This window comes from Panthera leo, chromosome A2 (genome assembly GCF_018350215.1).
Source record: "Panthera leo isolate Ple1 chromosome A2, P.leo_Ple1_pat1.1, whole genome shotgun sequence".
Taxonomy (NCBI): Eukaryota; Metazoa; Chordata; class Mammalia; order Carnivora; family Felidae; genus Panthera; species Panthera leo.
The window spans coordinates 1675822-1810217 of NC_056680.1; the positions used below are offsets into that span (position 1 = coordinate 1675822).

Genomic DNA, 134396 nt, shown 5'->3' on the forward strand with positions numbered 1-134396 from the left:
TCTGGGGCAGGAACGGGTTCCCGTCTGTTCATCCATTCACCTGTTGCTGAATGCCTGGGATATTTTCAGTTTCTGACGACTGGGACACAAGCTGCTCCGAACATTCATCCCAGCACCTTCTGTGGACACACGTTTCGGTCTCTTGGGTGAAGGCGCGTGAGCAGAGCGCCAGGCGCTACAGCAGGTACGTGCTTAGCTGCACACGGGCCATGCTGCATTCACGCTCAAGGACCGGCTCCACGACCTGGCCAACCGAGTCTTACATTGTAGCCATTCGGGGGGGTGTTCGGCAAGGTTGTGAGTTTTTCCCTTTTTGGGGTGAAGTTCACGACATGAAGTTTACCGTTTTAACATTCTAAGTACACTGACCTCAAGCACATGCACACTGTGGTGCAGCCGCCCCCACCACCCGTCTCCAGAACTTTCCATCTCCCCAGACTGAAACCCTGTTCCCATGAAGCACTGACTCCCCCGCCCTGGCTCCCACCATCTACTCTCTGTCTCTGTGGACGGGACTCCTCTAGGGACCCCCTGTGCGTGGGGGTCACGCGGGAAGTGTCCTTCTGTGTCTGGCTCCTGTCACTGCACACAGTGACCTCCAGGTCCGTCCACGTGGTGGCAGGTGGCAGGACGTCCTTCCTTCCTGAGGCTGGGTCACATTCCGGCGTGTGGATGGACCACGTCGTGTTTATCCTTCATCTGGCGGCTGCTGTGAACACATGGGTGTTTGCACACCCAGAAGTGGGGCTGTCGCATAAGGTCCCAATTCTCCATTTGAGTTTTTGAATTGACCTCCAATCTTCCGCTTTTTGATACAAAGTGGGTAACTTCAGAGGCACAGCCCGGTGGCAGGGCACTTGACTGCAAAGTAGACCATGTTTATGTAGTGGAATCTGTAAATGTCTTACACCAAGTCCTCTGCTTGGGGGTCGGAATCTCTCATTTACAGATTTGTTACCAAAAATTGAACTCTCCACTGTCTGGTCTGAATTGGGACCGTGACTCACTTGGCCTGTCCCCTGGGCTCCCCGGTGGCCCCTGGTGCCTGGACACAGGGGACAACAGGCCCGGAGCACTCCAAGCCCTCAGCAGAGTGCCGCGCCCTCCTACAGGCCACGCTGGACAGAAACAATCTCGAACCGCGGGGCACAGGGCTAGCGGTCCTCGAACTTCGCTCCTCGAGGTTTTCTAACAACAGGCTGGAAAGCCTGTCAAAGCTGACAGCTGTTCTCTGGGGCCGCCTGAGGCCACGCTCCACCTGGGGTACCCGCCCAGCAGCCAGGGGAGGGGACCAACCTGTCCTGCCCCGACCCCCACCCCCAGCAGGCAGGGGGCATGGACAGAAGGACCAGTGAGCCTTTGCACTGGGGATCAGTTCACTCTGTATGAACAATTCCACACAATATTAAAACACTGCAAAGTGGGTGTAGACACCTGGAAATTTTTTTAAAATCAGAAATAAAAGCCACTGAACATCCAAACGGAGATGGGGTAGAACCTGCTAGAACCACAGATGGCTTCTGTGGACCGGAACCGGTCTGTGCAATGTTTGGCAATGGTTAGGGCTTCTTTTCCAGAGACTCCGTGGCAGGCTGGCTTTTGTAAGTGTTCTTGAAGGACCAGCAACCCTTGGTGGCCTCCCCTGGGCCTGGAAGTTGTTCCTGGTCACTCGCCCTCGGGGTGGGCTGGTGGCCTTTTCCTGCCCCCAGAGCTCGGTGGGGCTGGGGCCCCACAGACACGGATGAGCTGCCTGGAGGTCCAGCGCCCGGACATGGAGGGGGTCAGCCAGGGTCACAGGAAGAAGGACCGCACATCCCTGGGGGCCAGAGGTCACCACCACCCAGTCACTTAATTCTTGGCCTGGGGGACCGCTGTGGGGAGGGGTGTGCCTTCTAGCTCCTTCCTGGAGCGGGGGAGGGGAGGGGAGGGAAGGCGCCCCAGCTGCCAGCCCTGGGGGACACCCAGGCAGGCTAAAGGGGAACCCTGTGTCTCCCGCCCCTGTTTATTTTGGGAGGGGGGGGGGCGTGCCCTTAATGCCCCCTCTTGATGTGGCTGAAATGCGGGCTGCCACCCGCCAGTTCCCGCAGAGCCCTGCACACGTGTTCATGCAGGACACTGGCCTGGGAAGCACAGGCGGTCGTATGCACATGCCCTCCAGGTTTACACTACAGACACGGAGATTTACTTGAGAAGGCAAAAGGAAGGGTTTTTCTCACTCAGAAAGACACCCGTGGTGGGGCTCCTGTGATGGCCACCTCCCTGAGCCGAGGCTGGGGCTCCTGGGGCAGGTGTGGCAATGGGGGCGGGGGGTACGGCCCATCCTCACCCTCTCTGGGTCTAGTTTACTCAGACCCCTCGGCCCCAGGGGGCTCTGACCTAGGTTCACTTCAGGGCTGGGGTGGGGCGGGGGGGGGGGGGGCGCTGTGGCTACCAGACTCGGTTCAACCACTCGGCCCTCAGCCGGGCTCCTGGGTTTCACCTCGCCTCCCCTCCCGCTGGCCTCTCTGGGGGGCCGCTGGGGTGGGGCCCCACAGCCAGAGCATTAGACCAGGACAGTGGGGACGCAGGGGAAGGTTGGACTCCAGGGATTAAGGCTTCTTGCACAGAAGTGGCCTGGACAGGCCTCGCCCTGCCAGCCGCCCCCACCCCCAGTCTCTGGGTAGATCCTGCTGCGCCCCGGCCTCCCCGGTGGGGAACGGGTTTTGTTCCCTCTTGCTTCTCTGTGGGGGACAGTGAGAGGCTGGCTCCCTGCCCAATGAAAGGCGGCCAAGGCTTCCCCATCCAACCGCAGGTCTGGAGAGGCTGGGCTCCCCAAAGCCCCTGGTGCTCCCGGACCGGCCGGAGAGAGCTGGGAGCCGGGGAGCGAGGCCGGGCCTACAGCCCGCACGCCGGGGGGAGTCGCCCGCCAGCCCGTGCACACATCCCCCGTCCCCCTGAGCGTAGCGTTGGTGGGATCTGGGCCTTGGCACTAGCAGGGGGCTGAGTGGGGGCAGGAGCATGGAGGTCGGCACGAGGCCCTGGGGTGAGGACTGTCCCGGTGCGGGGCGGGGGGGTGGGGGTGTGGGGACGGGTGTGCCCTGTGCCCTCCCTGTACCTCCGGCTCCTTCAACTGCCCGGGTCGTACCAGAGGCCAAGGGACTAAAGACGAACCGATACAGGGAAGGGAAGGGCGAGGAGTCACACGGGTGAGGCCCAGCGGCTCTTTCTGGTCACCTAACACCTTCTGGCCCCCCAGGAAGGGCCTCCTCTGGCTGCATTTCTGTTTGCAAAATGGCCATAGCGATGCGCTAAAGTGAAAAAAAACACAACACGACACAACAACCCGGAAGAGCCAGGTGTGACCACGGCCCACGTCGGCGTTTCGTGCTCAACACCAGACGGAACGCCGCCGGCCATTCCGCTGAGCGGGACAAGTTGCGGAGAATCCCTCTGTGGGATGGGTGGGGTCCCAGGAAAGGGCGGGGGGCCACGGCCTGGCTGTTGGGTGGTGCGTGCCGTATAGAGGCCGCACACATGCCACACAGCAGGGCGACACTTGGCCACGCGGGGTGCACGTCACAGACAAAGCCCCCTCCCCGGCCCCTAAATTCCCTGGGTGCATTTTACACAACCGTCAGCTGCAGGCTCAGCCCCCCAGCTCTGGGCTCAGCGCTGCGGAATAACAATCGCTTAACTGAAAAGGAGACCAGTTTCCAAAGAGGTTTCCCATGACCCGCCCCCACCACCCAATTTTCCTCTGCTTAGGAGAAGAAAAAAAAGCACGGCAGCAGGGACCTGGCAAGTGTTTCACAAACGGCCCAGCGGGTGAGACTGGCCACCCGCCGGGGCGCCCGGGGCCAGCGGCCAGTCCTTCTTCCCTTCTCGGGGCGCGGCCGGGCTCTGGACCGCAGCCCCCCGGCAACCCAGAGTTTCCGAAAATTGTTACCACGTCACTCGGGATCTCTGTTACTCCTGATGGGAAGCGGCCGCGGCCCCAGCGTCATCTTCTGGCCGGGCCGGGAGAGGAGTTTACCCCATCCGTGGTGGCAGCGGCTCGCGTTCCTTCTGGAACCGGAGGTTTGGGGACATGAGAGGTGTTGCCGGAGCGCGCAGTGCAGACGCCCTAGCGGAGCGAGAGACACAGGCAGGGACACACGGAGGGACAACGCTACAGAATAATACAGGGCTTCTTGTCCTTAAAGGGGTTCTCGGATGCGGGGACTCCGACCAGCAGGGGGTCATTCCGGGCGTGCTGCTCGCAGTAGCTCATGAGTTCCGATGAGGCTTTGGACACCTGTGCGTGGGCACAAGGGCGGGAGAGGAGAGGTCAGGCGGGCGGCCATGGCCACGTCCACTGTCAACATGGCGGGAACAACCCAGGAACACCCGCAGGTGAGCGGATACACACAGTGCCCACCGCGCACGCGCACGCAGATGACCATGTCCACCGCGCACGCGCACAACACTCAGCCGCGAGCAGGAGCGAGAGGCCCCACGCCTGCCGCCCCGCGTTCGAACCCCGAACACACGACGCTCAGGGAGGGAACCAGACACGAGAAACCACACGGGGTGTGAGTCCACGTGTGTGAAACGTCCAGAACAGGCTCATCCGGGGACAGGAAGGGGGCTGGTGGGGGGCCAGGCGCTGGGGGAGGGGTGACGGCTGATGAGGCCCGGGTTACTTTTTGGTGTGATGGAATGTTCTGGAACTAGACAAAGGTGGTGGTTGCACAACTCTGCGTGTGTGTGATCACTAATGGCAGGTTTTAAGTTATGTGTGTTTTACCACAATTTAAAAAAGATTAAAGAAGGGACTGGGTCCCTCGGCAGGAGCTGCCCAGATTTTGGACAGAAGGTCAGGGAGAGACAGAGCCCTCTTTAGGATTTAGTCCAAGGTCCACCCCCCCCCCCCCCCCCCCCAGACCAGGCGACTCTGGAAGAGCCTGTCCACATCGGAGGGGCCACCACACAGTCCCTTCCACATTGCATCTCTGGCAGCCCGAGCTGGCCGGGGCCCAGGGATCTGGGGGGCTGGTGGGGTCACAGCAGAGGGTGCCACCCCACTCTGCTCACCCGGGCAGGGCTGGGGGCTGGGTGCTGGGTGAAGGGTCTCCTCTGTGCTGCAGGAACAGCCAGCACGGTTCGGCCCCCTGCCTTCCCACCTGCAAGCTGACAAAGGAGCAGCCATGTGGGTGTGAGCGGGCGAGACTAGGCAGGGGTGAGGGAGGCTTTGAGAACTCCCCTCAGGTCTGCCGCCAGGGGTGGCGCCTCTGCACCCTGGACCCTGCACCCCACAAGCCAAGGCCGCCCGACCTTGTCCCCTGTGCTGCCAGGTCTCCAGGCCGGCCTCTGGGTTCACCGCGGGGACACTGCTACCCACATGCAGTGACAATTGCCACCGTCCCGAGCATGCTGGCCACTCCCAGGCCTGCCTCGGATGAGCCAAAGGAGCTTGGTTTCTAGAGTTGTATTTGGAAAGCAACTCTCGGAAACAACCAGAATAGCCTCCGGACCCTGGAAATAACTGATGTTGTGGCTCCAGCATGTGGCCCCCGCTGACACCCTGGCATCCACAGGAAGGCTCTGCCCTGAGCGCCGGGGCCGCCCCCATGCCCGCCACGCTGCCACTTGCCAGGCGCTGGCTCCCCTGGCCTTTCAGGCGTACCGACGTTCAAGGTTCTGGCCACAGATCTGCGGGTGCAAAGCCTCAGGCGGGACAGGGGTAGGAGGGGATGGGGGGGCTTGGGGGGGAGGAGTGGCCCTGCCCAACATCAAACGGGCTGGTGAATCACGCTCTCCGTCAGGGCTGTGGCCGCACCGGCTCACCAGAGTGAAGCCGCTTTGACTGAGGCTTTCTCTTTTTCCAGCCCGAATGAATCCTTTGAATGCTCAGGGTTCTGGAACATTCAGACACTTCGGGGGAGCCCCCCCCCCCCAACCTGGGGGGCTGGAGCAGCCCTGCCTTTCCACCTGGCACTGCTGTGCATGTCCTTCCACTGAGGGATGTCAGTCAGGTGTGAGTCTGCAGGAGCCCATCTGCCGCCAGAGACCAGGGAATGGCGGGTGCTCAGAAAATCAAAGTCTGAAGAGATCCGTGGGGTCGATGTTTGATTTTATATGTCCACTTGGCCAGGCCACGGTATCCAAGTACTTGGCCAAACACCAGTCTAGATGTCACTGGGAAGGTCATTTTAACCTGATATCAACATTTAAATTGGCTGACTCCGAGTACAGCATATGATCCTCTAAATGTGGGTGGGCCACATGCAATCAGTTGAAGGCCTTCGGAGACCGGGAATGCCGCCTCCTGGCCGCCTTGGGGACTCGAGCTGCAGCACCAGCTCTGCCCTGAGTCTCCAGTCTGCCCTGCGGCTTCGCCAGCCTCCACGGTTCTGTGAGCCAATTCCTGAATACCTCTCGTTCCCTCTATACACATCCTGTTGGCTCAGTTTCTCTGGATAGCCCTGACTGATCCAGGGGGCAGCTGAAGCGGGGCCGATGCAGACACGGGAACCACCCGGGTCTTCTACGGGGAAACTTCCGGTCACTCGCTAGCTGGGGCCTGGGGCACGAGACCATTATTGGAGGTGCCTCGACCTCCTTTGCCAAGACATGGGTTTGACGAGCAGGTGACTTTGAAAAGAATCAGTCACCTTTTTCATGTAAGAGGCCACGACTGGATGGCTGGCCCCTGCCATGTTTATGGGAGAAATCCATGAGCCCTGGATGTCGTCCTGATGTCCCCTTGTGGACTTAAAATTCACCTATGTTAAACACAGTGTGTCCACCACGCACACGCACGTCCGCAGCCTCAAGCCGGAGCGAAGCGCCCACCCCCGCCACCCCGTGGACGGACCCCGAACACACGACGTTCAGGGAGGGAACCAGACACGAGAGGCCACACGGGGTGTGAGTCCGTGTGTGTGAGACGTCCAGAACAGGGTCATCCACGGATGGGAAGAGGGCTCGTGGGGGCCGGGGGCTGGGGAAGGGGTGGAGGTAACAGCTGACGGGGACAGGATTTCCCTTTGGGCTGCTAGAATGTTCTGCAATGATGCTTGCACAACTCTGTGAATGTACTAAAAGCTACCAAACTGTCAGTGCCCTTTAAAAGAAACAGTTAGCTTCATGTTATGCAAATTATTAGCAGAAAGAACTGGTCTGTCTGAGAAGCTACTTTGTTTCGGGTCTCTGGTCCCTGAGGGGTTAAGTGTCTGCGCACAGGAACTACTTGTCCCTTTTCTTTTTTTAGTATAAAAAACAAACACGCTTATTTCAAAAAAAAAAAAAAAATTCAAACGAGGCATAAGTGAAGAACGTAGACGACCAAGGGCCCTGGGCCCTGCCGTCTCTGGACCACGTCTCTACCTTCTGTCTGTGTCTGTTGCACCAGGGAGCCAGACAGAGCCCATGGGCGACTGCCTGCCTCATGCTGGCGGCCTAGGGCTCTCGGGGGCAGGGGGTGGGGTGGGGTGGGGTGGGGTGGGGTGGGGAAGGGCCCTGAGGGCTGGGGGCGGGCTCAGCCCTGCCTCTGGTCCCACGGCACTGACAAAGCTCTGCCCGCAACAGCCCATGACACAGGTTCTGTGTCAGCTGTGTCTTCCCATTGAGGAATCGGGCTCAGAGAGGTTAGTGAGTGGCCCAAGCTCACACAGCAAGGGGGCACAGTTGGAATAAAGCCCCCCCTCCCCAACCGGGCCTCCTTGCAGGGCCTCCTCCCTTCTCGGCCCCTCTGCCCACCCGCCTGCCAGGCTCACCTTGATGCGCTCGATCCCGGCTTCGATGCGGAGCTGTTCCACCAGCTTCCGGGCCTGGGCTATGTTGTTAGTGGCTGACATTGTCTGCCATCAGCTCCGGGCCCCTGTCGTCCAGAGGGCTGCAGGGGAAGCAGACAGGATGTGAACTGGCTGCTGAGGCCCCACGGGGACAGAGAGGCAGGACGCCCCTTCCGGAAGCCTCAGGGCCTCCTGGTGCCCCACCTGAGCCGTGGCGCCCGTGTGCCCAGGTCGGGGTGGGGGCGGTGGGAGGACTAGTGGAGCTGTCTCCCACAGTCCCCCTGGGCTGGTCGGGGGTAAGTGCTCCCTGGTTGAGACCACCCAGGGTCTCAGGATGGTTCACCAGACCACAGAGTCCACTCGTGGTTGGCTTGGAATGAGGGCCTCAAGGGACACTTTCTCTGATCCCTGCCTCACTCCAGGCCCCCCGGCACCACTGACACTGGGCAGGGTCACTCTCCGGGGGCGTTCTGGGGACGTTCCCAGCCCCACCCTTCGATGCCAGGACGTCCCAGTGGTGATGGCCACAGATGTGCCCAGACATGGCCTGAGTTCCCTGGGGGGCAGAGTCGTCTGGGTGAGACCTTGGCTCTGGACCAAGGTGGGTCACCTGGGCAGCATCTATGTGCCGTGGGTCCTGGGTCTGGCATCGCTTCCTTCATCCACGGGCTAATTTGCCCCACAAACCACCCCAGGGGGGCCCACCATGCACCAGTCACTGCCCTGAGAACCAAGCTAAGGGTGGTGGTACGCAGGGGGAGGCCGTGGCTGTCAGTGCCCAGTTCTGGCTTCCCACCCCAGATCTGGCTGTCCTTGGGACACAGCCACTCGAGTGACCTGGGCTCCCACAGAAGGCTTCCCGGGGCTCTCCGCAGGAGCGAGAAGTTCTGGCTCCCGCTTCTGGCCCAGGAGAGGCTTCTGGGGGCAGCGGTGGGGGGGGGGGGGGGCGGTGCAGGGAGCCCACTGGTTTTGCAGGGTTTTCCAGAGCTTTCTGATGTGCTGGGGTGGTCGGGACAAATGACCACAGGCTGGGGTATGGGAAACAGCAGGAAATTGTTCTCCCACATTCTGGAGGCCAGATGTCAAAGATCCAGGTGGGGCAGGGCTGCGCTCCCCCTGGAGGGCCCAGGGAGGGTCCTTCCTACCTCTTCCAGTGGCTGGTGTGGCCAGCGGTCCCTGGTGTGGCCACATCACTCAATCTCTGCCTTGTCCTCACATGGCTTTCTTCTAAGGACACTAATCCAGTACGACTTCTCCTTAACTAATTGCATCTGCAAAGCCCCTATTTCCACTTAAGGCCCCATGCTGAGGATCTGGTGGAAATGAATTTGGGGGGGGGGCTGTATTCACTCCCCCTGCAGTGTCTTTGAGTGTGGATGGTGTGCTCAGAGTAGCCCATTTAGCACAGGCAAATGATTCCAGATAAACCCTCTTCCCAAATCCCAAGTAGCCCTTCAACTAATTTTCCCAGGACCGCTGCTCCGTGGAGGGGGTGGTGGTGGGGTATTTGCTGCTTTTATTGAGCAGCTAACGCCCAGTGGTCTGCTTGCTCCCCGCCCCCCCCCCCTTCCCCGCACCTTCAGGACTTGGGTGTTCAGGGCCCGTCAGAGTGGCTCCCCACCTGCTCGCCCACCGAGAAAACCAATCTTTATTGCGCCAATGATTCCCGCTTCGCTATTGTTTGGGGGAGGGGGTGCTCTTTTTTCTTTCTGAAAACATTTGTATTAATTTATTTTTAATTCAGTTAAAAATTTTGAGGTGCCTGGAGAGTCACATGCAGTGGTAGGAAAGGGCGGAGACGTGCGGAGACCTGCGTACCCTGTGCACGGTTTCCCCTCTGGAAACAACCTTGCAAAACCCGCGGTCAGCATGACGCGCTTGCACGGAAGCCTCAGGGCGGTTCCGTCCCCGCCCCTCCCCGCCCCCCACTCTCCGCGACCTCCAATGACGTTTTCCTTCCCCAAGCTGCCACCGTTTCGGGACCGTTGCACGTGTGGAACCACAGGGCACATAACCTTTTGGGATTTTTCCCCACTGCGCTTAATCCTGTGGAGATGCGCCCAGCCTGTTGCGCGCGCCACGAGGTCACGGCTGAGCGGCGTTCCCCGCGTGGACCGGCCCCGGCTCGGCGGTGCACCTGCCGATTCCAGTTTCTGGCCATCACGTACGGCTGCCACAAGGGCGTGCAGATTTCTGTGCAAACACAAGTCTATATATTTCTCTGAAATAAACGCTGAGGGATGTAATTTGCATGTTCAATTTTTAAGGAGAGTGCCAAGCCGTTTTCCAGGGCGGCTGCACCATTTCACATCCACACCAGCAGTATATGGGTGGTGTTAATTTATTCTTACAATTCGGCTGTGCACATTTTTTCCTCTTCCTTACAGCAGGGAAAATTCTACTTTTCCCACAGCCTTCATTTAGTGAGCTCTAGTATCGTAGTTCTAACGAGCGATGCTGCCCCCAGGGGACACGGGGCCCTGTCTGGGGGTGTCTCTGGTCATCAGGACTGGGGGAATCCTGGCACCGAGGGGGTGTGGTCGAGGACCCCGCTCAGCTCCCACAGTGCCCGGGATGCCCCCCGAGAACGGCCCAGTGTCTGCAGCGTTCAGGCTGGGGAAGTTCCCAGGAGGACCTGTCCGGGCGTCACGCCCAAGGTGGGGGGTCTGGGAAGACGCCCCGCCAGGGAGCAGAGGGCACCCTGTCCTCCATCAGGATGCAGCTTGCGCTGTCTGCCTGGTGGCCACTAGGGCCAGGTAGCCACAGAACAGCAAAGGCAGGCTTGGGATTTTCAAAGCATTTCCTACTTAGCAATAATGATTTAAAAAAAAAAAAAAAAGGAGGGTTGACACAACACTTTCGGGAGATCTCCAGGCAGTTACGTTGCGTGACAAAAGCCAATCCCCAAAGGTTACATGGTGTGTGTTTATACACCATTTACACACTGTTTTTGAGAAGACAAAATTGTGGTCAGGATGGGGGACAGGTTCATGGTTGCCGAGGTTGGGGGTGGAGGCCTTGTCGGGAGGGGCTTTTCCTGGTGCTGGTCACACTTCCACAGAATGTTACCGTCGGGAAAAACAGAGTGAACGACACGTGGAATGCTTCTCTGATTTGTTATAACTGCACATGAATCTACGGTGACCTCCGTACAAGTCTCAATTAGAAAAAAAAAATCCTTCCACACTGCCTGGCTCCCCGTCCCTCCCGGCAGACATCCAGCCCCGCTTTGGGTCAGAAAAGGCCTGAGTGTGTCTGTTCTGGGAGCACAGAGCCCACGTGTGGGTTTCCAGAGGGCTCTGATTCAGCAGAGAGCTTCAAAGCAGCCACAAAACATCCAACTCAGGGAAAACTGCCCTTGGTTGGGCTTAAAAATATCTAAATTACTCAGCGCTAAATATAGATGCGAATGGAGAACAAACGGGCTGGCCCCATGGCCTGTTTTCCTTGGAAGGCCGGGGAATCCTGCTCAGCATCCACACTCAGAAGTGTCCGCCAGGACTCTAGGACCCCTGCACCGCGTGGCCACCCCCAACTGTGGCCTCCGAAGCGTGAAGCCCCCCAGTGGCTGGCTTTCTGTTCCAGGCACAATGTCCTGAGAGGCTGCCTCTGGGCTGGGTTATGACCCAGGCCCCAGAGAACGGCCGAGATGGCTGCGCCGGTGGTGTGCGTGCGTGTGCACGTACACGAACTTGTGTGCGGGAGTGTGTGTGAATGTTCGGGGCACTTGTGTGCATGTGTGTATACACACGCGTGAGTGCATGTGCACGTCTGTGCATAGATGTGTGCGTGCGTGTGCGTGCACGAGCATGTACGTGTGGGCGTGGGCGTGTGTGTACTTAACGTGAGTATACGTGTGCATGTCTGTATGTCATAATGTGCATCGTGCGAGATGTGTTTATACGTGTGCGTGTCGGTGTGTATGTATACTGCATGCACATGCGTGTGTGTGGGCGTACGAGTGTACGTGTGCATGTGAGTGTATGGGTGAGCACGTGTGTGTGTGTGTGTGTGTGCGTGAGCGTGCGGAGAGGCCAGGAACAGACACCGGCTGTGTCACCACCAGCCCGTGCAGCAGACTCCAGCCTCCTCCTGGCTGGTGTCATAGTCCGTCACTGACTCACGGCCCAGCCGTGGCCCCGGGAGACCAGGCAGCTACGCTGAGTCAGCCCAGGGAACATTCCTCACCCGTCGCTGCTCCGCAGGAAGCACGTGATGGCACCAGGCGCCCGACCTGGCCGGACCTGCCTGGGCCAGCAGAGCCACAGGGGGCCCCCAGGAGCCGTGGCAGAGCCGTGGCAAGCTGGGGGCAGGTGGGTGGTGGGCAGCCGGTCACCGTGCTGACTCCCGTTCTGCCCCTGCTGAGGGTCCAGGGGAACAAACTGGGGTGAAGTTCACCTAAAACCAGAGCCTTAAGGGATGTCACCAGGCCCTGCCTGGGATCTGAGTCGAGGGCCAGGAAGCCATGCCAGATTTGGGGGGGGCTCCTGCAGAAGAATCACATGAGCAAATGTGTGAAAGGCAAGGACAACGGAGGCCCCCCCCCCTGCCCTGGGGTATATCGTGAAGCAGAGGTAACTAGAAAGGGGGGGCAGTGACCCCCAGACAGATCTGACCTTCCAGTGCACATAAGGATTAGACAACCCTGGGGACGGGCAGTATTTCTTCCATGGTGGGCGCAAATAAGGCAAAATGGGGAAACAGTTTAGGGTGGGGTCTCTGCCCCCCTGGCACTTTGGACACTGGGCTGGGCTGTTCTCTCTGGGGTGTCCTGGGTGCTGTGTGGCCCGAGCAACATCTGTGGCCCCACTCCCTCAGTGCCAGGGCCCCCTCCCCCCTGTGTGACAACCACAGACGTCCCCAGACACTGCCCGGTGTCCCCTGAGGGCAGAGCTGCCCCTGGGTGAGAACCACTAGATTAGATCAGACCTTTATTCACATCCAAAGAGGTTCCATACAAACGGCCATAGAATAAGAAAGAAAATAAACACAAACTAGTGAATATTTATTCTTGGGATGCCTGGGGGCTCAGTCAGTTTAGCATCCGACTCTTGGTTTCTGCTCAGGTCATGATCTCACGGTTTGTGAGTTCAAGCTCCGCGTTGGGCTCTGTGCTAACAGCGTGGAACCTGCTTTTGATTCTGTCTCTCCCTGCTCCGTAGGGGCGGAGAGAGAGGGAGAGAGAGAGTCCCAAGCAGGCTCTGCACTGTCAATACGGAGGCCCATGTGGGGCTTGAACTCCAACCGTGAGAACTTGACCTGAGCCAAAACCAAGAGTCAGATGCTAAAACGACTGAGCCACCCAGGCGTCCCCCCACCCCCACCCAGGGTCCAAATGTCCATCGATGGATGAATGGATAAAGATGTGGTCTATATATACAATGGGGTATTACTCGGCAGTCAAAAAGAATGAAATCTTGCCATTTGCAACTACGTGGATGGGACTGGAGGGGATTATGCAAAGTGAAATTAGTCAGAGAAAGACAAAAATCGTATGACTTCACTCATATGAGGGCTTTAAGAGACAAAACAGATGAACATAAGGGAAGGGAAACAAAAATAATATAAAAGCAGGGAGGGGGACAAACACTAAGAGACCCTTAAATACAGAGAACAAACAGAGTTGCCGGAGGGGAGTTGCGGGTGGGGGGATGGGCTAAATGGGCAAGGGGCATTAGGGAGGACACTCGCTGGGATGAGCACTGGGTGTTATCCGTAGGGGCTGACTCACTGGAATCTACTCCTGAAATCATTATTGCACTATATGCTAACTAACTTGGAAGTAAATTTAAATAAATAAGTAAACGGATAAACTTAAAAAAAAAAAAATTTTTTTTTTAAAGAAAGAAGAAGTTTCTTCTCAATCATGGAGAAGTCACTTTTCAGCAATGGAAGCCATGGAATGAATGGAGAAGGATCAGCAGCTCTGATCTTATGTAAATATTCAGAACTTCAGGACAGACGTGAACTAGAAATCGAGACCGTGGACCCAGGAAAGGCCGAGGCCACAAGTGAGGTGATGGGCGACCCCTTTAACATGTGACTAACACTTGGGCCTTCGCAGGTGCAACACTATGCAATGTTCTAAACGGTCCGTAGAAACGCGGAGCACCGCGGAGGTGTGTGTGCAAAGAGGGACAATGGCAAAGTGCAAATGTTCGGTCATCTACCGTTGTGTTAAAATATATACGGATAAAGGCAGACAGGGAATCTCAAAGTGACAATTTTAAGTCAGCTCTAAGCCCAACACGGGGCTCGAACTCACGACCCTGAGATCAGGAGACACATGCTCCACCGACTGAGCCAGCCAGGTGCCTCTCAAAATGACAATTTTGTTAGGGACTTTTTTTTTTTTTAAGTTTATTTATTTATTTGAGAGATGCCGAGACAGTGCAAGAGGGGAGGGGCAGAGAGAGAGGGAGACAGAGAATCCCAAGAAGGCTCCACACTGTCAGTGCAGAGCCCGACGTGGGGCTCGAACCCACAAAACTGCGAGATCGTGACCTGAGCCCAAATCAAGAGTCGGACGCTTAACCGACGGAGCCACCCAGGCGCCCCTGTTAGTGACTGTTTTTATAATTTCCTCCAATGAAATGTTCTTCCGTGAAGGTATAATTTGCACGCAGTGAGATTTGTCCTTTTGGGCCCAGAGTCGATGAGGTCGCACAAGCACGTCCTGTCGCGGAGCCGATACCGCCATTCAGATGCGGACCCCGTCACCCTGAGAACCTCCCGGAGCTTCTGTTTGTCGTCAGCCCCTGCACCCCCTGAGCTGCTCTGTTCCTGTCGTGTCGCCTCTTCCCGGAAGCCTACAGACAGACTCGTGCCGTCCAGCCTCTGGCTCGGTTCACTCGGCACAATGTCCTTGCGGTTCGTCGTGTGCCAAGGGCACCTTTTCAGTGCCGTGTGGTGTTTCCCCCCGGGGTCAGGGCAGGGATTGTTGGCCGTGCACCTACTGGGCGACACGGGTGTGTCCGGCGATTGTGAAAGACACCGTGCTGTATGTTCACACGCAGGATTTGCGGCGGTCCACGTGCCCGGTCCTCCTGGGTGAGCCCCAGGCGTGGGATTTCTGACTCCCTGGCAGGTGTATGTTTAACCTTACAAGTTAAACATTTTCCAAACGGTTCCCAAAGTCACTGCCATTTGTTTGTACTTTGAAATAATCATATAGACAGGTAGTTGCAAAAATAGTGCAGAGAGTCCCGTGTGCCCCCCCCCCCCCCCCCACCGATGGTGACATCCCATGTGACCGTAGGACAACATCAGGCCGAGACCCCGATGCTGGCCGTTTGCTCAGATTTCGCCAGTCCTCCCATGACTCATCTGTGTGCAGAGTGGATTTCTGTCACCGCCCGTCCCTCCAGGAAGGTCTGGCCACCATCGCTGACCGGGCCGAACTGCTCATGGAGCTCCGTGCTGCCCTGGGCTCCACGGGGCAGATGAGGTCTGGCGTGAATGTTCGCTGGGTGGACTGGTGGGTAGATGCAGTGGGAGGGTCAGCAGAGAAGGCGGGGGCTCCAGTCGGCAAAGCTACGAGGTGGCTGAACCCTCTGTGTTTGTGAAATCCTAAACGGCTTGGGCAACACTGGGGAGGCCCCCCCCCCCCCGCCCCGCCCACTCCAGGGTCTCTTCACCTCCGCACCGAGGACACCCAGGCCAGGGTATTCCCTGTGATCAGTCCCTGGCCCAGCCACCCAAGGCCAGGAGCACCCGCATCGTGACAGCCACAGACATCCCCAGACACGGCCCTGTGTCCCCTGGGGGCAGAATCTAAGTCCTTTATGGAACTTCCTTATCAGAAGAAACTTCAGCTAAAAGAGGTTCATCTGGGCAAAACGCAAACAGTGTTTCTGGAACCGAGATGGTTCGGTTTGAACTGAAATGGCAGTGAACGAAAACAGAAGCTTGTTTCAAATGGGGGCTTAATTTTCTCAGCATCCGACGATCCTTTGTGACCATAAGAAGTTACACAGGGCGAGCGAGCTGCCCCTTGAACTCCACCAACCACACTCTTGAAGCCGGTGCTGGAGAGGAGAGAAGTAGAAAGGGGAGCCAAGGGGAAGGTGGCAGACCCAAATTCTGCACAGATCCCAAAGCTGTTTGGCCTTGGGGGAGTTACCTCCCCTCTCTGAGCTCCAGTGAACTCTGCAGTGCTTAGAGCGACACTCGCTTCCTGGGCTGGCCCAGCAAACATCCAGGTCCCCACGTTCCAGGGCCAAGGAATGGGGGCGTCCAGAGGCCGGCAGCCCCAGGAGGCCCTCTTTGGGGCACCGTGGCAACTGCTAACTATAAACACAGCTGCTGCAGAGATGAAGCCAGAGACAGGGTGCCCTGCACATCCTGTGCCCGGCGGAGGTGGGAGGGCCGGTTTGCTGGAGGCTATTGAGAAATCCCGCTCCCCACCGAGCTGCTGCTCCGAGGTGGCCACTCCCCTCAGCTGCCCAGGGGCCGGGTGGGGCAGGTGCCACAAAGCCCACAGGCTCGGGGGAGAGCTGGGCAGCGTGAAGTTGATCGTATTAAAAATAGAAGTGGATGGCAGCGGAGGGAGAGCCAGAAATGGAGAGTCCCGAAATGATCTATTTTCTGTTGTCCCACTAATGCTTGTACGTCCCTGTCCCTTCTAGGCCACACAGCAAAGGTGAGACTGGGTTCTTTTATGCTCTGCTGTGTGCCCCAAACCCATGATGCTGGTCATGCCCCGGCCATGTCTGAGCCATTCTGAGCATGATCAGAAGCGCTCCGGCCCCTGTGGACCCTTAGCTGCAAAGCCCTCCTGCTGAGCCCCTGGAGCTTTTGGGTCTCGGGGAGAAGCGGAGCGATTTCCTGGCACCTTGTCCAAGGGCACAAAGGCAGCCACCCCTTCCTGAAGGTGCAAAACACAGTGCACGCCTGCAAGTGGGTTCCCATCTCGGCTCTGCCCTGAACTGGGTCTTAGCTTCCTCCATTAGGAAATAAGAGGGTGGTTCTAAAAGCTGAGAACGGATCCCGGTTTGTCATCTGGTGGTTCTAAGATCAAGATGATTCATGTCAATGGCCTCTACCTAAAGTCACTTGGACTTTGAATGAAAACCTCTATCTGCAGATTTTGGCTTGCACGACAGTGGGCGAACGGACACGGACTGACTCTCCCGTGAGGGCAGTCAGGAAAGCTGGACAGAACACAGAAGAAATCTGCTTGAAGGCACTGCAGGGTTATTAGGGCGGTGAAGAATTTATAGCCAGGGTCTAGGGGAGGACGGCAGCCCAGGAGCGGAAAATCTGCCAAGAGGCTGAGCAATGCTTCTATCAGCTTTGCAAGGCTGGCAATACAGAGATTGAGATCCAGGGCCCTCCACGTGGAGGGGGCTGGGTGAACTCCCCCTTGGTTCAAACTGGGGAACAAGGTGCTGCAGTCTGAGTATAAGAAAAACCCAGACGTGGTGGTTTGGGAACAACATGGGCAGATGTTGTGTATGTTTTTCTTGGACATTTGAAAGAACAGTATTTTCTAACTAGACTGTACTTTAGATGGGACTTAATTTTACCGTCACTTTTACTGTATGTGACATTGCCTTGAAGAACTTTTTCCCAAATAATCATGCAAAATTATGTGGTCCCAGCATTTATTACACACAGAAGGATACAAGTAAACAGGAAGCAGATGGGCTCTTATGGTGACTGCAGCTGAGTGCTGAATAAACTCAGTCCCTGATACTGGACTGAGGTGACCCCAGATTGCTAGCAGCCCTAAATGCTGGGCATGAGTAAACATAAATCCTCTCCAGTGGAAAACAACATCATCCTAGAATTCACACTATTTCCACAAACAAGTCTGAAACACAATGTCTAGCACACAACGAGAAATAACCAGGCATACAAGGAGGTAAGACTACATGAACAAAACCCAGCAGGAATAACAGGCACTATAAACAGACTCGCAGGGGTTCCTGACACTGTAGTTGAGAGACACTTTAAAATAACTGTGTTAGGGGCAACTGGGTGGCTCAATCAGTTACATGTCTGACTTCAGTTCAGGTCATGATCTCACGATTCATTAGTTCAAGCCCCGCATCAGGCTCTGCAATGGTGGTGCAGAGCCTGCTTAGGATTCTCTCTCTTTCCTTTTCTCTCTGCCTCTTCCCCACTTGTGCGAGAGAGTTCTCTCTCTCTCTCTCAAAATAAGTAAATCAACTTTAAAAATAACAGTTTTAATTACTTTCAAGAAGATAAATAGGTGAGACCGGAATTTCAGCCGCACTGGAAACTATGGAAAAAGGACTCAGTAAACATGTGGAAAATGCCAATATCTGAAACGTAATGACTCGATGTAAAAGAATAGTATCACTAAAGACAACGAAGGAGAGAGTTGGTTGGGCTGGAGGATAGTTCAGGGGAAAACACCCAGGACGAAGCACAGAGACACAGAGGGGAGGGAAAGGCAGAAGAGAAGGTGAAAGATGGAGAGGATACAGTACAGCCTAACGCATGTGACCAGGACTCTGGAAGGAGGAGGGAGGACAGAGCACAAGCAATCTCCGAAGCGATAATGACAATCTCCCCAAACTGAGGACTGAACAAAATCCTACTTTTAGCCACAGATTCAGGAAGTCCTGGAACCTCAGGCAGCATAAACATCTTAGACGCTGACAGAGAAGTCACCAATGTGCCCATGAAAAGGTGCTCCCTGATTAGTCATCATGGAAACACGAGTGAAATCCAGGGAGCTGCTTCTTGAGCACTAACTGGCGGGGCACAGACAAAAAAGACCAGCGACTGTAAATATTAGGGAGGGCGTGGAAACGCTGCAAGTTTCACACATTTCTGATGCAAGAGTAAAGCGGTACAACCACACTGGAAGATGACTCAGCAGTTTCTGAAAAGGCTAAACACACACCTACCCTCTGCCCCAGCAATTCCGCTCCTAGGGACCGACCCGACATAAACGAAACCATAATTCTGTGGAAGGACCTGTACAAGATGTTCACACATCTTTATTTACGATAGCAAAAACTGGAAACAGCCCAAATGCCCACCAACAGGAGAGCAAACAGACTGTGCTAATCCAGGCTATGTGTTATGATGACACAATGACAAAAAACAGCCTGCAGAGGAGAGAGGCCACACGTGTGGATCCTGAAAATATTCTGTCGAGCAAAAGGAGTCAGACATCAGAAACGTTCTGTGTCTTGACGTGTTGGTGCACACGGGTGTGTGTGTCAAAACTCATCAAGTTGTGTATTTACGATGTGTTCATTTCACTGAATGTGAATCATGCCTTGATAAAACCGGTTAATGACAAAGCAAACAAGCAAATGTAAGCTGCTGGAGGGAAAAGGACCAACGATTAGGTGGATTCAGTGAAGACTTCAGACCTGGTGAAAATTAACTTCAAGATTTAAGAGGAGACCCAGACACCTCCAGATGAACAGCAGTGGACTGCCTCTCCAGCAGACCTGCCTTGTTAAGGTAGGAATAAAGGGATATCAGAGAAACAGGACCCCCAATAAAAGGTAGGAGAGGCGTGAGTGAGTGGAAAACACTGAGGAAGGGACAGAACTTGACGACACCATCCGGGTTCTCATGGAAAAATCAACGGGAACTGGAAGGCCCCGGGAGAGCCCTGGAGCACACACGAATCAGAGCCACCAACCCCATGGTCCCCTCCAACCAGTTTTCCAGCAGCTGTTCTGTGTGTTGGCCTTACAAACTGTAGGGCGCTCTTTTTTACTATGCTATGTTGGTTGTTGCGTTCCAGTGACAGCGGCCTTGGATGTTTGCTAGTGACGTTTTTGGATTGTGTGACTTCACACATGGGACAAATGACGTCGGCACGCGAAGATCACATACGCACATGCATCAGGCCTAGGGCGGGAGCGAGACACCCAAGGACAAGCTCCAGAGCCCCCTGCATCCCTCCTTCTGACAGCTGGAGCCTGACCCTCCTCTATGCAGAAACTGGGGGTCACCCCACCCCGAATCAAGTGCAACGTCCAAGCTGCTCACTCACTGCCCTCAGGTAGGAAATCTTCCCCCAGCGTCCATCCTGCTGTTGTCGCCTGAAGGTGTCCCCCCAAATTCATGTTGAAATCCGAATCCCCAAGGTGACAGTAGCAGGAGGTGGGGCCTTTGAGAGGTGACTAGGTCCTCTCCCCTAGGGTGGAGCCCTCCTGAATGGGATCAGTGTCCTTAGAAGGGGCAGAAGAGACCAGAGTTCTATTTTTCCACCATCTGCCCCTCTGGGTATGGGTGCTCCCCTGGTAATGCAGCTGGCCGTCCTGAGCGTCCCTGTATGGGTTCCCATGGTGTGTGGGGACCTGTGCAGTGTCCAGGGGATCCGTGCTCCTGTTTGCCTGCCTGTTCCTTGGGGGGGGGGGGGGGGGGGGTCCATGTCTTTCTCCAAAATAGCCCCTGTCCTGCCCCCCTGAATCACCTTTCTAGGAGAAATCTCACCCTGTGACTTCTGTGCTTAAAACTATCCCCAAGCGAAATCTGAGAAACAGGACGTTTCACACACGTGGACTCACACCCCGTGTGGCCTCTCGTGTCTGGTTCCCTCCCTGAGCGTCGTGTGTTCAGGGCCCGTCCGCGGGGTGGCGGGTGTGGGCGCCTCACTTCTGCTCGCGGCGAGGGATGTTCTGCCACGTGTGCAGAGTGTTTTAAGCAAACATTTTTTACAAGAAAAGGAAGAAAAAGGAAAGACCTTATCTTGCTGCTGTTGAAACGAAAACCTGTATCGCTTCCTTAATCGGAACTAAGGTGGGAGACGAAACTGATCAACGGCTTGCGGGACCTGGAGCACGAAATGTAAGATCCGTGTTTCTGGTGCGTGGGCAGGACCACGGGGCGCTAGTGTTATCCTATCCGTGGCGGTGTGCAGGGCCGGGAGCCACAGTCCTGGGCACGGCCCCTGGCGCCCGGGTCCCAGCGCTCTCATCCATAGAACGTGGAGCTGGAGAAGGGTCTGATTTGTTATATACGCAATTAGTAAAGATGGAGCAGGGGCTTCCTCCTGCGTAAGCCACGCCCACGGGAGGCGCCACGCCCACGGGAGGCGCCACGCCCACGGGAGGCGCCACGCCCACGGGAGGCGCCACGCCCACGGGAGGCGCCACGCCCACGGTTCCCGAGACCACGCGGCAGGTGGTCCGCCCACGCATTGAATATAATTCCAAAACCACGCTCATGGGGAGACGAGATCCAGGGGCAGTCTGGCTGCGTCCTGCCACACTGCCCTGTGCCCCTGCGTGCCTGACCCCTTGCACCCAGAGGCTTTGAGGTCAGGACTGGCATGGGCTTTGTACCCCCGTGCTCCCCGTGCGCTCACAGAGGGCTTAGGGAGTAGGGCCTACGGTGCTCCTGGGTCTGAGGGTTCAAACACGCACGGTGGTCCCAGGAGCCTCACGACCACTGAAGGACTGGCCCCTGTCTATGGTCTCGGCGGGTGCTGCAGACGTGGGAGGCCCTGCACAGTCACCAGGGTCCCGGAGGACCCTGAGTGACATTTAATGACGAAACGTCTTAGCTTTATGCTTCCCGCCTAGCAGTTTCTCAGCGAATCCGGGACTCTGAGTCCTGGGAATGTCTGCCCAAGGACGAGAGCAGACTTCCCTGCCAGCTTCTGACAGGGCCGCTCACGTGCTCTCGAGAAACCCCGCGCATTCCCTGGAAGGCGGGGTCACCTCCGCACCCCATGGAGGACCCTTGAGAGGGCTTCTCAGGATCGTATTTCTGTCTCCTCGGCCCTCCTGACGTGGGCTGGGTGAGCTGCGGCTTCCGTCTCGGTGAGTCAGACAGAGTAACGGGAGCTAGGGCTGCGGGTCAGGCCCAGACATAGCAGGCTCGGAGATGTCACCCAGACCCTGTGTCTGGCCAGGGCGCTTAGCATGACTGCGTCTGCACTGCCCACGGGGGAGGCAGGGCAAACAGGTCCCCGAGACCCGCTGGGGGTCGGCGGGCTGCACCTCGGTGCGGTTGCGTGCACGGCCAAGGTGCAGACAGGGGCCCTGGGGCAGCCCAGCGCCTGTGGGGATCCCGGAGGTTCCGCGCCAGTGGAAGAGTGGGTCTGCTGCCTGTCTCCCCGGCACACGCCCAGGGCTGGCGGCCCCTCAGGGGAGCTGACGCAGCCCCTCTGTTCAGCCTGGGGTATCAGCTCCACCCTCAAGGGTGTTTTCCAGCTGTACAGGAAACAACGACAGCCAGACAGAAATGCCCGCGCTCCCCGTGAATTCCACACATAGCTCTCATAGCTGGGGAGACTGCTGCTCCCGCCTGCTCGCCGGGCCTGCACAGCACGGCCGGGCCATCCCCTTACCAGAAGGGGAAGAACGAGATGCCAGTGGAGGCTTCTGAGGCTTGGCAGGCTGCGACGCACAGAAGGAAAAGAATGTGAAAAATGCGGCTGGCGGGGCACGGGCCAGGAGAGAAGGGCCTTCGAGGAGTGGCTCCAGGTTCTGGTGGCCTGAGGGTGGTGCTGCCGAGAGCTGCAGAGGACCCCCCCCCCCCCCACCGCCCCCAGCAGCCCCCGCCCCGTTGAAAAGGAGGCAGATCAGAGATGAGGTCTGGGTGGTGGGGCAGTGGTGTTTCTGCACCCAGTGGGGTCGGGCCCCCGAGAGCTCCTTCAGGTGGACACGACGGCACACAGAGTCTGTGGCCGGTGTGGGGAGGGGCAGCCACGGGTCTGGCGTGGGCAATTCCGGGTGCTGCATGTTCATGGATAGCCCTGGGGACTGGCGAGGGAGTCGCGGCCCCTCGGGGACAGCCACCTGCATTGCTTCTGCAAGGCACGAGTTCACCAGGCCCAGGTTTCCAGAGACAGGCTCTGGGCTAACTCCTGAGCTGGGAAAACAAGGCCAGGGCTGATGGCACTGGGAGACCAGGAAAGCGGGGTTCAGGACTTGGTCCTCCCGCTAACTCCCTGCTCAACCGTAGGTGTCCCCCATGCAGACTTGTCTTCTTGAAGCAGCAGGGGCCGCCTGGCCTGGGAGATGGTGGGTCAGCACGCCCTGGACCTCACACCGTGAGGGCTCCTCAAGACCTCCTGCCGTCCTGGGAGCACCGGGGCGGCCCCTCCTCAGAGCCAGGGGCCGTGTGCCTGCTGGAGAGATGAGACAGGTGTGGGGGCATCCCTCTTCGATGACTCGCAGTGACCACGTATAGTCCCTTGGCCTTGAGTGTGGGGGGGACCTGAGCATATGACACAATCTTCCTCCAGACAAAGGTCCTGCCATGTGGCAGGAGTGGCTTTAAGAAAGGGAGACTGCCCTTGGTGGGCCTGATTTAATCAGGGGAGCCCTTAAAAGGGAGGAGGGGGGCGCCTGGGTGGCTCAGTCGGTTGAGCGACCGACTTCGGCTCAGGTCACGATCTCAGTTTGTGGGTTCGAGCCCCACGTCAGGCTCTGTGCTGACAGCTGGGAGCCTGGAGCTGCTTCGGATTCTGTGTCTCCCTCTCTCTCTCTGCCCCTCCCGTACTCGCACGCCGTCTCTCTCTCAAGAATAAACGTTGAAAAAAAAAAAGGCGGGGCGAGGGAGAAACTGAGTCTTGAAAGGGATTTGGTGCTGAGAGATCCCCTGTTGCCGGCTCTGAAGATGAAAGGGCTGGGGCAAGGCCCGGGGGCGCTGCTAGGAGCTGACAGCCAGCAAGGGCAGGGGGACCCCAGTCCTGCAGTTACGCGGAACTGGATTCTGAAACAATCTGAATGGGCACAGAGGGCCCCAAGCTCCAGATGAGGCCTTTCGACCTCGGCCTGGCGAGATCCCGAGCGGAGAAGCCAGCCACGCCGTGCCCGACTCCTGACCTCCAGACCTGTGAGCCACTAGGCTTGCGACAGGTTGGTATCCTGCGCGGCGAGCTGGCACACGGGCCACGGTGAGGCCGCAGCAGGGTCTGCGAACTGCCGGCTGCCTTCTTCCCAGCACTCTCCGTGCCGTGGGGCCCGCAGCCTGGGGTGATTCCAGCGGGCGTCCGCTACTCATCGCTGAGTGTGGACGCTAGACTCAGTGCCGTTTTCCTTTTGAACCACCGGGAGATGCAGAGGTGCTCCCAGCAGCGCCCATTAGTGGCGGGACAAAACCGTCCCGGTGGCGGTGGTAAACTGGGCTGTGAGTGCATTTCACTTTCAGACGGCAAGGCCTCCAGACATCCAGCTTGGGCCCGGCCGCTCCTCCCCGGTCCCCTTCCCGGCCTGCGGCCCGTGGGACGGGCCGGGGGGCAGCCACAGCCCCCGGAAGGTGGCTTTGAAGTGTGTGTGGGGGGACCTGGGGGCCGCAGAGACGCCTCGTCTTCAGGGAGAACACAAACGGCCTTCAGTCTGCTTTACAGCTTCCAGAACCAGCAGCTTTACGGCCCACCGAGCTTCTGAATTCTTTCCTCCCAGGGCCTGACAGTGTGACCCCCACCCCTGCCGACCATTAAATGGGACGAAAAAACCCCAAACCCTCAAAACACTAATCTGCTGCCATATTCTACTGGGGGGTGGGGTGGGGTGGGGAGAACAATGCTGGGGGGTGGGAACAGGCCTCCCACTGCCTGCTTTCTGCACACCCGCTGGTGTGTGAGGCCTTGGCCCTACACACCTCTACGGGGAGCCTTTGCACTGTAGCCCCTAGAACAGGGCTCTCACCCAGAGGTGACTGTGCCCGCGGGGGACACAGGATGGTGTCTGGGGATATCTGTGGCCCTCACAACTGGGGGTGTCCTGGCATGGATGGGTGGGGGCCAGGGATGCTGCTCTGCCCCCACAGCGCCCAGGACGTCCCCACAGAGAACGACCTGCCCAGAATGTCAGCAGCACGGGGACGCGGAGGGAGAGACCCCACTCTAGACTCCACAGAAACGTGCAGACAGCACGGACAGAGCACTCTGGACATCAGGGTGAGAAAGCCAAAGGGCAAAAAGTCGAGGCAAGTGCCTCGAGGTGTCCCCAGCAGCTGGGTTGGGGTCACCCCCGGCCCCCAGAGGGCTCATGCCATAGCGGGGATCTATAAAGAGCCCTGGGTGCTGTGCTGGTGTTTGAACCTTGAGACTAGGCGGACGCAAGACCTCTTTGGCCTGGCCTCTGCCGCCCACCTCTGAAGCTCCAAACACTGGGTCCCCCCCACCCTCCGCTCCCCCCGCCTGCGGCTTCTCCAGGGTCACAGTCCCCCTGGCCTGGTGTGGGGCGGGCCAGCCACGTGAGGGCCTCCACTGAGCCTTTGTGCATCCATGACCTTTGGGTGCGGTGGGGGGCAGGAAAACTCTAGCTGGGATTCTGCCAGGTAGACATTTGTTAAGAGAAGCCGCACACCCGCTGGAAAACAGCGTCTCGTGACTCCCTGTCAGCCTGGTCTTTTTGTGCGCGGGCTAAATCGGTCCCCCAGGCAGCTATATTTAGAAAGCGCTGGACACTCAGGAATGAATGAGGTGCCCACAAGCTAGGGGAAAACAGCGCTGCCTTGGGCTGGGAGTGCAGAGCCCAAGAATGAGCCGGCCTGTGGGCGCGGGCAGTGACCAAGGGTGACGATGTGGCTGATGCGGGAGCAGAAGAGAAGGCTCCTCTGTCACCCGGAGGTCACCCGGAGGATGACGGCAGTCATGTGAGAGTGTGTGAGCTGGGAACGGCCGGGCCAGGATGCCGAGCACCCGGGGCTCACGGCACCCCTGCTCTTGGCTTCCGAGCCCTGAGGCAATGCTGTCACCCAGGCCCCGTGATGGGGTAGCATGGATGCCAAGGGGCCGGGGGGCAGGGAGGGGAGAGGGGAGAGGGGAGAGGGGAGAGGGGAGAGGGGAGAGGGGAGGACAACCCAGGCCTTTCCACCTTGGTTCAGGCAGGTCCTTTTCTTCCTGGGCCCGGACAGACTCCTATATCTCCTGCAAAGCCCTGGGACAGGTCACCCCCTGAGAAGCCCCTGCTTGGCCATCTGTGCACAACCAGTCTGCACTGAAACACCTCCTCGGGGCATCCGCAGCTCCCTGAACACTCCTTGGCCCTTTATGCATTTCCTGTGTCCTCAGTCACCAATCATAAATTACCACCAATGTGGCAGCTTAGAACCACACACATATATTCTCTGACAGTTCTGGAGTCAGGATTCTAACTCAGGTCTCACTGGGGCTAACACCCGGGCGTGGGCAGGGCCGGCTCTCCCGGGGCCCCAGGGAGCCCCATGTCCCCCTTTTCTGGCTTCCAGAGGCGTCACGTCCTAGGCCCGCGGCCCCTCATCCTCACGGCCAGCAGCGCGGGGTCTGCCCGTCTCTCTGCCTCTGGCCCTCTGCCTCTCTCTCAGGAGGACCTTGTGAGGACAGTGGGCCCCCCGGGGCACCTGGGGTCACCCCCACCTCGGGGGCATGGGCTTGCTCCCACCTGCAAGGTCCCCTCTGCAATGGAAGGTATCCTTATTCACAGGGACCAAGACGGGGATCTTGGGCACCTCAGCCGCTCTCCACTCTGCAGAAGGGGGACGGCCTGTCCAGGGCACACACCAAGGAGGACAAGCCTCAGAGCTGGGCTGTCGGGGCAGTTCTTTGCTCTGGGGCTCTGAGCTGCTGGCTGACACCACATCCTGGACCGGTCAGTGGTTCCCCAGGGACGTCCCGCCCCACCTCTGATGCTGTTGGAAAGTCCTGGATAAAAGCAGACCCAGAGGGGCTCTTCCTATGGGCTGGCTGTAACTAGGGACATTTTTCATGTTAGAAACAAAGAACAACAGAATCCAACAGTCAATAATGGGACTGACTAGATAGCTTCAGAGACTTTCCTGCTGTGGGGGGTCCAGAGCCTCAAGTGGGGTCTTGCTGGGGCCACTGCTCCCCGTAGCACCAGGGTCATCTGTGGTCATCATGACTGGATGACTGAAGTGGGGGCGGGGGGGGGGCTCCCGGCATCGAGGGGCAGGGGCCGGGGATGCCGCTCAGCCCCCATGGCGCCAGGGACGCCCCGCACAGAACGCCCTGGCCCGGTGTCCGCTGACGAGGAGACCTTGGTCTAGGGATATTCAATCCCGCAGCTTCCCCGTGAAATCTGTGTGCTGCTTCGGGCCCCAGTGGGTTCGGAGAAGAAGCCCAGCTGCCGGCACCTGCTCCTGGCGCACACCATAAATTCTCAGTGTCCAGGCAGGTCACGACTCCCGAGGGGCCCCAGATGCCCACGTGGTGCAGACAGAAGGGTTTGGGGTCAAATGCCAGGGTGCCTCTCTCTGTACTACGGCAAAACGTCAGGGTGTCTGCACGGAACCTCTGCTCGAGTGCCAACCCACGTGGGTCTGGAGGGAGGTGCGGCCCCCCCACCCCCCCCAAACACAGCAACGGTGCAGAGAAGCCAGAGGCACAGTCCGGGATGCAAGTTTCGGCCAGTGAGGGCAGGGGGGGGGCTTCTTGAGGCCTTGGCCGAGGTTGGGGGGCTACACGTCCATCTGGGGGTGTGGAGCCACATCAGCCACATGGTGCTAAGTGTGTCCCCTACAAAACCCTCCAGGGAGGGAGAGCAGCCTTGGGCCCCAGTGACCAGCAGGGGAGGGACCTCAGTGCCTGGGTGCCCACGGGTGCCCACGGGTGCCCACGGGTGCCGGCTCTGGGTTTGTGGGAAACCTCTTCTGGGAGTGAGCTAATCTCCACTGCCAGTGGCCTCTGCCCCAAGATGAGGTTTCGATGACCCACGCGGAATTTCTAACAATGAGATCGAGTGTCTGGTTCTGCTCACGCTGACATCCCCTTTCTCAACCGTCCAAATTCCATCACGCCTTTTCTTGTTACTGCAGGAAGGCAGCCAAGCCCGGCACTGCCCGGGGGGTGTGAGTCTCCTGTGACCCTCACCGCCTCGGTGCCCTGGCTCTCAGAGCCTCTGCAGGACCTCGGAGAGACGGCACACGGGAAGCGGGGTGCACACACAGAACGCGCGGGGGGGATCTCGCGGAATCCGGACAGGACTTCCGCAGGGCAGCCCGCGCGTTCTCTGGTGGAGCCTCTCCGACTTCTGTCCCTGCATCTGAGATCCTCCTTGCTGGTGTGGCACGTAGCTGACAGGCAGCAGGGACCCCGTGCACAGCCCACAGCTGCCAGGACGCGAACTCTGCCGATGCCCCGAGGGGGCTCAGGGGCAGGGTCCCCCCCCCCCCCCCCAAGCCCCTGGGGCAGGATGCAGCCTGGCTGGCACCTGGATGGTGGCCTGCGGGACCCTGAGCAGAGGACCCAGTTAGGCTGTGCACAGATTCCGGACCCACAGAGACTGTGAGACAATAGATGGGTGGAGTCTGGGGCCATCTGTCACACAGCATCACTGGCACAGCAGAGGAGCGTGACCAGAGACAGAAGCCCGGCCTGGAGGAGGGGGAGGGGGAGCAGCCTGATGTGGCCACCAGGACGCTCCCCCACTTTATCCTACAACGTCACGTCAACTGGCCCTTCCGCTCCTGAATGAACCTACCTGACTGTAAAAATAACTTAGAGGAAATAGAAAAAAATAATGCAAAATAACAACGTCTTGCTCCCGACCCCGAAATCCTTGACTGAAATGACTGCTCTCGGCAGATACAGCTGTGTGTCTGGTTTTGGGGAGCAAACCCCGGGCCACGCGTCTCAGGCGCCTGCTCCCCAGCACGGGCTCCGGAGGTGGAGCTACGCCAGCGAATACAGAGATTTGCTTATAAATTGATTTCAGGCTAAAGAACCACCTCCTACGGAACGTGCTCTGGTGCGTTTCAGAAGGAACTTGCCGGGACACCGGTGGACTTTCTGTGACCATTGGAGGTGCCCAGGGGTCCAGGACTCCCCGCTCCCCCTGGACGGCACACTGGCCACAGTCCTGCCTCCTCCCCTGCTCCACGTGCCTGGTGGGGGGGTCTCACTTGCACCCAGCTGGGTCCCACGCCGGCACCGGGAGGGACACGGTCTCCTTCACGCCTGCCACCCCGAGGCAGAGACCAGGCGGAGCCGGATCTCATTCTGTGACCGAGCGCTTAGGCCCTGCCGTTCCAAGAGTTTGGGAAGGGCCTGTCCCCGTCCCCTGGACGTATGCACGAGACGCTGGAACAGAAGGAAGACGACGACCTGACCGCGACACCCCCGCCCCCGGCCATGGCACGCTGGGCTCCTCCTCCTCTCTCGCCCGCCCCACTTCTTTCTAGCAGCTTCACAGCGAGGTCAGTTGGGAAACCACAGCACTCACCATTTGAAGTACGTGATTGTCAGGTTCAACGTGTGCACGTCTGACAAAACGTATACATCGTGTGACGCGCGTTTCAACCATTTAAAAAGTTTTATTGTATTATATTGTTAAAGTTCACTTATTTACGTAACGAGAAAGAGAAAGCAAATAAATGGGGGAGGGTGGGCAGAGAGAAAGAGAGAGAATCGGGGCTCAAACCCACGAATCGTGAGATCGTACCTTGAGCCCTGAGCCGAAGCCGAGAGTCGGATGCTTAACCCACTGAGCCACCCTTAACCATTTTTTAAAATTAAGTAGGCCCCATGACCAATGTGGGCCTTGAACTTACAATGCTGAGATCATGAATCGCATGCTCTATGACTGAGCCACCTAGGCGCCCCTCGTTTTAACCATTTTTAAGCATGCAGTTCAGTGGTATCTTCACATTATCGTGCAACCACCACACTCTATCTAGTTCCAGGACATCCCATCACCCTCAAAAGAAACCCCTTCCCCCTTAGCATTTACCCCTCCCCCTCCCCCAATCCCAGCCCCCACGAGCCCCCTTCCTCTATGGATGAACCTGTTCTGGACGTTTCACCCACGCGGACTCAAACCCCGTGTGGCCTCTCGTGTCTGGTTCCCTCCCTGAGCGTGGTGTGTTTGGGGTCTGTCCCCAGGGCGGCGGGTATGGGTGCTTCCCCCACTGCTCGCGGCCGACGGACGTGTGCGTGTGCAGACTGACCATGTTTCGTTCACCTGTTCATGTGCCGATCAACCTCTGGGCTGTCTGCACCTCGTGGCTGCCGTGGACACGTGTTTACAAGCGTCTGCCCGGGCGCCTGGCCGCCCCTCAGCTTTCCTTGTCACCACCTCCCCAGCGGCCGCCCTGTCCTGCTTTCCCAGGGAGTGTGGCGATCGATGGCCCCGGAGCTCTGAGGGGCCGTCCAGCTGCACAAGTGGCCCCAGCCTGGGAGACCTGGGGTGACTCATTTTCCACGTCGGCTTGTCTGGGCCACGGGCCGTCCCGGTGTGTGTGGTCCAGCATTATTCTGGATGTTTCTGTAAGGCTGTTTCTGGATGAAACTGACATTGAAATAAATAGACTTTGTTAAGAGGACGATCGCGGATCCACGAGCTGACTCTACACCTTAAGGAACGAGAAGTGGCAAGAGACCCCGGGGCCGGCGGAGGAAGGAAATGACAAACACACAGCAGAGGTAAATGAAAAACTGAAACAGAGACTAAAAAACCGCAGGAGAGTCAACGAAACCAAAAGCCGGTTCTCTGAAGAGATGGACAAGAGCTGGCAACCAGCCCGCCGGATGGACCCGGAGTCGAGGAGAGAAGGCGCACGTCGTGGGAATGAGAGTGGCCAGAGGGCTGGGTGGCGGGGCTGGGGGGTGCGGGGCACCAAGGACCACGAACGCAGCACAGGCCCCGGCCGAGCCGGGTGGACAGGCTTCCTGGACGCACACACGCGCCCGCCCTGCGACGGCCAAAGCGGCCGCTCACACCTGCCAGAGACCTGCCCCAGGGCCGGAATCCTGCCTCTTCAGATCTACGGCCACGTTTAATCTCTGCAACATTCTTGGGAAGTTGGAGGATGTTGTTTCCGTGGCGGAGATGAAAGGAATCCGCCAAATGTGACAGAGCCGGTTAGGGGCGGACCTGGGGTGTGCACTCGGGTTTCCTGGCCCCGAGCCCGGAGCCCTGTCCACGGTGACCGAGGCCCAGTGTGTCACGTGCACATGAAGCACTGTGGCTTGCTTGTTCCTTTTGCTAAAAAACAACAGATTCCAAACCCATGAAGTAAGAATGAATGCGCTGTACCTTTTCCAGTTTTTCCAAAGACACCACTTTACTCGGTTTGAAGCGGGGGAGACAGAGGGAGAGGGAGCGGGTGCCGTAGTGGTCGCTTGGCCACCTCCAGCTTTTCTCGGGGAAATACGGCGCGGTCGCCGAAAACGTGGTGGGCGAACGGGAATCGGCCACGTCCTCCGGAGAAAGCGGGGTCTTCTGGAGAGTCCGCTTCACTCTTCATAGCCGATCCAGTCGGGAGAGAGAACTGTGTTTCTCTGCAGCTTGGACACTCCCCGTTCTGGAACACGACGGTCCGGTCCGTCGGACACACCAGTGTCAGGAAAACAAAACATTCAGGAACTGAGCCTTGAGATGTAAGCCTCAGTGTTTTTCCACGTCTGATTTTCTACTTTGCCGGAAGCCCCGTGCCGGGATGAAAAAGGGGGAGGTGGAAAGTGCAGGCTCCGGGCAAACCAATGAACCTCGGGCGGAGGAGGTGACAGGTATACGGGCACAGGAAGCCGAGGGATCTGAGGCTGGCCGCTGAGGGCCAGGGGGTCAACAGGAAGGGGAGGAAGTCCCGAGACCAGACCGGGGTGGGCCCGGGCACTTTGAAGCTGTTGTTTTCCAGGGGACGGGACCCCTGCACCAGGCGGAACCCTGGACAGGGCTGAATCTGATACTGCGTGCACATGGTGTGACAGCCGCTGGGGGCCACCGGGTCCAGCTGGCAGGGTGGCCCTGAGACTGAGACCCTGAGTGCCAGCCTATACCCCGTGCCACACCAGCTGCCCGAGGGAGCACCAGGGCCACGAGGGAGAGGCGAGTGGGGACCCTGTCCCGTCCAGCTGCATCTCCGTGGACGTGGCCTCCTTTGTGCGGCCGAGGAAGCCCCAGGCTACGGAGGCCAGGGGGACACCTGCAGTTGCCGGGGACCGCCCCCACACTTTGAAAAGCCGGCAGCTAGACTCAAGTTTGGAGTTGGGGGAGTGGTGCGGGTCCTTGGGGCTGATTCTGCCGTGGGCCTGCCCCGCAGGGTCAACAGAAGCCGCTGCCCCTGGGCCGGCACAGGCTGTGTCCCTCTGGCTCCCAAGCTCTCCGGTGCCCCTCTTCCTCTGCAAACATTATTAGCTCTTTCCACAAACCAACAGGGTTTTTTTCCACTTACACAAAGGGTCGTGCCACTGCTGCCACTCCTGGGCCACATGGGCCTGTGTCAGCCGCTCTGTACCCCAGGGGGGCAGGCATCACAGTCCACAGTCGTAGGGGGTAGGGGGCGGGGCCGGACGTTGGGTGGAAACCTCCTAGACCACTGCCTGGGAGGGGAGGTCCGGCCGAGGCTCCAGGAGGCTCCAGGGTCTCAGGTGTAGGAAGGAGGCAGGTGGGGGGTTCTCTCTAAAGCAGGGCTCTCCCAGGGCACTGGGGACACCAGTGCGGGCAGTTCTCTGGGGGTGTCCTGAGCACCATCCCTGGCCCCCAGACACTCCACGCCAGGAGCCCCGCTAGAGGTGAAACCACCAAAAATGTCCCCGGACATCCCCAATGTCCCCTGGGGGGCAGAATCTCCCCCCGGTGAGACCCCCTGGGTTAAGGGGCTCCACCGACCCTCAGGAGAACCCCCCGAGTGTTCCGTAAGCATCTGACTGACTATTGCCGTCCTGGGAGGCTGCACACAGAGAAATACACACACTGGGCGGAGGGAGAGAGGGAGTGACTCACAGACACAGGGACTACCCTGGTTTGTACCTTCTGACCCCTGGGGGTTTACTCTGCTCTCTTGTGTGGGTAAGACTGGACTCAATATTTTTCCCTAAATAATTAATGCAGAGTTTCTCCCCCTTGGCACAGACATGGGAGCCCGGTCACTCTCTGAGGGCGTCCTGGGCACTGTGAGGGCTGAGCAGCATCCCCAGCCCCAGCCCCTCGATGCCAAGAGCCTCCAACTTTGTCATGACCACAGATGTCCCCAGTTATGGCCCATGACCCTTGGGGGCAGAACTAGCCTTAAGGGAGGGCTGGGTGAGAGCCACCAGAAAACGCAGCACCGAGTGGGGAGACAGAGCAGGGTGGGGGGTGGGAGACTGCTGGTGAAGTCTCCCCGCTTCGGGCCCCCTCCCTGCTGCCTGGGCAACTCTGAGCATCCTGTGCTGAGGGCCGCTGGCTGGGATGCAGTCATGGCTCACAGTTTGCAGGTTCCTTGTTCTCAAATTTGCCCACTCACTAAACCCCAATCGATTCTCGGTGGGGGGGGTGCATTTCTCAGTCATCCTCAGACATGTGCAGAGCAGTGAAACATCTGTCACTGACCCACGTTCCCAGCTGCGGTGGGACGAGGCGCTCAGCTCCGGCTGTAACCAGAGGGCCTTCTCAATACCGAGGGCCGTGGCATTCGCACTTTGCGCTTTCGGTGGCCGCGTGAGTCCGTCCAGGTGCACGGCGGCCGTGCTGGCAGGTGCTCCCGGCCGCGACACGCCTCACGGAGAAAGTACACGTGTCAGACAAGCCTCGTTCGGCAGTTCCTGCGCCGTTGGCTGTGAGCGCGACGTTAACGAGTCAGCTGTGTATCGAAGTGTCTTTAAACGGAAGCCCGTGTGACACGAGGTTATGACTTGATCGGCTGACCGCGATGTGACCAGAGGCTCCAGGAACCTGACCCAGCGTGTCCCCAGGAGCCGCGCCTGCTGCCCACTAATTCTGTGTCTGTAGTGACCTCGCAGAACAGAACCACACAGCAGGAACCCACCATACGTATGCATATAAATATAGAAACATGAAGATATATAATTGCCCATCATTAGATGCCTGGGTTGTTTCTGTTTTTCTCCTCTTTGCCATGAAAATCTATTCACGTAAAACGAATATCCATTCACACGATGTCTGTGTATGCCTCTCTTTTTTTCCCCTAAAGATAAATTCCTAAGTGTAAATCCTGAGTTCAAAGGTACGGGGGGCTTAATGCAGCTACGCCTTCAAAAAGGCTGCAGAAAGGTCCCATCAGGGTGAGGGGGGCACTCATGCAATTAGCCATCACCCCACAACACGGCCAGTGAGCTACGGGTCTCGGATTCCGTCACCCTGTGTTTTCCCACACCCTCTTGTTCAAGTATAAAACGCTAACACACGTACAGATGAGCAAACAGATATCACTCATTACAGCTGTGTGCATTTAAATGTGACACGGGTGTCACCAACACCTGCCTCAAGACGACAACATTTTCAGGGCCTCCTCCCAGAGTGTGTCACTACCCTCTTTTCCATTATTAGGACATTTTTCATTATTATTAGCCTGATTCTCGCTCCTGAAGACAGAAAAGAGGGTAGATTCTGACTTCAGGGAGAGATGCTTAAGTGAGACGAACTGCCTAGAAGATTCTAGAAGGTTCTAGAAGACAGCCGGCCAGGATCTGCTCAGAAGCTTTGAGAGGTCAGTCTGTCTGGCCTGAGGGGCAGTGGGGGTGGGGGTGGAGTAAGTTCCAGCCATGGCTCCAGGCGTTTGTCTGGACACCTGCCGGCTGGCTCTGTGAACCTGGAGGCCTTGCCTGAAACATGGGGACCCCCGGCATTGCTCTGCGGTCTCTGTGAGGACGAAAAGGGCAAGTGCGGTGCCCAGGGCGCTTCCCCACAGCAACGGCGATAAGGATAATGTAACGCAGATTGTGTAGGACAGAAGCCACGTGGAAGCAAATCCAAATTATTGCCAGCAGGAGCGGTGGCTCCCAGGGTCGGGGCCGACTCGGGCTGCGGTTGAGGCGCCGCAGCATCCTCGGTTCCTCCCCCAGATCTCATCCTCACGGCATGCACGTCAGAGCCTCCCAGGGGAAGCGGCTGGACGGGGGCCACGTGGGGTTATGGGGGCACGGCATGGCTCCGGGGGGAAGCTTACTGTCCCTTCTTTCTCCTCCGCTCCCAAGAAAGGTGTGAGGACTGCTTCTGCAGAGCAAGCGGGGCCCCTGACGGTGCTGGAGACACCTGCTGCCTGCGGCTCGCCTGTTCAGGGCAAGGAAGAGTCCAGAAGGCTTGGCTAATTGACTCTGTGCTTTTTCATTAGTAAGGCCCTTCTTTATATGCAGGAGTGGGTGGAGACTTTCACATGCCAGTGTGTGTGTGTGTGTGTGTGTGTGTGTGTGTGTGCACGTGCGTGTGTGTTAGTGTGTATGCACATGTGTGCGTGCGCATGTGTGGAGGGGTCGCTGGGTCGGGGGGATCTCACCTGGGGGGTTCCTGCCCCCAGACACACTGGGCAGTGTCTGGGGATGGCTGTGTCTGTCACACCCGGGTAGTCCTGGCACCAAGCGGGTGGGGCCCGGCCTGGTGTCTGCAGTGCCAGGGACACAGGTCTAGATCACCTTGCAGGCATTGATGCAATCACACACAGAGACCCCCCCCCCCCCGCCCCCCGGCTCCTGCTCTGCGGCTTTGCCTCTGGGTCCCCCTGCCCCACACCGGGGATCTCCTAGAAGGACGACAAACAGACCGTCTACTCTTTTTCTTGGTTGGTCTCAGAAATGCCGAGAAAACCACCCAGCACAGGAAGCTGCCCAGGCAGTGAAACGAACGGGAACTGTGTCTTTCTGACTGTGACTGGCCCTTCTGGGGAGCCGCCGGGCAATCCCCTCCCTGGGCACCTCTCTTGGAAGTTTCTCTGTGCTCTGTTTCTTGGAACGAAACTGGGCTGGCAGCTACCACTTGTGCCCTCTGCCCGCTTGGGGCCTTGCAATAAAATCCAGCAGATTCAGACGGTTCGCATCCAAGCCTGACCGTGAAGCACCATAAAACCCCAGAGCAGCTGTCCCTGTGCCCTTGGCCTGTCCTCCGCCGGAAAGCAGGGTCCCAAGCTGTCACCACTTCAGGGAGACACATCCACGGCTCATTCTTTTTTTTTCTTTTTTTCTTTTTGAAACATGACTGATAAATAAACATCACTTATGTTCAGTTGAAAGTTATCCTTACTTTCGGTATCTATGACAGGGTCCCCCCACCCTGCACTGGTGACATCAGGCTGAGTCACTCCCTGGGGGCTGTCCCAGGTGCTATGGGGGCTGAACAGCATCCCTGGCCTCCACCCTTTATGCCAAGAGCATGGAGTCGTGAGGGCCACAGATGTCCCCAGACACGGCCCACCGTGTCGCTCCCACCCCCTTTCCACTGAGAACCACACTCTAGGATTACTGAGTTAATCCCCCACTGTCTTCGTTTTAAGGAGGCATTTTTTTTTTTAACATAACTGCCAACTTACTTTTTAAAAATTTGTTTGCATTGGCATAATAGGCATAGAGCACCTGTAAGTTTAAGGTACAAAGTGTTGACTTGATATCCTTTCCTCCTGCTACATCATCACCAAGGTGACTGTCAGTGGATTCCAGCATTTCCACTCCCCGCCCCCCCCCCCCCACCCCCGCCACTTCCCTGGCCCAAGAAGGACCAGAGGCATTCATGCAGGTACAGAACAGAAACACGTCACAGGACGAGTAATGAGGCATCAGAGGTGGTGTGGGGGGCGGGGAGGGGTGATCCCCCAAAGAAACCATGGGACGGGTCGCAAAGTGGGGAGGGTGGTTCTGTGCGGGACAGTTCCGGGTTCATCTTGAGGGACAACAAGGTCTGCTGTGGCAATGGGGTGGACACCGTCGCCCAGATTCACGTTCTCCCGGACACTGACCACGTGGCCTCATCTGGAGAAAGGGTCTTTGCAGATGTGAGATGTCAAGGACCCTGGGGTGAGGTCATCCTGAATGGAAGGCGGGCCTCAAATATGACAGCTGGTGTCCCCTCAGAGAGGGGAGGGGGGTTGGCTCTCAGACACACAGGCAGAGGCCATGGGACCACAGAGACAGGCACTGGGGGGATGTCTGGAGCCCCGGGAAGCTGGAGGAGGCAGGATGGACCCTTGGAAGGGAGCAAGGTTCTGTGAAAGCCCTGATTTGGGACTTGTGGCCTTCAGATTGTGAGAGTATAAATTTCTGTCCTAAGCCACCAAGTTTTGGGTCATTGGTTACAGCTGCCCCGGGGGGGGGGGCGGGGGAAGAATTGGCTGCAGGTGCATCTCTCTGTAGTTGTGACATGCCAGGACCTCAGGTGAGAAGGGTCCCCCTCTCCCTGTTGGACTGGCAGACTCAGGACACTTGGGGAAATGCAGAAAACGCCCATCTCCACCCCCCTGCCCCAGCAGGTGCTCCTACCTCTGTGCGGTTTGCACGGGAGGAAGGGTCTATTGGTTCCTTCCATCCAGGGCGAAATCCAAGGGCAGTATAGACATCTGGGACTAGGAACCAGCCAGCACAAGGCTCCCACAAGCCTCGGAATCACCCGGGGGCTTCAAGATACACAGACACTGCATCCTGCCCCACAGAACGTGATGTAGTTGGTATGGATGTGTCCCGCATGACTCCCCAGGGCAGCCGAGGTCGGGGACCCCCGAATGAGGCCAGTGCAGTGTCCCACAGGAAAGTGAGGCCTGGGAGTCTGACGTGTTCTGTGCTCCCGGATGGTGAGGGTGGGGAACACATGCAAAGGTTTAATGATAGTAAGAAACAGAAGTAACGGAATAAAAAACCAAATTCCTGCCCTAAGGGAACTTTCTGTGTGTCTGTGTGTGGGGATTTTAAAGATACACAAACAGGTGATTACAGTGTGTGAATAAAGTGCTAAGTTATAAATATACTTTTTTTTTCTGTAAAAGGCCAGAGAGTAAATAGTTTTGGTTTTGGGTGACACATGGTCTCTGTTGCAATGATTCAACTCAGTTGCCACCATAAACAACATGTAATGGGTGTGCTGTGCACCAATAAAACTTTATTTGCAATGACAGGCAGAGGGCCAGATTTGATTTCCTGGCTGTAGTTTGCAGAACCCTGACCCAGAGGGATGAACAGACCCTGAGGTGAAGGAACAGCAGCTCCTTATGGGTTTTCTATCTCTTCTAGAAATTCCATTCCTAGGTATCCACTCAGGAGAAACTTAAACATGCGTCCACACAAAAACGAATGCACGAATGTCCCCAGCAGGATTATCCGTAATAGGCAAAACACAGAAACAACCTAGATGTCTACCAACAGTGAATGAATACACACACACATACACACACACATACAGTGCAATGTCATTTGGCCGCAAGCAGGAGCGAGGCGCCCACACCCGCTGCCCCGCGGACGGACCCTGAACACACGATGCTCAGGGAGGGAACCAGACACGAGAGGCCACATGGGGTGTGAGTCCACGTGTGTGAAACGTCCAGAACGGGCCCATCCATAGATGGGAAGGAGGCTCGTGGGTGCTGGGGGCTGGGGGGGGGGGGGGAGGAGTGGAGTATAGGGTTATTTCGGGGGTGATGAAACTATTCTGGAATCAAATAATGGTGTGATATAATTGCACAACCTTGTGAATGGGCCAAAAACACTGAACTGCATACTTTAAATGGGTGAATTTCATGGCACGTGCGTGATATCTCAATTATTTTTATTTTTTATTATTATTTTTTTTACACAAAAGGAGCTAAGTAGGGAGTAGGCCTCCTGGAGCGGACCGTGTCCGTGCACAGAGCTCAAGGGTGGAGCTGGAGACCCAGGGAGGCCCATGTGTAGGCAGTACTGAAGTTCAGGCCAGGATGCGGGTAGATGGGGGGCCTGGGGGTGAAGCCGGGCAAGTGTGGAAAATGGACTCTGCTGTGAGGAGAACTGGGCCTCTCACTGGGGCAGAAGGAAGTTTCCACGCAGGCAGTGATGTGTCCAGGGTGGAAAGGACGAGGGCGGGGCCTCATTTTGACTTTGGAGGTCCGTCTCCATGAAAAAACGCTAAACCTGCTTTATGACCTTGCTGGCGCGAAGATAAACGCGATCCTGTCTGGAGTGTTACATTCGCGGCTTTCTTCTGATTTAAAAGGAAACTGAAGTAACCTGTGGGCTTCAGGGATAGGCAGAGCTGCAGACCAGGTGGGACAAGGAACCTGAGTGGCTGAGGGTGTGGGGCAGGGATTGAGGATGTTCCGAGGTTCAGGGGGCCCCCTCTGTACCCCAACCAAAGAGCAGGACCCGAGACTGGGTAAATGGGTCTCTCTCAAGCAGCCAGCAAGGCCGAGGCCCAGACACGTCACTGCAACCAGAGAAGCAAAGCCTGCCTGTAAGCACAGAGACGCCTTCTCCGGCGGAGGCCTCTGGGGTTTGGAGTCCGGCGTCTGAGTGAACCGTGGGGCCTCCGCAGCAACCAGCCCCACGGATAGCCTGACCTTGGCTTCCGGCCCTGGGTGCAGGGAGGGAATAAAGGTCTGTTGTTATAGCCCTTGGGGTGGGGTACTTTGTTCCAGCCACCCGAGGACACTCACAGACACCCCTGGGTGTTGGCGTGGTCTGATTCTGAGACAGGGGGGCCAGAATTTGGGCCACGGTGACCCCCAGCCACTTGCTTCCTGACGTCAAGGCTGAGGACTGAATAGAAACTACAAAGCAGGGTTGGCACGTTTCTCCTGTAAAGTGGCTGGCGGTCGAGTCACGTCACAGCCGCTCACTCGGCCCCTGCAGCAGGAAGGCAGCCGCGGGCGACGTGAAAATGAACGGGTGTGGCCGTGTGCCAATAAAACTTTATTTACAAAACTCGCTGCGCGGGCCACACTTTGCAACCCTGGTCTGGAGGTTCCACGACCCAGTTATGTGTTGGCTGTAATCATTGGGGTGCGTTTCCCTAAAATACAATTGGGATGCTGTTCAGATGTGCAGGCGTGAAGGAAGGGCGTTCTCAGCTTGCAAGGACTTGGGAAATGAGCATTTACAAAGCCTTTCTGGAAAATGTCCTTCACGATGCAATCCAGGCATCCGAAGACACATTTACACACACAGACACACACACATACTGTGTGTGCACACGTGCATACATAGACATATACTTACACACAATTACACGCTACACATAATTATATATACACAAATACACACGTACACATAGTGCATGCATACGGGCACGCTAACGTGTACACACTTACACACACACAGACACAACTCATCAATGGGAGAACCCACGGTATGAAAGGCCTAGTGGAGTCCAGGAAACTGAATGAAGTCTGTCTAAGTGGGGGGGTAATAATGGCTCGTATTTGTCCTAATTCTTGAAGGAAAAGTACAGGAAGTGATGTACGATGTACTAGTACTATAGTTGTACTAGACCCCTGCTGACATCTGGGGTGTCCCGGGTGCTGTGGGAGCTGCACGGCCTCCCTGGCGATCGCCACCCCCGTGTGACGGCGTCCCACACACCTGGGGGCAGATCACCCCCCGTTGGGAACAGGGCACCCGGAGCAGTGTCTGAGGGGGTCATGCAGAAACTGAGTGGGCCTCAGGTCGGGACAGATGCGTCCCTTCAGAGCCACACATGGGCGGCCCACGTGTGCCTGGAGCTCACACAGTGGGTTTCCTGGCACCTGTCAGAACGCAGGGGCAGCAAAGGACCTGGACCCATGGAGAGAGACGGCCCCTGAGACAAGCCTCGGCGGCACATGGAATGTACTAGAAGGTTTTCTAGGAATAAATGACACCCTGACCCCAGTAGGAAAACGGCAGAAGCAGGGAACAAACAATTCGCGCACAAAAGAAACCCAAACACGTAGAGATGTTCAGCTTTAACAAACACCAGGGAAGTGGTTCACGGCTGATGCCTGTCTGGCCCTCAGACCGCTGAGGCTCTAAGACCACCGCACCTGCGTGGGCCTCCCTCGTGGGGGCCTCTCCTGCACCGGGAGCCGAGGGCCATGTGGCCAGGCGTCGGGAGGAAACCTGGAGCGGGTCGGAGCCGGCTTGGACCTGCCCACGGACACTTGGTCAGAGCCCATTCCGTCCACAGCACAGGACAACCACCTTGATGGCCTGAGGTCCACCAAGTAGAAGGGTGGGCCGGGGGCGTGCCGTCAACTTCCTGCTCCCAGGGCCCCCAGACTCCCTGGATCTGCGGGGGGCTTCCCTGGTCCCGGGGACATCCCGGCCAGAGCCCTCTTTCCTGCTCAGCCGCCGGGCGCGCGTGGGGTCCGGGGTGTGCGGGCCTCGGGCCCCGTATCTCACTGGCAGGGGCTGTCCCTCCGTGCAGGAGGAGCTCTGGGTGAGCCCCCCGGTGGGGGACCCTGACACAGGACCCCAGACCAGGGCCTCCTCCAGCAGCCACTTCTTCTCACATCCTGGAGGGCAGACTCCAGGTCAAGCCCTCTCTGGCTTCCTTCTCTGGCCCCGGGGAGGTCGGGCTGCCCTGGGGCCGTTTGGGTCAAAGACTGCCCTTGCCCCCTGCGCTGTCTCTGCTCCTTCGTCCTAGTCAGCTGACACGACTTACGAGTGTGTTTCTGGACTCTGTCCGCGCTCTCAGACAGCGCCCCCGCCTGCGCCTTCCGCCCTCCACCACCCTCACTCCCCCCGAGGCTCCAGGCAGGCCCCCCTCGCTCGTGCCCACGGCCCCCTGTCTTCTCTCCTCCGTGTGTCTGTGTCCAAACTGACCTCTTCTCACAAGAACACCGGTCTCTGGGTTTGGGGCCTCCCTCATCTCCAGCCTTAAGTTACATCTGCAAAGACCCTATATTCAAACAGTCACGATCTGAGGTTCCTGGCGGACGGGAGGTTTTCGAGGACACCATTCAACCCATTACACGCTCCGCGCCTGTCGTTTGTGGGGAGGGTGAGCGATGCCCCCGGATGATCCCTGGGGGCCCCCGTCTGCGCTCCGGGGTCAGACGGTGGATGTGGGGGAGCCCCTTACGGGTCCACCTGCTACAGCTTTGCTGCCTGCTCCCTGGAAGCTTCTGGTAAGAGAAGGCCCTTCCGGTGGGTGCCCTGAGCTCACGGAACGGGTGGGAAGACGCCCCCCACGTGACCCTTGCTTCCTTCCTGCCCACCCTCCATGGGCGATGCAGCAGCAAAGTCCAGAGAGCGGGTGTCCCCCAGTGTCCCTGCCGCTCAGCACGGCCTCTTGAATACCTCCAGTGCTGGGGAGCTCAGTCCCTTCCTGAACAACCGCTCAAGCCCTCGCAACGCACTGGCGGGGACGGAGGCCAAGCCTTGACGCACGCTGCCGGCGGGGGTTCCGAAACAGCTTTACTGAGATAAAGCCCACACACCTTACACCTCACATGTCTGAAGTGCACGGTCCAGTATTTCCATGACCCCACAAAGAAACCTCGTACCCTCAGCCGTCAGCCCCTCACCTCCCCTCCTCCCCCAGGCCCTGCGGACCCCTGATCCACTTTCTGGTCGTTTCTGCAGAAAGGGCTTTAAGCTGACACCACTCCTGTCCGTCACACAGCCTGGCAACAAATACAGAAGCTACTCTTTCCGACACGATCCTGCGAGACTACAACGCAGCTGTGCGGAGCAAGGTGGGCCCCCGCGGTCGGGGTGACGGTTCCCGGAAGGGCGCAGGTGCTCACAGGGGACGGGCCTCCTGGGTTTAATGGACATCTTTCCCATCACAGCTCTCAGCAGCCGGTTCCCACCGGGTTTCTGCACAGATGGCGGAGGCCAGGCTAATCGGAGGGAAACAACACTGGGAAGACACAGCCCCTCCCCTCCCCTCTGTGTGTCCTTGGAGAACCATCCACACGTGACACGGATGCCCCCCTCCCGGGGTTCTGTGTCTGGAGAAGCTGGAGAGCAGGGCACGGGAGTGGCAGACCGCGGTGGCAGAGGCCAGCGCTGAAGGGGCCACGGCTTGAGCTCTGCACCCCAGGAGAGGGGACGTCTCCTTTGCACCCCTGAGCCTGGAGGCCAGCCAGCAGCCGTCGCCTGTGCTGGGTGGAGTCCGGGCAAAACCCACCGCCCTCTCCCGTCTCCTGTACCCGTACCCGCCCTGCCGCCCTGCCTGAAGCCAGCCAGCACGGGGCTGTGGACATTTCTCGGTGCACGCTGAGCTGCAGCGTGGGTGAGACTTTTTCTCCCAGAAAGCCCACTTTTTTGATTTAATTTAAAACTGTTAAATTCTGGTAAAATGCACGTAACACAAAATTCACCATCGTAACCACGTTGAGTGCACGGCTCAGTGGCACCGAGCACACTCCACGCCATCGTGCAGCCGCCCCCACCATCCGTCTCTAGAACTTTCCATCTCCGCAAACCCAGACCCTGTCCCCACGAAGCACGACTCCCCGCCCCCTGCCATCCACTCTCTGTCTCTGCGGACGGGACTCCTCTAGGGGGTCACGCGGGACGCGTCCTTCTGTGCCCGGCTCCTGTCACTGCGCGGCGTCCTCCGGTCCGTCCACACGGCGGCAGGCGGCAGGACGCCCTCACTTTCCGAGTCTGGACGAGACTCCGGCGTGTGGATGGACGCGCTGTGTTTACGCTTCGTCTGTCGACAGACGTGCTTTGCAGCTACCGTGAATCGCACCGCTGTGAACGCGGGTGTGCAGGCGTCCCCTCGAGGGCCTGCTTTCAGTTCTTCTGGGTGTAAACCTGCAAATGAGGTTGCTGGATCCCACCTGCTTGAGGAAGACCCGTACTCCCCGCGGGCTGTCCTCCGCAGCTGCCCCGTCCCCCGTTCCCGCCCGCCGTGCACGACGCCTTCGGCTTCTCGGTGCCACACCTGCTCTGAGCCACATTCTAAGCCGAAGCGCGGGGTCCTCATCTGTCAGATGGGCTCACGGCTCCCCCAAAGGCCTGAGGCCCCCCTGAAAGACGGCGTGTGTCGGGCTTTGCTTTGCTCCCGGGGGAAAGGTCGTCCCTGGGCGGTTGGGAGCCAGGGAAGAGGTCCTGGTTTTATTTTGTCGTGTGTGTGGGGGTGGGTGTGTGTCTGGGCCCTCCTTGAGGACGGATCTAGAAAGCCGCCAGGGGATGAGCAAACCAGGACAGCCCCGCGCACACGCACGCACACTCAGGCACGCGGATGCGTGTTCCCAGAGCAGGGGCCGCGCCAGGCGGCCCCGGGTGGCGTGCAGGCATGTAGCCCGGGCCGGCCGGGCGGCCAACAGTAAAACCGACGTGCCTGGCCAGTTCCAGCTGTGCGCTCCGTGCACCCTGCGTGTGGGGTGCTGGGAGTCTGCAGGGGCTGCGGGCCGCTCCTTCCTGCAGGGCAGCGGTGGCTCCCGGACCCGCGCAAGCCTGGCGGGGCGAGGCCGCCGGCTCGGGAGGGACACAGGCCAGAAGCGGCTGCTGCCAGTCGTCACGCACCTGGAAAACGGGAGCCTGGCGACGCGTCTGTTCCGAGCTCATACACTCCTGTCACCTGGGCCCCGGGGTGTGCAGCACTCTGTGTCCTCGGGCACGCAGGCTGGGCCCTGGTCGGCGGGTGTGCTTTCCATGCTGTGTCACGAATCACCACATACGTGGTGGCTTCCAACACCACCCATTTAGTGTTTCAGTTCTGGTGGCCAGGAGGGGGGACACAGCCGGGCGGGGTCCCTGCCCCAAGGCTCCCTAGTGCCGGCCGGGGCTGCTTTCTCGCCAGAAACCCCACAGAGGACGGCCTGTCTCTGCTGCCTCCGCTGGCTGGCACAATCTGCCTCCCCGTGACTGCAGGAGTGGGGTCCCTGCCTTCTTGCTGGCTGTTGGCTGGGGTCATGCTCAGCACCCAGAGACCGCCCCGGGGCCCTGGCCATGGCCCCTCCAGGATGCCCTTTTATTGTGGCAGCTTTCCCGGTCACGGCCAGCAAGGGAGACAGTGACTGAGAGGCTGTGAGTGACCTAAGAGTCTTACGTGACCGAACCTGCTTACGGCGACATCTGTCTCCTTTACCACACTCCCCTGGGGGGAAGCGGCCTTGCCCACATGGAGCGAGGGGAGATTGCACAGGCATGGTGCCCGAGGGGAGGGTGCTGGTCACGGAATAAGGTGTGCAGAGTGTCTGAGACCATCTCCCGGGGCCCTGAGGAGGGAGGTGCCTGAGGTGCTGGGCTCCGAGAGGGGAGACACCCGCCGGGTGGTCCCTCAACTGGGAGGCAGCCTGGGCTGCTATGTGCATGATGGGTACATATGACTTACGTGTGGCGTGCGCACAGATTGCGTTTACGTACCCGTGAGTCAGATATTATTACACTACGCAGTTATTTTATGAATAAACCTATGAAGCAAAGCAGACCTTTCCTACAGGAGGCGTCACGATGTCCGCGTGCAGAGAGGGGAGTTTCAGCGGTGAGGCTCCGAGATGTGCCAGAACGTGCTGGAGCCCGGCCGGGCCCTCGGAGAAGTGCCGTGGAGCCCGAGCACAGGGGGGAGCCCCCCACGTCCCTGCACTTGCCCCACACTTGACTTTATAAAGCTGTGTGTGGTTTTTTTCTATTTGAATCTCTTCCGGACTCTTACTTCAATTCTCTATGAAACGAGGCAGCATACGAACAATTTAACACGTGACCGCTCTGGGGCGCGTGCGACAAGCTACTGGTCTCGCGGGGCTGAGAGGGCTGGCATGTCCCCCCGGGGCTCGGCTCCTAGAGGGGACCCTCAGGCCCCGTGACTGTGGAACCCGGAGGGCCGGGCAGAGAGGTGCCTGCTCACTGTCCCTACAGACACCTCGGCACTGCTGACGTCAGGCCGGCTTGTTTTCTGGGGCGTCCTGGGCCCTGCCTGCTCAATGCCAGCAGCCCCCCCAGCATCATCCGGCCCCAATGTCATCAGCGTCAGGTGCAGAGACATCATGGTGCAGGGTTTCCAAGTCACAAGCCCGGGAAGGGGTGGAGTGGGGCTGGAACCCGTGCCTCCTGCTTCCCAGGTTGAGGGGTGTGGACCCCAGCCTGCGCCCTGTGCATGGAAAACAACCAGCCCTGGCCACGTGCCAGCGTCACTTGTGTGCTTGGGGCCAGGAAACGGCTGGAGGGACGGTTTAGGGGAAAACATCCTGAGAATGCAAACCACCAGCCCCCGCCCTGGCCCTCACCCGCCCACCACGGCCTACTCTGGAGGGACCCCTGATCCTGGGGTCCTGCTCCTGCCTGGACGGGTCTGGGTACAGAGGCCTGGGTGGTGGCCGCCCAGATGCATGTGACACGCTGTGTGGCTCGGGGTTGTTCTGAAACGTCACAGAGTTAACGAGAGAAAAGGAGGCCCCTCCCAGCGGCACTGGCCACCATCCCCGGCCGCGGGTCACCCTGTCCTGCACAGCAGCTGACTGGGCGGTCCCCTGGAGTGCTGATCAGTGACTCACCAGGGACCCTACCAGGACCCAGCTCCCCACGCTGGTCATTGAGCTGGTTGAACCAGCTGACTGGCAGGAGGGGGACTGCGGGGCTCAGGGCCTCTGAGACCTGAGCACACAAGCTGGGAGAGCCTGGGAGCATTTAGGGGAACAAGGTGGGGAGACAGGGAGTTCTGCCTCTGGGCACCCCCTCAGGGACACTGGAGGAGGGGACACCCATGCGAGGAGCTTAGCAGAACAAAGCGGGGGGTCGGCAAAGATGCTTTCTAGGCGTGGAACAAGCGAACAACAGGGGTGCGTATCCCCGCCCTCGGGAACTGGATGAGTCCCTCGGTGCTACCGTGACAAAACACCTGTCCAGTGGCTTAAACCCACAGCATGCTTTCTTTACTGTTCTGGAGGTCAGAAATCCAGAACGGGCCTCCTGGGGCTAACACCCAGGCGTGGGCAGGGCCGGTTCCCCCGGGGCCCCAGGGAGCCCTGTGTCCCCCTTTTCCGGCTGCCAGAGGCACCGCATCCTGGGCCCGTGGCCCCTCCTCATCCTCACGGCCAACAGCACGGGGTCCGCCCAGCTCTCTGCCTCCCTCTCGTGAGGACCTCGTGAGGACGCAGGGCCCCCAGAGCGCCCAGGGTCGCCCCGCCTCAGGGGCCTTGACAAGGTCCCGTTTGCTGCGTGAGGGAACAAGTTCACAGGTCCTGGGGTCAGAACGGGACCGTCTTTGGGGACCATTATTCTGCTGGCCACACATACTGCTCCAAGAAGAATCTTTTAAAATGAAACCATCATCAAGATGTTACAGCACCTGGTGGGACCTGTGCCCAGGCTTTGGGAACTCCTCATCTCTTGGATCCCTCACCCTGCCCCAAGCCCACCCACCAGCCTGCTCACAGCTGCCAGGCTGCCTTTTTTTCCAACTCAGTTCAGCCACGGCCTCCTCCAGGAAGCCTTCCTGGCCTTGCTCTTCTTTGGGCAGGCTGCCTCGGCGTCACTCCCTCCTTGGCCACCCCGCTAGGCTGCCCTGGGGCTTTGCAAAGTTTGCAGCCCAGTGTCCGCCCCCAGCAGATGCTGAGTAAACGAGGAGCCACGAAACGAGCGGGGTGACGGGCTGAATCCCCTCCCCACCCTCTGGTCCTGCATCCATGACCCCTCGGGCCCCTCGTCACATGGAGGGACAAGGCAGAACACACGCCTGAGCGTCTTGGGGCTCACCTGTCTTCTCGCCCCTTTGGCCCCTATCTGGCCACACGGAAGGCCCGGCATGGGCCGTGTGGACAGCCTCAGTGGCCCCCACAGCCGGTGCCGGCTTGGGCAATTCCGGCCTGACAAGTCGTTAATCTGTGATTTGACCCCAACCCCGACAGAGGTTTTCTTAAGGATATAAAGTCCTCGATAATGAGACAAGAGGAGAAACAACAAAAGGGGTCTCGGGCAGAGTGGACTGGGTGCCAGGTGTCAATGTCCTCACTTGCAAATCGCCCAGGACGGCTGGGGGGTGGTCTCTGAGCTCTCCAACCACAGGAGGCAAAAGCACCCGCTGCTGTTGGGTGGGGGCGGGGGGCTGCCCCACTCACCCCCGAGTTCCCCAAATGCAGTGGCAGAGGCACACTGGTGCTCAGACTCCCGGGCGGCACATGTGGCTTTGTGCCCCACCCTGTGGGGATGAGGCTTCCGACTCCGTATTGACGGGGACACCTGCCTTTGAGGGTGCAGACCCTGAGACATGCCCCTCCCACCCCCAAGTGCCTGGCCGGGTCCCACTCACTCCTCATCACTCATCAGATGCTGGGTCAGGGTGAAGCACGATTTGGTCCAGGACGCGGCTCTGCCCGTGGCTGGCACGGCTGTGGGGGGTAAAATACTGAGCTTTTTACAAGGCGCCGTGTGGCCGTTAGGCAGCTTGTGCTGGGGAACGGTGGGTGTTTGGGAGGGAGTGGGACGGTGTCTGTGGGAGCAGTTTGTGGAGGGCCCTGTAGGTGGCCTGTGCCCTGCTGGGTGCCTGATGTTGGTTCTGTGACTCCCTCCTTAACACAGGACAGCAGCGTCCTCCCAGGAGACCTGTCCCCTGCCTCCTGTGGGGATTAGAACTTTGGTCTACGGGATCCCTAGTTTACCACCACAAGGTGAAAAGGCAAAATGAGAAATGCTTTGCCACAGGAACAAGAGACAAAATATTGAGGTCCTTAATATATAAAGTTCTCAGGCAAATCAATAAGACATCAACAAACCAACTTAATGAATGTGAGATCCTGAAATAGTGTGGATGATAGAAAAAGCTCACTGGTGGTACAATGTGTGAAATTTGCATCAGTTCTAGGCTTTGGACAATAGTATTGCAGGAAGGTTGATTTCTGAGTTCTGATAAGTGTTTGGTGGTTACGGAAGATGCTAACCAAGAGAAAGCTGGATGAAGGGTATATGGGAATTCTCTGTACTGTCTCTGTATCTCTTTTGTTAGCTGCAAAGTCTCTCAAAATTTTAAAAATGTCCTGTTAACAACAGACGTAAGCAACCTACAAAAAGCGTCATAAATGACCACAGATTAAAAATGTTCCACTCTCTAGTAATCCAAACATTGTAGATGACTCAGGAGATGTTCCTTTTAGCCTCTGATCCAAAGAGACCAACAAGCCATGGCACCCGAACGCGGTGAGGGGCCCTGGAGGGGGCACGTCTGGGAGAGTGATGGGGCAAGTGACAGAACTTGGACGCAGACCTTGGACTGGATGAGACGGTGTTGATGTGACATTTCCCGATTCTGCTGTTACCCGATTTTCTGGTTATGTAAGACAATGTCCTCGTTCTCAGTAAATACCCAGCACAAGATGTGGGGGCTAGGGGACTGGTATCTCCAAGTTAATCTCAAACAGCTCAGAGAGATCAATATGCAAACACCTATAACCACGTATACACAGAACCGTATGGGTACAGAGGCCACGTAACTGTGTCTATGGCAAACATTGCTCTGTGCATACGTATGTATGCAACCTGTGCGTGTGCGAAATAACACGTGTACACGCACGCACACCCACACGGCACGCACACACAATACATGGGCGCAAGCTTACACGTGTGCAGACACGTGCACACGCATGAGCACGTGTGCTTGTGTGCACACACGTGTGTATGCACAGAGAGGAAGAGAGAGAACAGGCCAGCGGGGCAGGCAGAAGGGCTAGCACCCCAGCGGCACACGGAGGGGGTGTGGGTTCCTCATACTGTTCTTGTAGCTTCTCGGTAAGGTTGAAACTACAGCAAAAACAAGTCAGTCTGGAAGGGACTCCAGCAGCCGTCTCCGGGTGAACTTCCCTAATTTAAAAAAAATTTTTCTTCTTTTATAAAGTTTCTTTATTTTTGAGAGAGAGAGACAGAGTGCTAGCAGGGGAGGGGCAGAGAGAGAGGGAGACACAGAATCCGAAACAGGCTCCAGGCTCGAGCTGTCAGCACAGAGCCTGACGTGGGGGCTCAAGCCTACAAGCCATGAGATCATGACCTGAGCCAAAGTCAGACACTTAACTGACTGAGCCATCCAGGCACCCCTGAACTTTCCTAATTAAAAAAAAATGGGAACAGATTCACATACCATAAAATCCATCCTTGTATAGCAAACAATTCAGTGGACCCTTTCTTCTTTAGACCCTCATGTGTTTTCTGAGACAAGTTTTAAGACAAATAGGTGTGACTTTAAAATTAAAAAAAAATTTTTTTTTAATGTTTATTTATTTTTGACAGAGAGAGACAGAGCGTGAGCTGGGGAGGGGCAGAGAGAGGGAGACACAGAATCCGAAGCAGGCTCCAGGCTCCGAGCCGTCAGCACAGAGCCCGACGCAGGGCTTGAACTCACGAACCACGGGATCATGACCTGAGCCGAAGTTGGACACTCAACTGACCGAGCCACCCAGGCACCCCTAGGTGTTCCTTTTATAAATAGGAAATAAGAGCTATTTCTAAAAGGCCTGACCTTTTGGCACCTTTACAGACTGCGAACCGGGGGCTGGCCAGCGTCCAGAGGGCTTGGGGACGGCACCGGACCTGGCCAGCGCTCAGCCCGAGCTCGGCCGGGCCCCTTATTGGTGCAAGTGCTGGGGCTGCTGGCATTTCCCATCTTCTAGAGCGACTTTCCTGGTCTCTGATGAGTCTCCCATTTGCTCAGCAGGCCTGTAAATTCAGAGCGAGGGCTGCACACGGGAGCCACCTGGGGTGACACAATGCCAGAGAGCTCGAGTCCCTGTGAGCCCAGAAGAGGCCGAGAGACAGGGAACAGCGGGAAGGGGATGGGCCAGCCCGGGGACACATCCCAGTCCCAACGGCCACCTGCCAGGAGGCCTTGGTCTCTGAGACTCAATTTCCTCAGATGCAAGAAGGAGACAGAAGTAACACGCTGCTCTGGGAACTCAGAATAAATACTGTGTTTGGATCCAACAGAACATGACCTCAACGTCATCTCGGCTTTGGCACCGAGGTCAACAATACTGACCCCCAAAACGATGTCACGAGAAGGGCACTTCAGTCTGGGTTCTTCCTCCCAGAAACCCATCACCAGGAAAACCCCACCAGGGAGACTTTCTACAAAATTCCTGGCCAGTCCTCCCCCAAACTGTCCACAAAGCAAGGAAAAGTCTGAGAACCTGTCACAACCAACAGGGGCCTGAGGAAACGTGATGGCCAAATGGGACAGGAAGTGGCAGTAACGGCAGGGCTGGTGACATCGGGATAAGCCGTGGAGGCCGATGCACCGATGTGGGTTTCTTGGCTGTGACAAGGCACCGTAGTCACGTCCGAGGCCGACGGGAGGGGAGGCTGCCTGGTGGTGGAGGGCGCTCTCTGAGCTGTCTTTGCCACCGGCCTGAAAATCTAAAACCATCCAAAAGGAAAAGGTTTACTTAGAAGATAAACCAGGGCTCGCAAAGTGCTTCCGGAGGGTTCCGCTCAGCTCCCCCAGCACTGTCCGCTTCCTGTGGGCGAACCAGGTCTGAAAGCCGGAGCGCGTTCGGTGAGCCGTTCTTGGCGGGCGAGTCACGGCTGTGCCACGTGCCCCCGGCTGCGGGACGCCCCCGAGGGGGAGGACACTGCCTGTCCGCACAGGGCTGTTCCCTCTTGGAGCTGACAGGTAGGTCATCTTTCGGGCAAAAATGCCTTGTGTCCCCAAGATGCTCCCCTGATGCTGTCAGGATCCTCTGTGGGTTGAATCGTGCTCCCCAAAAAGATACGTTCAAGTCCTAACCCCCCCACACCTGTGATGTGACCTCACATGGAAACAGGGTCATTGCAGGTGCAATCAAGTGAACAAGAGGCCGTTCTGAAGTAGGGTGGCCCTAATCCAAGATGATGGCGTCCTCACTAGGAGAGACGAATCTGGACACAGAGACAAACAGCAGAGGCCGCGGGAGCACGGGGACCGAGGTTAGAGTGATGCTCTCACTAGCCAAGGGCCAGACCCTCTGCTGGAGCCTCGGGAGGGAGCCCGGCCCAGCCCCGCCTCGATCTCAGACGGCTGGCCTGCGGAGCCAAGGGAGAATAGGTCCGTGCGGTTTTAGGCCGCCCCGTGGCTGGTGACTCTGCCACGGTGGCCCCAGGATGCTGACACGGCAGGTGCGAGCTTTGCCTCACGCGGTCCTTTCCGTCACGGTTGGGCGAGGCTTTCTGATTCCATCCCTGCTCCCGCGGCTGTCAGCTCTCCTCTCCAGGGGACCGTCCCCCCTGTGCCACGGGGAGGACACCGAGTCCAGAAGGTGGGACATTCCACAAGGCTCTCGGGCTCTAGACAAGTAACAGACAAGAACTGGGCCGAGGAGAGGAGTGTGTGCAGCATGGGATCCTGCCGGGCCCTGGGCCGGGAGCAAGCAGCAGCAGCCAGCTCTGGGAGCACGCCCGCGGGCCAGTGGGGGTCCCGGTGCCGCGTCAGCGTGCCGCACTGCCCCTGTTCTCGCGCGGGAGATGTTTAGCCCGCAGATCACTTGCAAACGGAAGCGTGCGCAGAGAGGTAAGTGGATCGGTGGCAGGCAGGGTGACGGGGAAAGAGGGTGTGTCTATAGGTGGTTATAGATTCACACACAGATGACAGACAGGTGACAGTTCGGGGCGGGGGGTGATGGATAGGACAGTCGAAGCCACACGCATCTGTGTGCACACACACGCACACACGCGGCCCCTCCCGAGATCGCCAAGAACACTCCTGAATCCCAGTTCTCCGAGACATTCCACCCAAGCCTCCTTCCCGAGTCCCCCTGGGCCATCCTGCGAGCCCCACTTCCCGTCACCCCGCTCGCCAGGTGCTGTCCTCCACTCATCCCCGTTCTCCAGAGGGGCTCCCACCTGGAGCCTCCAAACGTGGGGCCGGGGCGTTCTCTGGGGGCATCCCAGGCACCATGGGGGCTGAGCAGCCATCCTTAGCCCCAGCGTCAATGCCAGGACTCCCCATGTCCCCACCACAGATGTCCCCAGGTGTGGCCCAGTGTCCCCTGGGGGCTAGGTGACGGCCACTCCTCACCGCACCGAGAGGGTCGCTGTCAGGACGAAACACATCATGGGAGGGGTGCCTCTGGGCTCTCTGCCCGGGCTCTGGGCTCCGAGGGAAGCGAGGTCATAGAGACTTGGGAGTCGGGGACGGGCAGGCTGCTGACACAATCCGGCTGGCTGGTCTCAGGGGAGCTGTTTGCTGCACTTTCCTCCCTGAGAGCTCAGAGGTGCAGATCCCACCCCCCAGATAAGGACGGGGACTCTTGCTGCAGAGTCACGTGGGAGGGAAGCTGGTCACATCTCGCCCCTCCTCCCAGTGACCCCACCTTCCACAGCCTCGAACCTTACAGCTGACCCCAGGCCAGCAGCCACCCCCAACGGCCCCCTTGCCTCCTTCTGCAACTCTGCTCACTGAGTGAGGAAGAAACGTCCGGGCAACAGCCCCCATCTTTGAATACTGGCACGGGGCCAGGACGGGGTCCCCCCTCCGCCCGCCACCCCCAGCAGTGAAGGGGGCAGAGGCGGAGGGCAGGAGGCAGCTGGCGTGATCCTGAGGCGGTGTCATCGGTGAAATGAAACGAGTAGACGTGTCGGGGACAGCCAGACACGTTTCTGTCACAGGGGAAGCTATTTGCAAACCTGAGCGGGGAAGGCAGCGAGAACGGGGAGGGGCTGGCCCGGAATCAGGAACTCAGTGCGAACGGTGGGCAGCTTTTCCAGCAGGAGGCGGACGGACAGGTGCCCGGATGGTGCGTACGTACATGGAAGATACAGAGGGGAGACACGAGACAGAGCAGCGACAAGCAGTCACAGACCCGGGCGCACGCGTGCCCGACCAGAGCACCTGGAGGCAGTGACACCCGAAGGCGATGAGCACGCGGGGAACGGGGCCCGTGCCCAGACAAGGGCGCCGAGGGTCTCCGTGAGATTTACTTCACTTCACGTGGCGGCCCCTCAAGCCACGTCCACAGCTGGAGAGCGAGACACCCGCGCCTCTCTGACATCCGCGTAAGGGTCCCCCAACACGTGCCCGCGATCGCGAGCTTACGGAAGCAGTGGGTCTCGCCGTCTGCTCACCAGCGTTTGGCAGAAGGAGAGACTCAGGCGCCTCTCACCAGAGCGCTCGTGCCGGGACCAGACAAGGCCGGCCGCTACCGGTTCAGCTCAGGACTCCACCGGATGAGTGGACTCCAGGGCGGGCCGCCGCTCTCGACGACACTGGACGTGGTGGCACATGAAGGCTTCTGGCACTTGTCAGGCACGTCTGCCGGCAGGTCCCGGCAGCCTCTGGCCTTCGTGCGGCCGCGTCCTCCACATCTTCCTCCTCTCACGGCGCAGCACCTGTATCCTTCGGACCCTACCCCGCTCCAACCCGTTTTCCCTTAAACGAGGCGTCCAGGGGCGCCTGGGTGGCTCAGTCAGTTAAGTGTCCGACTCAGTTTCAGCTCAGGTCATGATCTCACGGTGCATGAGTTTGGGCCCCGAATCAGGCCTTCTGCTGTCAGCATGCAGCCTGCGTGGGATTCTCTCTCTCCCTCTCAGTCTGCCCTGCCCTCGTGTGTGCTCTCTCTCTCGCTCTCTGGCTCTCTCTCTCTCTCTCAAGATATACAAACTTGTAAGCAAGAGATTGTCCACAGGGAGGATTTCCCCACCACGGGTCGGTGATTCTCAACTGGGGGCAATTCCTTCCTCCCCCCAGAGGACACTAAGTGATGTCTGGGGACGTCTGTGGTTGCCATGACTTGGGGGCTCCTGGCATTGAGGGGTGAGGGTCTGGGACGCTGCTCAGCCCTACCCCCAGCCCCCAGGATGCCCAGGAGAGAATGGCCTGGCTCCGTATCAGCAGTGCAGAGGTGGGGTGGGGGGGCACCCTGCCTTAAGCCTCAAGTAGCAACAGCCAGGACATCTGGGCTGGGAGGCTCAGAGTGGAGCCAAGGCATCTGCCCGGATAGGGAGGTCCGGCCACGCCCTGCTTCGGGGAACCAGGATTCGGGTCCTCACAAGCCTTTGCTTTCCTGCACGCCGATGCAAGAGACCACAGAGGTCAGGGACGGCCAGTCACCTGGTGAAAGGACGCTGGCAGGGCCTCATCCACGACACATCAGCAGTGCTCCGGCACGCACGGGGTCTCGGGAATAGGCCCGCCCCTCCCCGCGAAGCTCACAGGCCTGGGGAGAAGCGTGTGATCCCGCAAACCAGAATCAGAAACCTCGTTTCGCCAGTGCGAGAAGTCACCAATGCATGAACGGGGGTCCTGATTTCGCTAGGGGAGGGTCAGGAGGCTCTTAAAAGGAGAAGGGTGTTTAGTGGGAGGGACGCATTGACCCACGAGCCCACCCACATTCTCACTTTCTGGACTTGCATTGCTTAGTGGGGGTGGCGGATGGCTCTTTAGGCCTCCAGCTACGAAGCAGTCTCCCGCCTGCTGGGAAGTGACTGGAAATAGTGCAGGGTCATCGGCCTGAGGCTCTCCAGTTCTGCAGGGGCCAGAGAAAGGAGGGACGGGGCTCTGCCCCTCGTGTCCACAGCACCCTGTGCCTGGCCCAGGGCCCACCCCGCAGTCTGCTCAGACAAGACAGCACAGGATGGCCAGACTCTTCTGTTCAGCTTTCTGATGTCCTTGCTTTTAAGTTCTAGCTTTGAAAAAAAAAAAATTTAGAGGCGTCTGAGGGGCTCAGTCGGTTGAGCGTCCAACTTCAGCTCAGAGTCTGTGAGTTTGAGTCCCGTGTCAGGCTCTGTGCCGACAGCTCGGAGCCTGGGGCCTGCTTCGGGTTCTGTGTCTCCCTCTCTCTGCCCCTCATCCGCTCACACACACTCTCTCTCTCAAAAGTAAACAAACATTAAATTTTATTTCTACTTTCGGAATCACTACGTATTCCCAAGCATGACTGCAGGAAAACGTATAGTGCAACTCTGCCCTAGCTTCCCCCAACAGCAGCGCCTTGCACACGGCTGACGTCATCACCGGACAAACGCTCCGTTTGTTACGACCAGGAAACTGACATTGATGTGATCCACAGAGCTTGTTCGGGCGACCCCGGTTTCACACACGCACAATTCGCGTGCACACAAGTGTGTGTCTTTCTGGGCACCGGGAGCAGGGGCGCAGGCTCGCGTACGGTCAGGACCCCCTCCCGCTGCCCAGGCAGCGCCCCTCCTCCTCACCCCCACCCTCCTCGCCACCCTGACCACCCGTCTGTGGTCCTCGGCCAGCAGCACCTTCAGGGGGTCCCACCCACGAAGCCCACGGTTGGTCTGACACCCGCGTCGGCACGAAGGACGAAGTCCATGCAATCCCGTCTCCAGACGCAGAGGAAGACTTGACCAATCTCGACACTCCTCTGTCGTAGAAACACTCACCGAACACAACAGAGGGAACTTCCTCAACCTGATCGGGGTTGGGGGGCCTCCACGAAAGCCACACTCATGCCCACGCCCACGACGAGAGCCCGACGCTCAGCGTCACGCCGGACATCCCGAGCGGGAGGCTAGGCAAGGAGGTGAAACAGAAGGAGTCCAGACGGGAGAGGAAGCCGGAGAACCACGTGCACACAGCACCATCCGCACGGGCACGGCGCTGACAGGCTGCCCGGAGACCAAGCAGGTGTCTGCAGCCACCTGCCTTTTCCTGGGCTTGGCACGGGGGGTGGGAGGGGCCGGCGGGTGGCTGAGCTGAACGGCCACCCATCCCGATCAGCTAGAAGGGCGTCAGACTTACAAGCCACAGGGAGACAGTCCCAGGCGGGCTCTCTGCACAGCGACAGGGAGCGAACAGACCTCATAAAACACGTCGTGAGTTGTTGTCTTTCGCTGGGCTTTTTGTTGTTGTTTTTTAAGTCAGTAGCTGCCCCCGGGCCCAGCAGGGCGGTCAAAGGGCCTGTTCCTCCACCGGGAGCAGGGTGAGGACAGACGGCAGCTGGACGCCAGCCCTGTGGGAATGTTGTCCCGTCCGGGGCTGCTCTCCTCCACCCTGCTCTGACCTTCGCTCCAGACTGTCTGCTGACGTACCCGTCCTCGGGTTCGTGGGAACCCACCGTGGGAACCCCAACCTCAGGGTCGGCCTGGTTATAGCACTCTGAGTCCTGCGTCCTGGGAGCCCGGCAGCCCCTGGGCCCTGTGCACACGGCTATACAGCGTTTGTCACTGAAAACGTCACCACACACACGCTGCAGGGCGGACGGACCCTGAAAATATGCTGGGTGTCCGTCCACCCGTCCCGTCTGTCTGCGCCCGTCCGTCCGCCCTTCCGTCCACCCACCCCTCCAGACACAGACGCCACAGAATCGGGAGAAGTTCAAGCAAAGCCCGGGGCTTACGAGCCACATTTCGATACTTTTCTTATCCTTTCTAAATGTCAATACCTACTTTACGTTTTCAAAATTGAACGCAATGATAAGCACATCGCTCCTTGGATTCCTGATGCTCTCGGTAACCTAGCAACCCTCGTCTCTCCGAGGACACGGGAACAGCCTGGTGCGGCATGCCCGACGCACACACAAGGGCTCTGCGCGCAGGCAGCTTGTGGGAACCGCTGATGCAGAAGTTGCAAAGAATGCACCCTCCTAGCCATTTCCTACCGATCTGTGAGGAACCCCCTACGTGCCCATGCTGCGTGCCAGCATGCCTCCCCGCCTCCACTCTGCCCTGCTTTCTTTCCTGGGGGCTGGAGGCATCATCGCCTACGCCCCAGGCTGTGAGCAATGGTCCCTGATCGGCAAAAGGCTCTTTTTACGGCTTGTTGGCTCAAAGCAGAAGCCAGTGAGGCCGTGTGCTGTGTTCGCTCGGTGCCGTCTCTTCAGTCCCTCTGTCAGTTATTGGTTAGAACAAAATAAGTTTTAGTTTTTATAATCATTTTAGGCTCTACGGAAAAACCGTGAGGATTGGACATCTCCACACCTCGCTTCTCCTGTTACTGACTTCTGGCGTGAGTACATTTGTCCCGTGAGCGAGCCAACACTGACACGTTATTACTAACTGAATCAGATTTCCTTAATATTTCCCCAATGTCCTTTTCTCCCATAGGACCCCACACAGGACTGCACTCCGCATGCACGTGTGGCGACGGTTCGTTTTATGTGTCCACCAGGGTGGCCAGGGCGTGCCCGGTGCGTGGTGTGGGGGTGAGGGTGCCCTCTGAGTCCGTGGCCCGAGCATCGCGGGCTGCCCTCCCCCGTGAGGATGCGCTCTCCGCCTGGCTGTCCAGCTGGGACATCGGCCCTGCTCTGCATTTCGGACCTGAGCTCAGCCGAGGGCTCGCTCCGTCAGCCCTGCTGGGTCTCCAGCTGGCCGACTGCAGTTCCTGGACCTTCTCTGCCTCCCTGGCCACACGGGCCAGTTCCTTATAGAAATCCTCTTTATCTCTATATCGTATTGGTTCTGTTTCTCTGGAAAACCCAGAGAATACAGTCCCGCAGGGCTGAGACAGTTTCTCAGATTTTCCTTGTTTTTCACGGCCTGGACAGCTTTGAGGAGGACTGGCCAGGGATTTTGTGGGAAGTCGCTCAAGTAGGGTTTGTCTGATGCTTTTCTCACATTATTAGATTGGAGTGATCGACTCTGAGGAGGAAAACCAGAATAAAAGTGTCCTCTGGTACACGAAGAGTACAAACTTCTTGGACGTGACACCAAAAACACAGGCATCAAAAAATAAATTGGACTTCATTAAAATTAAAAGCGTGTGCATCAGAGGACGTTCTCAGTGCAGTGAGAGGCAACCCACAGAATGAAAGAAATTATCTGCAAATCATACAAGCAGTAAGGAGTAATATGCAGAATATATAAAGAACTCCAACTCTTTTTTTTTAAAGGTTTTACTTTTAAGTAATCTCTACACCCAATGTGCCCGAACTCACTACCCCAAGATCAAGAGTCACGTGCTCCACCGACTGAGCCACCCGGGCGCCCCAAGTGTCTGACTCTTGATCTCAGCTCAGGTCATGATCTCGTGGTTCGTGGGATCGAGCCCCCCATCAGGCTCTGTGCTGACAGCGTGGAGCATGCTTGGGACATGCTCCCCCTCTCTCTGCCCCTCACCCACTCGTGCATATGAGTGCTCTCTAAATAAATAAACAAACAAACATTAAAAAAAAAAAAAGCAAAAACCTGACTGAAAATGAGCACCCTGATAGACATTTCTCCAAAGAAGACCTACAAATGGCCAGGAAGCACAGGGAAGGATGGTCAACATCACTGGTCATTAACCATTAGAGAATTAAGTCAAAGCCACAGTCAGATAGCACCTCACACCCCGTAGGATGGTTATGATAAAAACAAAAAAGCAGCAATAGAAATAGCCGGGTTGGTGACGATGTGGAGAAACCGGAACCTCGTGCCCGGCTGGTGGGAACAGAAAACGGTGCAGCCGCCGTGGAAAACACTGTGAAGCTTCCTCAAGAAGATTAAATATAAAATTACCATAGGATCCAGAAATTCCACTTCTGGGTATAAGCCTAAAAGGTCGGAAAGCAGGGACTTGAACGTACACTTGCACACCCGTGGTTGCACACCAGCAGCATCGTCCACAATGGCCACAGCAGGGAAACCACCTGAGTGTCCACTGACAAATGAAGGGTGAACACAGTGTGGTCCGTCCACACGCCGGAATGTGACCCAGCCTCAGGAAGGAAGGACGTCCTGCCACCTGCCACCGCGTGGACGGACCCGGAGGTCACTGTGTGCAGTGACGGGAGCCAGACACAGAAGGACACGTCCCGCGTGACCCCACGCACAGGGGGTCCCCAGGGGAGTCCCGTCCGCCGAGTCAGAGAGTGGGTGGTGGGAGCCGGGGGGGGGGGGTGTCCGTGCTTCATGGGGACAGAGTCTCGGTTCGGGGAGATGGAAAGTTCTGGAGACGGATGGTGGGGCTGGTTACACAACAGCGTGAGTGAGCCTGATGCTGAGCTGTGTGCTTGGCGGTGGCTGAGTTACAATAAGAAGAAGCTACATGTCCTGTTTAAAAGGCCAGGACTCGCTTAGGGTTTCCTCCTCGGAGAAAGGGAGACTTGGGCGGAAACCTAGCCGGCTGTGCAGAGGCATGGGGACACCTCGGGGTCTGCCTCCGTCTGGGCCTGCGGGGCTCCTCCGAGGCCTGGTAGCCATAGCCCTGTTCTCACCCTAAGTGGCTTAGAACCCAGAGCTAAGAAGTCAACATAAAATGTGGCCCCACACTTCTGGGGAACCCAGCAGAAGCCAAGCCTCTGGGAAGGAAGACGCTCTCAGCCCAGGCCGCCCAGGGCCAGCAGGTAAAGCTCAGGACGATGTGTGTGCCATGCACTGGGTATCGTGACACACCCACCCCTGCGCGGGGCTGCGTGTCTGGGAAAAGTCTGCGAGCAAGTCTCCGGGGTGACATGGCAGCGGTGAGGACAGTGGGAAGACCGGCCCGTCTTTAGCACAGACCCTCGCTGGGCCTTCTACTTAACTTTTCCGTGAATTCCCCCAATTTAACGCACACGACAGCTCTGGGCAGTAGGTGGGTCTTTCTCCACGGCACAAACACGCCCGGCATTCCTTTGCGTAAACGAGGAAACTGAGACGCAGGAGAGCCAGGAAACCAGCCCAAGGCTCGTGATAACAACGTGCGGCCAGCGGTCAGCGTGAGCCTGGACGGGCCGTCGTCCACCCCGCACGCACTCTCCGTGCGGGTCCAGTCACGTCCCCGGTGGACACCGTCTCTCTCCTCTTTCGCGTCAGGTGCAGCTGCACAGCCAGCCAGCATCCCCGGGCCCTGAACCCTTCGCGGGTCCCCGGTAAGGAAGATCTTTTCTTCTCGGCTTTTTGATTGCGGGACTTCACTTTCCCCCAGATAGCGAGCAGCCTCCAGATGTGTAAACTGAGTTCTTACGAGGGCCACGTGAACTGGGGGCATCCTGATGCACGATGGGCCCTCACCCCGTGCGGGCTCCACGCTCTCTGACGAGCTCCCGAAGAAAGGAAGTCTGGAAGGGTTCATGAGAAAGAGAAGCAAGGCGGAGAATGCACGGCCCCACACCGAGTCAGTATCACTTCTGCCTTAACTTCCTTGAAGCTGAAGGGGAAGAAATTAGAAGCTGAACGAAAAGGTCACCTCCCTTCAAGCTGGAAAGACGTCTAGTTTCTAGAAGCGCCTCCAAAAATGGGAAGCCGGGTTTCCAGCGTAGTTTCCACTGGGTGCCGGTGAGGAAGGGGCTGCAGGGAGGGGGGCGGCCGCTGGCTGGGCGAGCAGTGGGGCGGAGCGTGCCTCCCGGGCTCGGTCCTGCTGCACAAACACCACGTGGGGCTCTGCTGGACGGCCGCCGGCCTGCCTGCTGTCCCGGGCTGACCCCGGGGAGCACTGCGCTTTCCCTCACTGACCTGGGGAATGTCTGTCCTCGTGAACGTTCACGCTGAGATCTGAGGTTTCGATTTCACCAAAACAAATACCGTGCTGGTCCACCCCTTCCGTGATTAATCCAAATAAACCAGTGGCTGGTTCCTGACAGCATCTCAAGGGTTTCCAGCGGACAAAAGCACGGCCCTGCCAGCCCCCAGAATGCAGAAGCGGGGAGCTGAGCGGATGGCCCCCGAGGCAACCGCCTCCCTGGGGTCCCCGAAGTTGGGGGAGGTTGCGGAAGTTGGGGGGGTTGTGGCATCTATCTAAGGCTGTGAAGTAATCATTTAAACTGGGTGAGGCCTACAGCACGTCACAGAAGGCAACATGCAAATCTCGGTATGAAGGGTCTGTCACCAATGGAGGGAGCTCCTGGGGGCTCCAAACCACAAGAAGCTCCCTGCCCGAAGGATCTGGGAGGCAAGGACCCCCAGGGTCGGGTGGAGGTAAGGCCTGGTGGGGTAGGAACTTTCTAGAACGCGGTTTTCCCCTGGGCACTGTGGACATTTGGTGCCAGTTCATTCCCTGTGGGGCGGAGTGGCATCCCTGGCCCCACATCCTCGATGCCAAGAGCACCCCCGGTTGTGACAACCACAGATGTCCCCAGACACGGCCCCGTGTCGCCTGGGTGAGACTGGAACTCCTGACGCCTGAGCAAACAACTGTCCTTTGTTTCATCCCAGGGAGCAAACACTGCATCTCCTGGAGCGGCCCCGGGCAGGTCGGAGGCGCCCGCCACGAAGTCAAGCTAACACTCCATCGAGCAGTAACACCGCACCCTATTTCTCTGTGTTCCCCTTGACAAAGGTCCATGTGAAGCCTCCAGAGGAAAACGCAGGCAAGAACCAGAGGGACAGAAGAACCAGAGGGACAGGAGCTGAACACAGCACCTGCTCCCTGGGGTTCCAGGCCCCCCAAGGCCGGCGCCCTCTGAGCCTTCGGGTTGGGCTCACCCCTTAAGGGGCGTTCCTGATGCATTTAGGACTGGATCCGATTTGCAGAAACTCAGGTGGCTGCCCCCAGGGGCAGCCCATCGTGTCCTGGGGGAGCTGAGAGGAGTCCCATCGGTAACACGTGTGTCACAGAATCAGCAATTGGGAGCTGGGTTAAAAATAGAACATGAGACAAGTTTCGTACACGGAGCGGGTCTGACTCCCACCCACAGTTCTGGGACTGCAGGGCCAGGGTCGGCGCCCAGAGCCGACGGGCAGTGGGGAGCGCAGGTCCCCTCTCCGGCCCGCTCCAGATGCCCTCGAGGTGAAAGCCTTGCAGGGTGTGAGAGCTATTCCGGCTCTTACTACTCTTAACAACACGGCCCTACACGCCAGCCATCTGCTTCCGTGTGCGGGTGAAGACAGAGCAGACCGTCCCAACACTGGGTGGAGGGCCAGCTGGTGGCATTGGATTCATCGAGCGACCGTCCCCCCACCACGGCAGAGGGGTCTGCCTTACCTAATTTAAAAAGAAAATTTGCTAATGTTTATTTATTTTTGAAAGAGAGAGACAGACAGACAGACAAGCGGGGGAGGGGCAGAGAGCGGGGGAGACCGAATCCGAAACAGGCTCCAGGTTCCCGGCTGTCAGCACACAGCCCGACGTGGGGCTCGAACTCACAAACTGTGAGATCGTGACCTGAGCCGAAGTCAGATGCTTCACCCACCGAGCCACCCAGGCGCCCTTAACTTTAATCTTTTAAAGGACGTTAACTAGAGGAGTGCTCTCCCAGCAGCTAAGGGGGCAGTGGGTCAGGTCGCTGAGGCCCAGCTCTGTGGCTCCCGGGCCGCGGGATGCGGGCAAGCTGAATCTGGACGGACTCCCTGGCTCCTCACCTATGAACCGAGAAGCGCAGCAGCACCGGCCTCAAAGGGAGACGAGACAAAGCGCTCCTGGAACCGTAATTCCAGTGATGCGGAAACGTTCTGGTCCCGGGACCCGTCCGTGCTCTTAAAAGCAACTGTGGCTACACGTGTGACAGTGTGAGGCGAGGCGAGCGGGTCGTGCCACGGCTCTCACCAGCTGCAGATATGCGTGCGCACCTGCGCGCGGCCAGCTCCCCGGGGGCAGGGACGGGGGCGGTTTCCTGGCCCTGTCCCTACTGCTGGGCAGCAGAGACACCTGCCTGCAGCACGGCCTGGGCAGGAATCTGCCGGGGAAGAGAAGGGGCCGTGTGAGCCCCAGATGGCCCCAGCTCCCTCCAGGAGCTGCAGGGAGCACTGGGGAGACCTGCCTGCCGGGGAGGGAAGCCTGCCGGGCCCAGAGACAGGATGTGCCCTGGCTTCCCTCCACCTGCCCCCTGCCCCCTCCGCAAGCAGACGCTGCCTCCCCCCTGCACGGGGAGCAGCTGCTGGCAGAAAAGAAGTCTGCGCCGGCCCCCCTGAGCCAGCTCTGCAGCGGGTGGGCGGGCGGGCGCGGGGACACCCTGGGCTGGGCCTGGGGCAGCAGAGCAGGAGCCGCTACGCAATCCTAACAGCATGTGCTGCCTCCCCCGATGGTATTCTGGGAATCCAAATTAATCCCAGACGCCCGGCTGCGAGGCAGAAGCAGAAGCCGATCTCGGCCCGGGCAGCAGGCCACCCGTGTCCTCCTTTTTCTTAGATCAGAATTGCCTTTTATAGCCAGCTTGATGTCTAACAACCGGGAGGGGTCAAGGGCAAGACAAGGAAGCACCAGAAACGTAGGGCAGGCAGGGAGCGACCAAATCGAGGCTGGGGCCCAGACCCTGGACACCGTGCAGCTGAGGGGTCGAGGGGTCGAGGGTCCAGGGAGCCTGCGAGGGTGACAGGGCGGGGCCTGGGGGGGCGTCCTGCCTCGCGATCCGCATGGCTCTGGGAGGGTCGGCGAGCTGCACACCGCCCTCGATTCCGAAGACAGAGGTGCCGTGCACAGAGCTGAGGTGCGAAGGCACATCTGTGTTCTTCCCACTCTGCCTGGCTGGAGGCAGCACAGTGGGGACCCTCCGGACGGACGGAGGAGCCCAGGAAGCCAACAGTCCCGGGCTCGGAATCGCAAACCCAGGACCGTGTTTCCGGGGCCCCGGGCGGAGACAGAACAAAACCGGGCAGGGTTCAGGCTGGTGGGCGATGGCTGAATCTGGACGCCAGCTCTCTGGGGAGCGCGAGCGGGCGAGGCCGTCAGCAGCCTCGGTGTTTGGGAGGATGACGTAAGTTGGCTTGTATCGCTGTGCACAGAGTCGGCGGTTTTTCGAAGGGCCCTGGGGCTGGGAGGGGCTTCGGTTTGTCTGGCCTGATCCAGGTCACGGGTGGGGGGTGGGGACTGAACACGACAGGCAGGGGCCCCTCTGTTCTGAGCAGCTGCTAGTTTTGTGCCCCGTGCCTCTGAGCAGTGGTGCGGACACCTTCCCCCACGCCCCCCACACCACACGCGAGAGGAGCTGTGTCTCCCACGACCCACGTTCAGGGATGAAATGGGGCCTTTCGGGACGCTTTCCCCAAACAGGTATACGACGTTGGCGGGCAGAGCACCATCAGCTGTGGGTCCTGTCCCCCGAAACGGCAGGCCACGGGGTCCCAGGAGAGCAGCTGAGTTGTGGGGGTGAATGAGGTACAGCTGCTGAAATGTAACCCCCCCCCCCCCCCCGCCCTTGTGCAGTCCGGATTCGTTTCCTGCAGCTACTGTAACAAATCACACTGATCTGCTGGCTTAAAACAGCAGAAGTGTATTTCTGCAGTTCTGGAGGCCAGAGTCCAAAACTGGTATCACTGGGCGGTATCATTGGAGGTCACGGTGCCAGGGGGAGGCAGGGGGGTGCACTTTCTCTGGAGGCTCCGGGGAGCGGGGTCCTACCTCCTCCAGCTCCTGGGGGCACCTGAGTGTCAAATCCCCTTCTGCCTTCTTTTTTTTTTTTTAATTTTTTTTTTAACGTTTATTTATTATTGAGAGACAGAGAGAGACAGAGCACAAGCATGGGAGGGGCCGAGAGACAGGGAGACCCAGAATCGGAAGCAGGTCCCAGGCTCGAGCTGTCAGCACAGAGCCCAACACGGGGCTCGAACTCACGAGCCGTGAGATCATGACCTGAGCCGAAGTCGGACACTCAGCCGACTGAGCCCCCCAGGGGCCCCCCTTCTGCCTTCTCATAAGGACACCGACGGTTGCATTGAAGGCACATCAGGAAAATCCCTCCATCTCAAAAGACTTAACTTAGTGACACCTGCAAAAGCGTGATCCTATCAGGCGTGACTTTCGCGGGTTCTGGGGACTCAGGACCTGCTGTGTCCTGGGGCCTTTCTTGCCCAAGCACAAAGTCTTTCCAGGGCACGCGTGTGTGCACAGAGGAAAGGCTCCCATGTCCAGCAGCCCGGAGCACCCGTGTGAGGCATGGGCTTTGGGAGCCGGGAAGGCAGTGGAGCTGAGGTTGTCCTTCTGGAAGGGAGGAGGGGAAGGCCCGTCTGGTGGATGAGAAAGCCCAGGACCAGACAGTGATGTGACACACTGTCGGTGTGCTGAAGGCCAACGTGTCGTCCGCGTTAAAGACACTCAAACGGTAGCGATGTTTTTTTAACGGAGTTGGGAGATGAAATCCGCCTGGACTCAGTTCCCATGGGGGCTGGCCTGGCCCCGGGAACCCCCACCGGCAGCGCCCTCTTCCTGCCGCACTTAGGCTGCAGGCGAGAGGGCCTGGCGGGTGTGTAACCACCAAACACACGCAAGGGGCTTTCTGGGGAGCAGCCCCGGGGGACGGCAAAACGCAGAGCCGAGGCCCAACAGCTGCTCCTTCCTGGCCGGCAGCCAGAGAGCGCCCAGAAAGCTTGTGGGGTCCGACACGCCTCCTGGAGGGGCTCCCGGCTCAGGTGGCATTTGAGGAAAAAGGTCAAGCAGAGGCTGGAGTCAGAAGGAGCTGCAGGTGGCGAGTGGGCGGAGCTGAGGAGGGGAAGTGCCGGGGAGGAGAAAACCGAAACAGAGCAACATCTGATTCAGCAGAGGCCCTGCCCACACCGAGCTGCCCTCAGAGGCTCGGGGACTGCGGTGGCAGAGGCGGCCCGGCAGGCTTTCTGCACGCACACGCACACGCGCACGCACACGCGCACACACCCCGGGGGCGGGGGGGGGGGTAGCACACGAAGCTCCCCGAGGAACACAGCTCCCCCCGTAATCCGAGAGAGGCGGCTGGCTCGCACACACCCCAGAGTCTCGAGGCCAAGGTGCTCCAGGCCTCCACCAGCGTCTCCTCCTGCAGAGGGCTGGAGGAGTCCCAGATCCCTCCTGGGGTGAGCAGAAGTGCAGCACACGGTGGCCCTGGGGGCACCCAGGTCTGCGGTTCGCTGGCCCCGTGTCGGCCAGCACCCAGGCCACCATCGGAGGCCTGCAGGCCTGTGAACACAGCCGAAATCTGCGTGCCCGATCTAAAGCCATACTTCCTCCTGCCCACATTTTTACAATTGAGGTGAGAGTTGTACACCATAAAACTAACCGTTTTAAAGTAAGCATTTCAGTGGCATTGGGCGCATTCACAGTGTCCTGCAACCACCACCTCTACCAGTTCCAGAACATTCCATCAGCCCGAAAAGGAAGCCACGTCCCTGTCGGCCATCACCGCTCCCCTAGCTCCCAGCCCCCACGAGCCCCCTTCCCGTCCGTGGATGGGCCTGTTCTGGACGTTTCACCCACGTGGACTCACACCCCGCGTGGCCTCTCGTGTCGGGTTCCCTCCCTGAGCGTCGTGTGTTCGGGGTCCGTCCGCGGGGCGGCGGGGGCGGGCGCCTCGCTCCTGCTCGTGGCCGAGTGATGTTCCCACGTGTGGTGGACACACTGTGCGTATCCGTCCACCCACTGATGGATATATAGACTGTTTCCACCCTTTGGCTCCCGTGAATTGTGCAGCTGTGAACATCCATTCACGTGTCTTTATTTGAGCATCTCTGCAATCGTTTTGTGTACATTCCTAGGGCTGGAACCGCGGGGTCACCGGGCTCCCTCTCCACCTCCGCCATCCCTGGCGTGCCCAGAGCAGGCCTCGCATCTTGCCCCGTGTGGCTGGCTTCCCCACAGCACAACCAGTCAGCACGCAGGTGCACACGCATCTGAAGGGCACGTGTGTGTCCTGAGGTGACGGGCAGTGGGCGCCTTGCAGGACAGCGATGAGACGCAGCCACAGAACGCGAGGGACGCCCAAAATCCAGCGATCAAGGCAAATCGTGTTAACGCTCTGTGATAAAAAATCAGAACGAAGGCACAAAATCCGTGGTGGCTGAAATACTAACATGTGAAATCGGGACAGAACTGGTAACAGTGCTGAGACAGTCATCCTGGAGCCTGAACCAAGAGGAGAAACCAGAGTGCCCCGTCCTGTCTGGACTCAATTAACATTTTGAAATTTGGTTCGCTGGATTTTCACATCGACTTTGCCTTACTCATGGAAATAATAAACAGTGTTCTAGTAAAATGTTCTCCTTTTACATAAAATCAAATTAGACAAAATTAGGATAAATAAGTTACCGTTAATACAAATTAATTCATTTTTATTCTACGTTAATGTGCTGTTCATCTTGATCCCAGAGGGTCTTGGTGCCACCCCAGCTCCTGCGTGCAGGGCGAGCACCCCCTGGCCACACCCGGTGCCGGCCCTGGGATGTGGGGGCCTGACGGATGGGGGGAGAGCCCAGCCCCACCGCTCACTGGCTGGGGCTACTCAGGCTCCCTTCAGGTGGCCCATGTCTGGGGCCCTGGTCGTGTGGAGCATCTGGACGGTGGGATCCTGGTGCCCGTGAACACGAGTCAGACGGCCAGGACCAGGAAGGGGCCGGCACAGCCCCCAACGCCCGAAAGGAAGTGAGGCGTTGTCTGCTGGTCCTGAGGTAGAGGGCAGCACGTGGAGGCCGGCTGTCATTTTTCTCAGCCCCGGTTTCCTTGTCCACAACACAGGGGTTGTCCTGACCAAGCCTCCAGTGCTGCTGGGACAGCTTGTCAACGAGTGCCAGACCAGGCTCTGTCTCAGCCTCAGGGCCCACAGGACCAACTTCCCATAGAAGTGGGCTCAGGGCGGTGGGCCCCAGACTATTTGCAGCAGGATGCACCACGCTGGGAAGGATTAACGTCCCTCCAGACTCGTGAGGACACGGTCCTGGAGTGTGCGGAGGGGAGGGGAGGCGGCTGTGGCCCCCGTACGGCCCACAGATCCCCCTCGGGAGCTCTCCACCATGCTGCCACCTGTGAGGCTCCAAGGAAGCAGGTGGCACTTTGTTGGAAAAGGGTGAGTTGTGCAGATGGCAGCAGGGGGCACTTTCTTCTGCCCCGGCCGGTCCTGTGCTGGGTCTGCTCCGGCACCCTGCCCTCTCACCTCCTGGGGCCCGGGGGGATCCCGGCTCCCAGAAAGAAAGCGGGAGGCACCACCGATGCTGGTAGCCAGGCTGGGACCCCACAGGGCAGTTGGGGTTAGTTTGCGTCCCTATGACAAATGCATGCGTTGAAGCCCCGACACCCAGCACGTCAGATGAGAAACTATTTGGAAATGGGGTCACTGCAGGGGTACCTAGTTAAGGTGAGGTCATACCTGAGGAGGGTGGCCCTCATCCCACAATACTGGCATCTTTTTTAAAAGAGGCCATGTGGACGCAGACAGGCTGGGGGAAGCCCCGCGAAGATGGGGCCGAGATGGGGTGATGCGTCTACAGGCCAAGGAACGCCAAGATTGCAGTGATCCCCCCAGTGATGCTGGGAGAGCCTGGCCCGGTTCTCCCTGAGCAGGAACAGCCCTGTGACACCTTGATCTTGAACTTGCGGCTCCAGAGCTGGGAGAGGATGAACTTGTGCTGTTTCAGCACCCAGGTTATGGCAGCCTCCCGGGGAGACGATACCCGGGGCTGATGCACTGGAACGACCACCCTAGAATGTCTGCTGGGAGCCGGCGGTGCCCTGTCCCCGTCCCCACACCCTTGGAAACTCGCGTGGTTGGATCGATCAGACGACACGCAGGAAAAGCACGTGGCAAGGGTCTCGGCCTCAGGGGGCCTAGGAAACGCGACAAAGACCAACTTTAACGTTTGCAAGGTGCTGACCCATTTCAGGAGGGGCTTGGACCGAGGTGCGTGGGGGCCACATTTGTCCAGGCTGCTGGGTTTCAGTGGGGCCCAGCGTGCGCACACCTGTCTCCTGAACACTCAGTTTGAGACTCTCGGTTCCCAGAAGGCAGCAAAGGGACGACACTCAGAGCCAAAGCCAGGCGGGTGGCTGGCCCATGACCTCCCGGGACCCAGTGGCATTTCGAGCTGGTGTGAAAGCAATGCGGGGCGGGTCCCCTTTCCCTGCCGCCCCCACCCAGACCCTTATGAAGCCACTGGGTTCCGTGATCTGGCCCCTGGCGAGACAGCCTTGAAAATGCAGTGGGAGATGGTGACTGAGAACCGGGATCACGAACATCTCCCCCAGACTGACTTAAGGGGACAGGAATTCGCCGGCTGGTGTCTAGACTGCGGTGTTTCTGGGATGCAGGAACCAGGAGCCAGAAATGCCAGCCCGTGGGGAGGGCTGTGCTGCCACCTGGTGGCCACAGCGGCATGGGGCCCCGCGGAGCGTCAGGTGACTCGGGAGTGGGATATTGTGGGACGTCGGCGGTAAGGCCTTGTGAGGCCTGTGTGTGATGGGGAAGGCCGTACACGATCTGCAGGGTGAGACCCCTGGGCTAGGGGCTCCACTGACCCCGGGAGACTGCGCTCTGTAGCCTTCTGACAGCTGAGGTCCTGGGGTGCTGTGCACACAGAAATAATACACGCTGAGTGGGGGCGACTCACAGACACAGGTTCACGAGTGTGAGTCCTTGGGGTCTATTCTGGGTCCAGCGTGAGCAGGACTGAACTTCTTTTCCCCAGATAAGGAATGGAGGGTCTTCCCGTCCTGACACGGCTCAAATGGGAGCCGGTCACTCTTTCTGGGGTGTCCTGGGCACTGTGGGGGCTGAGCATCCCTGGCCCCCGACCCCTCGATGCCAAGAGCCCCCCTGCTCCCTGTCGTGACCACCACAGATGCCTCCACACGTGGCCCAGTGACCGCTGGGCACAGTCATTGTGGGTCAGAAACACTGGCATAGGTCATTATTTTTTTTTATTGGAGCCAGATGTCCCTTCTTGGAGGCAGAAACCGTCCAGGTTGCTGATATCAGTGTCACCCGCAGAGGCAGCCCCTGGCCTCCCCCTGTGAGGAACCTAAACCCCTGTCAGGACTGGGTGGTGTTGGGGGCGCACAGGAATGAGGGCTGCAGGAAACCCCACCTGCTGGGCCACACGGCCCAAACAGAGGTCTCTGTGCCTGGGGCGGTAGGTCCCAGGGGCCAGGGTGTGGAGGCCAGTCTGTCCCAGGCTGCGTGTCCCCAGGAGGGCCAACCTCTCACCACAAAATTCTGCTTCTGGAATTTGCCTTAATGGTCCTTAGGCACAACCCTCTCGGCTCCCGGCTTCACCTGACCGCAGGGTCACGTGGGCGGCCCGTCTGCCTTTGGGGTCCCCTTCCTCCACACGGCGATACGGAAGGTTACGTTTTACAACTGCACCCTGGTAAGGAGGAACATAAACTAGGCTGGGTTTGTATTAAATATTAATATGTGATTCATCTTTCGTTGACTGGTTTTAGAAGAAGTTCAAATGAACACATCTCCGTGGGCCCTGGGTGCTGGCCCCGCCTCCCGCCCAGACCGGCCCATCGAGGACACGCCAGCTCCTGGGTGTTTGCCTGGAAGGCTGGTGCTGCCCCGGACGCAGTCCCAGCCTGGGGTGCTCTTGCCCCCAGGGGTCGTGGGGTGAAGTCTGTGGGCATCCACGGCTGTCCCTGGCCTTGGTGGGTGGGAGCCAGGGATGCTGCTGAACGCCCCCCACCCCAGTGCCCAGGACACCCCCCGGAGGGTGAATGCGCCGTCCCACGTGTCCGTCTGTAGCACTGAGACCCTGGGCCACGCCAGTTAACTCACAGGCACATCTGGTGAGTCCTGTTGTCGTGAGGCAACTGAAGACCGGGCGGAAAGCTGCAGTCACAGTGGCTTCTGAGGACAAGGTCTGAGGACCACCCCCAGGGCTCCTCAGGAGGGGAGGGAGCCTGACCCACACATTCGGTGGGAGCCACGCCTGGGAGCAGGCCCAGAGCTCTGGAGATGCAGGGAGGCAGGGAGGAGGTCTGCACTGCACATAACCAGGGTCACAGGTCACAGGTCACCAATTACTCCCTGCCCAGCAGGTGGAGTGCAGGCGTGGGGGGGGGGGTTGCCACACAAGGTCCTGTGTGTGCTACAGTGCACGTGACATGAAAACTACCATCTTACACTTCAGTTCAGTGGCATTTGTGAAACGCACACTTCTATCTACTTCCAGAACATTCCATCAGCCCCCAAGAAGTCTCGTCCTCATCAGCCGTCACCCTTCCACCCCCTCCCCCAGCCCCCCGGCCCCCACGAGCCCCCTTCCTGTCCATGGATGAGCCTGTTAGGGACGTTTCACACACGTGGACTCACACCCCGTGTGGCCTCTCGTGTCGGGTTCCCTCCCTGAGCGTCATGTGTTCGGGGTCCGTCCGCGGGGCGGCGGGGGTGGGCGCCTCGCTCCTGCTGTGGCCGAGGGACGTGCGTGTGTGCGGTGGGCACGTTGTGGGTACGGATCACCTGTGGGTGGACACTCGTACTACTCTCAGTTCACAGCTGTGCTGAGTCGTGCTGCTGTGCACACGCGTGTGCGAATTCCTGTTCGTGCACATTTTTCCATCGCTCTGGGTGCGTACCCGGGAACGGAACTGCTGGATCATGTGCTAGCCCCGCGTCTAGTTTAAGGACGGGCCGCCACACTGTCCTCCAAGGCGGCCATCCCCCTCCCGCGGCGCATTCGTTCACGGCCAAGGTGCACCTCCTTGTTTCACGGTGGCACAAGGATTCGCTAAGATGTGTGCCCAGGGCACCTGCCATGCGCCTGGCATCGTGGAGTCCCTCCCCACCCTGCATCCCTACAGGGCGCCCCAGAATGTGGCGACGCAGGGCCAGGCAGCAGCAAGGCCCGCCAGGCCTCCTGGGCCACCACGGCGCATTCCCGGCGGGTCTTTGTCCCCGCAGGCAGGGGCCCTGCTGACGTTCTTAGCTGCGGGGCCCCCAGAGCCAGCTCAGGGCCTGACCTGAGCTGACACAGCACAACAGGGGTGTTCCTGGGCCAAAGACTAGTGGCCAGACCCCCCACACTGAAGAAAGGGAGCTGGACAGAGCACAGGCCTTGGGGCTGCTGGCCTGGCGCTGAGCCTCAGTTTCCCCGGCTGGTGTCACAGGGTAAGCCCAGCCTGCCTTGCTGGTTGTGAGGATGACTGTAAGGGAAAATGTGTTGTAACTCGGAAGGTTCTGGCAAGGGTGAACCTCCCACAGGTGGCCTACCCAACGTTCGAGCACCAAGGAAACGAGGTGTTCCAAGCCCGTATGCATAAGGGCAGGGTCACCCCCGCCCCCCACCCAGCGCTGCTGACATCATGGTGGGTTGGTCTCTGTGGGGGTGTCCCGGGCGCTGTGGGGCCCTGAGCAGCATCCTCGGCCCCCCCACTCCCTCAAAGTCCATAGTCTCCACAACCACACACCTCTCCAAACATGGCCCGTGTCCCCTGGGGCAGGATGGCCCCAGATGAGCCCCTCTGCATTAGGGGGTTCCATCAACCCACAAGGGACTTTATGTCCCACAATCATCTAACGCCAATTCTAAAGCTTGAAAGTCTGTCTCATACACAAGTCCAAGTCGCCATGTGGCAGGGTCACCGTGGGTCCCTCTAAGAAACCCTCTGACACAGAGGTAGGCAAACCCTGGCTCTGGGCCTCCTGTCCTTGTAAGTAAAGTTTTATTGGCACACGGCCCATTCATTTACAAGGGCACAACCAATAGGTCTCGACAGACAAAGTCTGGCCCATCAAGCCGAAAATATTCACTATCTGGCCCTTTACGGAAAAGGTTCGTGACCCCCGGTCTAGGCAAAGCTGGACGGACCTAATGTTCTAGACAGGGCAGATAGACACACACACAAATAATGATGTAATATAGAAACAATTTCACTCGGTGGCACCGGGGGGAACGCAGGGCAGTTCAGAAGGACCGCGTGCAGAGTGGGAGGGAGGCAGCGTCCAAGACGTGCTGGGGAAAAGAGGTCTGGCTGGAGTGGGGGGGGGCCTCGGAGCAAAGACCCTAAAGAACAGGGGCAGCTGGGAGGCTGTTTGGAGGGAAGGTGGCCGCACAGATGTCTGGGGGAGGGGGAGGGTGCAGCGAGGCCAAAGAGGCTGACAGACCGAGGCTCTGGTCCTCGGGAGACCAGGAAGGGGGCACCCGGCCGCGGAAGTCACGTGATCTGACGAAGCTCCCTCTGCCCGCCCAGCCCGCTGCGCTGGCCTTTCTCTCCTCCGCGTGACACAGCCCTGCTGGAGGCCCGGAAGCCAGACCTGCCACCACTTCTGGACACTGGGCTGGCTTCTGCGAAGCCGGGTCCTGACCTCTCAGCCGGCCTCCAGCCCCACCCAGAGCTTGCTGGAAACGAGCTTCCTGGAAGCCCCAGGCACGGGGCCACACAGCCCGCTGACACCCTGCCAGGCTGCTGCAGGACCCTTGGCTGCCGCCGAAGGGCCCGGGGGAAGTGTCACGGTGTCGGTGCCCTCCCCCCACCCCTTCCTGCAGAGGACAGCAGCTCCCCGTGCCCACAGGCTGTGCAGGAGCTCAGGCCCGCGTTCCTGTGGGCAGGGAGTGCACTGCGTCCCCGTGACCGGCCGCCACCCACCACACAGCGGACGGGACCCCTGCCGACATCCTCGCATCATCCCGTGACATCAGAGGTCAGAATCTCAGGGCTGCAGGAGTCCAGACACGGCACCGGGCTGGGTTGTTCTCTGGGGAAGTGAGCTGGGCGCTCGGGGACTGAGCGGCAGCCCTGGGTCCCACCCCTCGATCCCAGGAACCCCCCAGGGCACGATGGCCACAGATATCTCCAGACACCTCCCAGTCCCCTGGAGGCAGACCCCCGCCACCATGAGGCCCCCCACCCCTGCCTCAGTCCGGTGATAGAAATGACTTGGGAAGCCGCTGGTCAGACCCTGCGTTCAGTGCCCCGTGTGGGCACCTGTGTGTCTGGGGATTACAGTGAGGAGCCTGTGGAGGTGGGGCTCCTGGGCTCACATTTCTGGTTGCCTGATCCCTGGAAAGTGCAGTTCACAGCCTTCTACTTCCCGGCCAAGAACCCAGCAGAGGATCCTGGGACCGGCTGCCCCCAGGCCTGCTCCCAGCAGGTGCTGGGAGGGACCCAGCTGTACCCAGAGGGTGGGCTCTGTCTTCCACACGGCCGCTTGTCAAAGAGCCTGGACTAGGGGTGGCTCTCAGTGGGGCTGTCCCCAGGGGACACGGGATGATGTCCGGGGGCACCTGTGGTTGTCACACTGGGGGGCTCCTGGCATCAAGTGGGTGGGGGTCAGGGACACCACTCGGCCCCCACAGCGCCCAGGACGTCCCCGAATATACGCAGTGCGGAGGGCGACAGACCCTGCATTAAGTATTTGGCAAAAATGGAGTCTGATCCCTGCTCACACTGGACGCCAGAGTAAGTCCTCAGGGGTCACGCGGTACAAGCCAGGGTGACCCCGGCCTCGATAAGTCACCCCTCTGCTCCCCCTCAGCTCAGGTCGTGCGCTGCGTGTGCACATCAGCGAGGGAAGGGCGCTGGGAAGGGCGAGGAAGGTGAAGCCTACGGCGGCCAGGCAGAGGCTCCGGTGGGACAGGGCAGGGCTGGACTGACCCCACGTTTCTGTCACCGGCAACGGGGTGAAGCAGATCTCCAGACGGTATTTCCCAGCCTTCTGGTCGGTTCGGCACAGCACACACACGCGGGAGGCAGGGAAGAAAGCGTGGACAGGCGCCAAGGCCAGCAGCTTGGGCCTGCTGCAGGAGGGGGACCCGAGGAGGACGCACACATGGCCAGAGGGCCCTACAGACGGAGGGGCCTGGAGCCCAGCCACCCCACCAGAGAGCCCGCCCCTCCGGCCTGCACCGCGGGGCTGACACGGCTGCCCTGGCCGGGGCCCCGCATTCGGACGGCCCACCCTGTCCTAACACCGCTCTCCCCGCCCCCAATCTCCCCCCGGGTCTGTGATCGGCCCCGTGGCTGAGCCCCACCAAGTGCTCCGGGGACGCCTGGCCAGGTGGGGGTGCGGCACCGGGGGCATCTGAATTTCCAAGTGGAGAGCGACCTGGAGTCCCTCCGGAGTTCAAGCCCGGCTAAACCGCTGTCCTCAGTGGGGCGACCCTGGCCCCACCCCCTCAATGCCAGGAGCCCCCCAGCTGTGACAACCACAGATGTCCCCAGATACCGTCCAGTGTCCCCTGGGCCAGAGCTGCCTTTAGTTGGAAAATGCTGGCCTGGACCAGGAACCGGGCTCCTCCAGGGAGGCTGAGTTGACCCACGGTGGGAGGGCTAAGCCTGCACTTGCCTCTGCGGCCCCCACCCTGCCTCGGGGGTCGGGAGCCTCGGCCCCTGCGTCAGCCAGGTCGGCGTGGGACCAGCCCAGACAGGGGCTCATCCCCGCTTCTGCCTCCGACGCTCCTGCCCATCCCGCGGGGGTTGGCGTGGACGTCCCCTCTCCAGAGACCTCCCTGGACCCCCGGCTGCAGAGTCTGTCTTCCCGGCCCCTCATCGCCAGGTCGCCAGCACATCTCCCAGGTCGGGTAATGACGACCGACCGTCCGCAGCGCGTGACAGCCGTTGGGTCAGGACTCGCTGACTCGCCTGGTCGTTCACCCCTCTTTCCCTGCCCAGCTCCCGCCTGTTCACCCCGACGCCTGGTCCCCAAGGCGGAGCACCCCCCTCCTCCGACGGCAGACCGCAGCCCCCAACGTCACTTTCCTTCCTTCCGGACATGTTTTTAAATGGAGTTTTCAGTTGGAATAATTTGGGATTTACAGAAAACTGGCAGAGACGGAAGAGAGAGCTCCGTCCGCCCTCCAACCAGCACCCCTCGTGGGAGCACCCTTCCTCCCAGGGCGCGTCTGTCACAGTGATGTGGCCACGCCTGACAAGCGTGACCATCCTGTCTCCGTGGTGTCCTCGGCTCTGCCCCCGTCCCTCGGGTTTTCCTTGCTACCTTCTCAGCAAATCTGAGTGACTTTTCACTTAATAAAATGTCATTTAGCGTTTTTTATTGTTGTTTCTAAGTCGATTTATAAAACTTAAGTATCTTCTCAGTTTTAACTTTGAGTCCACTGACTTGATGAATAGAACGCGCACGAGGGGCGCCTGGGGGCTCAGCTGGCTGGGTGTCCGACTCTTGGTTTCGGCTCAGGTCATGACCCCAGGGTCGGGGGATCGAGGCGCACATCAGGCTCCTCGCTGAGTACAGAGCCTGCTTGGGATTCTCTCTTTCTCTCTCTCTCCCCCTCTGCCTCTCTCCCTCACTCACTCGCTCTCTCAAAAAATAAAAATAAATAAGTAAATAAAAATAGAGCCTGCAAGAAACAAAAACTCTTTGGAGTCCTCAGGACCCGGATTTGAGAACTTCTGTCCTAAAGCAGGGTCAGAAGACCAGGACCCTCCATGCGGTTCTGCACACAGAGTCTTTTTTTTTTTTTTTAGGTTTATTTATTTTTGAGAGAGAGACAGACAGAGACAGAGTGTGAGTGGGGGAGGGGCAGAGAGAGAGGGAGACACGGAATCTGAAGCAGCTCCAGGCTCCGAGCTGTCGGCACAGAGCCTGACGCGGGGCTCGAACCCACGAACCGCGAGATCGTGACCTGAGCCGAAGTTGGACACTCAACCGACCGAGCCACCCAGGTGCCCCTTGCTCACAAAGTCTTAATGGCATGCGGCCACATCAACCTGTTGTCTCTGGCAGCTTCCGTGCTGTAAGGGCAATGCTGAGTTGTTACAACGGAGATTTTCCAGCCTGCAAAGGTTACAGATACTTAAGGTATAGCCCTCCCCAGAAAAAGTTGGCCACGCTTGGTCTAGATTCCAGCAAGTCTGTACTGGTGCTTATACACAGCAGGTCCACACCTTACCAGAGCGCAGGCCCTCGCAGGTGCTGGAATATCGGCAAGGTACTCATCACATAACATCTTTTAAGGCAAACGCCACTGTGGAACATATTGACCCATGAGCAGGAGTGAGGCGCCCACCCCCGCTGCCCCGCGGACAGACCCCTAACACACGACGCTCGGGGAGGGAACCAGACACGAGAGGCCACACGGGGTGTGAGTCCACGTGTGTGAAAGGTCCAGAACAGACTCATCCACGGACGGAAGGGGGTTCATGGGGGCTGGGGGTGATGGGGGTTGGGGGTGATAGTTGATGGGGATGGGGTTGCTTTTTGGGCTGATGGAATTAAACAATGCAATGGTTGCACAAGCATGTAAATGTACTAAAACACACCGAACTATACGCTTTAAAAGGGTGAATTGTGTGGTGAGTGGATTATATCTCAACAAAGCTGTTGTCAAAACATTTTTTTAACCCATAGAATTAAGAAAACAGCCAACAGGCCTGCACTTGGGCTCCCGCTGCCCTGTGTCCCCTCCACGCACCAGGTCTGGCCCCCGCTGCCCTCCCCCCACTGCTATCCACACCACAGACACACTTTCGGCCCCCACCCCAACCCAGAGCAGGGTCCACCCCAAGGGGACACTCAGCCATGAGAACAACAGGACACAGAAAAGGGGAAAAAAGTCAAAATCGTTCTCTATCCAAGCAAATTAGGAAGGTCTCGGGCAAGAATGCAACATTTCCAAGCCATTAAGAGCAAAAGAGAAGATTTCCAGGAACATCCCAGCTGTGGGAGGGCTCCCTGGGCCACGGTGGCAGCCACCTTCTTCATGCCATCGGCACCCCTGGCTGGAAGCTGCAGCTGCACACAGAAGCAGCCCGCGGGGTGGGAGTGCCGGCCACGCTCGGGCTGCTCTGTGCCCCTGAGCCCACCCTCCCAGCTGGGTTTCCGCCTTCCTTTATAAAAGGGGTGAAGGATGGGGTGAAGGCTCCCCTGCTGGCAGAGGGCCCTGAAGGTTGGAGCATAGCTCGGCTAAGTGACTTGCAAACAGAGGCCCATCTATGTGGCTTTGACCGGCTCTGGGGCCGCCTCCTGGGGCGACCCAGCCCCTCTTCCCTCGGGCACAGCCTCCCTTACTGAATACGGAGTCCAACCCCCTTCCCATGGTGCACTGAATAACGACCCCCCAGACTCATGCCCACGGGAGCCTCAGAAGGTGCCTGACACGAACTGAATTGTGTCCCCCAGATTCCTATGTTGAAGCCTTAACCCCCAATGTGATCATGGTTGGAGATGCGGCCTTATAAGAGGTGATCAATTTAAACGAGGTTACAAGGGCGGCCCCGGTCTGCACAGAATGACGGCCCTGCGGGGACAAGGCAAGAGGTCAGAATCTGCACACCCAGGAGAGCGGCCTCAGCAGGACCCAGCCCTGACGACAGCCTGGTCTCAGACCTCCCGCCTCTAGAACGCTGAGGACGGACACTTCACTGTTTAGCTGCCCCCTCAGTGGGACTTGGTCAGAGCAGCTGAGCAGGCTCTGGGGACCTTATCTGAACATGGGCCAAGTCTCTGCAGGTGTGACTGGTTCGATTAACATGAGACCATGCAGGATCAGGGTGGGCCCTCACCTGGGGGGTCTGGTGTCCTTATCGGAAGAGAGACACGCAGGGAGAGGCAGGCGCTGCGGGGACAGGCCACGGGCTGCTGGGCCCCCAGGAGCTGGAGGAGGTGGGAGGAAACGTCCCCTGGAACCTCTGGAGGGAGCTTGGCCCCACCACACTGTGACCTCAGCCATATGGCCCCGGAACGTGGAAGAACGAAATTCTGCGTTTTTAAAAAAAAAAAAAAAATGTTTACTTTTGAAAGAGAGAGAGAGTAGAAGGAGAGAGAGAGAATCCCAAGCGGGCTCCACCCGGAACTGATATCAAGAGTCAGATGCTCAACCGAAATGCCCCCAAAATTCTGTGGTTTTAAGCCCCCTGCTTTGTGGTCTTTTGTCACAGTGGCCCCAGGACACTGGCACACGCCTCTCTGGTCTCCCCCCAACCCCACGCCGACTGCATAGGAGGAGCCAGCTCAACCCACCGCGTCTTCAAGACACCACTCCGAGTATCTGCGCCTGCCCTCACCCACCCTTGGCCGCGGAAGCACCCCCACTCCCCTAGGTGGCTGCCACCTGGTGCCTTTTCCGGATTGCTTTTCAAAGAAATTTTGTTGTAATTTTGATGGGCTGTATCAGTCCCTTGTGGCTGCTATCGCAGAACGCCACGGACAAGGCGCCTTAAGCCGCAGGCCTCACTTCTCACTCCAGGAGCCTGGAAGTATGAGATCACGGCTCCGGGCAGGGTCCCTGGTAAGGGCGTGCTTCCTCGCGGGGAGACTCCTCACTGTGGCCCACCGCGGGGCCCCACCCTCAGGACCTCACCCGACAGCATCACCTCCCCCCCCCCCCCCCCCCCCCCCCCGCTCAGGGCGTCCACGTACGAATTTGGGGGATGCAAACACTGGGTCCCTGACGTGGGGGTACGTTACCATCGTCAAACGCCCACTACGCGCAGGCCAGGACCCGGGCCGGCGCGGGTGGGCAGGTCCCCTGTGGCTCCACCCCCTGGCAGGTGAGCTGACCTGGTGCCCTGTGCACACGGGCCTGTGGGCCTGGCACTCCCCTGCCCCACTTTGTGCTTTGCAGGGGTGCACGTCCCCCTGCCGGAACTCAGCCAGCAACTCTGCCTGGAAGGAGACGGAGCGTGTCCCGGAGAGACCCCGACGCCGGCCATGGTGGTCGCTCCCAGGCAGGGTGGCCGAGAGCACAAGGGGAGGGGGACGTCATTCTCCTCCTGTGTCATTTGCACCTTGGGAGTTTTTATCCCGGGGCACGCTTGTTTGTGCAAAAAGCCTGTATTTCCTCCGAGGGCTGTGCGGGTCCAAGTGGGGGCGGGTGAGGGAGAAGTCACATCTTGGATTCCGCAGCTCAGAAGGGGCTCCCCTGTGTCCTGGGGGGCAGACCCGTGACCTGGGGTGACGTGTCAAACCAAAACGGAAAGGTATTTTATCCCAAAAGAATTCCAAGCAGGGACTCAAACGGGTAGTTTCACCCCCACGTTCGTAGCAGCGCGATTCACAGCAGCCACGAAAAGGGTGGAGACAACCCGTGTCCATCTGTGGATGAAGGACAAACGCGGTGTGTCCATCCACATGCTGAAGTAGGATCCAGTCTCAGGAAGGAAGGACGTCCTGCCACCTGCCACCGCGTGGATGGTCCCGGAGGCCACTGTGCGTGGTGACAGGAGCCAGACACAGAAGGACACGTCTCGCGTGACCCCACTCACAGGGGGTCCCCAGAGGAGTCCCGTCCACAGAGCCAGAGAATAGACGGTGGGAGCCAGGGGTGGGGCAGGGGCGGGGAGTCCCTGCTTCATGGGGACAGGGTCTCGGTCTGGGGAGATGGAAAGTTCTGGAGATGGATGGCGGGATGGAGGGGACTGCTGCACGACAGTGTGAGTGTGCCTGATGCCGCTGAGCTGTGCACTTAGACGTGGTTAGGATCATGAATTTTTTGTAAAGTTTGCTCCTTTATTTTGAGAGAGAGAGAGAGAGAGAGAGGGAGGGAGGGAGGGAGGGAGTGCTTCAAGTGCTCATGAGGCCGTCTCTGTCCCGAGTTTGTCATGTGTGGCACAATGTGGCCTGTGCACAACCGTGGCAGCCCTGGTGGCCTCGTGGTGCAGGTGACTGTCCCCAGCCGCCCCCTCTGCTGGGCTCCCTCCAGGAGCAAGCCGGTCTTCGGGGAAGCGTGCACAGACCAGCTCTGGCAACCTTCCCCGGTAGGTGCCAGGAAGGGGGTGCAGGTGGCGGGCAAGGAACCGCAGTCCCTCCCCTCCCAGCGTCCCAGGTGTTCACCTGGAATGCAGAGGCCCGCCCCGAGGACAGGAAAACAAGGCCAGCTCGGGACACACAGCTGCCGCCTGCGGCCGTCCTTCCTGGGGGATGCGGGCCGGGCCCGCGGAAGGGGGACTCCATTCGCTGCTTTCCCAGGGGCGTGGGCTCCCGGCCAGGGGCACGTTCTGTCTCCATGGTTCTGACACTTCCTTCTCGTCCGGCCAGAGGGAAGGGCGCTGGGACAAGAGCAGGGGTCCAGGGCTCACCGCCAACCTGCCGAAGGGCGGGGGGCCTCTCACGCAGCCCCGGCGTTTCCACGGATACCGGAGAAGCTGGAGGGAGGAGGGAGGCAGGGCCCAAAGACGCAGGGCTCTGGGGAGTGACCCCCAATGACCGCAGGCGGAAGGGACACACTGCCCGTGCACCCAGGCCTGGGGAGCTGCGCCCTCACGGACTCCCTGCAACAACCCGGGGCGTCAGGGTGGAAGCCGGTTTCACCGAAGGGCAGGTGAGGGCTGAGCTCCCCGGGCCTGGCCCACTCCCAGCCCCAAGCTGGCCTGGCCAGCAGCACCGTGGAAACAGCCCTAAAGCCCCCGGGGACCTCTGCCCGCCATCGCTGGGGTGACTGGGCACCCTCACCTCTGCACCCCAGTTTCCTAATCTGGAAAACATGGTCAGTCCATCGTTGCTACGGGTGGGCCTGGAACCCTCTGCCCTTGGCCTCCCTGCTCCCTCTCCCTCAGCCTGTGCCGTCGGTCCTGGCAGCGGCCTCAGCTCCCGTGCCCCTGGAGGATCCCCCTGCATCCCGTCAGCTGCAGGGCCTTATCAACCTCAACTCGGACCTCACTTCCTCCAGGAAGGCCTCCCCGAATACCCGCTCTCACTCCGAGGCAGTATTGTCAGCCATCAGCTCTCTCACCTGGGGTCTCACCCAGGGCAGTCCTGCCCCAGGGGACACCGAGTGAGGCAGGGACATCTGTAGCTGCCACGACTGGGGGACCTCCTGGCGTCGAGTGGATGGGGCCCTGGATGCTGCTACCCCACTCCCCAGTGCCCCGCTGGCTCCACCCCGTGGCACCAGGACACAGAAGGGACAGAGGGCCTGGTTAACGGTTTGCCAGGTATGACCCCAGCCGGAGTCCCCACTGCTGTCTGTCTTCCCACGTAGTCTGTGTGCCTGTCCTCACACCTGCACCCCTGGCCCCTGTCAAGGACACACACAGGGAGCACTGCCAGACCTGGCCCTCTGTCCCTCCGGCCGCCGCTGGCTTGGCGGGCCTGCCTCCCGAGGGCCAGAGGGCGCCTGGCTCCCGCCCCGAGAGCCTGCCTCCCGCAGGAGCAGAGCTCGGCTCAGCGGGAACATTCGTCAGGGAGCCAGGGAACGGCATGTCACATTCCGGGAGGCTAATGAGCTCAGACCTCAGCTCCGGCGATGACTCCGCCAAGGAAGCTGCACGTGATCATTACTCGTCCCGGGTTCTGCTCACTGTCCCTGACGTGTCACTGGTCCCGCTCGCAGGCTCGCCTCTCTGTGCGGGAGGTCAGGCGAGGACTGTCCCAGGGCCGCCTTCCCCCCTTCGTTCACCCACTCGCTGAACCCCCCGCGAGGGGTCGGACGAAACCCCCGACCTGGAGGTTTCACGACCGGGCCCAGAGGACAGACGCGGCTCGTCTGAATGTCACAGAACACTTAAGGTACTTGGCCCCTCTGCCACGATCTTCTCATCCATGAAATGGGGACAACTGGGCCCTCAACTCAGGTCTCACGGGCCCGAAATCAAGGGACTGGCCGGGCTGAGCTCTCATCTGGAACTCGGGACCCCCTGCCAGCTCATGTGAGCGGCTGGCAGAATCAACTCCCCTGTGGGACTCAGGTCCCCGTTCTCCTTCTGGCTGTCGGGCGGCGTTTGCTCTGAGTGTTCCTGACGTAGCCGCTTGCTTTCTTCAAGGCCAGCACATTGCTACTGCCGCTGCTCTGCTCTCTCTGTCTGTCTCCGTCTGTCTCATTTTGGCAAAAACCCAACAAACACATGCCTCCACGTCACCCGTCGTCACGTGTCCAGGTCATTAGTGGCAAGGGGATTCCTATCAGTGTGCAGTGGGCGCCTTCAGCCTTTTCCTCCCATCGAGGCAGAGACACCTGTGTCTGTTTCCCGGGCCTGCGCCCGCCGGCCCGACACACGCCAGTGACCAGAGCTCTCTCCACCTGACGGACGTGTAACAGTCCCGCACGCGCCTACGCGAGGCGAAGCCAAATCTGCGCGCGTGCTGAGTGGCTGGGAACCGCACACGCAGGGTCCCCACCCCAATTTCCCGGTTTAGCACCACAGTGACGAGAGACGCTGCCCCTGGGGGAAGCGGGACGCAGGGGGTACGGGATCAGGCCTCAGGAGCGACTGTGACTTCCAACCAATCTGTAATTATTTCAAAATACAAGTGTTTTAACGATTAGGTGAAGCGACGGCACCTGGGCGGCTCAGCCGGTTAGGCGTCCGACTCCTGGTTTCCGCTCAGGTCACGATCTCACGGTGTTGTGGGTTCGAGCCCCGCGTCGGGCTCTGTGTTGACCACATGGAGCCTGCTTGGGATTCTCAATCTCTCTCTGTCCCTGTCTCTGTCTCTCTGTCTCTCTCCAAATTAAAAAAATAAAAACCAGGCGAAGCTGTGAGTACATTCGGGTGTAACTGGGACAAAGCGGGCCGTGCATTCCGCAAACGCGCCCTTTCTCCCCCAGTCCTGACCCCCCAGTCCCGGTGATGCTGCCAGCACAGAGGGGGTGGACGAGGCATCACCTGCTCAGCCCTGGTTGAGGCTTTGGGCCGGCTGTCTTGAAGGAGTACACTCCCTTCTTTCCCTTTGTGGCCGACAGGATTCTAAGAGCCCCAAATCCCTGCTCCCTGAACACGCTGTGTAGACCAACCCTCAGTGTGGACAGGACCCGGGAACATGGTAAGATACTATTTCCTGCTGAGGTTATTTGGGTTTTTTGTTTGTTTGTTTGTTTGTTTTTAGAGAGAGATAGAAGGAGCACACACATGCACAAGCAGGAAGAGGCAGAGAGAGAGAGAGAGAGAGCGATAGCGAGAGAGTCTCAAGCAGGTTCCATGCTTGGCACGGAGCCCGACACAGGGACCAAGCCCATAACACTGGAATCACGACCTGAGCCAAATCGAGAGTCGGATACTTAACCGACTGAGCCACCCAGGCGCCCCATGCTTAGGCTATTTTGTATGGAAGAAGGGGTTTGAGTGACGTAATTAAGCCCCCAGATCGGTTGACTTTGAATTAATAAAAAAAAGGGAACACACGTGGGTGGGCCTGGCCTAATCAAGTGAACCCTTCAACGGGTCAGAGACCTTCTGGAAGTAAGAGACTGGAAGCAGGAGGGGGCCAGTGGAGGAGACCATGTGGCCCCTGAGAGCCTAGGGTGGCCCTTTGCTGGCCGCTAGCAAGGCAGCAGGGATCGCAGTCTGATGACAAAGAAACTGAACCCTGACGACAGACCGAGTGAACCTGGAGGCAGGTCCTTTCTCAGTCAAGCCTCAGTGACACCTCAACGCTGGCCAAGCCCGGTGAGGCCCTGGGCACAGATCCCAGCCACGCAGTCCACACTGCTGCCCTGCAGACCCAGGAGCGGATAAGCCACGTGGAGCTCGCTGTGTGTGGTGATGTTACGCAGCCCCGGCTAGCTAACACACTCTAGGTGACGGCTCTCCCATCACTTCCACGTTCGGTCCCACACGACGGATGCTCCTTTCAAGGAGCTCGGAAACTCCAAGGCCGTGGGGAGCGGGGAGCCGGGAATCGTGCACGGAGCCCAAGACAGGTCTTTATTACAAAGCCCAGTACCAGCCCTCCAAAGGCCTCCCCTCCAGTTGCCATCACATGGGGGGCACCTGCGACAGTTAGAGAGCACCGTGATGCAGTCTGTAGCAATCGAGGCAAGCACCCCGCCCCCCACCACACACCTGCATCTCCCGCACCTGCTCAGGCCTCCGCTGCCGGGCTGATGTCGGCCCCGGAGTCCCTCTTGCTGCCTCCTGCTGCTGAGCACATCTCCAGGCCATCCCTTCCCCTCTGTCCTGCGTACCCCGACCCTGCCCTGGGGGCTTCCGCAGACAGATGTGAGCAGTGAGCCCAGCGGGGCCCAGGCACACGGACGTTTGCTGACCGAATGATTGGGAGGGAAGGAAAATAAGGAACCGACAACCCACCGGCTCCAAGGGAATCAGGCTGAGAATGGGCCCTGGGAAGATGCGGGACCCCCGTGCCCACCCCAGGGGAGGCCCTCAGCGGCTTCCACCCGGCTCCCGGCTCCCCCGCCCCCACCTTCCTGTCCCACGTGACTGTCGCCCTGTGTGTTTTGAGTCAAGAGGCTGCAGTTTGATGAGTAGCGAGCGGGGCGTGTGCGCACCATGCCCTGCCCGGAGGGAGGCCGACTGTGCCAGCGGTTGCCCAGCAACGCACACGTGCCCGCGATGCGTGGCCTCCGCTCCTGAGCTGCCACTGGGCAGCTCCGCTCCAGCAGCCCCACGGACGGGTCCCCTGCCCCGGTGATCTCCCACGTGAGACTCCCTGGGTCTGCGTTGCCAAATCAGTAAAATCCGACAGAAACTTGTGGTGTGCCTTGGCCCGCAGGGTCAGGAAGACGGCTTGGGTGGGACCCAGGCAGTGACGCACGTGGACAGTGAGGCAGGACCCTGACTCCCTGTGGGAGCCGAGAATCCTGCACAGCCGGGACCTCTCGCCTCGCCACGGCGGACACCGGGGCAGGTCACTGTCTGGGGGTGTCCTGGGCGCTGTGGCGGCGGGGCAGTATCCCTGGGCCCCCCGCTCGATGCCAGGAGCTTCCCGGTCGTGACGGCCACAGACCTCCCAGGACGTGGGCCCGTGGCCCCTGGGAGAGCCCCGGGGAGAGCCTGGGTTAGAGGGTCAAGCTCACGTCAGAGCCACCGCTGCTGCCTTGGGAAGGGCCCACGTCCTGTCTGCCGGATCGGAGCGGCGGGCTACAGGATGAGGGTCTCAGGCACCGCGGGCTGCGGCAGGGCCCCCTGGGCCCGCTTCACACGGCACCGCCTGACTATGCATGTGCCGCGTACGTTTCTGCTGGAAAGGCAGCGGCAGCCCGTGACCTTTCGTGAGCAGAACGCTTTAAGATTTTGACTGTGGGTCTTGGCAGTTTGTGCAGGAGGACAGCTCGTCCGCAGAAAGAACTGGTAATAACGTGCGTTTCCACAAGCCTGGGAAGGACTTGAGGCGGGGAACCAGCCGGGGGTGGCGGGGGCAGCGGGCTCTGACTGGAGGGCTGGGGCTGCGGTCTGATCCGCTCGAGGACCACTCCAGAGATAAAAGGCTCCGACGGTGCTCTCGGCAGGAATGTTCACCCGCTCCCGGGAGAACAAGCGGCAGTCAGGAAAACACACTCAGTCGTTTGAAGGTCACGGCGTGCTTTTGTGCTCCATGCAGGGAGCAAGAAGGCTGGAGAACGCCGGTCCTTGTCCGGGCGCCCTCCCCCTCCCTCCGCACCATGGGCATCACGGCCGGCCACTCTGTCGGGGCTGAGCAGAGACCCTGGCCCCTAGTCCCTCGATGCTACACCCCTAGTATGACAACCACAGATGGCCCCGGACACAGCCCGGTGTCCCCTGGGGACAAGACGGCCCCCAATGAAGAATCAGAGATTTAACCTAACACATGCAAAATATCATTTCCACTGCGGCCCATTTCAGGTGCTCAGCGGCTGCCGGTATTCGTGCCGGTGGTTCATGCCTACCTACCATGCTGGAAACTGCAGCTCAAAGACAATGTCACATCCAAAGGAAAGCTAGCGCCACAGTGGCCTGGTGAGCCCAGGGGACGCCCAGGGTGAAAGTCCAGAGCCCTCAGGGCACAGGGGGCCTGAGCCGCGGTCCCTGGCAGCGGCAGCCTGAAGGAACTGAAGGAAAGCTGGGTGCCTCTCCAGGAGGCCTCGGCTGCGGTCTCAGCCCCCCGAGCTCCGAGGCTGCGGGAGGGCCAGCGGCTGGGAACCCGATAAAGACAGTGTGAGAGAGATCATTAAGAGAGCGTCCTCGTTCTGCCCCCAGGAGATCCTGGGCCACGTCTAGGGACATCTGTGGTCATTACATGGGGGGGCTCCTGGCATCGAGGGGGTGGGGCCAGAGATGCTGCTCAGCCCTCACAGAGCCCCGGACGCCCCCAGAGAGTGACCCGCCTGGGCTTAGTGGTGCTGGGGCAGGGGGAGCCCACAACGGGTGTCCAGTTCCTGCTAGCACGTCAGCTCTGTGGAACCAAGGGTTTTCCCCATGTGGTCACTGCCGTCTCTCCATGGCCAGGCCCAGGCACACACTCGGAAATCCCTGCTAAGGGAAGGGCTACCCTGTGCCCCGGACGTAACCACGCCAGGGACCGCACTAGAAGGTGTGACACGGGCCAGATGCCACACCTGGGAGGCCCGAGGTGGCTTCTGAGGGTTTGTGCCGTTTAGGTGAGTCCCAAAGGAAGGGACTGTACCGGGCCAGAGCCACCAGCCACTGCTCCAGATCATGGAGGGGGGAACATTCCAGAAGCCAGACTCAGTCCCCGAGGTGGGGGTTGCAGCAGCCAGGCTGCCCACCCCCAATCCTGTGCCTTTGCTTCTGTGCTGTGGCCTCTGCTCTGGCCACTGGGCCATGCCCGGGTCGAGTGGGTTTCGGGGTGCAGGTGTGCCGGTACCCTGAGCCCCCAAGGTCACAGGCCAGTGCTTCCTTCTCCCTCCTTAACCCGGTGAAAGGGGCCAGCTGGGGCCTGGGTCCACGGAGGCTCTGGATCTGTAAGGGGGATGGGGGCGGGGAGACAGAGTGACCCTGGAACTCTCGGTGCTGGAATGTCCTGGAGAACAGGGACAGGGTAGTCACAGAGCTCCAACAAGGGTGGGGGAGAGCTGGAAATACCGCACCTGCGCCCACAGAGGCTCGAGGCCCAGCGGGGGCAGACCCCGTGGACCTTCTCTGCCCCCTTGTGGTCGCCAGCGGGAACTGCAGCATCCTGTGGGGCGGGCAGAGGGGGGGGACCCCTGAGCCCCAAGCCCCCGGAGCAAACACCCCAAACTCCTGTTCGTCCTTGAGCTCTGACATCTGTTGGAGGGCTGGTTCTGCCGTCAAGACAGGTGGCGGGGCCCCTGCTCAGCGACACCCCGGCTGCTCAGGTGGTAAACCCTGGCCAGGGTCTCGCGTGTCTGTGCACCTGCAGGTGAGCAGAGTGTGTTCAACGAGTGACTACCAAATTAGCACGTAACCAGGGAAAGCCCGGCAACCCCCTGGAGGGGTGCCTCCGTTGTGACAGAGAGCTCCCCGCGGGACCTGCCCACGGAGCACCTGCTCACCGCACCACTCCACGCCCCTCTGCACGCTGCCCCGCGTCCCCCTGGGGCGGGGGGCAGGCTCACCAGTTCGTCTGCTTCCAAGATTTAAGTATAAAAGATGCGATCCGCACAAAGTGCAGGTTAATTGCTTCTTGTCATCTTGAAATTTGGGGGCACGCCAAAGACAACACATTCCCTACGAGAACGCCCACGGCGAGTAGAGGGAACAGCGCGCTCAGAAAAACATTCACGGCCTACGTGACGGACACCAGACGGCATCCAAACGGAGAAAGACAGGAAGTTCCAACACACGTGTCAGAAGAGTTCAAACACGTCGATGAGACAGAGGCCCCGCCGGGAAGGTCAGTAAAGAGCACAGCCAGGCCGTGCACAGAACACACAGCTCAGGGGAGAAACTGAAGCCCTGAGGCGGCCTGGCTGCTCCCCGGGGACGGTGTGTTCCTGGAGGGCACTGGGGCTGTCGGACAGGCGACGAGGACACCCGGACTCTCCCTCTCTCTCTCACACGCACGGCAAGCACACACGTGAGCATTTACCCCAAACGACAACCAGCCAAGGGTGTATTAAGTTTGCACGGAGACAGTCATCTCGGAATATGAAAGAAAGAAAGAGAGAAAGAGAAAAGAAAAACAGGAAAACACCCCCCCAACCCACCCAGAGACCAATTAAATCAGTTATAAAATTATTTTAAAAGAAATGTGGCACAGGGGCGCCTGGGTGGCTCAGTCAGCTAAGCGTCCGACTCTTGGTTTCGTCTCAGGTCACGATCTCATGGTTCGTGGGTTTGAGCTCCGCGTCGGGCTCTGCACTGACAGTGTGGAACCTACTTGGGATTCTCTGTCTCCCTCTCTCTCTGCCCCTCCCCACTCCCACTGTCTCTGTATCTCTCAAATAAATAAATATACTTTCAAAGAAAAAAAAGAAACGTGTTACAATTCACCTAGAATATGGGATGCTAAGCCAGCGTCCGGAAAGATGACGGAAACACAGGTTTCCTGTCGAGGAAAGACGCCCCTCAAGCAGAACCAGCATGTTACAGAGTAAATCCTTTGGCTCTAAAATCACGCGTGTGGATGTAACTCCCGGAGATCCGGGCAGAACGCGCCCCAGGACGTCAGCACGGCCGGCGCTGGGCGGGGCCCTTAGGAAACTCTGAGGCCCCTTTGTGTGCGTTTACACTTTTTTTTTTTAAATTGTTTTTTTTAACGTTTATTTATTTTTGAGACAGAGAGAGACAGAGCATGAACGGGGGCGGGGCAGAGAGAGAGGGAGACACAGAACAGGAAGCAGGCTCCAGGCTCTGAGCCATCAGCCCAGAGCCCGCCGCAGGGTTCGAACTCACGGACCGCGAGATCGTGACCTGAGCCGAAGTCGGACGCTTAACCGACTGAGCCACCCAGGCGCCCCTACACTTCTTTAACAGGACAGCGGTCCGCCTCCAGCTGGCCGGCTGCCCTGGGAGCCGGACTTCACATGGGAAATCTGTGTGGGTCCCACCGGGCGCCCACACGTCACGCCCACCCCAGGGCTCCCGTTTCGGCCCTTGGTCTCTGTCCTCGGGGACAGCCTCTCTCCTGAGCTGAGCCCATGACCACTGCGAGCTTACTGAGGGGCACCTCACAGGCCAGAAAGCTCACCGGGTGGAAACATGGTTGGAGGAGTTGGCAGCGAGGGTGCCAGGGCGTGAAATCACCCCCCACGCAGTCTTCCTGGCACACATCCGCAGAGTCCCCGTTCCCTCCCCAGCCCCTGGCGGCCACCAAGCACCTTCCCGTCCCTGCAGACCAGCCTTTGCCAGAAACTTCCCCGAGACGGACCCACAGCACGTGCGTCTTCTGGGGCTGCCTCCTTCTGACATTTTTTCTTTTAGACTCAGGCGCAGACACACGGCTTGGGAATATCCAACATCACAGAGACATCCGACCTCCCTCAAATTTACCGATAAATCAAACACAACCCGAATCAAAATTCCCTCGGCATTTCGGTTGGAAGCCAGAGGTTGACTCTAAGTGAAGATCACAGATCACACGACAGAGAAAGCCGCTGGAGGGTGGCGGAGACCTCTGCGGGCAGGTGCAAGGGGAGAGACGTGGGGCTACCGCAGGCCCAGCAGCCTTGCCCAGCTCACCTTCACGCCGTCCCTCCTCCCACACGACAGAAGCCACCCAACGCCCTCTGGAAATGAGACCAGATGGACAGACGGCCGAAGTCAAGAGAGCAGGATCTCAGCCTTGTTCGTCTCTACGGCTACCTTGGTAAAAAGAGCGCCCCTGAGGCCACGTGGTGCCTCCCAGCCGCCAGGACAGGCGCCAGCTTTGAGATAACGTCTGTCACATCCAGTGACTCAGCTCTGGTCCTGCCAGTGGCTACCCTGCACGCCCCGCTGAAGCCTTTCGGGTGAGGCGCCCGCCTCCACAGCAAGCCACTCCCCCTCCTCAGCCCGGCCCAGAATGGCCAGCCATTCAACGTCCCCTTGAACTCTGACGATCGAGTACGAGACACATCGCGGCACTGACCTGTGCACGAGGCTTAGCTGTCCTCAGCGCCGAGGCTCAGGAACCCGATGTCCGCTCCCTGGAAGAAAAATGGAACAGTTCAGTGGAGCACCATTTGGCCAGAAACACGTGTTCGGCAGCGGCGGTGAGGAAGGGTCTGGAGCTCACGGTCAGACCGTCATGAAGGCCTGCCTTTCGGCTGCTCTGCCAGACTCAGGACCTCCCGGTGCAGAAGTGGAACTTGACACACTTTACCAGAAAGTTCTGTTAGAAATTTGCGAGGTCGTCCCTACTAAATTCTCCAAATGCTCCCAAACTAAACTGAGGAAAGCATTGGATGCTCACGTGACCTTTCATGCCTTATCAGGACGTTCTCCTGCATGACTTGACTCTCAGAGTCCCCTGTGAGGAAAAGGGGGAAACTGAGTCAACCCCCTGCCCCAGGGCACCCACCAGGTCACCGGGGTGTGCCTGCCGAGATGTGAGGACCAAATGCAAGGTGGGATCCAGGATGGGGTCCCGGGGCAGGACAAGGACCACAGGGGCGAACTGGTGAAATCTGAATAAAGAGTGGGGCTGGGTTCAGGGACGTGCACGGTCGTCACAAATGCACTGTGGTTCTGGGAGGTACGGCCACAGGGGAGGCTGAGTGAAGGGCAGACAGGAACTCTATCTTTTAATCAAATTTTTCTTCATTTTTATTTTAGAGAGAGAGAGAGAGTGGGAAAGAGGAACAGAGAGAGAGAGAGAGAGAGAGTCCCTAGCAGGCTCTATGCTCCCCACAGCTTGATCCCACCGTCCTGGGATCATGATCTGAGCTGAAATCAAGAACACACTCAACTGACTGACAGCCACTCAGGTGCCCCAGAGAGGAACTCTGTTTGAAATTCTCCTGAAAATCTAAAATTATTTTAAAATTGAAAACTTATTTTTAAAAAAACCCCAAAACTCAAAAGATGCCGGCTCCCTTTTCTCAGAGTTCAGGGCCATTGTGTTGTCAACCTGGGGCCAGGATGGAGAACCGAAGTCCCCACCATCACCTGCAGGTGGCGCCGCTGCCTCAGTAACGCCCCAGACGCGGCTGGGGAGCTGCTGGAGCGCCCCGCAGAGGCCAGAGGGCGCCTCACTGCTGGGGGCGGCGGGTGGTGAGAAACAAGGGCCCGTCCAATATGCGCCCCCCAACCCGCCCTGGAGAACTCACTCCACTCACTTCAGCCTTGTAGGGGACGTCCACACATACGATCATTCAAGTTTTTATTTCTGACTCAATTAAAGACTCACGAGAAGTTGCAAAACTGTGCCCAGGGGTCCTGGGCACCTCGCACCCAGCTCCAACCGTGCTGGGTCCCTGCACAACCAGGGGCCGTTGTCCAAACCAGGAAACTGACCCATCACTAGGCATTGTTTTCTAAGGCCTTCTTACTGAGGCACGGTCCTCAGGCCACACAGTTAATTCACACACAACACACAGTTCAGGGCTTTTTACTATTTTCACACTTGTGCAACCATCGCCACAAACAATTTTAGGACTTTTTCATCACCCCTGAAGGAAGCCCCATCCCCATCAGCCATCACCCCTCCCCAGCACCCCCGGCCCCCACGAGCCCCCTCCCTGTCCCTGGATGAGCCTGTTCTGGGCGTTTCACACACGCGGACTCACACCCCGTGTGGCCTCTCGTGTCTGGTTCCCTCCCTGAGCGTCGTGTGTTCAGGATCCGTCCGCAGGGCGGCGGGGGTGGGCGCCTCGCTGCTGTTCACGGCCAATCATGTGCCCGTGCATGGACGGACACACTGCGTGTACCCCTTCGCTGCTGATGGGCACTTGGGTGTTTCCACCTCCTGGTTGCTGCTGCTATGAATCGTGCTGCTGTGGACATGGGGTCACGACTCCCTTTAAAGATGGTTTCTCACCTCTGCCTTCACACGTGCCAACCGCAAATCTCCCCGTCCCTAGCCCTTCACCGCCAGCCGCTGGCTGTCCTCCAGCCCTGGGACCTGAACTTGAGCACTGAGGCGACCCCCGCAGACAACCAGACCAGCTCGTCCGCGGCCCACGAGACAGGCTGTGAGTGGCACCAGCTGGCGCCTGCCCGTCCCCGTGACCTTCACCCAGGCAAAAATGCTGGGCTTTCACTTTCCCCATCAGGGGGACCCACAGGCCATGCTGAAGGACCAGCAGTGGGATGAAGAGGTGGGACCCTGGTACCCCGGGGCCTGCCGACCCCACACAGACCCACCGGAGCCACTGCCGGGAAGCACAGTCACAGACACCAACAAAGGAAACGCTGGTGGGAAGGGCCACGTGCCGAGGGGGCCGTAAACCACGCTGGAAACAGACACCATTCGTGACTACGGCCACTGGGGCGCCTGCGTGGGAAGGACTCTCACCTACATTTATCCTGGGCCACAGTTCTTACAACCTGGGACCCCCATCTTGTCCACGTGCTTCTTTTTTCTTTTCTTTTCCTTTAAATTGAGATGTGATCCACCTACTCTAAAAGCCACCCTTTTGGAGTGTCCAATTCAGCGGCTTTTAGGATATCTGCGAGGTTGTACGAACGCTGGGCTAATTGCAGGACGTGGTCGTTACCCCCTGGAGAGACCCCGCGCCCGCCAGCATTGCTAGGATCGTGTGTCCTGGGAGAAGGGAGACCCCGGAGTGCCTGGGTCGCAGTTTACCGCAGGCCGCGGACTCGGCATGTGGTCAGTAACCACTGGGGTTTCCTGTCCCGGTTGGTGCTACGGGAAAGCCTGCAGAGCCCAGAGGACCCAGGGGAGACCAGGCCACCCCCGCAGAGCTGCTCCCTGTGGGCCGGTTCCAGCCCGAGCCTCGCCTGTGAAACGGAACGGGCAGGAACCCCACTGCACGCCTACGGGTCGGGCCCAGGGGCTCAGGGAGCCCCTGTTCTCAGCCGCTGCCGGCAGCTGCGTTATTTACCAACGTGATAAAGGAAGACAAAACCCGTGGATGACAAACCAAAGGTGCGCTGGGTCTTCCGCCATTAATTTCCCAGTGGGGTGGTTTCTACTTCCCTCGTAATTCTGGAGGGGCTCCACAGATCTGCAGCCTAGTATCTCCGCACGGTGAGCTGGGACATGGGCAGGGGGACCCTTAGCTCCCACACCTGGAGACCCCAAACTGCCAGAAACAGGGCCGTGAAACTAGGCGTTAGGGGAGACGACAGGCCGACTTCTACTTGAGAGTCTGTGCCCAGCGGGACACACTAGCTCGGGAGCTGCTGCCATGTCCAAGCGCCCCGTGTCCTCCTGGGAAGCAAACCCCTTTTCGGGCAGGACCCTGTTACCGACCTCCTGGGCCGGGGGAGGGGCGAGGCAAAGACTGAACCCGAATGTCAACGAGGACTTTGGTCAACGGTCACGTATTAATATTGGCTCATCGACTGCAACAAATGTGCCCCACTATGGCAAGATGGTGACAACGGGGGAAATGTGGAGGGGGCAGGGGGTATGTGGGAGCTCTATTTTCTGCATTTTTCCATCACCTAACACTACTCTAAAAAGCAGTCTATTAAGAGAAGATCTTGAAGAGACAAATTAGGAGAATTCTGAATTTAGAAAGGAGGAGGGAGGAGGGAGGAGGGAGGAGGGAGGGGGAGGGGGAGGGGGGGAGGGGAGAGGGAGCCTGTCTTAGACCAGATGATCGCAAAGTGCTCACATTCACCAGTGATTGCTTCAACGAGCTGTTATGAACCAGACCCACAGAGAAGCTGGGTCAGTCTTGGTCAAATGCATTGCCTACTTTCCCCCCCACCCCTGGAAGCCTCTGCAAGTAATGTAACAATATGATACGGCAAGGATCAGACTCTCCTGACCGCTCAGGCCCGGAAAAACCTACACCAGAGCCATCCTCCCCGCTGCCCCCCACCCCCGCCCCCAGCCCAGGGACCACAGCAGCCCCATGAGTGGATCAGAGAAGAGCCCTAATACAATCAGTCCCAAACCGCCTCCCTCAGATTACTCCCAGATCCCATTTGGCCAACGGAAAGCATATTGTGGCCGGGGATAAGCGGATTTCTGCAAGACAGCACCGAGCGGCACACTACCCGTTCGCTGTCCGTGGTCCCCACGGGGCTCGGAGGGGCTCGCTGTGACACAGCAGCGGAGACCTGAGACTCCTGCCCTCAGCACTGACTCGCCTGACGTCTCCACCTACACCTCTGGCAGCCGTTACCTTTTTCTAATGGTGAGCACTGAACCGCACTGGAGTTTCACTGGAGTTTTCGTTTTCTTGTCTTCCCAGTGTCTATCGACCTGATAATCTGGGGAGACACAAGAGCCCAACGGGGCCCAGGAGATTCAGCAGAACAACAGGGGTGAGAAAAGGAAGCCTTTGGGATTTCGCGAATTACCACAGCGTAAATGCCAGCGCCTCCTTTCTGAAACGGAAGGAAGCCCCTGCCTGTATCCCCTTCCCTGCGAAGCAGGTCTCTCCCTCCACCCCCAGCGCCCCTGACTGTCTGTGGGCGCCATCTTGGGCGTTGTGGGGCATCGAGCGTCACCCCTCAACCCCACCCATGCGATGCCAAGGGCACCCCAGTCGCGATGACCACAAACGTTCTCCAGGCCCCCACCCCCCACCCCAGCGGGGACCCAGCACTCGGCAACAGGCAGATCTTCCCTGCCTGGGCCACAGTTCGCGTCTCCGTCTATGGGAACGGAGTGGGTGGGACCAGGGCGTTGGAGCCCCCTAGCTCCCCACACTGATGCCCGCCCCCCCCCCCCCCCCCCGCTGTGGGCAGCAGGAGTGCGGGCCTCCAGGGAGGCTCCAGATAGCAATGCAGCCGCTGTCCTTCATGCACTCGTTGCCACAATCACCCCAGCCTTCCCCCGTCACCACAGCAACCATCTAAATATGTCACCCTGACTGATTCTGATTGCAAATGAAGTTGGGGGAGGAGGAGCCTGGGGGAAGGCACCGGTGGGGAGGCACGGGGGGGGGGGCGGGGGGGCGGGGGGGGGGAACAGGAGGTGAGGCGGCTGGTGGAGGGCTCTGCCAGGACTGGCCCAGATCAGGCGCCATCACACCCCTGATCAGATGGGACACGAGGGCACCGCTCGCTTGACCCCAGGGTTAAAGGTCTCCTGTTGCCGAGCACAAGAAGGCAGCTGGAGTGCCGCTGCCCTTTGATCCCAGGTCCGTGGTGCCTCTGGAGGTCCTCCAGACCCTCCTCCACTTAACCCACACTGGGGGGGATGGGGGGGTCACCTGCTCCATACCATCTGACCAGGACCGCCGCGGTTTCTTCTGCTGTCACACGTGGTCAGGGACCTGACTCAACTGTTTTCCAAATTATCATCACAGGGTCTCCCCCCACCAACCTCGCACTGCAGACATTGGGCTGGGTGGTTCTCTGCAGGGCATCCCGGGCGCCGTGGGGGCTGAGCAGCGTCCCTGGCCCCCGTCCCCATCGATGCCAGGAGCCCCCCAGTCATGAGGATCACAGACATCCCCAGACACTGCCCCTTGTCCCAGGGGGCAGGGCCGCTTCCCTGTGCGAGGCAGCGGTCATCAAACCCACACCGCCTGGAACTGTAGTATATGGGGGGACAGGCAACTGATTTAGGAGACGACCAATTTCCAACAGAAAAAAAAAAGAAAGAAAACAAAATGTGTAAAAACAGATTTCTTTTTCCACTCGAAATTAAACTAACTACACCGAGTCCCATGGAAGGGGGGTGGTGGGGACATATATCCTTATATCTGAGAGGCAGCATTGCCAAACACTGTCTGTCCTGACTTCACGGCTTATGGACTCTTCTGTGCCTCAGTTTCTGAATCTGTAGCATAGAGATGATGGGAGCACCTACCCCATGAGTGTTTTTCAGATTTAATAGCTGAACATATATAAGCTGCTTATATCAGTGCCTGACACTGTTAATAGTATATAACTGCTTTAGGGGCGCCTGGGCATCTCAGTCGGTTAAGCATCTGACTCTTGATTTCGGCTCAGGTCGTGATCTCACGGTTCATGGGTTCGAGCCTCACATCAGGCTCCACAATGACAGTGCGGAGCCTGCTTGGGGTTCTCTCTCTCCCTCTCTCAAAATAAATAAACGTTAAAAAAAAAGAACTTCCTTATTATATGATACGTATCGCAGAGTAAGTTACACGCCACAACTTCTCCATTACTCAGGACTTGTGTGATCTGCTTTGTTGACAAGACCAGGGTCCAGCAAAGTCTTCCCGGGAAGGGCCAGAAGGTCACTATTTTTGGCTTTGTGGGTCAGGTGGTCTTTGTCACTACTACTCGCTCGACGTGGCTGCGGGAGACAAATAGTTGCGGTCACGTGCCAATAAAACTTTATTTACAGGGGCACCTGGGGGGCTCAGTCGGTAACGTGTGCGACTTCGGCTCAGGTCATGCTCTCACCATTCAAGAGTTCGAGCCCCATGTCAGGGCTCTGTGCTGACAGTTCAGAGACTGCTTTGGATTCTGTGTCTCCCTCACTCTCTGCCCCTCCCCCACTCACACTCTGTGTGCATGTGTGTGTGTGTGTGTCTCAAAGATAAATAAACATTATAAAAAAAAAAACCCTTCATTTACAAAAGCAGGAGGCCTGGATTCAGCCCACAGGCTGTAGTTTGTGACCCCCGGAACAGAAGTCAGTCTATTAAAACACAGCACTAGGGGCGCCTAGGTGGCTCCCTCAGTTAAGCATCCAACTCTGGCTCAGGTCATGATCTCAAGGTGAGTTCGAGCCCCGTGTTGGGCTCTGTGCTGACGGCTCAGAGCCTGGAGCCTGCTTCGGATTCTGTGTCTCCCTCTCTCTTTACCCCTACCCCCCTCACACTCTGTCTCTCTCTCTCTCAAAAATAAATAAACATTAAAAACAGGTGTTTGTTTTTTTTTAACATGGCACTATTTTAGCCACAAATTATCATATCCAGGCGCCACCACAGAGAGACCATGGCCATCTCATCCTGAAGCTAGACCCTGGGTCACGTGGAAAAGCTCCACGCTGCCCCTGACCGTCACCCAGCAAAATTACCTCCAACCATCCTGCCACACAAAACACCCACAACCACAGAGGGGCCACTTCCGCTGCTGCCCGGAAGGTCACCTTGAAAAAAATCCATCACCCGACTTTCTAGTAAATGCCTCGTCTTCATCGGTGGGCTAGCAAACCTTGGCTGCAAAGGGCGCCCTAAACGTCTAGGTCTGGTGAATGAAATCGCCACCGGTGATGCCCTTGATGACCGCCGCCCCCCTCCCCCCGCCACCGCCCAGTGGGACAGGGTTCCTGCACACGGAAAGTCTGAGAAGCCGCCACAGCCCAGTGGGGCTGTGTCATGTGGGGGTCCTGGATGAAGTTCTGGGGCAGAAAAAGATGATTAGGGGGAAAGCAGAGAAGTCCAAAGTATGGAGCGCAGTTAATAATGACATAGGAATCTTGGCCTATTGACTGTGACAGGTGCACTCCGCTGATGGAAGGTGTTGGCCAAAGGGGCCCCGGCTGTGGGCTGCGTGGGAACTCTGTACTGCCTTCCCACTTCCTCTGAGGATCTGAAACTATTCTAAAGTGAAAGTTTACTGAACAAGAGAAGAGTGACGACAGGCAATTAGCCGTTGATGCTAGGAGCACTGAGTCCCTGTGACAGCGTCTAATAATGACACGATTATATAAAACCTAGAAGAGAAAGACGCTAAAAACAGGATATGCTAATCGACAAGGGAAGTTTGCTCTTCTGACAGGAAGGGGGGAGGAGGGGAGAAGGTGGCTGAGCGGGGCCCCGGGTCCTGCTGGAGCAAGGCTCTGAGACATCTCCGGCAGACCCGGGCGACAGGGCGCATTCACTCAGGGGGCCGTGGCGTCCAGCAGCACTCAAGCAAGGCCTGCCGAGTCTGCAGCCAGTGCCCGGGCCCGGAGGAGGGCAAAGGTTTTATGGATGGAGAATTCTGGAAAATAAGAGGGAAGCTGTGGGCCAAAGAAAGAAAGAAAGACAACTAACAACTAATATGGGATCCTGGGCTTTGCACGTTACCCTATTAGATACTTCCATCTACACCGGGGTCTCTCCCCTCCAGCCCCACAGACATTCAGAACCACTTCATTCTCTGGGGGCGTCCCAGGCACTGGCGGGGGGCGCTGAGAAGCACCCCTGGCCCCACCCCCTCCGTCCCAGGAGCATCCCCAGTCATGACAACCACATGACCAGTGCCCCCTGTGGGGCAAAATCACCCCAGACGAGAACTACTGTCCTACAATACCTAACAATCTAGTTACAACCCCTAAGAATAATTATCCTTGCTCTACAGATGGGGAAACGGAGGCTCAGAGAGGAGATGAAACCAGCCTGAGGTCACCAAGCTAGAGAAGAAGGGGACAGTCATGAGTGTCGAACACCACTTCTAACAAGGAGAGGCCTCTGAACTGGGAAGGAGGCAGCACTGACCTATCAGAGACCCGAGACCAAATCTGGCCCACCACTTGCTTTGTAAATAAAGTTTTATTCAAACACGGCCATGCCCCTTCACTTATACACCATCCAAGGCACAGCTGCACCTCCAAAGGCAGAACCCGGCAACTGCAGCCTCTGGCCTGTAAAGCTGAAAACACTCACCCTCTGGCCCTTTACAGAAAGTCTGCTGACGCCTCACAGGGAGACCCTCCACCACCACTCCAAGGCCCCGCAGTCTAAGTGCCCAGGGAATATGCTGTTGAAGAGATACAGACAACACAGGCAGCCTCCCCGGAGGGGAAGCACGTCTGGCCTGGTTCTGCCCGGTTCTGGCCAAGGAGGCCCGCCCTGTGTTCTCCTCCTGCGCCAGAAGGGGATCTGCCCCTCCCCATCCGCCTTCCAGGGAGCGCGTGTCATTGTGGGTGTGCGGGGACTGTCAGGTGAGTGGCAGCTGGCAGCACGCCAGCCCGTGTGCCTCGGAGGCCCCGGTATGTGGGCTGTGCTGTCACCTCGACCCTGCTCTCGCGTGGGACGGAGCGGAGGCTTCTGCTCCGAGCTGTGGTGTTTGCCTGACTCCGTGGGTCAGCCCTGCAGCCTCGAGAGGGTAAAACGTGCTGAGTGAGGACGAGCCCAGCTCATCTTCCGGGGGCTCCAGCTGCCTCGGCACAGCTCTGGGCCCCGGTGCTGGGACCCACAGAATGTTCTGGAATCTGAAGGTCACCTCGCTCCATGTTTTCCGCCCCCAGCACTGGGGGCGGGTCATGCTCTGGGGGAGAGGGTGTCCTAAACACTCTGGGGGCTGAGCAGGACCCCTGGATCCACCCACCCGAAGCCGGGACCACTCCAGTCATGACAGCGAAAAATGTCCCCAGATTTTGGCCGGTGGTAAATATGGAAACTGCTCGCTCTATAAAAGGACTTGCTGGGTGTTCATGCTGGACTCGACTCCACCAGAGGCTGAACCAGGGGAGCTCAGAGGCCCCACGAAACCAAAACTCCAGTGCAGCGCCCCCGACATCTTGAGACATTCTGCGCCCGACAAGTTCCAAACACGCGATCTGGTCGGTCCTTGTTTTCTGTAGCTTGCATACTTCCAGATCTGGTCCTCACCGACCCTACACACTTCTCAGGGCGGCCGTAACAAGTGACCGCAGACCAGGCGGCTTAAAACCACAGGGACTTGTCTCCCAGCGCTGGAGGCCAGAAGCCCACGACCCAGGAGTGGCCAACGATGATGACTCTGGAGTGGGAGGCCCAAGGCCACCCCTCCTTCTGCCCCAGATGCCAGTGGCTCTGAGCCCCACATGGCCGGAGTGGCCAGCCGTGTCCTTCAGATGAACCACAATATGTGCCCAGGTAACCTTCACTCCCCTACATTCCAACATGCTTTTCTGACTCACGGCCACCTCCTGGGGGACTGTGTTTGGGAACGAGCGGTGCACGAGGACATTCCTCCACGAGGGTGCAAGGCCACAGTGGCGGGGGCGGGGGAAGCTTGCCACGTTCTAGTGGCCCATCCTGGGGTCACAAGAGGGAGGTGGGCCCCAGGGCAGGCAGGTGGTGACAATGGGGGTCCTGGCTCGCTGGACGGGGGCACCTCTTCCAGCCCAGCTCTGTCACCGCACGGGAAGTGGCCTGATGTCATCAGCTCTCCCAAGTATCCTGAGGAGCTGGGAGCTCTTTTATTATAAAATCTCCAGATTTTTCAATGTTGGGAATAATTCAAAGTTTAAAATGACTGGGTTTGGTTCAGCCAGAGATCAAGGTCAACACCAAGAACGGTAAGCCCTGTGGACAGCATGTGTCCCTCTGTGTGTTCTTACCCCAAAACCACAACCCTCGTCTGACTGGGAGAAAACACCAGACAAACCCAGATGGGGGGTGTTCTGTAAGACTCCTGCCCTGTCCTCTGCACGACTGTCCAGGCATAAAAGACAAGGAAAGTCAGAGAAACCGTCTCAGCCCAGAGAAGCCTTAAGGAGACGTGACAACTAATGCCATGTGGGGTCCTGGGGCAGAAAAGAGACGTTTTCTCGGAAATGGGAAATAATAAGGAAATCCAAACGAAGTACGGACTTGAGCTGATCATAACATATTGATACTGGATCAATAATTGTGACAAATGCACCACGCTAACGTAAGATGCCAATACCAGGGCGTGGGCCACGTGGGAACTCTCTGCACTGTCTTTGCAACTTTTCTGCAAATTCAAAACTACGCCAGGTAACTTTATTTTAAAGACTGGTTTGCAAACTGCAACCCAGGCGTGTTGCTGTAACATTCCACAGGATGTTCACGACGGCCTTATATTTTGCTGTGGAAGGCCCGATTTGTCTTCCAGGCTCAGTGGGCTTGTTCTCAAAAGTGACCATCAGAGAAATATAAATATATAGCCATGAACATGTTTTTAGAAATTAAAAAGCTGCTGGGATGGCCAAGCTCCCAGGCATGTGGACAGGGTTTAATCTATGAACCAGCAGACCCAGGACCCAAGTAGGAGAGCAACGACACAAATAGAACGTGGTGGAGCCCCTTGGGGGGCACGAGCCCAGCCCTCAACGGTGCAGAGGGGCACAGAGGTCCCTGGCCTCCCAGCAGCCTCTCAGCCAAGGAGGGCCTCGAAACCACATCAGTGGACACCACTCCCAAGTGGTATCAGTGACCACAGCTGCTGTCTGAGCTGGGGCTCTGAGGATCTTGATGACTTCACCCTCATGTCAATATGGCTACAAGATCGGGAACCACCCCCTTTCTATCTCAGTTGAGGAAAAAAGCTGTGTTTGTTTGTTTGCTTGTTTTTAAGCTACACAAAACCTAAAACACTGCCCAAAGCCAGTGAAAGGGATGGAAGAGTTCAAACTGAGGTTTAACGCCAAAGCTCACAAAGGGAGAGATGCCTTACGACCTGGTGGATCTCCCGTGGAGACATTCAATGTCTGGAGATGTTGGAGGTACTCCTGGCATGGAAGGGGTGTGGCCAGGGATGCTGCTCAATCCCTACAGTACCCAGGACGGCCCATAAACGATGACCCAGCCCCAATGTCCATAGTGCCAAAGACATGAGCCCTTGATGGACAGGGAAGGAGTAACAGTTTATCATACACCCAGACCTATATGTGCTAACACTGTAGGAGATCCAAGACATTGGTAAGTACCAAGAACTACAGACAAGTACATCAACTAGCACAAGCCATCTGAGTTACAACATTTTCTTGAAAAGATACATTTGTACACGTACCTGTATATGCAAAGGGAAAAAAATTCTAGAAGAAAACACCACCAGAACTATTAACAGTTACAATGGTGAGGAGGACTGAGGGGTGGGAGGTTAATTCTTTGTTTTATGTCCTTATATATAATTTGAAATTTTATTTACCATGAGCATAATTGATAGTTCAAAAATTAATTCTACTAACTGGGGATATGATTAATTACCTAGCCCAAAATGTCAACAGTGCCTCGACTGAGAAACCCAGATGAATGGCAAATATAATTTAAAGAAATGACCACTGAAACGGTGATGTGTTAAAGATTACCTCCCCAGAGAAAGGAGGCAGAGAAACGGGAAACATGAGAAAGACTCATGATTAAGAGGGAAAAACAAAGGCAACCATCAATGGAGACCAATATGTAAGACAGAATGAGTCAGTCACAGTTGGGGATAAGAGATGGCATCCAAGATATGAAATCAAACAAAGTAGCAGCTATGGACTACCCCACAGGAAACACGAGGATCAATTTCAATTCAAGTGCACAGCCCAACCCATGCTTTAAAGACTGTTCCATGGAGATGGATTCTATGTGGACCTGACCTCTAGGAATCTGCTTCCCAGAAGGCAGCGGTACAGTCACATGCAGTCAATGAACAGGCTATCCCACACAAAGAAGGAACCTAGTGCCCCCCACAAAAAGCAGACACCGTACAGAACACCTCCACACATAATTTACTGGGTGTTGGCCACAAGCTTTCTAGAAAAGCAAACTTGAAGATTTTAGCTCTGAGCTTTTGGCCTCAAAAATAGCTTCTAAATTATAAAGGGAAAAATCTAGGTATTTTTCCCTCTGCCATTTTTATTTAACATTCTATCATTGGCATTTTCTAAGTATTCTTTGAAAACAATTTTCTAATGGCTGCCCATATATTTACATTGAGTTAATAATATACCATAAGTGATGTACCAATTTCCTTACTATTGAGTATGTAGACTGTTCCCAATTTCTGCTTTATAAATAATGCTAAAGTGAACATCTTTATGCCTGTCTCTAATTACTTTCTTAGTATACGTTCTTAGAGATGGCATTATGGGATTAGAGAGCATTAAATATTTTTAAGATTTTTAAAAACACACTACTAAGTTATTGTTGAAAAAGATTACTCCATTTTATACTATCTTTCTGTCCACACCCTCATCAACACTGGTATCGTTGTTTATTACTCCTCACCTACTTTAAAGGTGAAAAATAGACTCTTCTTGGGTGTTGTTGTTTTTTGTTTTTTGTTTTTGCAATAAACTTTTTACTTTGGAATATTTTTAGATATGCTGGAGAGTTGTAAGATAATACAGACAGTTCCTATATATCACTCACCTAGCTTCTCTTAAAAGTTGACAACTCACATAATCAGGGTGCATTTGTCACAACCAAGACATCAACATTGCTACGTTACTGTTAACCAAACCCCACAGTTTTTTCAGATTTCACTGGTTTTTCCACTAATGGCCCTCTTCTGTTCTAGGATGCCATTAGGATGCCACAGTGCATTTATCACACTTTCTACCTGTGGTCCCTAATCCTTAGAACCACCTTATAAACTAAGGCTTAACATCTCCATTGTGCTGATAAGATAAGGCTTTGGAGAGGTTAAGTGACTTGCCCAAGTCACACAGCTGGTGAACAGCCGGTCCAGATGCAAGCCACACATGAGAGATTCCGGATCTAGAAACACCATGAGCACGCCTCCCTCTCTCTCATCCCGTCCTCACCTCCTCCGAGCATGCAAAGCCTGGTCTCTAATTCCCCACTAACAAACCAGGTGATCCAAGCAAGGTGATACAAGTTGGGTAATCAACCAACATGACAGAATTAAGTCATTTATTCTCCCCTTCCAATAGCCACTCTGGGAAACTATTTCAAAGCAATATGCCATCTCATGACATCTCTGGATGCATCCTCAGAAATCACCTTTGGAAGGAGAAAAGACTTTTCTACCTGAGAAATACAGTCCTAGGACTTGGCAATGAATCTCCCATTCAACCAAAATTGAGCCCTTCCTGTTGGACCACTGACCTTACTCACCACTGAGTGACCTCTGGCTGGGTGGGAGGCACTCTGAGATGGTTCCCTAGTGATCCCCAACTCCTGGTACTCATGCCTTGTGTCAGGACCTGCCCCTGAGTGTGGGCAGGACCTGTGCTTGTTCCTAACCTCTAGAATATGGCACAGGTGATGGGACGTCACTTCCACGATTATCCGACGTGACAAAGTAACTTCCATCTTGCTAGCAGACCTCCCCCTTTGCTGCTGTGATAAAGCAGGTTGCCTACCAACCAGCAGCTAAAAAACTGAGCGTGGCCTCCAGGCAAAAGCCAAGAAGAACTCAACCATGCCAGCAGCCGCGTGAGTGGGCTTGGATGTACAGTCTTCTTTCCCAGTTAAGTCTACAGCCCGGGCTGGCAATTTGATTGCAGCGTGAGAAACGCTGAGCAGAAGACCTAGCTACGCTGTACCCAGATCCCTGCCCTCAACCCCCGGAAACTGGGAGACAATAAACGTGTGGTTTCCAGCCACTAAGTTTGTAGTGATTTGTTATGCAGCATCAGCAGACAAATACAAGGTGTCTCTACCCAAAAGATGAAAGATGAAATTTATTTGAAACCTACAAACCGGTATAGCTGAAGTATACAAGAGCAGCACAGCCCGCCCTTGAAGGCACTCACAACTCGAATTGACTGCTCGAGGTGCACATTCTCCCAAGGTGACTGAGAATGTGGAGGACACCTGCTTTGATGGGAGATCTGGGGGTGGTGAAGAAAACACAGATTTCCCTAGCGGACGCTCATAATTCAGATTCCTGCGCTCAACAGCATCTACTCCGTCAGGCGGTTTTTCTGCATTACGGAGTTCGAAAGCTGTTCTGTTGTATATCATCAAAAAGAAAAACTGATTCAGGAAATAACACTATACATTATATATATATATATCTCGTACTACTTTTCTTAAAACAGAGCTGCTGTAACGCCTCCCCCTCTGGCTGAGACTAGAATAGATAAAAATCCAGATTTTTACACACTTGGGATTGGTAATGTTTTAACACATGGGAAATGCTATGGGGTTGCAAACTGCTTTATATTCTTCAAACATATTTGCAACCGTGCCAACCAGCCTAACAGTTGGATGTGTTCGTAAATGAACCAAAACACATCACGTTCTTGGGGACAGACGCACAGTGGAGACTGAAGGGTCTCTCTGCCCCCAGAGGGGCCTAATTAAACCCCCGAACCATCACAGAAAGTGGGGGTGTGGCTTCCGTGAGACACCCGGGTTCGGGGAACGTGAAGGGACAGTGCTATGGCCAAGTTCGGTGTTATCCAATGAAAACCTGCAACTCCAAAGACCAGGAAATGCAGGCCAGCAAGGAGGAGGGGGTGTTGCTCAGAGGTAAAAGCAGGGAACATCATTTACCAAACCAGGCTGGTTCGAGACCAGAAAGATCAGGTTGCATGGCCCCTCTCATGAGGACAGCTCTGAAGGACAGCCATGACCTAAATCGGTTCATGTGTGGGTCTCGATGCGTAAAGAACTGCCAGGAAAGCAGTTCCCCAGGGTCCTACAGGGCACAAAAGACAAACACGAAAACCGTGTTATTCCTTGCGCATGGTTCTCAATGGGAGAAGTGGGACAATTCTGCCCCCGGGGGACGTGAGGCAATGTCTGGGGACATCTGTGGTTGTCACGATGGGGGAGCTCCTGGCATCGAAGGGGTGGGGCCAGGGATGGCTGCTGTGCCCCCACAGAGAGTGACCTGCCCCGATGTCAGGAGGGCGGGGCTGGGGGTGGGCGGTGGGGGACCCTGCCGGGTCTGGCCCTCAGATCTAAAGGGACTCCTTCATCTTTATTACAGAGCCAAATCTGTGTCATCACCACAGAGGGGAAAACGGCCACTTAATTACATTTCCATATGGGCCACCGAGAGTTTCCTTAGGGAGGCTGGTCGGGAGCATCACCTGGAGACCGGACTCCACGGTGCATCTCCAGAGCCGTCTAAGCCCAGCTGTCTAAGCCCCAAGTGTCACTCCATCAACTGGATGTCCCAGAGCAGCCTCAAATCTCAAACACGTTTTCTCTGGGTTTGATCCCTTTACAAACAAATAGGGGCGATCCTGCCACCGTGTCGGCAGGGGCGGGCCTAATTCCACCCTTGGTTGGGTCCATGCCTGTGGTGGTGGCTGGGGAATGACGACGGCGGCACAGACAGAAGGCTATGTTAGCACACAGCAGAACAACAGCCCAAACAGAACAGCGATCACTACAGGCGGGTCACCGGCTCGCACACCATCCCATAACTTAGAACGATCATGGGTGATGATTCCTGTTCCTTTTTGCCCACAAGGAGACAGAAACAGGGAAGGTCTAATCACACAGGGAGAAAGTCATCCAGGGTGAGCAGGAATTCCAACCCGCAGCCCCACCATGCCACAACGCCCTCCACATTCCAGAAGGTTCCAGAAAGTTCCATAATCCCCAACATCTCACCTCCTACCTACTTTACTCCCTGGGTCCCTCTTCCTCAAAGGGGGACAGAACTTTCAGCAGTGCCACATCTTACTCACTGATTTCTCCCAGAGACCCAGGAGCACCTTTCTGCCTTCCTGTGGCCGGTCAGGGCCGGGCCTGGCGAGACCTAACTCAAGGGTGTGACTGCTTAGCAGACCCAGACGCAGAGGAATTCACGCCCTTGTGGTGGACTCACAAGGACATTACTTAAAATGAGAACACGCCTGTGATCACAGCCCTACAGGGCTTGACCTAAGGCAGGGGAGGGGAGGGCTCTCCGAGGAAAACAGGGCTGTTCCCCCAAGGCCCATTAAGGACGTCAGTGGTCAAAATATGACCACTTAGACCAAGAGATATTTTGTAGGGAGGGGCAGTTGGTAAAATACGCATAATATAAAATTTACAATTGTAACCCAGGTGTATATTCCAAAGGCATCTAGTATATTTACACAGTTGTGCAATCATCACCTCTATCTAGTTCTGGAACATTCCATTTCCCCAAAAATAAACCCCGTCCCTCTTAGCAGTGAGATGAGCCTGTTCTGGACGTTTCACACACGCGGACTCACACCCCGTGTGGCCTCTCGTGTCTGGTTCCCTCCCTGAGCGTCGTGTGTTCAGGGTCTGTCCTCAGGGCGGTGGGTGCAGGCACCTCACTCCTGCTTGCGGCCGAGGGACACGCGTGTGCGCGGTGAACACGTTCATCTGTGGATGTGGACACGTTGTGTATCCATTCATCCATGGATGGGCATTAAGTTGCTTCCACTTTTCAGCTGTCGTGAACCTCACTACTGTGAATATGTGTGTGCAGGTTTTAGTGTGGACGTATGCTCTAGTTTCTTCGGGATGGATACCCAGGAGTGGAATCATTTGGTCAGATGGAAACTCCATGGGTAACTTTTTTTTTGAGAGAGAGAGAAAGAGAGAGAGAGACAGGGAGAGAGGAGTCGGGGGTTGAATACGAGCAGGGGAGAGGGGCAGAGGGAGAGAGAATCTTAAGCAGGTGCCACACCCAGTGTAGAGCCCAATGTGGGGCTTGAACTCACGACCCTGAGATCAAGACCCGAGTTTGTCGCTCAACCGACTGAGCCACCCAGGTGCTCTGACACCAAAATGTTTTAATACTAGGAAACAGGTGCCCCAGAGCCGGCTTCACATACACAATTCCATGGCTGGAAGGAAGTGTGGCTGGTCCAACCCTGAGACATACAAATCCTGGGCAAAAGGCAGTCGATACAATCAGGAACATTCTCAAGGAAGAGCTACGAAGTGAGGGAGCCCGGGGGCTGGGGTCCTTCCTGGCTAAGCACTCATTCTGAACCTCAGGTGACTCCTCTGAAGATTGGCCCTCAGAAGGGCATCTCAGGGAGTTGGGTAGAAGCCACCACACACGGTGTTAAATGGGAGACAAGGGTGGCCAGGAAGTCACCTTGACCGGGAGCAGGAGGACGGGGACGGAGAGGGTGAGACAGACAAACCAAGGAAAACTAAAGCTCAGTCTAAAGAAAACTGGGCCAGGCCCCCTATCGACTGCAGACAGAGTGGCCGGGAGTCCGGCAGGCCCAGAGCGCTGGTGGTGGGAGAACAGCGGACGCAGGGGCGGGTGGAGAGCAGGGCCAGGTGAAGACGTGGCTCCGGGAGGGGCGGGCTGGCAGGGAGCAGGCGGAGGACCCAGTGCAGAGGGCATTCCAGGCCAGGGAGACAGGAGCGAGACCCTGGGGGCGGGAGGGAGAAAAAAAATCAACCGTGCTGAGAAAGCCGCCTGGGGCAGGCTGGCGCAGGGTCCTGCCACGGACCAGGATGGAGCCCACGAGCAAGCGAGCGAACGAAAGAACGAACAAACGGGATCAGCCAGAGCAGAGGCACTCGCATCATCCCAGAGCCCCCAGGGCTGAGCTGTGAAAGAAGCAGCAAATGGGCAAAAGTCCCGCCAGGCACAGAAGCACGAAGTCAATAAGTTTAATAACAGGGATGGGCCCCACGATGCCACCCCCTGGCCATCTACCCCGGACTGAAAGCATCTGTCCGCACAAACGTCTGCACACACACGTTCACAGCATCACAAGTCACAACAGCAAAGAGCGAAAGCAGCCCACGTGCCCCATAGTGGATGCAGGGGTAAAGACAATGTGGTCACAGAACGGAATGTTATTCGGCCATAAAATACAAACGTGGTCCGACCCCAAGCACAAAACGCTCAGGGAGGGAATCGGACGCGAGAAGTCACATGGTGTGTGTGATCCCACGCATGTGAAACGTCTAGAACAGGCTGGGATGGGAAGGGGGCTCGTGGGGGCTGGGGGAGGAGTGGGGAGTCAGTGCTTTATGGGGACAGAGTCTCAGTCTGGGGAGATGGAAAGTTCTGGAGATGGACGGCGGGGGTGGCTGCACGACAGTGTGCCTGTGCTTGATGTCGCTGAGCCGTGTGCTTGGAAGTGGTCCCAATGGCGAGCCGGATGTTACGGGTGCCCAAACCGAAGCGGGCCCAGGGAACGGGGTGGGACGCCGGTGCTGCACTGAGCAGAGACGGACACGTAAACGGGGACGATGTGTGATGTGTGACAGATGCTCCCATCCATGGTGACAGCCACAGCTGACAGGTCCCCTCCCCCCCGGAGGCAGGGAGCATGGCAGGGGATGGCCGTACACCCAGCACCTGGCATCATCCCGCGGCTGGTGGCTGAGCATCGTGAGGCCACAGAGGAAAAGGCCTCAGTGCGGCCAGACCACGCAGCGCTGCAGGCGGCGGGACAGGCGGCTGGAGGGAATCCCGCCCTTCCCCCGGGGGGCCCCCACTGCTGCCCAGCTCTGCCTCCAAAGGACCCACAAACACCTCCCTACAAAACAGCCTGCTTTGGGGCGCCTGGGTGGCTCAGTCGGTTGAGCGTCTGACTTCAGCTCCGGTCATGATCTCACGGTCTGTGAGTTCGAGCCCCATGTCGGGCTCTGTGCTGACAGCCCGGAGCCTGTTTCAGATTCTGTGTCTCCCTCTCTCTCTGACCCTCCCCTGCTCATGCTCTGTCTCTCTCTGTCTCAAAAATAAATAAACATTAAAAAATTAAAAAAAAAAAAAAAAAAACAGCCTGCTTTCCAGCAATCTTTCGCTTCCCTGGGCGCTGCATTCACAGGTGGACGGAGACCCACCGTGTCCCTTTGGGAGGCAGGTGGTAGGGTGGGGAGGGTAGGAACGTGGGCGCCGGCAGACGGTTCCGGGCCTTGGCCGCGAGTGTCCCAACTCTGCCCCCCAACCGAAAGCTCCCCCTACTTTTGTTAACACGTGGCATCTACGCAGGGCTGGGATGGACGCTCCGTCACCAGCACTGGGACCCATCCACGCTCCTCACCAACACAGGGGGTTGGGACGGGTGGGACCCGTGCGTCTCAGGTCGGAAGGGGGACGGTTCTCCCCAACACCCTGCAGTGTCTGCGGCCACAACGTGGAAGATGATGATTTTCCAACTCCCCAGACTATCTCCAGTGCGGGTGTGGTGGAACCGGGAGAAAGTCAACGTCGCAGGCTGCAAAGACGGACCACAAAGCTGGCAGGACAGGGGATGGGGCACCCAGCACGGAGAGCAAAGGCAGGTGTCCCCCCCCGGGCTCCTCTCTGCAGAAGGAAGGAAGGGTGAGAAGAGACTAATCCAGGGCTCTGAGCACCCGGTGGGTAGGCAAACACTGCTTGTGACAGGTGGCCAAGGTCAACACCGTCAGTGATGTCATGTGGGTGGCAGAGACCCCTGGTGTGATGTGACAAGAAGGGCACCTCACCACTGTGTGTTCTACCCCCAAACCCGTAACCCCTGGTCTGATCACAAGGAAACATGAGACAAACCCAGGTTGGGGGTCGTGGTGAAAAAAGCCCTAACCATGGGGCGCCTGGGTGGCTCAGTCCGTTGAGCGCCAGACTTCGGCTCAGGTCACGATCTCGTGCTTCGAGGGTTCAAGCGCTGCGTAGGGCTCTGTGCTGACAGCTCAGAGCCTGGAGCCTGCTTCCGATTCCGTGTCTCCCTCTCTCTCTGCCCCACCCCTGCTTGTGCTCTGTCTCTCTCGCTCTCAAAAATAAATAAACATAAAAAAAAAAATCCCTAACCAGGTGTCCTCAAGACTGTCCGGGCATAAAAGACAAGGGGTGTCAGAGAGGCTGTCACAGCCCAGAGGGGCCCAGTGTCATGTGAGGCCCTGGATGGGGTCCTGGGACAGGAAAGGACATTAGAGGAAACGTAGTGACGTGCACACGAAGCACAGGCCTTGAAGAGCAGCAACACAGACACATTCACCTCCGAGGGTGGCAGGCACCAGGGGGGGTGCGGATGTTAGCTAGCACGGGGGTGCCCTGCACTGCCTTCGTGACTTGTCTATACACCAAAAACTAGCCCAAAGTTGACATTCTATCAAAGAAAAAAAAAAAAAAAAAAACAAAAAACAGGTCTCAGAACTCAGGGCACGATCTTTTTCAGAGGCTCCCTCAGAGACTTCCCCGATCCCCGTGCCCCACTTCTCAGCCAGGGGAAGGGGAGCAGAGAGGGGCAGGGACCTGGTCAATTTAGGATCCAGAGGCAAGGCTGGGACTGAGATTCTGTAACCCTGGTCCCCCGTCCTTCTGAGCCCCAATACAGGTGTCTGAAGCTTGTGAACAGAGTGGACATCCCTTCGTTTTCTTTACACAGAGCTGAGAGCCTCCTGGAACCCTTCAGTGCCACACAGACGCAGAGGGAGAGAGAAGAAGACAGGCGCTGACCTGTTTCTCAAACAATAAGGAATGCCCGGCCTGCCCACAAAGCCCCCCGCCCCATTTCCTCCCATCACCTCTCGTTGCCAAATGAAATAACCGTACATTCCCAAAGCAGCGGTTGGCCAAAAGACAGACGAAAGCAAACCAAAACAAACCTTCCACTTCTCACCCTGGCCTCAAATATTTTAAAACTCAGCCTCCCTGAAGAATTCACGGCTTGTCTGTGCTCAACCTAAAGAGAAAAGCATTTCTAAGTCGAGTGGGTGTCAAACACAGAATCGTCCTTGGCTGCAGACGGTGAAATTCACCGTGACCCACTGGGTTTTCAAACGGGGGCTCGGGGCAAACTGTCACTCCTGGACATCGTTCTAAACGACACCCATGGCCTGACATCAAAACAGTCCGTCTGAATGTGCATTTGGAAGACCACTGTGTTGCCCTTTTTACTTTTGTTTACCTGATAGGCTTTCTCGATTTATCACTAAAAGCCACGAGCAGGAGACATTTATATGCAGTGTTACACTCGGGCGTCTTTAAGTAACATGATAATGAATGTCACTGGCATTTTCAAATGGGATCTATTTGGAGCTATCAGATGTCATAGTTCATCAAATCTAAGATCCCATTATCTCTAAAATCGGCTGTTGTGTGTCGTGACCCTAAAGAAATTAAATGATCAGCCTCCCTCAGTACGGGCACCATGCGATGGGGGAAAAAAAAAATCACCCTGTGCATCTGTCCCCAGATCATTAACCTCTGCTCAGCCAGGAGGCTGCGGGGGTACAAGAGCCCAAGGACAGCGGCAGAGGCAGCTCTCTGAAGTCGAGCGTCACTTGCTCTCCCAAGGGCAGGGCTACATCGAAAGGATAAAGCTGGACTATGAAACCCCCAAGTTCAAGTCCCAGCACTGCCGTGAGCCCAGGAGACCCGGCCGATTCCTCGTCTGTAAATCACACAGGTTAGTCTGGCAGGGCTGGCAAACCTCTTCTGTAGGGGCCAGAGAATCGGTATCACGTGGTCTCATATGTTGTAGCCTGAAAGCCACCGCAGGCAACTTGTCAACGAATGTGTACGTCTCTGTGACAATAAAACTTCATTGATGGACACTGGAACTTGAATTCTATACAGCTTTCATACATCAGGACAAATTATGTTTGTCTTGATTTTTGTAACCACTTCAAATGTAAAAACCATTCTCAGCCTAAGGGCCACATAAAAAAACAGATGATGAGGGGCGCCTGGGTGGCTCAGTCGGTTAAGCGTCCGACTTCGGTTCAGGTCATGATCTCACGGTTCGAGGGTTTGAGCCCCATGTCGGGCTCTGTGCTGACATCTCAGAGCGTGGAGCCTGCTTCGGATTCTGGGTCTCTCTCTGTGTGCCTCCCCTGCTTGTGCTCTGTCTCTTTCTCTCAACAATAAATGAATGTTAAAACAACAACAACAGACAGTGAGCTGGCTTTGGCCCGAGGGGCACGGCGTGCCATCCCCTGGACTGGACCGTCTAGGGGGTCCTTCCAGAACTGATTTTCTGAGACCCTCAATCCTCATTTTCAATCAGCAGATACTTCAATAGCTCTAACAACGACCCACAACGTGTCCAAACGCTAAGCTACATTCATGTGCCTGGAGAGGTCTCATTTTCTCCTAAAGTTTCCCCTGTTCCCGTCCTACACCTGTGACATCTCGCATGTGGTACCGAGCACCTGAAATGTGGCTGATATACTAGATTTTGAAAACTTGATACAAGAGAGTGAAAGCAGCTTGATCATACCTTCTTTATGTTGATTACGTGTTGAAATGTTCGTATTTTGCATACCGCGAGTTACATAAAACATATCGTTAAGATTATTTTCACCTATTTGGCCTTTTTGAACGTGGCTGGCCGAATGGTTCCAATTACCAACACAGGGTGGGATCATGTTTCTAGAATCCTGTTTGTTCGTTTCAGTTTATACAGTTTCACAAAGTTTTTTTTTTTTTTAATGTTGATTTATTTTTTGAGGGAGAGACAGAGTGCGAGTAGGGGAGGGGCAGAGAGAGGGAGACACAGAATCGGAAGCAGGCTCCGGGCTCCGAGCTGTCGGCACAGAGCCCGACATGGGGCTTGAACTCACGAACCGTGAGATCATGACCGGGGCTGAAGCTGGATGCTCAACCAACTGAGCCACCCGGATGACCCTCTAGAATCCTGTTTCTATTCAACGGAACAGTTTCTTGGAGTAGAGAGTATAGAAGAATAATTCGCAGAAGACTCCATAGGCTACAGGGCTACATCCTTCCCAAAAGGTACTCAAGGTTACTGTGCTATTCTTATCCCTTTGCCCATAAAAGCAAAATAGTGTGTGTGTGGCGGCGGGGGGGCAGGGGATGAATCGGTGGGGCACAGGGGATGTTTTAGGGCAGTGAAACCACTCCGTGTGGGACCCTAATGGCGGATACGTGTCTTTATGAATCAGCCCAAACCTACACTACACCACCAACAGTGAGCCTATGGACACGGCTGTAGGCTCAGCACCTGTAACAAATGCCCCATCTCACGGGGAACTTTGATAGTATGGGAGCCTGCTGGGGGGTGGGGGCCAAGGGGGACACAGAAAATCCTTCCGCTCAAATTGGTTGTGGACCTAAAACTGCCCTAAAAAATAAAGTCTATTTTAAAAAAAAAAAAGCCCCAATGTGCCTTTTTACTTTAACCTGATCACAGATTCATAAAATCATCGCTCAGCCCAATGGGTCCCAACCAGCGGGGATTTCCCCTGGGGACACTGGGTGATGTCTGCGGACATCTGCGGTGATCGTGATGGGGGTGCTCCTGGCCTCGAGGGGGTGGGGTCAGGGATGCTGCAGGACGCCCTATGGAGAACAACCTGACCCAGATGTCAGCAGTGCCAAAGGGGAGACCCTGAGGGAAATGACGTGGAAGGATTCAGCCCTGCCTCGGGCTTGCACAAGGTGGGCTGCACCCCCCACCTGGCAAACTGGCCAGTGTGAAGCTTGTCTCCGGCCTGTCCTTCACGCAGGACCCCCCCCCCCCCCGCCCCCAGAAGGCTTCCTTTCTCACAGCACTTATGGAGTTACTGGGATGCACAGGCCTGGGCCTGTCTCCACCACCCCCCGGGACCCCCACTCAGACAGCAGGCCAGGGACAGAGCGGCCCTGGGTCCCCTGTCTCCACGCCTCCCCACGCATGCACACAAGCGTCTCATTCACGTGGTACTCCCGGAGCCTGGCACCCGTTCTGATGCTTAAAATAGGCACACAAGCAGCCTTTGTTGGGGAGAGGAAGGAAGGAAGGAAGGCAGGCTTCAGACAAAGGAGACAGCAAACCGCACCATCCAGGAAAGGGGGAGTGCTGGGCGGGTGGCAGGGAGGACCAGGAGGGGCGGGTTCCTACAGTCAAAGTGAAGGTCACTCTGCAAAGGTGAGGCGGGGCCAGCTCCTGTGGTGCCACCAAGGCTGCACGAGGCATTTCGATCTTGTCAAGTGGGGGATGAGCTGGTCGAGGTGGCCGGGAACTGACGGTACATCTATGCCTTTACAGAGCGGGTTCTGGCCGTGCGGAGCCACCCGCTGAGTGGGCCGTGAGGCCAGCCCACCAGCTAGCATGCGTGGAACCAGAGACGGCGAAGCATTTCACTCAGGCGGAAAAGAGAGAGGCAGAATGCGGATGGCTGACACCCGGGCCACCCCCAAGCTTCAACTGAACAGGCCACCAAGCGCCAGGAAAAAGCCACTTAAATAGCAGCTTGATGGTTCGGTACCAAAACGTGGGGGCAACCCAGAAGTCCACTGCCAGGCGAACGGATAGACAAGGATGGTCTGGCCACAGGGTGGAATATTACTCACCCATGAACAGGAGCGAGGCGCCCGCCCCCGCCGCCCCGCGGACGGACCCCGAACACACGACGCTCAGGGAGGGAACCGGACACGAGAGGCCACGCGGGGTGTGAGTCCGCGTGTGTGAAACGTCCAGAACGGGCTCATCCAGGGACAGGAAGGGGGGCTCGTGGGGGCCGGGGGCTGGGGAGGGGGGAACAGGGAGTGATGGTTAACGTTTATAGGGATCTTACTGGGGTGATGGAAGGTTCTAAAGGTTTACGGGGAAGGTTGCACAGCTCCATAAACTTCCCAGAAAACTGACCTCTATGCTTCAACTGGCTGAGTTTTACGACATGGAAATTGTACCTCAATTAAAAAAGTGAAAAGCAGTAAGATCTTCTACTTTGCCAAGTTCCCAGGGAAAACTAATAGCCGTTTCTGGAAGAGTCTCAGAGCTGCCCAAGTCCCCCCTGCACTCCAGCTGGCAGGGAGGACCAGGAGGAGGACGGAAGGGACCCTCCGGGACAAGTGACTCCACCTTTTCGGCTCTTGTACCTGGTGTCTAAGGTGTGGCGGGTGACACACACCGTGAATTTTCTCCAGAGCCTGTAGAGAGAGAGGCCACGCCGAAGGGTAGCACAAGACAGAAGCCGTGGGAAGCGAGGTCCAGAACTGGCCAAAAGACCAGTGGGAACCTGAGGGAGGCCCCCTGGATGGCAGGGGCCATGGGACTCTGGCGTGCGTGGCACGGGAGACAAGCCCTCCCAGGACAAAGACTCAGCTTGGGCAGCCACCCACTGGCTGCCACCGTGGGGCACAAAGGAAGGCAGTTGTAACTCAACGCCCGGCAATCCCACAACTATCCTGGTAACCGTCCCCTCTAGAGAGCTCCAGAAAGTTCCAAAGTCACGGAGGCCACACACAACAGCCCTTTTGTAAGAAACTACAAAGAGCTTCAAGAATAGGAAGGACCTAGTAAAATGCCTTTTTTAAAGACTATTATCGGTTTCCAGATGCAAATGAGAAAATTCGTAACAACACCTTGAACGGAAGAAGCAGCTTTTTACTCTGCTACGTGCTGTACAAAAATAACGCCTCCACTCTAAACACGGAGCTGGGTCTGTGTGTTAGGGTAATTCGTATTCAGCCGTCCCTCCCTTCAAACCATAGGGCCCAGGCTTCACGAAGCACGGAACAAAAACAGCAAACAATGGCATCGGTCACGGGTATTTTCTAAATAAGACCAGGAATTGCCCAAACAACTGTGGCATCTCTGGAAGCCTCACGCGCTAGGTTAAAAACGGGGGAAACGACTCGAACACGCCGGTGCCTCTCAATGCCTGCGACGTACCCATTCGTCCCGTGTATAAGATCACGGTAGCAAGGGTTGGAAAGTCACACAAAAGACGCACTGAGAAAGAAGCCAGCATTTCTAAAAGCCTCTAAGTGCAGTTTTCCACTCAAAACGAGAGCACTAGGTGATCTAAAGGCGACCCCAAATCTGAACGGCTGCACTTCCTAAGGATCAAAGGTGACGACGTGTGGGCTTTAAAAGGGAAACTAACTTGGGTCTCCAGCTGGGGTGATTCTGTGCCCAGGGGGCAGGGGGACGTCTGGGGACGTCCGTGGTTGTCACGACTTGGGGCGCTCCTGGAACGGAGCAGGTGGGGACCAGGGGCACTGCTCAGTCCCCACAGCACCCAGGACACCCCCAGAGAGTGCCCCTGCCCCAGTGTCGGCGATGCCGAGTGGAGAGACCCGGGTCCATCACGTGAGCTCCAGAAGCAGAGCTCACGTATTGAAAGAGCATATAATTGCGACCCCTGGGGTACACGTTGGAATGGCTCCTGGGGGGGGGGGACCCCTAAATCAGAATGACCCGTGCAGCCTTCTCTTAAGTGGATGTGTCTGTTTCTGGACAAACCTTCTGAATCTCCTGGTGTCAGAACCTTCTTCCTTTTTCGTTTTTTCCTCACTTTTAACGACACGGACCTTTCTTTCCCCTCCGGAAATTGTGTCTTAAAGCTCCAGGGGTGACTGTTAACTGCACCCCAAGGCTGAAGGACTAGAGTCAAGCTCCAGCTGATTCCTTCCCTCCCCCACCCTCTGTGACAACCCAGTAATTCTATCCACCCACCTTCCCCCCCTCCCAAAAAAGCCTTAATTTAGAACATTATTATCGATGTCTCACGTCCCCTCGCCACGTGCCCGGAGCGTGCTGGGTGGCACCTTCCCTCTTCTGATCCCCCAGCAGCCCTGTGAGGTGCCTCCCGCTGCTTTCTTACACCCATTTCACGGACAAGCAAGCCAGACTCCCGGAGCAGCTGGAGCTGAGGGGGGGACCGCAGGCCGGCCTTCCCGAGCCCGCTCCACTCCGCATTTCTGCAAGACCTCAGCATCCGACGGGACACGTTTCTGAACTGCATCCTGGACCCCTAGCAGCCACGGGAGCCTCCGAGCCGCGCGTCCTCACGCCTGCCTTCTCCCACCCACCCTGCAGCCCCTAGCAACCCCCGCCTCCCCGGAAAAACAAAGTGCCACCCACATCCCCACATCCGTCAATACCATCGTCCCCAAAACTCCCACCTGGGTTCCTCGACTCCTGAGCCCCCAAATTCCTGAAATATTCAGTCCCCGACACGAGCCTTTCTGCTTCCAGGACGTTCATTCTCCTTACACCCTACGTCCTAGGAGCAGCCCCCCCAAAGTATGCTGGGCCCATGTCTCCTCCTGCTCACTGCTGCCACAGGGTCTCTGCCTCCCCACCTTCTACACCAAATGGTCAGCCTCCCAAAAGTAGGGGGCGAGTGGCCTCCACGATACTAGTAACTGACCAAGACCCCCCATTTCCTCCTGACTAGTCACACCACCCCCCCCAAACACCTGCACAGGCTTCCCAGCCCTCTATGCCTCCAGCATGGGTCCCCACGGCCCTGGGACTCCTACTTACCCTCATGCCTCAGCCCTCCCCTCCCGGTGCCCCCTTTCTGAGCCCACCCTCACCAGGGACTCCTCAATCACCCCTCCCCCGGTCCGCAACTCCACTCCCAGCCCCGGTTCAGATAACCTCCACCTCTAGCCCTGATCCCCTTCCCCTGCTGGCCCAGCCCCCAACTCCACCCCCACCCCCCTCCTCAGAGGACCTCCAACCCAATCCAAGCCCAGACCCTAATTACAGCCCCAGACCCTCCTCTGCTGACTCTGACCCCCAACTCCAGCCGGGGCCCTGGCCCCAGCCCCTTCCTCATTGACCGCGACCCCCAACCCCAGCCTAGACCCCCGGACCCAGCCCCTTCCTCACTGAACACGACTCCCCAACTCCAGCCAGGACCCCCACCCCAGCCCCTTCCTCATGGTCCGCAACCCCCAACTCTGGCCAGGACCCCCACCCCAGCCCCTATCTCACTGACTGTGACCCCCAACTCTGGCCAGGACCCCCATCCCAGCCCCTATCTCACTGACTGTGACCCTCAACTCTGGCCAGGACCCCCACCCCATCCCCTATCTCACTGACCGTGACCCCCAACTCTGGCCTAGACCCCTGGACCCAGCCCCTTCCTCACTGTCCACGACCCCCAACTCTGGCCAGGACCCCCACCCCAGCCCCTTCCTCACGGTCCGCGACCCCCAACTCTGGCCAGGACCCCCACCCCAGCCCCTTCCTCACGGTCCGCGACCCCCAACTCTGCCCAGGACCCCCACCCCAGCCCCTTCCTCACTGAACACGACCCCCAACTCTGGCCAGGACCCCCATCCCAGCCCCTTTCTCACGGTCCGCGACCCCCAACTCTGGCCAGGAACCCCACCCCCAGCCCCTTCCTCACTGAACACGACCCCCCAGCTCTGGCCAGCACCCCTACCCCAGCCCCTTCCTCACTGACCGCGACCCCCAACTCCAGCCCGGACCCCCGGCCCAAGCCCCTTCCTCAGCTGACTCCGACCCCTAACTCGGTCCGCAGCCAAATCGGAGCGCCCTCCCTGGGCTGGCCGCCCCCGCCAGCCCTCCTCCCCGGCCGCACCCTGTCCCCCGGGCCCGAGGCGAGGGCGGCGGAACCCGGCCCGGCCCGCGGTCGCGAGCGCCCTTACCTGCGCTCCGGCCGCCGCGGCCGCCTCAGCCCCGCCGCGCAGCCGAACCCGCTGCCTAGCCGGCGAGCGCCCGCTCCCACCGCGGGGCGGGGCCTACTCCCGGGGGGGCGGGCACTGGCAGCCAGCTCGGCCAATCGAGAGCCTCGGCGGCGGGAGGCCCCGGCCGGGGCGGGGCGCAGGGCAGGCAGCGGGGTAGGCTGCGCGCAGGCGAGGGGGCGGTGCCCGCGATGTGGGCGGGGCCAGAAGGCGGAGCGCTGAATGGCACCGCCGCTGGCCACCCGCGAACGAAGAGCACGGCGTGGGGGGCGGTGCTATGCTAATATGCAAATAGTCCCGCTGTGGTGGACTCCACTGCTGACGACCAGCGGATTTCCAGAGGTGACTCGATGACGTAAGCCGGGTGCGAGGCGCTTCGTGAATTCGAATCCCCAGCGGGGCTGCGAGTTCGAATCCAACATCCTAGCCTCGCTTGAGGGAGAAGTGTATCGCTTCCTAACCAGCAGGACAGTAATAACTGCTTCCTTATTTTGAATCTTCTGCATAAGGCTAAGAGGTGAAATTACATTGTCTGCGTTTTACAGCGGCGGTAACTGAGTCTCAGCGAAGTTAAACCCAAGGTCATTTGCCTAAGCCTATCTCATAATTTCCAGGGTTTCTCAATTTCCTAACTCCTGGGCCTGGATCTAAAAAAGCAGCTGGGGCACCTGGGTGGCTTAGTCGGTTAAACGTCTGACTTAGGCTGACTTCAGCTGGGGTCGTGATCTCACAGTCCGTGAGCCCGAGCCCCATGTCGGGCTCTGTGCTGACAGCTCAGAGAAACTGCAGCTTGCTTAGGATTCTGTGTCTCCCTCTCTCTGTTCCTCCCCCGCTCACTCTCTCTCTCTCAAAAATAAAAAAAAATAAAGATTAAAAAAAAAATAATAAAATAAATAAATAAGCACCTTCCTAGGCACCCACCCACATTGAATGATACAGAATCCTGTAAGAACTGGACCCCTGGAATGTGCATTTTTATTTTTGGTGGGGGGGGAGGGAATGTGTATTTTTCATAAGCTCCCCCGGTGATGTTGAAACACGTGTGGTTTGTCTCCAAAATTATCCAGCAATCACGGAGGGGAGAATTTCTCACAGGGGATGATGGACTTCCAGATTCTGGGACTTCTAGAACTTTCTGCAAAGCTGACATTCTGTGATCTGAGCCTCTGGCCTCCCAGCTGAGCCCCCACAGGGCCCCTGTCTTCCCTGCAGGAACCTCCCGATCATCCTTGGCAGTGCACAGAGAGAACCAAGTGCCTGGGGCCCAGCCTCTCACTCCACAGTCCACATCTCCACAAAGGAATTGTTACCTAAACAAGGGTCACAGATTGGTGGCCCTTGGATGAGATGTGACCCCAAAGTGCTTTTAAAATGTAAGTTTGTTGCCAACATTTAAAAATAAGGACGTTTCACAAGAAGAAATCTGGATTTCCAGGCACCCTTGAAAGATCAGAAGGAAGGTCTGGCCATTCCTGGGCCACTTGGGTGACGTGGCTGAGCTTGCTTCACTCAAGGGCATCATCATGTGGCCCTAAAGACAGAGCAGGACCGGGACTGCGGTGAGGCAAGCACTTTCCTCAAATCCAAAGCCTAAAGGGGCCCCATGAAAAACAAACCAAAAGCCTGCTATCAAGATAAATACTATGCTACTGCAATATTTTAAAAATTCAAAATAAATGCAGAAATGATCCAGGAAGAACAAAAATACCAAAATTTTAGGAAAGACAAGATCTGACGTTGCACTCGGACCAGCCAGGAGCTTTGCTTCTCCCAGGCCCTGACAGATCCTGTCTTTATTTAAAACATCGGTATGTTTTCACCACGGTTTCCTTTGCATTAAATACTGCTTTGACATATGTATCTCCATGGCTGAGTTCTTGGCATCCCCCACTCAAGTTCTGTGCTCCTAGCGAGTGCCTCAGTCTTCTCACCCTCATCTTGCCCCTGCTCGTAAGTTTGCAAACTCTGCCCCAGGCCAGCATTTAGCAGATGGGGAAGCTGGGGCCCTGCGGATTCCTCCCCGTGTGAAAGGCGGCTCAGTGCACCTGCTCATTCCTCACAAGTGGCTGCAGTGAGGATGGGCTCCAGCAGCGCCTGTGAGGTCTCTTGTGGGGGGGGCCCCCCCGGGGGGAATGCTGAACTGTCTTCGTCGCAAACGTTCGACCTCTTCCCACAGCCCCTTCCTTTGTCCCCACCCTTCACCCCCATCCCCCACCTCCTCCATCCTTCATCCCTCACCTCCTCCTCCTCACTTGCCCCCATCCTTCACGTTTCCCATCTTTTGCAGGGCTGCCTCTCCCCCCCCCCCCAAAGAAAGGACACTGATGGGGAATGCAGGATCGACTTCTTTATTGCAGGAAGACTATTTCTAGAGCAAATGCTACACAGACCCCACAATGGGGGGCAGGGGGCACCCACATGCGGGGGGGGGAGAAGGGGCAGGGGTGGAACCACAGCAAGCATGACCTGGCACGGTCCCCAGGACAAGGGATGCCCAGGCAGGAAGGGCCAGCAGCAGGCGCAGGCTCCTACCCCTCCTGCTGCAGGATCCCTCCCCCCAGGGAACCAGTGCCTGGGGTGGGAAAGGCCTGGAGGTGGGCGGGGTCTCAGGGAGATTGTGCTATCAGGGTGTGTCCCTGAGAAAGGGCTGCAGACACCTGCCCGGCAAGGCCCAGGAAAAGCTCCCAGGGTGGGGGTGGGGGGAGCATCACCAGATGCTGATGGGCCCTGGACCCGCCACAGGATGAAGGAGCCCAGCTGTGCCCAGGCAGGATGCTGCCAGCTCTTCCAAGGGCCCGTCCACGTGCCAGGCGGTGACACACACATGCACACACACACTCCCTCCCTCTCTACACAGTGTGCTCAGTAAACATTTGTGGAGTCACACGGACACAGGGAAAGTCAAACACGCTGCTACCAAGATGGACACGAACAGTCCCTCTTGCCTACAAACAGTCCCCACGTGGTCGCACGACTGTCCAGCCACAGGGCCTTTCTCTCTCACACGTGCGCACACACACACAGGTCAGTCCCAACGCTGCCAGCAACCCCAGGTTGAGACCCATGTGGCGAGGAGCCGAGGGTGGCTCTGGCTGTCGTCCAGCGAGCCACTGAGCCCCTTGGTCCCGCGACAGCAGAAGACTGAATGTTGCCAACAGCCGTGTGAGCTCGGGAGCGCACGGTTCCCCACTCAGCCTTCAGATGAGACTGCAGCCAGCCCGTGCTCCGATCGCAGCCTCGTGAGGTCCCGAGTAGGAGACGAGGTGAGCCACCCCCAGGCTCCTGACCCACAGGGATGGAGGTGATAAACGTGTGTTGTTTCAAGTTGCTGATTTGTGGCCATGTGTTTGTTAGGCAGCATCATCTGACTGATACAGAGTTCGAGCCGAGAGCCACCTTGCTACAAAGTCAGACAGGCCTCGTGTTCCTCAGGCAGAACGAAACGGTTTACAGATACTGTCCTATGAACCACGTCCCCCGCTCCCCCAAATACGGTCACTTACAATCACACTTACGCTGGTACAAAGGTTCCCACCAACACAAATATCCACTCCTATGGACGATTGCACTGCCCACCCCTACGTGTAGCCTACACCATCATTACATACACAGACTATCACAGTAACACCCTACCCGAATGACAGCCACACACACACACACAAACACACACGAGTGTACGCGTAGACACAAGCCATCTGCCCGTCCACGCCAAGTTGCACAAATGCACCACCCATGGTCACCGCACCCGCCCCCCCAGGCCTACGGCCCACTTCATGGCTTGTCAGACACAGTCCCACGGGGTCCCATGAGTGTGGCGTTATCTAGACAGTCTGGAGCACTCAGAGTCTCCTGGTGGAGGTAAAGCCCTGACCCCAGGAGACGCGCCTTCCTGGGCAGACCCCCTCTCTCTGGGGCACAGCTGGGGGGAGACAGACTCTGCCTTGAGCCCCCTCAGATCCTGCTGGTGCTGGGTCCAGCCGCCTGCCCCTGGATGGGGCCCCGGGTACCGCCTCCCCAGCACCCCATGTCCCCCTGCCTGAGGCTCGGTGGTGACACACTGTGCCAGTCTGTGGGCCGCTGTCTGGGGACACCCTCCATATTCACGCTGGACAGTCCCCTTGGGTTGTGCTGTGGCCATGGGCCAGTCCTAGGCCTCCCCTGCCTGCACCCCAGCCTCACCTCAGGCTGGGCGAGCAGCGGGACTCCAGGCTGGCGGGGTGCTGCCGCAGGCTCTGTGGTTATTGCCTGGTGGCCTGAGACCCATCCTGCAAGCCTCCCCCCCCCGCCCCCACCCCCAAACCGAGGCTGTGGGGACAGAGGTGAGGACTGATCTGGGACCTGGGGTGGGGGCACAGGCCAGAAGTCACGAAGGGTGGAGCAGGGGCAGTGTATATTAAACACCAAAAAGGAGGAACCGAACTCTGAGGTCCATGTGCATTTCAACTCTCCCCCCCGCCCCCAGCAAGGTCACAGTGATCTAATGGGGGAGACACAGGTCTGGCTCGGGGCACCCAAGGGAAAGAGACAGAGATGGGCAGAGACAGGGGAGACCTGGCGTCCTCAGGCTCAGCGGGGACGGGCAGCTTCCCCATTTTCTCATGTGCGGATCCAGGGGGCCACCTCCAGCACTTGGCTTTGGGGGGTGCAGACAGGGCTGGGGGGCAGAGAAGGAGGGAAGGCAGAGCCGTGCGGCAGAGCCAGGTTGGAGCCCCAGACCTGCCGTGGGCTCACTGGGGCCTCGGTTTCCCCCCCGCAGAGGTGTTGGATGAAGGAAGGGAAGAAGAGAGATGAGAGGGAGAGAGAAGGAGAAGGGGGAGGATGGCGGGGAGGATCGAGGGACGGGAGCGGAGGGCTGGAGGAGGAGGAGGAGGAGGAGCAGGGGCTTTGGGAGAGGCTTGGACCGGCTGGTGGCGGGCGTTCCGGGCTCACATGAGGACGCATTTGCCCTTGACGCGGTCTGTCCTCTTCTGTTTGCTGGAGCGCTTGCCGTCGATGTTCAGGCTCATGTTTCGGCGCGTCTCCAGCGTCAGCAGCTCCTGGAAAAGCTCCTTGACGTTGTAGTTCATCTTGGCCGACGTCTCCATGAAGGCGCACTTCCACTCCTGGGCCACGGCCTGGGCCTCGCGGGTGTCCACCTCCCGCTGTGTCTCATCGCACTTGTTGCCCACCAGCATGACGGGGATGTCCTCTACGCTGCCCTTGATCTGCACGATGAGCTTGTAGATGGGCCCCAGCTCCTCCAGGGACTGCTTGCTGGTGATGGAGTAGACCAGGATGAAGGCGTGGCCCTTGGAGATGGACAGCCGCTGCATGGCCGGGAACTGGTGGCTGCCCGTGGTGTCGGTGATCTGCAGCGTGCATACGCTCTTGTCGCAGCTGATCACCTGCCGGTAGGTGTCCTCGATGGTGGGGATGTAGGTGTCCCGGAACGTGCCCTTGACGAAGCGAAGCACCAGCGAGCTCTTGCCCACGCCGCCCGCCCCGAACACCACCACTCGGTAGTCGTTGCTCTGTTCAGGCATCTTCCACGCGGTGGGTGGGGGTCAGGGCCGGGAGGGCTCGTGCCAGCTGCTAGAACCCCAGACCGACCCTGCACAGAGAGGAGTGTCAGGCACAAACGGCCACAGGCAGGGGGGGGGGGGGACAGCTCTGGGCCCCTGGGGGTGAGGTGATACAGTACAAGGGGCGGCTTCTCAGAGGAGACGGCGCTTCTCCCGCATCCTGGGAAGGCCCTCTGGTTGATTTGGCTGACTTGGCAACTCTAGCCTGCAGGCAGGCTTGGAGCCAGCCTCCTTCGCTCGCTTCCCAGCCCCGACACAACCTGGGGCCCAAGCTCCTTCCCAGGGGACCCTGGGCTGGAAGAGGTGCAGGGATGCGGCGTGCAGTGCACGAACCTCTTTCCGCACCTGCACGTCCCCCTCCCCCAGGCTGCCCTGGCTTCTCCTTCCCTTCCTAGCACGGCCGTGAGTTCTTAGAAGCCAGCAGACCTGGCTCTGTGACCCTGAGCCTCAGTGTCCTCTTCTGTGAGGTGGGTGAACTGGTGCCTCTCTCCGACAACCACAGGCTTCCTGCCCTTCCCCCAGCCCAGAGGTCCCTGAAGCTCACGGGAACCGCGTGTCTTTAACAGGCCTGTCCTCTTGGGCCCGGAAGTGACAAACCTGGTGGCCCAGGGAACTTGCACTGCAAAGCCGCTCCCCTCTTATCCCATAAGTGCGGTCCTGATGCTGGACGTCCAAGAGTCACAATCTTGCAAATCGTGGCCCTGATTTCTGACAGCAGCCCAGATTGGAGGTGAGAAAACTAAACTGAGCCCAGAGAGAAAGGTCCCCCCTTCCTGCACTCTGCACCCAGAGGATAGTCTGGCCTGTCCTGGCCTCCGGTTCGGGTCTGCTGTTGTCTGTAGGAACAGAACCTCCTGAAAGGGCATCCCCCTATCATCTCTCTCCGCACCTGTAGTCAGAGAGGTCCAGTGGCCTCAGGAGCTCACACAGCACAACAATCCCTGAAAGGATGGAGGTTGGGGGGAGAGCCCTGGGCTGGGGGTGGGATAGCAGAAGGCCTGTCCCCAGCCTGTGTCCTTACTTAGGAAAAGCAGGACACCCCTTCCCTTCTTTCTTCCCAGCTGTCTCTGAGGGTCCCTGAGTACAGAGGTAGGTCCGCAGTGGGAGAGAGGAGACGTAAGATCGCACCTGGACCAAGTCACCTCCCTCGGGTGTGTAGGGGTGTAAGACCAGGTGGTGAGAACCCGGGAAGGTCAGCCGGGGCCCCCAAGCCGTGGTTTTGTCCTCTGTGAATGTGAGCAGGCACGCTGCCTGCTCCACAGGTTGCTGGGGCGAGCACTGTGGGAGCCGGATAAAGCCCATGGCCAGGCTCCCGGCACACGGGGGCTTCCGGTAAAGATGGGCAGTCATAACTGTCAATCACCAGGGCTCAGGGCAGGTTCTGAAGGACCACAGGTACCCGGTTCGCCAGAGACAGAACGATAAAAGTAACAGCAGACACATACCCCACTCACGTGCCAGGCCTGCCTCTACAGGCTTCCCAGTACTACCTCCTAGTAGACTGGATAGGCATGGGGTGATGTGCACAGCAATTCTCACCATTGGGAGCCGGCGGCGGGGGAGGGGGGTGGCGAGGGGCACCGGCCAGCTCGGCAGGCACTGCCCTTCCCCGGGTGGGCACCCAGAGAAGAGGGCACGTGAGTGTGCAGCCAGGCACCGCCATGACTGGCTGGGAGACCCAGACCGCCCTTGTCCTGCTCCGGGTGCAGACCCCCTGGCAGGACTCCAGGCCCCTCAGCATGGTGTCCTCTAGAAAGGGCCCTGCGACCCCGGAGTAGGAGCCCCCATTCAATAACCCGTGCCAGGCACCTACCTTGTGCTGTTTGAATCTCACCCTCTTCCTCCTCCTGCGGGGTGGGGGTAGGGGGCACGGCAGGAGGCTCCAGGGGTGGGGGGGACTAGCTCAAGGTCACAGAGCAGAGCAGGATTTGAACTGGGCCCTGGTTGGCTACACAGACCTCCTCCTGTGCAAGGCAGCCCTCCCCAACACTCCTGGGGCCAGGAGAACAGGCCGGGGCCCAGGGGAGGGCACAGGACACACACACACACACACACACACACACACACACACACACACACGCACGCACGCAGCAGGGCTCAACCAAATGGGGGGAGGGGTCTGGCTTAGGGACCTAGGGGTTGGATGACAGGGGGCCTGAGGGAGGGGAGGCACACTCAGGGGACCGGCCCACGGGGCTCCCCTTGGCCAGCGGAGGATCTCAGTGGTGGGGGAAGGGCCCGACCAGGGGAGGGGCTCCCGGGCGAGGGGCTTGGTTCGGCCGAGGGGCGGGAAGCTGAGCCGGTGCTCCGCGGGAAGACGGGCCCAGGGCCCAACCGGCCCCGCGCGGAGGGGGCTCTGACTGAGCGGGACCGACCCACCCAGAGAGGGGGCCCGCGCTGGACCTGGGGGAGGGGCCGGCTTGGCCGAGGGGCGCCCGGCAAGTACCGCGGGGGCGGGAGGGCGCGGAGGGGGAGCTGTCCAAGGTGGGCGCGCCGAGGGCCGGGGCCCCTCGGATCTGGGGAGGGGGCTCCGGTGGGGGGGCCGCCGGGAGGAGGAGGGCCCGGCCCCGCGGCCGGGAGGGTGGGGCTCGGACAAAGGAGGGGCGCGCGCGTGGGGGGGCGGCGGGGCCCGGCGCCCCGGCCCCCCGCCCCGGCCGCCTACCTGGGCGCTCGTCCTGCGGCGCCGCCGCGGCTGCTGCTGGCCGGCTCGTGTCCGCTCGGGCGCCGCCGCCCCCCGCGCGCCCGCCGCCCGCCCGCCCGAGCCGCCGCCGCCGCCGCCGCCGCCGCCGCGCCCGCGCCCGTCCCCGCCCGTCCCCGCCCGCCGGGCGCCGCGCTCCGCCCCTCCCCGGGGACCCGCGCCCGGCCAAGGTCACCGCCGCGCCGACCCCCGCCCCGCGCACACGCGCCCCTGCCGGCGCACCGGGGAGCCGCCGGGCCGCGGGGGCGCCGTGGGGTGGGGTCTGCCTCCGGGGGGCCCCTGCGCCCCAGGGTCACCCCGGAGCCAGGAGCTGGGCAAGAGCCGGGCAGAGTCGAGGTCACCCGGGGAGCAAAGGGAGGGGGCCGTTGGCAGAAGTGCACATGAGGGGCTGGGGGAGCAGAAGGGGCCGGCGGGGGCGGGGGTGGGTTGGTGGCGCCCCACACTAGAGTGGGGCTGTTGCTGGGACGAAGACGGCATCTCCGACAAGGAGACGTCTGAGGCAGCAGCTGGGGGGCAGTGGGAAGGTACCTGGAGACCCTGCCCCCACCTGAGGGGCTTCGCCCGGCAGGGGCCGCAGAACAGAGCGAGAGAGGAGAGGAAGTGAAGACCCCGCTAGGTCTGGGTCGGGGGATGGCAGCTGTAAGACTGGGGGCCCATTTGAATGGAGGGGTGACCAAAGGGGGCTTCGGAGCCGGGTTGGTGGTTTTGTTGTCGGAAACGTCTATCTTCCTCTGGTAGGAGTTGTCGCTGAGAATAAATGTTTGCCTTTCTGAAGTGCCCGTGCGTTTGGTGTCCGTGTGTCCGGTTTAAGGCAACAAGATAGCTCCTGAAAAACAGGACGGAGGGCAGAGGCTCATCTCGGAGACTGGACTGTCAGGTGCAGCAGCTGGGCTAAGGGGGGGCATGACAGCCCCAGGCTCCAAAAAGCCCGTTAGAGGAAGGTGCCCCTTGATGGGAAGGTCGACACCAAGGTCCCACAAGAAGGGACTCTCTGGGGCCAGAACAGTGGGAGGGTAAATGGTGTTTGATAGGTGGTGAGCTCCCCATCATGAGGTGTGTGAGCAGATGGTCGGCTGGAGCCTACAGGCCCCTCGGGCTTTTGGCTTCTGGATCCTCATTGACTCATCGTCTCCATGGCTCTGACTGAGGTGGATGCTTCCTGCTCCCCTTGGAAACGTGGCCACTGTTTCACTGTCCCTCAGAGCCACCTGGCTCCCACAGAGGCTGGGCTGAGGTTCGTCCTGCTTCTGGGGCTCAGAGGCCCCCATTTCTCCCCGATCCAGACCCTCCAGACCCTCATCTGCAGGCCTCTCTCACCTGCCTCCTTCCTGGTCTCCCAGGATCACCCCTCCAACTCTCCTTCCTCCCGGGCACTGAATGCCCAGCTTCCAACACGGGCCTCTAATACTCTAATGCTGCCTGTGGCTCCCTTCGCCAGCTTCTCAGCCTGGCGTTCAAGTTCCTCTGAGGCCTGGCCTGAGCGCTCCTCCTGGTCCCTGGGGGCTGCTTGGAGCTGTTCCCCGGGAACACTTCCCTCCTGTCCTGTTGGGGCACCTCAGAGCGTGATCTGGCCCCAGCCCCTCATCTTGGGGTGCCCTCAACCAGAGATGAAGACAGCCCGATCGGCAGATAGGTAAGAACTCTTGGTCTGGGTTGCCATGTCCCAGCCAAGCGCCCCTCTGAGCCTCAGTTTCCTCATCTGCGAATGAAGATCACTGTTGTCTCTCAGGGCTGCAGGGAGTGATCCGGATGACGTCCGCCTACGTGGGGCTGCCAGGCACATGGGTACCCCGCGGCGACAGCCCCGCTCCCTTCCACTCCGATGGCCTGCCTGCCGTGGTCTCCCGAGCGACCGGCCCACACTTGGCTTGGGCCTCCAGCCTCTGGCCAGCTCTCCGGCTCCTCCGGGTGCCTGCCCAGGCCAGGGCAGGCTGACTCATGCGTAGGAGCGTGGGCGCAGCCAGCAGCTCCTCTCTGTGGCTATTTATAGCTCCCAGGCCAGGCTCTTGGCCTTGTGAGCTGGGGGAGGACAGGCCCGAGTCCCCTCCCTGCTCTCCCAGGGCATGGGGGCCCAAGTCGCCATCGGAGCACCCCAAACTAGGATAGCCGTGACCCTTGCCTACGGCCGGCCGGGGGGCCTTGGCCTTTGTGAGCATGGGTATGTGCTGGCAAGAGGCCGGCTGGAGCTGGAACTCGAGTCCCTCCAGCTCTGAAGCCGCCACCCAGACTTCTTGCTGTCCCTGGCTGGCCATCCCTGTCCTGCAGAAGCCCTCTCCGCTGCAATGGACCAGCATTCACCTGCAAAGTCCCAGCGCCTGGCCTGGCCTGGCCTGGCAGCCCATGGGAATTGTCCCTGTCCCAATGCTCATCTCCTCCTCCCCCCCCCCACCCCCCGTCCCCCACTCCCGGTGGTACCGTGGGGGGAGGAAGGTGGCTGAGATGCATTCTCTGGCTCTGTGCTCCCAGGATTAATGCAATTAGGTGGGCAAAGCAGAGGCTGAGTGTCACACAGCCTCTAACAGATGCAGTTTGCCCCACAAAGGCTTTTTTGTTTTTTTTAAGTTTGGTGTCAACATTTGAAAAGAAGAAAATCATTTGTCAAAACTCAGTTTGCCCTGAAAAATGAATGGGCTGGCCCTCCCGAGCCCGAATTCCTGCCAGTCAGTCTCTGCAGGAGCTGGACCCCAGCCCCGGTTGAAAGAGGATGGATCCTCACCGAAGCCACCTGGCGGGCCAGTGGAGGCAGCCCGGGGTTCCTCCCCAAGTACGGGGTCACTGAAGTCTTTGCACTGGCAGGATAAAGCGATGTGATGCCAGGGTGGCTGTGGTCGGTCAGAAAAAAGGGCCACGACTCCCAGAGACCTCAAGGCCTTTGCACAGCCTGCCCACCTCCCCCCCCACCACCACTGGAAAAGTTCTTTCCCCATCTTCTTGGGACTCGAGTGGCTCGTAGAGATTTCCTCCCGGACCATGTTGCTAACATTGTTTCCATTTTCCTTGTCTCTCTCCCTTCGCTTTGCTTTTTCTGTCATTGTCACCTGATACTGCACTGCCCGTGGGTGTCATCTGTCCCCTCACTAGGTGAGCTGCTATGCGTCCCAGGGTGGTGGGCCTCACCCTTGGGTGAGTCTGCTCCCAGGGGACACGGGGCCGTGTCTGGGAACATCTGTAGTCGCCACAGTTGGGGTACTCCTGGCATCACGTGGGCAGGGGCTGGGGCTGCTGCTCCCTCCCTCCCCCCCGCCCCTGCACAGTGCCCAGGACAGTCCTGTGTCGGCAGGTCTGGGGGAGGGAGCCCAGAGGAGGGCAACGGATTCCAAACGTGTCCCCAGACCAGCATAACCGGGGGGCCTTGGCAGAGATGCAAATCCGGCAGCCCCACCCCGCAGCCAGAATGCCGCTCCCACCCTGCACTGGGTAAGAGTGTCCCAAATGTCTATGGCGCCGAGATGGAGACAGTGTTCTCGGCCATCGGCCCAAGTGGTCAGAGGGAGGCCCAGCCGGTCCCTTGAGGGAGAGGCCCCACCAGCTGTGGCAGCAGTTTACTTGGGTCATGCCTCCCGTGCGCTGCGGGAGTGGGAGCTCCGAACTGCCCATCTGTCCAGCCAGGGTGGGCAGCCCGCGATCACAGCCCGCAGTTGGGACACCGCAGCCAGCCAGGCCAGCGGTCCCTGCCCCGGGAGCTACAGAGGCCTTTGGGGTGACGGGACACGGAAGGGCTTCTCCCTGCTTCGGCCTAATGTGGCTTCAGCACCTGACCGCCCAGAGGACAGTTCCAGGATCCTCTGGGATGACACCCGTGCCCTATAGTGGACCCCTCTCCGCCTGCAGGAGGCTCCGGGAAGGTCGGAAAGGTTGGTCACTGGCTTTGTCCACAAGCTGGTGCACAGTTCAGGGCGGGCGCGGGCTGGGCCAGGTGGGATGTGTGCCTCCCTCTTCCTGACAGGGCCGAGGGTCCAGAGCCAGTGGCCAGGGGAGGTCTGACACCATCCGTGGAGGCACCATCCCATCCACTGCCTGTCTTGGGGGCTGGAAAGACACCGGCCGGGAACCGGTGCTGCCCCTCCCCGCCCCACACTAATAACTTCTCCACCAGAGACGCAAACAGCAGACAACAGAAGCCCTGACACGCTGCTATTAAGGTTGATTCAATCCACGAGGCCTGGGTGCCGCCTCGTAATTTCCTCCTGTCTCCAGATGAGGGAGGGGAATCTGGGTGACTCCATCCAGCTGTCGCCTATGCCGTGAGCCCCTATGCACAGCAGACCTCAGAGGGCTGAGGGTGGGGCCAGGGACTTCCTGGTGGAGGCAAACGCTCCAGTGGGCTTGGCCGACGACCGGAGCCCGGTTGGAGGTAACTCTCCTCCTGGTAGAGCTCTGAGTGGCGCCCCCAGCCCAGGGCACCCCCCCCCCCCCCGAATCCTGCCCATCCAGGAACCTGCCGGGTCAGGGCCAATCAGGTGGCCGGGGGCGGCCCCGACCCTGCCAAGTCCACGCAGACGAGGTTGGTGCCCGGTGTTCTGAGCTGAGGCTGCGGTTATTTAAGACAGAAAGCAGGGTGTGCGGTCTGGGCACTCACGTCCACGCCGTGACGGCGGCGCCTCCAGTCCCGGCCGAGTGTGCTACGCTGTCTGTCAGCAGGTGTGCGCCTCCCTCTTTCGCACACGCACACAGGATCTCACGGCTAACTAGCCTCTACACGCGACTCACCATCACTTCCTGTGACTCAAGGCAGCATCTCTCCCTGTCTGCACCAAGGACATTCAGCACAGTGGGAGCATCCCCTGCGGGGGTGTCCAGGGCACTGCGGGGGCTGAGCGGCATGCCGGCCCCACCCACCGGGTGCCAGGACACCCCCAGTGTGACAAACATAGATGTCCCCAGACACTGCCTGGTGCGCCCTAGGGGGTCATCCCCTTACTGAGAAAGACCCCCAGGAGGCAGGAATCTCCACCGACGTTCCCTCAATATGACAAAGTTGCATAGCGATGGCCTTTTGCGGCTGACGTCCAGTCTCGTAGGGGGGCTGATCCTGGGCCAGGTGGTGAGCAATCCAGTCTTGTTCAAGACAAAGCTCCTGTCAGCAAGTGGCAGTGCTCTTGTGTCAGAGCTGGTGGGGGGACAGGGCCACCAGGGGCCAGGGAAGCTCAGGAGTGAGTGCTGCTTCTCCGGGGCCTCCGTCAGAGGGCAAAACAGCCACTCTTCCGACCTTGACGTGGGGACAGTCTGCTCCTCGCCCCACGTGGGGAAAGCTGACCAAAGCTAAGACACTGTCACCCCTCACGGCTGGCCGACCGTGGCAGCTTCCATAAGCAGGTCCCAGGGCTGATCCTGGCTCCGCTGACCACAGAAGACAGGAGGGGTGGCCGGGAGTGGCCTTGGGGGGCTGCTGTGGCAGTCTGTGTCCGCTCTTCCAACATAGCCCCCTCACACTTCTCGGGGCTCCGGGGTCCTTGAAGCAGCTTTGCTGGGGCTGGTGGGACCGTAGGGAGAGCAGGTCAGCCAGGAGTGGCCATGGCCCAGCAGATGGAGAGGGTTAGGATGCTGGGGACCAGGGTGGCTGGCCTGGGGCCCACAGAGGGGCACCCGGGTCTTTCCACACCCCAAGGCTCCTGGCTGGCATGACGGTGCCCTTCCCGGGCTGGCTGGTCAGGAAGTTGGCTCAGGGTGAAGGGAACAACATGGCCTTGGGGACCTCAATGGGTTCGGCGGGGGGACGTGGGCAGTCAGGCTGTGGTGTCCCCAGGGCCACTCCATGGAGCTGATGGCTGGTAGGAGGGGAGACCCTGCTGTGTGTGTGCTTTTGGCAGTGATGGGGGATACAAAGCTGAGACCCTGGAGCAGACTTCCTCGGTCCAGGTGAAGGTGGGCTACAGAACCTGGTGGCTCCACAGACACCCGCCTCCCCACCCCTGGGGAGAAGGCCAAATGGGTGGAAACTTCCAGTTCCGGGGTGGGGTGAAGCGTGGCAGCAGAGGCTGCCAACACTGGGTTTAGGCCACCGTGGAAAGGAGGGTGGAGGCCCCCACCCCCATGGCGGTCATCGTCCCAGCACAGGGACAGGGCGGGCCGTGTGGGGTTCAGAGATGGGGCCCCAGAAGAAAAGAAGTTTCTAGCAACGGGACAGTTCACATGACAAGGTGGGGGCAGGCAGAGCACAAGTGGGGGGGCTCAGACACACATCCCCACTCCCCCTGCCTCTTGTGACAAAACTCAAGGGGGCCAGGGCCATGGCACAGGTGTCCCCTCGGGCCTTGTGCTGGGAGGGGCTGAGCGGTGGCAGCAGGCAGCCCCTGGGGCACGGGTGCACCCACCCACCCTCCCTTGGGCAGGCAGTTCACGTCCCGGGGCAGAAGGGGCCTGTGCTTGCCAGGGCTTAATCTGCTGAGCGGTGGGGGGGGGAGGGCTGCCGGGGGGGAGGGCTGCCGGCCGTGAGGGGAGCAGGGTGGAGATCCAGGGTCCTGGGAAGGCGCACTCCGGGGCCCGGGTGCCCGCAGCTGAGTGGCCAAGTGAGGAGGCCCGAGTGCCCGTGACGGAGCTGGCGAGGCTGAAGCCACCAGCACCCGGCCTGGCCACGGGCCCGCCCTCCCTCCTGTAGCACCTCTGGCGGCTTCAAGCCAGACACGCGGAATCCGCTGGGAAAGGCTGTCACCCCTGACTCCGTTCCCAGAGGCATGGCTCTGGGCTTCTGCGACAACAGGTTGCCACGGAGCGACGCCCAGGGTTGGCACCAGCCCCACACTCACCCGAGGCAGGTGCTGGCTTCATGTGTCTGTGCGTCGGGCAAGGTGAATGGCGTGTGGCCCTGCCCCCATAGCCCACGGAAGTCTGTCTCACTCCGGGGACAGGACTGACAACCAACCAGCCACGCTGGCCCCCGGCCCCACCTGCGCATCTCTCGGGTCCATGGGCCTCTGTTCCCTTAACCCGCACGCTCACCCGGCCCACCAAGGGTGTGTGGGAGGGGGCACGCAGGAAGGCAGGGAGGAGGGGAGTCCTGAGGTGCCCAGGACCCTGCCCG

General features: G+C 58.4%; 3 protein-coding genes and 1 long non-coding RNA gene across 5 annotated transcripts; 2 read left to right on the forward strand and 2 right to left on the reverse strand.

The window, feature by feature from the left end:
- Positions 1-2402: 2402 nt before the first annotated feature.
- GNG7 (G protein subunit gamma 7) lies at positions 2403-119124 on the reverse strand. 2 transcript variants are annotated; one of them, XM_042927918.1, is made up of 4 exons: positions 119081-119124; positions 90270-90327; positions 7737-7855; positions 2403-4273 (listed from the first exon to the last, which is right to left on the reverse strand). In XM_042927918.1, the coding sequence occupies exons 3-4, from the start codon at positions 7815-7817 to the stop codon at positions 4148-4150; spliced, it is 207 nt and encodes a 68-aa protein (XP_042783852.1). In that variant the 5' UTR covers positions 7818-7855; positions 90270-90327; positions 119081-119124; the 3' UTR covers positions 2403-4147. The 2 variants fall into 2 exon arrangements, with proteins under 2 accessions (XP_042783852.1, XP_042783851.1); XM_042927917.1 differs by lacking the exon at positions 119081-119124 and adding an exon at positions 94441-94565.
- On the forward strand, positions 29463-35588 carry LOC122213727. Its single transcript, XR_006199620.1, has 3 exons — positions 29463-31029; positions 34567-34702; positions 35159-35588. It is a non-coding gene; the product is annotated as an uncharacterized LOC122213727 (long non-coding RNA).
- On the forward strand, positions 63625-75455 carry LOC122213639. Its single transcript, XM_042927688.1, has 5 exons — positions 63625-63704; positions 67082-67278; positions 67679-67754; positions 72875-73325; positions 74160-75455. The coding sequence occupies exons 1-5, from the start codon at positions 63625-63627 to the stop codon at positions 74646-74648; spliced, it is 1293 nt and encodes a 430-aa protein (XP_042783622.1). The 3' UTR covers positions 74649-75455.
- Positions 119125-123934: 4810 nt separating the features above from the next.
- DIRAS1 (DIRAS family GTPase 1) lies at positions 123935-127420 on the reverse strand. The gene is made up of 2 exons (XM_042927919.1): positions 127340-127420; positions 123935-124706 (listed from the first exon to the last, which is right to left on the reverse strand). The coding sequence occupies exon 2, from the start codon at positions 124636-124638 to the stop codon at positions 124042-124044; it is 597 nt and encodes a 198-aa protein (XP_042783853.1). The 5' UTR covers positions 124639-124706; positions 127340-127420; the 3' UTR covers positions 123935-124041.
- Positions 127421-134396: the final 6976 nt, after the last annotated feature.

Bases quoted from the DNA above. Each gene is read 5' to 3' on its own strand.
- LOC122213639 (XM_042927688.1), top strand. From the start codon at position 63,625: ATGGCTGAATCTGGACGCCAGCTCTCTGGGGAGCGCGAGCGGGCGAGG. The intron at 67,279-67,678 runs GTCAGACGGCCA...TACGGCCCACAG, and splicing joins CCTGGTGCCCGTGAACACGA to ATCCCCCTCGGGAGCTCTCC. The intron at 67,755-72,874 runs GTGAGTTGTGCA...CTGCCCGCCCAG, and splicing joins TGGCACTTTGTTGGAAAAGG to CCCGCTGCGCTGGCCTTTCT.
- GNG7 (XM_042927918.1), bottom strand. From the start codon at position 7,817: ATGTCAGCCACTAACAACATAGCCCAGGCCCGGAAGCTGGTGGAACAG. The intron at 4,274-7,736 runs GTGAGCCTGGCA...GCCCACGCACAG, and splicing joins CCGGGATCGAGCGCATCAAG to GTGTCCAAAGCCTCATCGGA.
- DIRAS1 (XM_042927919.1), bottom strand. From the start codon at position 124,638: ATGCCTGAACAGAGCAACGACTACCGAGTGGTGGTGTTCGGGGCGGGC.